This window comes from Poecilia mexicana, unplaced genomic scaffold (assembly GCF_051168715.1).
Source record: "Poecilia mexicana isolate PSO_F unplaced genomic scaffold, ASM5116871v1 scaffold_2, whole genome shotgun sequence".
Classification (NCBI taxonomy): domain Eukaryota; kingdom Metazoa; phylum Chordata; class Actinopteri; order Cyprinodontiformes; family Poeciliidae; genus Poecilia; species Poecilia mexicana.
In genome coordinates, this window is record NW_028263371.1 from 19,580,845 (window position 1) to 19,723,140 (window position 142,296).

At 41.8% G+C, this 142,296-nt stretch overlaps 6 protein-coding genes and 2 long non-coding RNA genes across 10 annotated transcripts; 5 read left to right on the forward strand and 3 right to left on the reverse strand.

Moving 5' to 3' along the window:
* Positions 1-31,998: 31,998 nt before the first annotated feature.
* rrp1 (ribosomal RNA processing 1) lies at positions 31,999-42,112 on the forward strand. 2 transcript variants are annotated; one of them, XM_014976171.2, is made up of 16 exons: positions 32,000-32,213; positions 32,719-32,801; positions 33,327-33,384; positions 33,467-33,552; positions 34,790-34,851; positions 34,926-35,055; positions 35,505-35,569; positions 35,665-35,837; positions 35,955-36,055; positions 36,360-36,457; positions 36,588-36,607; positions 36,684-36,836; positions 38,410-39,326; positions 40,167-40,325; positions 41,310-41,376; positions 41,733-42,112. In XM_014976171.2, the coding sequence occupies exons 1-16, from the start codon at positions 32,087-32,089 to the stop codon at positions 41,960-41,962; spliced, it is 2,529 nt and encodes an 842-aa protein (XP_014831657.2). In that variant the 5' UTR covers positions 32,000-32,086; the 3' UTR covers positions 41,963-42,112. The 2 variants fall into 2 exon arrangements, with proteins under 2 accessions (XP_014831658.2, XP_014831657.2); XM_014976172.2 differs by lacking the exon at positions 40,167-40,325 and having other exon boundaries at positions 31,999-32,213.
* A 4,513-nt stretch (positions 42,113-46,625) lies between these two features.
* On the reverse strand, positions 46,626-49,950 carry LOC106909734 (ADP-ribosylation factor-like protein 4C). The gene has a single exon (XM_014976174.2). The coding sequence runs from the start codon at positions 49,417-49,419 to the stop codon at positions 48,835-48,837; it is 585 nt and encodes a 194-aa protein (XP_014831660.1). The 5' UTR covers positions 49,420-49,950; the 3' UTR covers positions 46,626-48,834.
* A 5,741-nt stretch (positions 49,951-55,691) lies between these two features.
* LOC148160552 (NACHT, LRR and PYD domains-containing protein 3-like) lies at positions 55,692-70,472 on the forward strand. 2 transcript variants are annotated; one of them, XM_088012574.1, is made up of 11 exons: positions 55,692-55,808; positions 60,536-60,641; positions 60,718-60,792; positions 61,022-61,132; positions 61,938-62,001; positions 62,107-62,329; positions 63,465-65,304; positions 67,081-67,260; positions 68,221-68,394; positions 68,918-69,070; positions 69,588-70,472. In XM_088012574.1, the coding sequence occupies exons 2-11, from the start codon at positions 60,610-60,612 to the stop codon at positions 69,610-69,612; spliced, it is 2,877 nt and encodes a 958-aa protein (XP_087868700.1). In that variant the 5' UTR covers positions 55,692-55,808; positions 60,536-60,609; the 3' UTR covers positions 69,613-70,472. The 2 variants fall into 2 exon arrangements, with proteins under 2 accessions (XP_087868700.1, XP_087868705.1); XM_088012579.1 differs by lacking the exon at positions 55,692-55,808 and adding an exon at positions 60,000-60,070.
* A 3,952-nt stretch (positions 70,473-74,424) lies between these two features.
* On the reverse strand, positions 74,425-77,868 carry LOC148160553 (SH3 domain-binding protein 4-like). Its single transcript, XM_088012674.1, has 2 exons — positions 77,241-77,868; positions 74,425-76,306 (listed from the first exon to the last, which is right to left on the reverse strand). The coding sequence occupies exons 1-2, from the start codon at positions 77,415-77,417 to the stop codon at positions 76,082-76,084; spliced, it is 402 nt and encodes a 133-aa protein (XP_087868800.1). The 5' UTR covers positions 77,418-77,868; the 3' UTR covers positions 74,425-76,081.
* LOC148160554 (uncharacterized) lies at positions 77,859-80,522 on the forward strand. Its single transcript, XR_015765321.1, has 2 exons — positions 77,859-78,133; positions 78,436-80,522. It is a non-coding gene; the product is annotated as an uncharacterized LOC148160554 (long non-coding RNA).
* A 787-nt stretch (positions 80,523-81,309) lies between these two features.
* Positions 81,310-121,551, forward strand: LOC106913219 (NACHT, LRR and PYD domains-containing protein 3-like). The gene is made up of 13 exons (XM_088012553.1): positions 81,310-81,441; positions 84,400-84,595; positions 85,120-85,467; positions 101,316-101,642; positions 101,719-101,823; positions 109,519-109,833; positions 110,688-112,425; positions 114,202-114,357; positions 115,318-115,491; positions 117,311-117,484; positions 119,300-119,473; positions 119,991-120,143; positions 120,661-121,551. The coding sequence occupies exons 2-13, from the start codon at positions 84,562-84,564 to the stop codon at positions 120,674-120,676; spliced, it is 3,714 nt and encodes a 1,237-aa protein (XP_087868679.1). The 5' UTR covers positions 81,310-81,441; positions 84,400-84,561; the 3' UTR covers positions 120,677-121,551.
* Positions 121,552-126,173: 4,622 nt separating this feature from the next.
* On the reverse strand, positions 126,174-141,670 carry LOC106904188 (SH3 domain-binding protein 4). Its single transcript, XM_088012571.1, has 4 exons — positions 141,427-141,670; positions 138,529-140,882; positions 129,050-129,238; positions 126,174-128,112 (listed from the first exon to the last, which is right to left on the reverse strand). Exons 1-4 carry the CDS (start codon positions 141,545-141,547, stop codon positions 127,888-127,890), a joined length of 2,889 nt encoding a protein of 962 aa, XP_087868697.1. The 5' UTR covers positions 141,548-141,670; the 3' UTR covers positions 126,174-127,887.
* On the forward strand, positions 129,290-130,791 carry LOC106912949 (uncharacterized). The gene is made up of 2 exons (XR_001417068.2): positions 129,290-129,942; positions 130,245-130,791. It is a non-coding gene; the product is annotated as an uncharacterized LOC106912949 (long non-coding RNA).
* Positions 141,671-142,296: the final 626 nt, after the last annotated feature.

Here is a 142,296-nt window from a genome sequence, read left to right on the forward strand (position 1 = left end):
AAAAAAAAAAAAAATCGCTATTTTTTTTGTTTTGTTTACAGAAACAGCATATATTTATAAAAAAAGAAGAAAAAGACAAAATGATACAAAACTAAAAGTAACATTTGGCTACAATGAGGAGCTGGCGGTCATAAATTTGAGCATGGGAAGCGCCAAGCGTCTAATGCCCACTGGATAGAGGCACCAACCTCCTCTGATACTGGAAGGATAAGAGGGACAAGACACATAATAGATGGATGGAAAACATATTTCTTTGACTCGGCTGCACAAATTACATTTCTGCCTTACAATGGAAGCATGTATTCTGTTGTTTTATCTGTGCTCGGTACAGTTTCTAACAAAAGTTCGCACTAACGGAGCACTACAGTGCAACATGGCACAATTACACACAGTAAACTCGACTTAAATTTTCAGATATAAACACAATCAAATTGTAAACAGAAGCTACTGATTGTAGAAACAGCATTTAGACAGAGAAGACATATTAATTAGCAACTCATGTGAACAAAAATATTAAAAATATAATGTTTCACAGAATTCTTCCACTAATCACTTTCATTGTGCTGCTGCTTTGTTCGGCCTCTACTTATGGTCAGACATGATTGTTGCCATTCATCATTTTCCACCTGCCTGAGTCTCCACCACATTCATCACTTCCCACCTGCCTCTGCAAAGCTGGGCAGCAGAATTACAAAACCTGAGTGGGAAACAGAAAATCACAGTGATTGAGCATCAGGGGAAGCACATGTCAGACCCGTATGGGCCTGAAATGACACAAGCCCCTTGCTTTGTCCTGTCACGTTAAAGTGGTAAGTGACCTTCAGAATGGAAACACTACAACATTACTGCTGTGATTTGACAGTCTGATGGTGAATACTGACAGATGAGCACTGAGGCCCTGAGGCCTTCACAAGCACTCAGATCATTAAGGTGTGACCACCAACAGCATTTTGGTTGCCATAAAAGCTTTGATGAATTTGTTACACTGTGACATGTAGAGACTAGAGGCCGGTCCTCTAACGGTTGGTCAGGTTTGGTAGTGGGTTCTCAGGGTCACAATAATGGATTGTTTCGCAACACATCCATCAATATTGGTAACATGAACACTTTATAGAGCAAATTAAAATTAACTTCAGTTTCCAGCTGGTCACCTTCAGCTGCGGACAGTCGAAATGCAGAGACGACTCGTCAGACAGGGCACAGCACAACCCACCGGCAGTGTAGCGATTTGGGTTTTTCTGTGTCTTTTGAGTCTCCCGTGTTGATTGTTCCCAGGTGTGTCTCGTTCCCTGATTACCCTCTGTGTATTTAATGTCACCTGTGTTTCTGTGTCTTTGTCGGGTTCTTGTCTACCGTCTTGTCAGTCATCTAGTCTCGTCTAGCATTGTCCTTTGTCCATCAGTTGTGAGAGAGTGCCAAAGTGGCTGGTGGAGAAAATACCAGCCCACTAAAACTTTTCACAAGTTGTAGTTTTTCTTTTTTTGCATGTAGCACGTCCCTTGATAATCAATATAAAGCATATGATTTGTTCAAGTGGATGTCAAAGAAACTGCTAGAAATGTATGTTCACTGTTTTATGGAATAGACTGTCTATGCAAGAATATAATTATGCCCATGGGGAGACCACATATCCCTGTAAAAAATAAATAAATAAAAAAAGCTCAAAGTAACAGCTTAAAATAAGTCTTGTAGTAATGTTGAGCATTTCCACCTTGTGGCTAAGATTCACAAATGCAAAAAATTAATAAATGCACAGGACGAGATCCACATATCTTGATTTACAAGCTGCTTTTGGCTTCTTCACTGCATTTATTTGTGAATTTTGAGACTCCCCTGATGTCTCAAAATTCAGTCTTTTTTTAATAAATGGTCTATCTGATTGGATGATCAGCAACCAATCAGATAGCTTCCTTGTTTCAGCCAATCATATGAACGGACCTCCACATTGGGGTAACCTATTTTTCAGCCTTAATTGTGCAGCTATCATCACAGGCTAGCCATCTTCACAACACCTAACTCCTATATCAGCAGAGCTCTAGTGAGTAAGTTATGCTACCGAGCTATGCTAGCACTTCTACATGCTAATAGCATCAGGCTAGTGCCTTTCTACATAGTTGAATTTATTCCAGATAATAATAGGCTTTGTATATTATGAATTATTATAAAGGCCTGGTCCTTAAATGATAAATTATCAAAGCAGTGTAATATTTCACTTAAGTCAAGCTTTTCAGAAACACAAAGTGCTGTTTTTATTTTACTTATCCTACAAGCCTGAAGATGCTATCTGCTAATATATGCTACACCCTGCACTCTCTCTGTCCTTCTCCTCCCCGGCAAACATAATATAAAAAGTTCTGATAAACACAGGTAGTTCAGGGGTGTGTACAACGCGCAGAGGCGCCAGCGGCTTACTGGAAATGGGCAGTGTGGAGAATTATCCGTTCTCGACGCTGAGTTTTTGATGTCTGTGCACTCTTTTGTTTTCTTCTCACTCTTGTGCAGTGCAAAGATTTATGTACATAGACTGGCGCAGCGACTGTTACAAAACCAGAAAAGTTCTGGTGCGCACCAAACGCTGGTGAAAATCCTGGCAGCTGTGGCGGAGTAAAAAGTAGAAGTTGTGGTACTACGTATCGTCTGGGAGTTTCGCTTTGATTAATCCTTGTTCCACAAAAAGGTGACTGGTTTCCTTCAGGAACACTGTGTGCAACCACTTTATGTTGTGCAATCTAATAACTGTACTTTACGTTAGAAGGACACAAGATCAGAGCTAAGAAGCTCCTAGAGGACGTAGTTTTCTTGTTGCATTTTAGATCAGCCAAGCATGTGTCCTTTGCTGAATACACAGAAGTTGCATCAGTCTTCCTGATATTTTAACAGCTTCTGCCCGGTGCTTGCAATGGACAGAGAGGAAGCTATTTTTAATGCGTCTCATCCTAAAAGGTCACTAAGACCTTAAAAGGCACAAGTGAAACCTTGTTATATGAGAGGGGTTTTTTTCCCCACATTATCTTTAGGAATTATGAACACTTCTCCACAGAGAAGGGCACTCTGTAGATTTTCTCCAAGACGTGGGATATCAGGCATGAAATAGAGCTGCTGTTCCTGGATGTGGCTCTAATGTTTTATTATTGTCAACCACAGAGGACTTCCACATGGCCTGATTAGGGTTACCATGTCACAGATGACATCGAAAAGAAGATTGTACTATTTCTGTACTGCTTGTCCTGGGAGTTGTGCTGTGTAATACAGAAAAAAGTCAAACAACTTTCTCCCTTGGGATTGAGTGAAATCAAATCTAAATGTAAGATCTGGGATTTCTTACACTCCTTCAGAACCATCCAGAATGTCATTCCCTCCAAGACCTTTTATCCCACAATATAAGCAAACAGAAGACTTTAAATTTCAATTGGTGTTGAAATAGACAAGAAATTTTAAACCCCTTCCTACCTGGATTTAAGCATAATTATAAAAAATGCTTTGGCCCTTAAAAAATGAAAAATAAGTTGATGTTGTTCATTTCAAACAGCACATCCAAGAAATAGAATAGCATAACTCGCCTACTAATAAAATATTAGGCTAATCAAGTTTGAGTCTCAGGATGTGCATGTAATCCGTGCCGCGGTAAACTTCAGAGATCAACCTGCGACAGCCAAAGCACCGAGACGCCGCCGATGTTGTGATTGGTGCGCGCTCCCGGCTTTGTTCCAGTTTAATACATCAACCATAAACCCATCTGTTAGGAACGACTCTGCTCTTCCAGTGAAATGCTCAGCGTGGGTCAACAATAAAAAATTAAGAACTTTTTAATTTTTTTTTAATGAAAATAAAAACAAGGAAGACGTAACTTTGCAGGGGGGCAAATAAAGTCTGGTGGGCTGCCAGACTTAATCCACCTGCAGTGGTGGATTAAATCAGTGAACCCCCACTTATTACTTATAGTCCTCATACTTATTAATACATGCCGGAACTGAACATTTTGACTCATTTACTTGTACCTTTGCCATAACTGAACTTGGACTATAAAATCACTGTGAGAGAAAAATATGGCGGATTCACAAAACTGAGTAGTCAGAAGTTCATGACCTTGTTTAGCAGTTCCACAGCAGTGATGTCACAGTCAAGAAAAACGTTATATCAAATAGAGAAAAATGAACAAACTGAAAAAATATAACCCAAAAAGAATATAAAGATATCTATGCAGCACTGAGAGAGAATACATTTAAGCATTTTGCACTCTTAGACATTTATATGCAAACATTTATTCAAGCTACAAAGTGAATTTTGCATGACATGTCCAATTCAAGCTCAAGTCAACTTTGGCCTTTTCACACTGAGGTTAGGTTTTGCTAAGACGCATAGCAAAACCTAACTTGGATGGTGATTTGAACTAAAACCAAAGCATGGAACAAGACAGGAACCAAGCAATAACGAAACAGAGATGAGACATTAGAAAATTTGAGACAAAAGACGGAGTCGAACAGAAACTGAACATGACCGGAAGAGAACTTCATAAATTCAGAGCACAATAACCAGGATGAGAAATTAAACTATGAAATAATGCTGGATGAAAATCAGAGACACAAGACAGGACAGGACAAGGAAAGCAGAACAAGCAGGCAACTGAAACAAGAACTCTAAAGTAAATTAAACATGAACAAAATTTGCAGATGTGCAGAAAATTACTTGAAGATAAAGTAAATGGAGGACAACAGGAGAACAGACGAGATTAATACAGCAGACTATGAACACAAGACACTACAAGACTGAATAATGGTACACAAAACACCCAGACAGCGTGACAATATTCAGGAAAGTAAACTATGCAAACTAAAAAAAGAAAAAACAATTATTTCTACTTACAGTTAGACAGGTGCTGCTTTTAGTTCTCCAGTTACTGTTCTTGTTTTAGTGTTTCTTTTTGGTTTGTTTGCCATGTACGATGGTGCTCAGTGAAGCACGTGGCCTGTTTTATAACAGAAACCCACTTATTTTATTTTCAGAATGAAGTTGCTTGTCTTGAACTTCTTCAAAAGATCTTCTTGCTTGATGCTGTCCCAGAATACGGCACAGTACCGACGTGTGAGACGGTGAATAATTCAAAGGTCATTTGCAGTGAATAATTCTCAGTTTTGTGCTTTGTATGAAAACATTGCTGTTGCTGCTTCTGGTCCCAGTCTCTGTGCATGATGTCAAACTAATTTACATGCTGCATTTTAAAAATGCGTGACTCTGGTGTTGATTGTGCAGGAGAACTGATGGTTGGTGTGAGAGTGGTTTGATGATTTTTAACACTGTTTTTAGTTCAACATGCACACTCAGCCAAAATCCAAAATCACTGAAAGGCAACACCCATGTCACATTTGCAAAACCTACTCAAGTCATTTCTTCTTGATGCTAAATTAGGTGGGTAACATTGGAAACAAAATGTTGTCAAGAAATTAGGAGAAAAAAAGAAGATAAGACAGAATCTTGGAAGAATCTATACAGCATGTAACAACTGAAATAAAAATGGCGGAAAAGTCCCGCTAGGCTGATGGTTACAGTGATCCACTACAGTTTATTTTACTGCATTATTAATTCACAACAATAAGTGTGGACAGCCTGAAAGGTTCCAGCTTTCAGTTGCAGTTTCTCTCATGTATTCATGCATTATTTGTGAATTTTAAAAGCAATGCATTTATTCAGCTGCCATAAACCTATTGTGTGGTTCTTAGTGTCCCTTTTTTAATGTGATGAGTTATCCAGGTGTTGTATTTTATGCTCGGTAGACCCAGAACTGCTGCCTGATGCAGTCAAAGGCAAAGAACAGTGAGCGTTTTATGGCTCTATACTTTTTAGAGCTGAACATCACTGAGGACGTTGCCTCACCGTAGTTTATAACAACAATTTAGATTGTTCATATCCGACCCAGAAATGTTCACAGGTGTTTTTTTTTCCAAGTCAGATCTGACAAGAGACTTGTCTTTGCGGTGAAAGACAAGTCTCTTGTGTATCACGGAAATCCAGAATAAAGGCTGTAATGACTGAAATAAAAACGTCCGTATTAAATCCATGACATCTAGGCACCTTAGCACTAATTTATTAAATAAACACATAATAATGACCTTTCATTCTTTACACCCACCCACAGACATGAACTTAACTCTGCCATGAACCGTTTCTGTGGGTGCACACTTATAGAGTGGAGAAAACCCAGCGGAGGCTGAACTTCCTGTGACAACTTAAGAAGAACTAAGAAGGATAACCTGCCGCAGGAGCTGCTGGTCATCTTGCAGCCTGTGAGTCATTGCAGTCACAGTAAGGGCTCGGTAGATGGTACAAAACTACAAATCACTAAAACAAGTGTTTTAGTGCTTCACAACTTATTTTAAGCAGTCCTTTTGGCACCAGTGACCTGTTTTTCATAACAATCTAATGGGAAGTGGGCAGAGAGAAGGGGGTGACGACATGCAGCAAAGGAACCAAGGAGTAGATCTCGGGATGGCCGCGTTGAGCTCTGCAGCCTCTGGGTGCAGGGCGCCCACTCTAACCACATGACGCCCCAAGTGCCTCTCAATTTTGATGGGAAAGTTACAATTCTCTTGAATTGTAACTTTTTACTTCTACAGCCTCAGATTAGTCGATAATCTGACTGAAAGATAATTGATACTCATCATCTTCATCCAGAATTTCAGGAAATGTAGAAATTGAATTACTTAGAAATATCTTATTTACACTAACTTAATCCTATTGCTGCAGCAAGGTCTCTGTGAAATAAACTAATCAATCTGACAACCACAAAACAAGTTATTAACAGAGAGAGTATCTACAGAGAGAGACCATCTGTTTCTGCAACATGTGCTCATAGAGTCTCATAATGTAAATGTCTTTGGTGTCAGAATTTGCAGAAATTTTGAGCCATTAGATTTCCAAACCAAACTGAAGTCTAAAGCTGCTCTTTTCTCTCATGGTCAATCCTGTCGATTGTCTTGATGTCGATCACATCTTTCTTTTTATTTTATTACTGGTAAATCTACCATCTGACAGAAGGAGGACATATGTGGCAATATGCTATCCTACAGCTACGGCATAGATATTACAGTGAATAAACAAATGTTCAGTTAGAAACATTTCAACATTAACAGTACGAGACATTAGGAGCAGATTTACAGGGAGGGAGAATGTAGAACAATCAGATGATTTCAAGGACGGCTCCAGTTTTTAGTAAGGTCATGACTGTGGTGTACTAATGCTTCCCTCAGCATATGGGACACCTTCACAGTTTATAGGAGAAGCCCTGAGGGAGAAAGCCAGCTTGAGTCGACCACTCTGCGGGCTTCAGGGAGGCCTGCGCCCTTCATTTCTAGACAGCCTGCCCTTTTTAAAATACAATTACAGAGTGTGAGTGGCAGCCTCACCATGTCTGTCCCATCACCACTTGCACATTCGCAAACCCATTGGGTTTGTCTATGGCAATGACCTCAAAGTCAATTCATGAACTTTATTCATTCGTTAGAAATTTTTGGGGCATCATTTTTTGAAGCAATGAAAACTAAGATATAAATGGAGGTTAGTTTTTTTTAGGTTACATGGGCAGATCAGAAAAAGGTTAAACTATTTGACCACAATGACAAGAAGTATGTAAGGCGCCAAAGGGTTTTGTTCCAAATGTGGTAGAATCATGGTGTGGGGCTGTTTCAGTAGTGTTCTCATGAGATGTTTGTTGTATGCATGGACCATATTGGTAGTTCTTTTATGGAAAAAACACAAACTTACAAAGATCACAGGGGATGCAGGGAGCCAGAGCAGAACAAAAACAGGAACCAAGAACAAAAAGCAAGTTGAAAATCAAATGGCAAGTAACCAAGATGAGATTTAACAGAATGAACCAGCAAGGAGTGTGAGCAGTGAGGGTGAACGCTGGGAAAAAAGACCTGGGCTGATGAGCTAACGGGTTGCAGGCTGAGGACAGAGACAGAACGGCACAGCAGGTGACGGAGAGTCCACAAGAGACAGGAGAATTAATCTAACACTAAAGAGTAACTAGAGCTAAGAAACATAATTAAACTAGAGTCACAGGGAATAACAAGAAACAAACATAACTAGAAACACTAAGAAGGACTGAACTAAAGAAAAGCAGAAACAAGACTGGTTTAACCAAAGAGACTAACGAACCAAATAATCAAACTAGAATGAAATAATCAAAACTCCAAATCAACCCAAGATCCTAACAGTTGTAGTATTTACTGCCTTGAACAAAATGGGTGGCATAAAGAATCGGTTGCCTCCTTTTCCTCTGTTCAACAGCCAGTTAAAACTTTAGACACAGCTGTGTGTCCTACCTGACAGGACACCCAGCTGACACAGGCGGTAGAAAACTGGACCCGTGAGCGGAGGATTCCCTTTCTCAAAAACTACTTCCCTGTCATTTCACTTTCAAATACAGGCCAGGAGAGCCAAAACATTGTTAAATAAATAAATTAAGCGGCGGCCGTAGGTGGCCTCCTGAGTACTATGCTATCTCATACTTAGTGCATTTTTCCATTTGGAGAACAGCTGCAAAGTACACAACAGTTACTATACAGGCGAGCAACTCCTGAGCATCAGTCAGTTCTCCCTGAGCATCTCTGATTGTCACCTATTCAGATAGTTTTACCTGGTCAGACACATGGTGGCTCTGTGGCATATGTGTCAAACTTAAATCTGGCCTGGCGTAGATTTCCATGTGGCCCCGCTAGACTCCAGAGGGATGCATAAATACAGCTTTCAAGATGACAGCTGTGTGCCCAAGTATTATTTTATCAAATCAAAGCTGTTTTGTATCTGTATACTGTCAAACTACATCGATCAGTTCCTACAGTTTTTTTCTGGAAATTCACTCAAAATTGACAGATCCTCTGGTTTTCTTGTGAGTTTATTGCATCATCCCTAACAATATGTCTCACTTCTACAACACTGCTGCCTTAGCCTTACTTGATGTCAAGTTGTTGTGCGAGATCGATGTGGCCCAAGATGAGTTTGACAGCCCCTCACTAAAGATTCAGATATATTCATTGGGCTACGCCACCGAGGACTGTCTACTCCATTCTCACCTGGCAAAGGTGAAGCATTAACTCCTTTCGAAAAGCCTTTTTCCTTTTGAAAATGTATTAGTTCCTTTTGAAGCATTAGCATAAAAGCCTGTTGTGTGCCTTGAAACTATTCCGATTCTGCGAACATACGTGGTCAAATCTTTATCAATTAATTTAATATTGAGCCATCTGCTCATTATGATATCTTTTAGATGTTGATTTAAAATGTTTTACCACTTTGAAATGTCTGAGTCTGCTGTTTAAAGCATGGAGTGATGACTTCATGACTTCAGCTGGTATATTTTGCAAAAAAATAAGAAAAAAAAAATCCAAAACATTCTCAAAAATTATTTTTCTTCTTTTTTCTGTGCTCAAGTGACTTATTCATACTTTCCACGTGACATGTCACGAATTTACCTGGAAAATACAGTTCAAAGAGACTGATGTGTTTTTGGAAAAAGCTGTGAGATTAAAGTTGAAGGTTATAACTTTGATCTGGAAAATGTTCATTTTTTAAAGAATGATGAGAATATTTTAAGTGAAAAATGCTTAGCTTTTTCCTCCTTTTTTTACATGCATCATTTCTGTCCACGTTTAACAAAGGTGTCAATTTTGAAACATACAAATGAAGTGCAGAAACAGTTGACCCTAAGAAAATCTGATAAGTGCTGTTTTCTTCTTATTTGGCTGCGTGTAAAAAAAAATCTTTTGAAAACATAGTGGCAGAACTCTGCTGGTCACTGCTGGACCTTCCACATTTATCTTCAGGCCTACTTGAAAACCACTTTCATCCTTTAAGTCTGATAACAGACAGTCTAGTAAAAGGATGGGACAATTTGTGCTCCTGCTGTTCTTCCAGCTCTTCGGGAGCTCTGCTCTACACAGGCTGGCCTTAAGAACTGGGCCCAGCATGGTCTGAACGTGGACTGGGCCATCAGTATCATTATGTAACAAACCCCACAGACAATGCCTGAAAAGAGACAGCAGGTGTAAGGCCCTCTGCTGCATACCTGGAACACACAATGTGTGACGCAGTAAGAGGAGGGTGGATGAATAGAAGAATGACACAAAACTCTGAACTAAAAGGCAAAAGGCTGTTGGAGCCATGTTAGAGCCTGGAAGATGATGTGGAGAACACGTCGCTGTATGACGACACCTGCTGAATATTGACATCAAAGTAAGTACCTTTGTACCAGTTGTGCAGTGAAGAACATTTTAAGTCGCACAGTGTTACATTGTAGAGAAAGGTGTTATTTTTGGATTTACAGTCACATACTTAGATATTAAAAAAACATACACAGAAATACAGTCTACATCCAAACTGGCCCTCAAAAACAGCAGATCTAATCCGTTTTTTTTTCTTTTCTTTCTTTTTACAAATTATACTAAATAATAAAGACAGAAAAGTAAAGCCTACCAGTGTGATCCATGGAAGGAGGAGGATGGAGAGGTTCAGGTGTTGGGTCTGAAACTTCCAGAGGAGGAGGAGGTGAAGTGATGTTTGTTTAATTTCTACTCTTTTTGGCAAAGTTTCTACTAGATTTAACTGTTTAATCCTCCAGCAGTCTTAGCGCAACACTCTGGAAAAGTGCAGCAGATGTCAAGGTCGGCCAACAGAGTGACCAGTTAGCTCTTCAGTTTGGAAACCACAAAAAAACAACACATTTTCACTCCCTACTCATCATATATGGACGCTTGGTTTGGTTCCCTCTGATTAGAAGGGATCAGAAAATGTCACAGAACAAAATCCACTCTGATTGGCTGCTGTTAGGCTCACTGACTTTAAGTTGAATGTCCATTCATGGCATTTTTCATAGACATCTGCAAAAACAATTTATTTTCATATGGCTTTTTTGTTCTCTGGGAAATTATTTTTGATGATAAATACAGGAACAACCATAAAAATCAAAACATCAACAATAGTGATAGCAATATTAATAGTAAAATAATATTCAGTGCAAAGTAGCCTACAAATTCTATGATGGGGGTCGGGGAGGCACCTGGCTAATGGGCAGGGAGGGGCGCTGGTCCGAAAAAGATTGAGAAACACTGTTCTAATCAGTATGTTGTTCTGTCTCCTAAAGCCACAACTGTGTACAGTAAAGAGCTTCTGTCTTTCCTCAACTCATGGTTTTAGAGGTTTTAGAGCACGACGATCAGCTGTGTCCTGCAGAAGAGCAGACAATAAGCAAACCTCATCAGTTTCCTCCTGAGGCTAAACAACACAGCAGCTCCGTGCACCGCTGCTCATAACAGTCTGGTCATGTAGCAACAACAGAAATTTGTTCACAGCAGCTGATGGGGCTCTCTACATCCTGGATGTAAGGAAATGTCCTTTCTGTACACTTGGATGGTGTGATGACAAAAAGAAATCATCTCCATAGACAGTATGAGGCTGATATTTCACTATTCATTCAGTCAAGCTCTGGCTGAATGAACAGTTTGTACAGGTTACAAAGGCAGGGCTGTTTGTGTGCTTGAGTGTGACCGGAGCTAAGCTTTCATTATAAGAGAAAAATAAACGTAGCCCTGAAAAATATATTTTACAGAATTTCACTATGATAACTTATACAGTATTGATATATTGAAAGGGCACAAGGCTTATTTTAAATATAAGAAGCTCTAATAAATATAATAAACAAATAAATACTTATTTATAAAATTCAGGAAGATGCAACCCTTTTTTAACTGCTTGTCTTAAAGAAGCTTGACTTCTATAGCATCAGATATTTGCTATGGAAGCCTGAAAATAACATGTACAATGTAAACTTTCGATATTAGACCAGTGCACTGATGTGTCAAAGGACAATTTAATGGACAGATGAAGTGAAAGCAACATGTTCTGTTGCAGAATGATGGACTCCTGCTGGATCACTAATGGACACAGGAATCACTAGCAGTCAGTCCTCAGCAGGGTGTAAGTGGGGTGCTGTCAAGTCAGAATAAAAGGGTTTTATGTAGGAATATGAAGTGAAAACCAACTTCAAACTAGCTGAAACTTCCTTGAAGATATTTTTTTCCCCTCAGGAAAACATATGCAGAGGTCATAAGACAGCAACCACATGCCTCCAGAAAAGAAAAACAGATTTGTTCTCTACCTTATTTCAGTCCCTTTGAGGACTTGTGGTTCTGTCTCATTATTATTGAATAGCTGATCAAACAAATTGAATGATCAGCTTGTTTTAGAGAAAGCTGATCTCAAAACAGAAATCCACAGAATAGATAAACAAGAACCATAGCTGTTATTTCTGTTAAATTAAAAGTTAGTGTAGGAGGTGGAGACCAGACCCTGGGGTCACAACCATTTATGAGCTCATTCATAAATGCTAGCACACAGGTTACATTTTTAAAATTAAATATCTATAGCACACGCATTAGCTAGGGCAGGATCAGGCTGACTCAGACCTACAGCAGAGAGAAAGATCCAAATGAGAACTGCAACGATGTGCCTGAAAAGGCCCAGCAGAATTAGAGAAACGGTAAACAACCAGAAACTTGAGTCTGGACATCACTGACCACTGATCTTTGGTTGGATCATATATGGCATCCTCTGAACGACATAAAAACAGTCTATCAGTACACAGCTTCTGCTATCACTTGTGAAAAATAAACATACTAAGTGTTAGCGTTTTTGAGCATACTTGAAGCCATCAGTGTATTTAAAGTTGGTTGAGAAGAATGAGCCTCAACCAAGCTCTGCTGTTACGCGGAAGAGGGGCTCCTCATGCTGTTTTGTTTTTAGCGTTTTTTTGTTAATGTGTTTTTCTAAATTTTTTAATATGGACTAATGGAGCAGTATATTCTCCAAACATGGGATGTGTATGGGATTGTATGCCATCCATGTGTGAAATGAACATGAGAAAAACTGTGCCGCTAGCATTGCTGTGGGAGTCTAGCGCTTGCTCCAGCTGTAGAGAAGAGCACCGGAAGTTCCTCCTTAGATAATCGGTGGAGCAGAAGCGCCGTGTCCGGCTCTTTTATTAAAATATTCCCCTTCTTCGGGGCCTTTACACCGGGAGCTGTTGGAATTACTAGCTTAATTATGCTAGCTTAATGTTAGCTTTAACTTTAAATCACATGTTTAAATTTTATACAAAATTAACATTGTTTTAAATAGGCCCCAATTTAGATTAAAATTACATTCATGATTTAATCAATATAATCTCATCACTAGAATATTTTTCTTTAAACAAGACCACCATGCTTCGATTAAAATAGTTTAAATTGTAGTTTTCTATATTAAATTACAGCCCTACTCAGTGTTTCAGCCTCCCTCTATGCACAGAGGACTGTAAAATTGGCTCTCTGACACCAGAGTTTCTTTCCTGTGTTTAGATTAGCTTTTCGGGAAGGGCCATAAAACTCTCTTCACTCAAAAGGAAACCAACCCTTCTTTGATTTAAAACAGGCTTTTACGGGGTTGTAAATTATTAGGGGAAACATGATCAGCTAGAAACTCTTCACTCTCCCTCTAGTTAGGCAAAAGACATTCCCCCTCATTTACATACATTAGAAAGGTAAACACGCCTTCTTATAAAGCTGCTTGAGGTCTCCCTCATGCGTCCCAGTAAATTTGTCGTCATGTTCTTTCTGTCTTTGTCTTTGCACATTAGGACGTTGTGTGACAGACTTTATTAAATGCAGCGCAGCCACAATGTGTCCACTGAGCTGCGCAGGTCACTGTGAACCTGAAATGATAGGATATGATTCATGTACACTAATATTATTCCGCTATTACACAGCTTCAATCTCACATAGTATCGCTACCAACATCTATTTAGCAAGGTTTAGTAATAAAGAGTGTTATTAAACTAGAATATTTTAAAGTAAAGGGACAAAAAAGCCTAAAAAACAACGTATTTTGTCCTAATTGACCGCCCTTTTATTCTTGCGGTTCTGTTTCCCTCACAACCCAAGTTTTGCAAGCTCTGCAGACTTTCCCCAACTATTGCAAAGTGGTGCAGACTGGATCCCAGTGGGAGTCCAATTCTGGATAAAGTCTGGCAAAATATGCAGTTATGTCTTCTGCTGAGGAATGAATTAAAGAAAGGTGCTGCCGGTACCAAATACGTTTCTGCAAAGAGGTAAACCATAAGACATTTATCTCAGTACAAACTAAAGAAAAAGGAGACACACTAATTTTTTTCAATCAAAGCTTAAAAATGTGAAAAATGGTACATTAGCTGGTTTAAAAAGACAAATAACTATTTCTCACAATTTGTAAACAAACCAAGAAATATGTCAGTGTTTACTGAAGTTGTGGAAATGATGTCATTGCTGTTAACTACAGATATCGACAGTCTATAAATTAATTGCATCCGTGTTGCCAACTTTAATGAAGTGAGTTGCTTTCTCGCCCACAAGCTAAACAAACACTATTGAGTTCTGCTTACAGTGTCAGAAGCCATTAATTTACTGCCAGTTTTGTATTGAATGTGTTATCAGACACCTGGCAAGTGAAGGAGGGAAGATGAAATAAGCCCCGTTAATAGTGTTTCATAAAAGAAGTCACACTGCAGTCCTGTTTGTTGTTGTTGTCAGACCAGAAATCTTAGAAATGAATGTGTTCTTCCGCATTCTGTGGGGGCGTTTGCACCTGTGCCCGAGTTTGATCTACAGAGCCTCTATTAGTGCACCGTGATGCAGAACTGCTTTGACTATTGGATAATTTTCTGTTTTCTGACAAGGAAGCTCATTGTCTGGCAACATTTGGCTGCTATAAACAACAAGCGTGGTATCAGCTTTCACAGCCACATGCACTCTTTTCATTCATTATGAGTAGAAGCAAAGGGGAGATAGTTATTCACATGAGTGATCTGCAATAATCTACATGCTGCATTTTGATACTGTTCCTTGTTTATTTATGCAAAGCATTTATGTTTTGTTTTAACTCAGCAGGCTTCACAGATTAGGCTCCAATCAGAGAAGGTGGTTAATTAACAGCCTTTTCATGGATGAACAACCTTTTTCTCCCGGATTTTTTTTTTTCTGGCACTTCAAAGGATTTTCAACTCAGGAGACTGGATTTCTACCAGCCAACTATTCAATTAGTTTGAAAAGCTGAGAAACAAAAATCTACAGTATAAAACCATTTTGTTCTATAACATTAGGAACATGCAATATTCTCTGGTGAGTATTCGTTTTGCCATGTTCGTTCGTGAGGTTCAGAGGAGAATTCGTTTTGCAGCAGCCCAATGTTTAGTTGTGTTTATTTATATTGTTTGATGCCAGTCAATGTACAGGATGAATTATATCCTCTGAGAAATTAGAGTTATACAAATGAGCAGGATCTTTTGAACAGTTTCAGATACTGGTTCACACAGGAACACATAGGGCACAACATTTCCTATGTGCAAACACTTATCAGTTTCAAACATTTTTCAGTTTTTTGTCATGTTTGTGTGATGATTTTTCTGTTTTTTGTTGTTAGTTGGATTCATCAGGCCAACAAGCATCTTGCAATGCAGTTGACATCTTTGCTATCAGCTATGTCAAGTGATTAATTTACACACATTGGCAGAGTTGGTAGCAAGAAAGTCCTGGGAATTGACCTCTGGGCGTCTTTCTGTGTAGAGTTTGCATGTTCTCTCCAGGTTTTACAGCTACCTCCCACAATCCTAAAACATGACTGATCTCTATAAATTCTCCTAAGGTCTAAATGAGTGTGATTGTTTGCCTGGTCTGTCTCTGTGTTACCCTGCAATGGACTGGTGACCTGTCCAGGTTGGACCCTGCTTCTCGGTCGTTGACACCTCGCAGCCCCACGACGGATAAGCGTGTTGGATAATGAAAGGAATGGTTTGCATTGCCAGTCAGGAGCTCAGTGTATTTGCCACTTGCATAAGTTGAGTTTTGAAATTTCATTAATGAAATGTGTGTCTGCCGGCAGTCGTACATAAACAGACTGAAACTGATTAGACAAGCCGTGGAGGGTACAGATTGCAGGAAAGAATAAAAAGCTAAACTTGTGCTACAATCTTTGCCTCACTTGGTTTCATCCATAAGGTTAGCTGGTAATTTTGGATATTTCAGGTTTGTTTTTTTATTTGGAACAACTGAAAAGCTTGAAGAGATTTGAATTATTTATTAGACAAAAATAAATGATTTGAGTAAGAGTGACTTAAATTTTTGTCACGTTGAACACACTTAATGAATTAAGTGATAAAAACTTAGTAAATTGAGTTGGACAAACTTAATGAAGTGATTTGGATGAGCATAATAAACTGAGTTGGTCTGACATTGGACACAGGAGCCGTTGAAATGAGATTTCAAAGTGATCTTTGGGTCCATTTTTAGACCAAGACTTGTGACTGCTGATGAAAGAAGAGGACTGGCACCAGAAAAGGATTTGCTGCTTATAGACGATGATTGGGTCCGATGAGAAGTATCCACTAGAATGACTTCAGTTTTGGAGCTGCCGAGTTGGAGGAAGTTGTGATCCGTCGTAACGTTTTCTCCTCCAGACAAGTGGCGAGTTTTGATGAGGCTGCTGGTGGTGAAGAAGGCAGGATTGCAGCTGTGGCATTTACATAAAGCTGTGTCTCATCGCCACGGCAGTAAAAGGAGACATTTGAGCAAGGGGAAGGAGGCAATCCATGCTGCTTTGCTGTTTGCGTGATTTGTTTTAAGAAATGCACTTACTGTTTTGCAGTTGTCAAAACTGATTTGAGAAATACACCTAAAGCCACTGCTGTAGGTATAAACCATATTAAGGCCTTTTTATCAAGAGCAAAATATCCTTAAACTTGATGTGTGTGAAGGCGACTGACCCAATACTTTTGGGAATGTAATGCATCTTACTTGGATGTCAAAACTTAAAGGCCAACTTAAGGGCAGAATTTAAATTGCCCTGGAAGGTTTAGCTGATGAGACAAAGTGGATTATTTTGGTGAAGACCTATGTCTAAACCACTTCACAAATGTCAGGGGCAGGAAAGCATGGTGCCAGGAGAAGAGCACATACTTCTAAGCCCGTTTGGTGCATCAGCTGCGTTATATCGGCTTAAAAAGATGTCCTTGTTAAGCTGCGGCTGTTCCACTTTGATAATTTGTTTAAACCAGAGGCTGTTCAGCACCATTATCAGTGGGTGCTTACAAGCCAGCAAGACAGCATCACAGATGCTGAGTGACAGCAGTAAAATTGCTCCGTCGCACTTTACACAAGCACATCAGATTGGCTCTGTTGCTGGCAAAGAGACCCTTCAACAGTGACCCATCCTCCCATCTCTGCACCTTACAAACAGGATAGCGTACAAACTGCCTGGGCTGAGTTGTGTCAAACTGACTTAAAGCTTTTTCCTAGCTTTATTTTTTTTTTTTTAAACTTTCCATTAAATCTTGATTTTAAAAGCACTTTCCCTTGTTTAGCAGCTCAGCCAAAAATTTTGCACATTGCTACAAATCTTTCACTGCTTAACATTAGGCAGTAAACACAAACACATTAGTTTCCTAATCAAATCCTCGTTGTGAAGAGGACTCTTCCTGTGTGAGGCCAAGCAGCAGCTTTGTCACCTGCACCCATACAGAAAAACAAAGGTGACAAAAGAAACAACAAGCAAAACCAGCAAGACAATAAGTGAGAACAAAAGAGTCAGAAACTCAGCCTTCAGTCCCTGATATCACCACTGTGAGAAAACAGGGAATGTAAGCTAGATGGGTGGACTGATAGTGTACAATCACTACCAGTCCACAGCTAACTCACACATTGTGAACAGTGATTGTTGTTGCTACCTGGCCCCCTGGCTGTGCTATCAGTTTTGGCAGGTCTGAATCGCTGCAAAAAAAAAAAAAAAAAAAGAAAGTTGGGTTCGTCTCCAGGATGACGAACAAAATATGTGTCCAGTTTTTGTAACTTGGCTTTTCCTTGTTCTCTCTTTGTTTCTTTTCGTTTTGCTTTGATTATGCAACTATAAAGAGCCATGTTAAAAAATGCTCCACCTAGTTTGCAATCTGATGCCAAGTGACTGACGGTTGATGATGTTGGTGCACAGCTGGTGACGAGCTTTACCCACAATACACTTGGAGACAGTGAACCACATGGAAACGTCAGTGTCATAAAGTCAAATGTAAGCGTGAAAATAAAGCCGGTCATGTAGCATAACATTTTATTCAATATTCTAGAAAACTAAAATCAGTCTGTCTTGTAAAGATTTTATCCACCATGATTCCATCTTGACTAAGGCAGCCGATACGGCCCTCATCTGTAGTCGTCCAGATGTATTCAGGACAGGCCCCCCTTCTACAGCTCTCCTCAGACGTGACAGAGACTTGGACCCCTTAAGTCCCATCCTGCCTCCCCTCCCGGCCCCCTCCAGGCCCAGGCCGGACCATGCCGCCCCCCCAGAACCCCCCAAAGCCCTGCTCCTGTATTAAGAAAATTGTGGACAAACAGTTAAAATTATTTTGTGTTACAACATTCTGCACATAGTCCACATCTGAGACCCCTAGACATCCGTGTGCCACTCCCATAGACACGCTGCATCTCTGGTTTTGCTTTGTTTTTACGTTCCTTTATAAAGTCACTACATAAAAAATATTCATATATGAAAATATACAGAATCACACAATATGTTTAACCAGTCAAAGAAAGTAGAAAATAGATACAGTGTAAACTAACTTGGCTCACAAAATCAGTATGAAATCAGCTAAAAAAAATAGCTGAAATAAAAATACTTAAATACACAAATTAAACTGCTGTGGTTTAACAGAATATTAGTTTTATAAATGTTAAAAAAAAAGTGTTTCTCCCTCATATTTTCTTAAAACGCAAACATTATGTGCAACAGTAAGAATGTTTTTTTTAATATCTTTAAAAGGAAATCTTCCTCTTAAAAATGCTCAACACTAAAAAAAAAAACCTTCCAAATAGTAAAAGCCTGGGCACACTTAAGCTCCTAAGGATCTGGAACTTTGTTCATTTTTATTTCTTCCATCTGTCACAGACTTTTTAAATGAAGTAATGACTGTCAGTGCTTTGATTTTTAGCTCTCGTGTCCCTCCTGTCACTCCCCCTCTCTGAAGCGCCGTTTTCATTGCTTTATCAACAATGAACAAAGTTTGTTTCGTATTTTTCCTAAAGGAATTTCTCATTCGGGATGTGAAGTAATAAGCATCTTTATCTCTCACTTCCACTGATTTATTTAAATGTTTATGAGTTAGCAGACGTGATTAGCTGCACCCAGCTAACTTCTTCTATTGGCGCTTTTCCCCTTGGCAATTCGCGCACTACCTGGTTAATGTGCTGTTCAGCTCTGCCTCAGTTAGTGAGCTTTTCCATTATATGCACCGGTCCTCTCTATCCTCTGTATCCTTGCACCTACGGTCAACTGGGTGGTGACAAAACAGTCAGGAAATATCTTTCAACAACACCTGGCCCTGAGCACTGTGTTAAACTTCAAGTTATTTATTTATTTTCTGGGAAGACGTTGGAGTTTCAGAAAGGTTTTTGTTTTTTGCCGTGACTGATTCTTTCCATTTGGAAAGAATGAATCATAGGTGTTGCTGCAAATGTACGTAACATTTGGCCTTTTCCCACCGGGTCCAGTGGACCCAGCTCCTCTCTACTTGGCCTGACCCTACTGTTTTATTATCCCCATGGTGAGATAATGAAACATATTTCTAATACATGATAGTCTATTCTTCTAAAATGGCTCAATATCAAGTCCTACGATGTGATGTAAACATACTGCTGTTCACTGATTGGCTGTGGTCACACATGGGAGCAAACAGAAGAAAATCAAACAGCGCCATATTTCAAACACATTTCAAATGCATTTAGGAAATATTTATTGGCCAGACAATTTCTTTAATTTTGGGTGATCAGTGATCAAATCCCAGCCCGGGGTCTTTCTGGAGTTCTCTCTGGACACTCCGGCTTCCTCCCACAGTTCAAATATTAAATGGTCTCTCTAAATTTTCCTTAGGTACGTGCGTGTGTGCGTGATTGTTTACTGTTGACCCATCCAGGGTGACCCCACCTCTCACCTGTTGAACCCTGGACAAAGACACCAGCACCCCTCATGACCCCACTAGTGTATGATAATGGATGGATGGATGTGATTGTATTGAAATTATAACTTATTTCTTTGTAAAGTGCCTCAAGAGGAAATCGGTTGTGAATTGAGACTATGTAAATAAATTGTATTGAACTGAAGTAAATAAATTAGTACTAATGAAAGAAAAAGATAAATTAGAGAAACAAAAACAAGCTTTATTAGTTTCCTTTATTATGCTGCAGGTTTGACATCATGCACACCAAGGTTTAATGTTTTACCACCAATAACCATTGCTGTCTCAGGTCACAGTGAGAAACAGAAGGACCCAGCAACGAGAAAAAATGTTTGTGACATGGTGACAATAATAGATAAAAAAGCAAGGCAGATGCAGAAGAGAAAAGAAACATTGGATGTGAGACAATATTTTCCTTCTTTCTTTCTTAGTTTTTTTTCCCCTTCTTTTGATTTTTCTTTTTTTTCTCCATGCGTTGAATTCGGTGGAAAAAATGTGTGGCTTCTGAAGCAATGACATGCATTGAGGGAAATTTTGAGCGTGTGTTTCTCACAAAAGGAAGGATGGGGGGCCCGGATGAGATCCTCTCTCTAACCACCACTTACTGGGTCAGTGAGCAGGGTACGTCTTTCAGCTGCTCAGCTGTTGGAACGAGAGCGCCTCCCAGTGGACAGGTTTGTGTACTGCAGTTCCTAAAGACATGGAGCAACTCAGAAGACAAGGAGCTGCTTGAAAGATACATTTAGCACAGAATATGCCTGTATTGGTGTGTAAAACTGTTACTTTTTAAGGAACATGCGGCTCAGAGTACAATCCTGTTGTATTCAAGACAAATCCCAGTGTGTTGACCCAATAAGGATTTTTCTCAGACTCAGTGGGGTCTGGAGTCACAATGGCATCCACTTAGAGCTTTATGAAAGATTTCCAAAAATTACCCACTGTAAGCTCATCAGTTTTGTTTTATTTGAGACTAAATCTTTTTGAACCATCTGTATATATAATTGTAAAAGATTCCTAATTCTGTCATTTACAAAATTAACCCAATTATTATCTTTATTAACCTGTATTTCTTTATAAACTTCTAAGTCAACGTTCGCATATGGAAACAACCAAAGCTGTGTAATCGGATAAGACACGGCAGCAAAGACTCTCTTTCCCTGTTAACCCATTTCCCAGGCAGATTTGTCTGCTGCACATGAAAAACAGTCTATTTTAGCTTTTCCACTCTCCCAGCAAAGTCTCCATATTCTTACTGCTGGATTGTTCCCCTGCAAACTCGCCCAATAATCCAGCATAATTTGTCTTAAATATAAAGGAATCTCCTTCATTTCCACCTGGAGATGACTTTGGCAGAATCTCAAAGCTTGATTCTGAATTACTTCTAATTTACTAATCACTGTTTTCACAGCCTGCCTATAATCCCAACACTGATCTGATCAAGGCAACATAAATTTTTTTTAAATTAATTTTATTTGCTCCCCAATCTATTCCTGTTAAACACCTTGTTATATTTATATCTTTTTTACATTTCCCTTCAATATACTTTATATGATCGCCCCATAAAAGCTTGGAATCGAATATGATTCCTAAAAAAAACGAAATTTACTTACTTTTTCTATTTTTTTCCCCACACATTTTTAAATCAATTTCCTCAATTTTCTTCCTAATGAATACAACAGTCTTTGTTTTACCTTCTAAGAATTTAACTTTTGAAAAAAATATTGCTACCACTACTTCCCTATTAATTTGGAATTGCAGACTTCTGCCCAGATCCTTCCTGAAAATTAGATGTAGATATCAACTAGATTTACCTGGTTAAATAAAGGAAATAAAAATAATAATAAAATAAAAAAAAAATGATTTTCTAATATCTGATTCCAAACACACAACTGGATCCATTTTACTCCTTCCTTTTCTGAATCCACTTTGACATTTAGACAGAAAGTCTTTCTACATAACATGTAATCCTTTCAGTGATCATTCTTTCCATAATCTTTCCTCAACATGAAGTAAGTCTAGTTGGTCTATAACTTGAAGGGTTTGTTGGATCCTTTCCAGGTTTAATAATTGCTTCCTTCCAATTAGAAGGTAATCTTCCTTCTTCCCAGATCTTGTTATATGAACCTAAAAGTTTTTCTTCAGCTTTATTCCCTAAGTGTTTTACTATAATACATAATACATCTGATTTTTCCCTGGTGCTGTTAATTTTGATCTAAATATTGCTCTCTTCATCTCTTGCATAGAAAAAGAAACATCCATGACATTACCTGAAGTTGTTTCACCTTCTAAAATAAAATCGTATGCCCTTCTTGTCTGTTCCCTCCTAAATTTCCCCTGTTCTGATAAATTATCTGAACTTTGGATCTTTGCAAATGTTCTTGCCATAACTTCTACTTTCTCTTAATTTGTTACTGCTGTTCCTTTTTCACGTTTTAGAATCAGGTTTGTTCTCATGGCTATTTCCCCTCATTTTCTTAATCATCCCCCATACATTAGCAATAGGAGTTGTTCTGTATGCACATCTATTCTTGTTCCCCTCCCATCACTCATTCACACTAATTGATCATCTTCCAATAATTGTTCTATTACATCTCCATTTGCATCAGTTCCCTCTCCTCCCCATAAACTGCTATGGGCATTAAAATCTGCACACCAAATGACTTTATTTCTATTTTGTCCCTGAATTTCTTTTAATTTATCCAGCTCTAATCTTTCACACGGTTTGTAATAATTTATTATAATAAATGAATTTGCATTAATCCAAATCTCCACAATTAAAAACTCATTGTCTTTTCCTCTCTTAGCTGCTCTAAATGACAAATGTAAAAGGCTCATTCACCACCATCACCTTCAATCTGAACAAATCTAATAGCAGAATAATTTAATATTCTTGTATACAAATAACTTCTGGAGATTCTTCTAATGTATCAATAAACTGCTTTAAGTCCTGTTCATTTGATGTTAAACTTCTTGCATTCCATTGAAGAATCAAGACCACAGTGTAACTGTATACTTATATATAACATATATCCTATATATCAGTGGTCCCCAACCCCCGGGCCGTGGACCGGTACCGGTCCGTGGACCAATTGGAACCGGGCCGCGCAAGAAATAATTAAATATTTCCGTTTTATGTATTATTTGAGTCTGGAGGATCTTTTATTTTGAAAATCCTTTAACCGGATTCTCTCGGTTACTTGCGCGCCAACACTGAGCCTCAAGCAGCAAAATTTATAAAATACTCTGAAAGAAACTGGAAACTATTTTTTTTGGGATTTTGTGTCATTGTGTGTTAATTGTGTAACATTGTTGTTATTTATTCTTTTATTGTTCTTTAAACAAATAATAAGCCGGCTGATGGTCATTAATTCAAACTACACTTCTCACTACTCCAGTAGCCAAACCTAGCTCTGGTCTTATTACAAATTTATTAACTGTAAACGCATAGCGAGTGTTACACACAGCTTCACAAATTCCTCCTGGTTCGCATCTGCAGAGAAATCTGCGCTGGTTCATCGGGCAGTTGGATCTGTCTGAACCAAACCGATCCATTGAACTTTTTTTTTTTTTTTTTTTTTTTTTTTTTTTTTTGCATGGTTTCACTTCTCCGAGACAGATGTTATGTCTGCCGCGCTTCTGAGCGCCGCTCTCCTTATGGGTGCGGGATGGACGTCACGTCTTCAGCTCCATTAGTTAAAGTCTCAGGGTGAGTTAAGTTTAATTCTTTGCAGCGGCAGAGCCGCGTCCGCGTTGGTTGTGCAGCCGCAGCGAACTGCGCACGTTACGATCTAATTAACTTGTTCACCTTTATTTATTTCCTCAAGATAAACTGCCGGCTTCTCTGTTTAGACTATAAATGGATTCAGCATTACATTCTCTTTAGTTTTCTCTGCTCTGTATGTAATGGAGACTGAAATTAAACGCGCCATTTCTACCAAAGTTTTTGAATGGGCTTCCTAACCAGACGCTCCAAAGAGTCCGGTCCATAACTCTTCAACACGCCGCCAGCTTCCGGTCAGAAAGACGCATTTAGTCAGGAAGTCAGAAAGGATTCTTTTATTGATTGATTTTAGTTGCCTCTGCGATGAACTCTTTCCGTAAAGTCTATCATGTCCTCGCATGAGGGTGTTAATTATAACCTGTCAAATGACCGACAGGTTTTAAATTTTCCTGTCATTTAAAAAAATAACCAGCAGAGGGCGATGTTGTCACATAGAACAGAATGGAATGGGTCAAACACGTCACAGTGTCCGAGCTGCGTCATGTGTTCCCTCATGACGTAATTATTATAAGAGATAAAAGTATTTGTAGGCCTTTATAACGTGCTGCACAGTTGGCGCAGCTGGTAGAGCTGTTGCCTTGCAGCAAGAAGGTTGTGGGTTCGATTCCCGGCCCGGACGCTTCTGCATGGAGTTGGCATGTTCTCCCTGTGCATGCGTGGGTTTCCACCCACAGTCCAAAAACATGACTGTCAGGTTAATTGGGGTCCCTCTAAATTGTCAGGTGTGAATGCGTGTGAATGGTTGTTTGTCCTGTCCATCTACAGTTCCCCCTGTGACAGATGTGGCGAACTGTCCAGGGTGTAAAATCCCGCTCGCCCCCGAGATTCAACCTGGCGAACGATTCGGAGTAACGTTTCGTCCGAAACGTTACCCCCTGTGGGGGCACCCCACGGGGGGACAGGGTGAAACTGAACTTGATGGATGAATGAATGTGGATGAATGTTTTACCTCGCATTCAAAAAATAACATTTTTCAAATAAAAATAATTACATTGTTTGTTTTTCATACAGTAAACTCCATTTCTGAAACATGAGTCCTGACACTAAGAAAAAACAAAATATGACTGTGGAATCAAAAATAAAATAATATGAATTGGGATTGGGATTATTGAAGCCATTCAACTCTGTATTTCTTTTATATTGATGTGCTGCAGCAATCTGATTGGTCTGCAGTTACATGCTCCACAGACCAACCAATGAGATGCTGGGATCACAGCGCCACACACCATAAACATAGCAGCAAGGTGTTATTTTTATTTATTTGTTTATTTTTTACACAGGTTCTCATGGGGATGACATTTAGGAGCAGCTAAATTACATCCCGAAAGCTCAAGTAATCTTTGAACTCTGACCCCAAACTCCTAGAGGAGCTGAAGCAGACTGACTGGATGCAGAGAAAGGAGAGAAAGTTCAAACCATTTTTTTCATGGATCATAACGGGCAAGGATCATCTCCCCAACTCCAACATCTCTCTGCTCATCTTTCTAAACATAACACACAGTTTAAAGAGGAACAGCAAAATCAAAGTAGGTGGATTAGCAAAGCTGCTAACGTCTGACTGGGTCATCCAGGAGAATTGTAGAATATCGGCTCTACTGCCTGGATATTGGGCTGGTAGCATGAGACGACAGTTATGAGACGGACAGAGAAACAGTCTTCAGTCAGAGGCTTCTTCAGTTCGCTGGTATACTGACCACTACTGGAGATCTTTCCTGCCCACAGCATCACCATCCACAGCTACTCTTTGGAGAAGCTGTGGATGGTGAGTCTTAAGCTTGTGAGTCTTAAGTCTGGTTTAGACGGCAAGATTTAAAAATTGTTGGCCGATTCTCCAAACCTCTGTGACCACAGAGCTGATAAAAGTACAACAGGTTCTATCGGTTCGTGTTCAGCCACAAGGCAGGAGCAACTCGAACCGATTCCAGAGGATAATCCAGTAAAACCCCCAACATAGCATACAGGAATTTAGAATAACCAAACACGGATGACGACGTAGGAACAATAGTGACAGTTTGTGGACTCATTTTAAGAGATAAAAGACGTAACAAAAAGAAAAGACGGTGGATAAAAGACGACAGGATCAGCAGCTCTATTTGCTGCACTATGATTTGGAGGTGACTGAACATTTTTAACTGAACAAACATAATAATAACCTTTAGATTTAATAATAAACATTTCCACATATCGCCGATATCCACCGGACTCTCAGTTGCGCGATATGTCAGCTGTTTGGGATTCCCCTCTGTTCTTAAGTCACCGCGCTTTCTGATTGGCTACCTGTCAATCAGGTTGTATTCTCGTTCCCAGCCAGGGAAAACTCCACAGACTGCGATAAAAGGGCCAAGACAATCCGAATCGGGCATATTCAGGCTTTAGTGGGAACACCAACATGCAGAAGCCTTATCTGACGGGGCAACCCCCCAGTGGAGACCACTGCCATAGAGGAATTAAATATAATCATAACTCATATTATCCAAGGTTCTCCAAAGAGTAGCTGTGGATGGTGATGCTGTGGGCAGGAAAGATCTCCAGTAGTGGTCAGTATACCAGCGAACTGAAGAAGCCTCTGACTGAAGACTGTTTCTCTGTCCGTCTCATAACTGTCGTCTCATGCTACCAGCCCAATATCCAGGCAGTAGAGCCGATATTCTACAATTCTCCTGGATGACCCAGTCAGACGTTAGCAGCTTTGCTAATCCACCTACTTTGATTTTGCTGTTCCTCTTTAAACTGTGTGTTATGTTTAGAAAGATGAGCAGAGAGATGTTGGAGTTGGGGAGATGATCCTTGCCCGTTATGATCCATGAAAAAAATGGTTTGAACTTTCTCTCCTTTCTCTGCATCCAGTCAGTCTGCTTCAGCTCCTCTAGGAGTTTGGGGTCAGAGTTCAAAGATTACTTGAGCTTTCGGGATGTAATTTAGCTGCTCCTAAATGTCATCCCCATGAGAACCTGTGTAAAAAATAAACAAATAAATAAAAATAACACCTTGCTGCTATGTTTATGGTGTGTGGCGCTGTGATCCCAGCATCTCATTGGTTGGTCTGTGGAGCATGTAACTGCAGACCAATCAGATTGCTGCAGCACATCAATATAAAAGAAATACAGAGTTGAATGGCTTCAACAATCCCAATTCATATTATTTTATTTTTGATTCCACAGTCATATTTTGTTTTTTCTTAGTGTCAGGACTCATGTTTCAGAAATGGAGTTTACTGTATGAAAAACAAACAATGTAATTATTTTTATTTGAAAAATGTTATTTTTTGAATGCGAGGTAAAACATTCATCCACATTCATTCATCCATCAAGTTCAGTTTCACCCTGTCCCCCCGTGGGGTGCCCCCACAGGGGGTAACGTTTCGGACGAAACGTTACTCCGAATCGTTCGCCAGGTTGAATCTCGGGGGCGAGCGGGATTTTACACCCTGGACAGTTCGCCACATCTGTCACAGGGGGAACTGTAGATGGACAGGACAAACAACCATTCACACGCATTCACACCTGACAATTTAGAGGGACCCCAATTAACCTGACAGTCATGTTTTTGGACTGTGGGTGGAAACCCACGCATGCACAGGGAGAACATGCCAACTCCATGCAGAAGCGTCCGGGCCGGGAATCGAACCCACAACCTTCTTGCTGCAAGGCAACAGCTCTACCAGCTGCGCCAACTGTGCAGCACGTTATAAAGGCCTACAAATACTTTTATCTCTTATAATAATTACGTCATGAGGGAACACATGACGCAGCTCGGACACTGTGACGTGTTTGACCCATTCCATTCTGTTCTATGTGACAACATCGCCCTCTGCTGGTTATTTTTTTAAATGACAGGAAAATTTAAAACCTGTCGGTCATTTGACAGGTTATAATTAACACCCTCATGCGAGGACATGATAGACTTTACGGAAAGAGTTCATCGCAGAGGCAACTAAAATCAATCAATAAAAGAATCCTTTCTGACTTCCTGACTAAATGCGTCTTTCTGACCGGAAGCTGGCGGCGTGTTGAAGAGTTATGGACCGGACTCTTTGGAGCGTCTGGTTAGGAAGCCCATTCAAAAACTTTGGTAGAAATGGCGCGTTTAATTTCAGTCTCCATTACATACAGAGCAGAGAAAACTAAAGAGAATGTAATGCTGAATCCATTTATAGTCTAAACAGAGAAGCCGGCAGTTTATCTTGAGGAAATAAATAAAGGTGAACAAGTTAATTAGATCGTAACGTGCGCAGTTCGCTGCGGCTGCACAACCAACGCGGACGCGGCTCTGCCGCTGCAAAGAATTAAACTTAACTCACCCTGAGACTTTAACTAATGGAGCTGAAGACGTGACGTCCATCCCGCACCCATAAGGAGAGCGGCGCTCAGAAGCGCGGCAGACATAACATCTGTCTCGGAGAAGTGAAACCATGCAAAAAAAAAAAAAAAAAAAAAAAAAAAAAAAAAGTTCAATGGATCGGTTTGGTTCAGACAGATCCAACTGCCCGATGAACCAGCGCAGATTTCTCTGCAGATGCGAACCAGGAGGAATTTGTGAAGCTGTGTGTAACACTCGCTATGCGTTTACAGTTAATAAATTTGTAATAAGACCAGAGCTAGGTTTGGCTACTGGAGTAGTGAGAAGTGTAGTTTGAATTAATGACCATCAGCCGGCTTATTATTTGTTTAAAGAACAATAAAAGAATAAATAACAACAATGTTACACAATTAACACACAATGACACAAAATCCCAAAAAAAATAGTTTCCAGTTTCTTTCAGAGTATTTTATAAATCTAAATTAAGGATACTATTTATTTTACCTAGGTTATAGTTCTATTTAAGTTCTAGTTAATACTATTTAGTTCTACTTAAGTTCTAGTTAATACTATTTATCTATTTTGATTTACAGTTTGTTTTAATCTGTTTAATCTATTTTTAGTTATTTGGTGTTTCCCTTAAGGAATTAAAAGAAAAAAAAACAATAACAGCAAAACAACAACACAGCAGAACAATTCAGCAAGGACAGATCAAACTGTGCTTCAGATTGATGTCTTGTTTCTTCCGATGATCCAACAGTTAATTCTGTTTCAGTGACCCACTGCTAATACGCACGACAACATAGGCAGGTCATACCAAGTTGCGAGGTTGGCAATGTCCAGCAGGAGGCGTAGCTCCTACTTGATGGTCTTTAAGCTCCGGGGTTGGCTCGCCATCTCGTTCTCCTTAGGAAGATCCAATTCAGTGACGATCCAAGACTCTTTAGGAAGATTCAGTTCAGTGACGATCCGAGACTCCTTAGTCCAGATCCCAGCCGAACGAAAACAACAAACAAAACAAAACAAAACAAAAAAAAAAAAAAAGCCTGTTGCCAACGAAGAGCGACAGTTAGCAACAGTTAGCTCCTCTGCTGATAAGCCGTTGAATTTCTGTTGACAAGAGCAGCTGTTAGCTTCAGCGGATCAGCTGTAGCTTTGGAGTTGACGTCACAGGATATGACGTTTTCGTCGCTCGGCGCCATGTCTGGGGTCGACAGACCGAAACAAACTATTCAGAACACCGGTGTTTTCATTGTGTTACCAACCGCAGTAAAGTTGTTTTCAAGTTGGATACTGGATAAACCGAGCTCCACGGAGTAAGGGACGTTCAGCTCAAGGTTGATCCGATTTATGAACGCTAATTTCGGCCAGCTGTTCTTAAGTCTCTCCACAAGCGCTCGGAGTTTCACATTGCTGCTGTCAATTTCCGAACACTACTGTGCATAAATGCTTTGTCTTGTGACCAACTGATACAAAAAAGTGGACATTTTTGCTATTACACGAGGCACACTATCCTCTATTAAAATTTTAAGTCATATTCAATAAATTTAATATTAAATGATTTCTTCAGTAGCTTCCAAATTGTGTCCCATTAACTCAATCTGCTTGAAATTGTTCTACTAGATTGTATAGATGAGGCACACTCACCTTTATTACATTTGAACACCTTTTATATATTTTTTAGCTATTTCTGCAGTCAAAATTTTTTATTTTTCTTAGCTTGTAGGTCATGTAACCTATTAACTCAAAATCTGTGTACAATTATTCTATTAAACTATATAGATTAGGCATATTTTTATTCCGTTTTGACCCCTTTTTTATTTTTTAACCAGAATTATATTTTAAAAAAAAGAAAATTCATAAAATGTATTACCTCAGATGATCATCACTTGTTACCCGTAATGTTCAATTGCATAAAATTCTAGGCCAGGATCTATTTCATTACATGTTCACTTACCTGAAATATGTTAAATACAACAAATATTTATTAAAGTGTGATCTATTTCATAAAATTTGTCACCTTTATTGTTTAATTACACATTAAATGTTTAAAGATGGGCTCTTTCATCTGGTTTGTGTCATGATGTGGCGGTGGACACAAATGCAGCAGGCAGTGGACTTACTTTATGTGGATGTAGAAACGAGGCTGATCTAACAATAAGAACTAAGGAACACAGAGCAAGAGAAACTAGAAGATCTAAACAAAGAAATAACCCAACTAGAATGACTAAAGAAAGATACAGACTCAGACATGGAACAATAACTGAACCTATGGTGATCAAATTAAGAAATAAACATTACTAGAAACCCTGCAGGGAGGCTGAAATAAGAAATAACTAGAAGGATAAAATAGAATAGTCATTAAAGAAGGCTTGACATGGACTCAGACAAACAAGGAAAAGCAATAATATTATTCTAACTACACTAAATACCATGAACCACTAAAGTGAATTGAAACACAAAGTTAATAAAATGAAAAGCAAAACAAACCCAAAAACCCAGTGTCTTGACAGATGTCTGATTATATAATTGTTTACTTTAATCACATAAAATATTTAAAAATATAATCTCATTACATGTATGTTTATTACCTGAATATTTAAATATCAAATTGTTACTTAAAATGTGATTCATTTCTTCACGTTTACATGCAACTTGAAGTGCTTGAATCAAAAGATTCATGGATGTTTAATACATTAAATTATTAAATGAGAGAACAGCCACTTCCAACTGTATTTCAACACAAATGGTTCCTGTTCCTCTTCAGAGTCTGCAGCCTTGCTGAGCTCCTCTCCTGGGGTTCCTTCCTCCTCAGCCTCTCCTACTTGCTCCTCTTCTGTTGCCTCCGCTACTGTGTTTTCATTATTTACCTCTTCTGGGGTAAATAATGAAATCAGTCTCAGTAACCTGTTGATGGTTTTGCTGTATCGCCTCTTTAATTGACGCCCATGTCGGTCCGATGTTGTGGCGTTTACCTCGCAGTGACCCACATTCAGCGCTGGACCCCAGTCAGGATGGAGCTCATCCATTTCATACGTCGGTTTGCCTTTAAGAGGACATATCAGAACACACATCAGTATTAAAGCTGTAGATTTAGTATGATTACTGTAAATTTCCAATATTTCCAAGTCGTGACCGGTCCGCGGTAATAAAAAGGTTGGGGACCACTGCTATATATGTTATATATCCTTTCTGCTTTTGACTTAATTTCCATTGTTGCTTTTATAACCCCTGGTATGAATATTACTAGCTTTTTTAAATCCACATACATTTATTTCCTTTTGTTTGGTTTAACCCTGCACTCATTCTGTTTTCCACCCCAACATCTGTTTGCTTCTGCAGAGGATAATCTGAATGGAGGGGAGCTTTTTCGACACAGAATTGTTGCACCGTCAGTCCCATAATGTTTCACTTCTGCCATCTAGCGGCACATTTGTGCTACTGCATGGCATTGCTCCAAAAAATTCAAAACAAAAATATCCTAAACTAAAATCACAATTAAACCAAACAAATGCTCACTCAGAAAGAGAAAAATGATCAGAGGTGAGGTAGCTGTTATTTAAAAAAAAAACAGTCCATGGTTAAATGACCATGCTCATTTTACATGTTATAAAATATCTGCATCCTTCTCTAAAAAAAAGGATATTTCTCTTAGTTTTGGTGAGATAAAGTAAAATAACACTGTCAATTTCATAATTTCATGCTATATTCCTATTTCTGCACAATCTCATCTCACAGGAGCTTTGAGGAGGGTTGCTACGAGTCATGGCAGGCAGAAATGGCTGATTAAGTGGTGTTGCTCACACCCATGTACAGTAGGTGGCGGTATACACCTCAAAGTTGCTTGCGAGCCGCCGTAATAGAAAAGAAGAAGAACCAGAAGAAGAACGTCATCGTCTCGCGCCGCAAGAAAACGTGTGAAGAGAGAGAATAATCCACGTGAGAGCATGGCAACGGTTCAGGATCCGGAGATCCAACTGGCCCAGAGGTTAGCCTCCAACGAGAGGACCGTCCGGACCAAGGCGATGAAGAAACTACGGAAATACATCAGCGCCCGCTCACTGAGAGCCGCAGGTAGGCTAACTGAACTGGACGTCCCCAGCCCCGGGTCCCGTTCTCCGTGTGGACGGGCCCCGCGGGCTCTGATACGGAGGGAGCCAAAGACAGACAGGGGCCCCGCAGTCCCCACAGGGTAACGATCAGATTTTAGAAACAATGACCATGAGCTCGGGCTCTTCCTGGTGATAAAACAAGTCTTAGCCTAGCTAATGTGTCTTTACCCTGGTCCAGTCCACCAGAGCTGCTATCCTGAAACTCTTAGCTGCTTCTCCTCTCCAGCCTACAGAACCAAAAATGAATGGTTCTGAAGAACTGAACTATAAAGGAATTCGACAATTTATTCAGGCGTGTTGGAACAGGGATGCATCTAAAAGTTGGGGGACAGAGTTGGGCACCTTGGTCTACACTTGATAGGATTATCTTGAGTCACGGATTTCGAAGAGCATCAGTTAATGTCACAATTCACACTGAGCTGTTGCTTCTGATCTCTGGGTTAAGTGATGCTGTGTCTGCTTTCCAGGCGGATTCACGGGAGATGAACTCCTCAAGTTGTGGAAGGGCCTCTTCTACTGCCTGTGGATGCAGGACAAGCCTCTGCTACAGGTGTGTGTGTGTGTGTCAGGTTAATTTCCTAGTGACGTCCCTTCAGGTTTCATCTTAAAGCTTATTGAGATATGATTCTGATTTATTTCTCAATATGCTGGAGAGTGTTTTCTTCAGTGTTTATTCTGGGGTTGATCCACATAACTCTGCGACACGGCTTCATTCTCCCTCATAAACGGTACAAGGACCGGACATCCGTACAGTGCTGTACCGTAAATGCATGCATAAACAGATGACGGTGTCTGCCTCAGGCCTCTGGAAGTTGTACCCGTGGATGAAGCACGGCCTGTCGTGATGTCACACGAGGCAGCGGTGTGTTTGAGGTGTTGCCTTAAAATGCATCTAGAGTTTTCCCCCATTTAACTCAAATGTTAATTAGGACACCAGAAGCTTACAAAACCCAATGGATTCGAACCACTGTGTCAGAGTCTAGTTAATACTATCATTGTAGTGGTTTTAGTTCATTAGCTCATGGTTCTACTTGCTCCAGTCATATTTAGCTCATCTTCACTGTTGCTTCCTAAGGAGGAGCTGTCCAACCAGATCTCCACCCTCATCCACAGCTTCCAGGATCTGGATAAACGTGAGTTTCTGCTGCAGCATTTCACAGTGACGACAGCTGAACCGTAGACCTGCTGTCTGGCTAACGGGTGATTTCCCTGCAGAGCTCATGTACCTGGAGAGCTTCTTCCAGACCCTGAAGCGAGAGTGGACTGGGATCGACCGGCTGCGGATGGACAAGTTCTACCAGGTTTGTTCTCTTTGCAGTAGAACCGAGATCACTTACTGACCACTCACCCAGAACCCACGTGGGGGATTCACTGTTTCTATATGAAAATAATTTCTGTTGATTAATGAAGAAAACTGTTGTATTAGACATCTTTCAGTCTGATTTTTGTGGAGTACATTCACAAAAACGTATTTGTTTTGCTTTTCAGTTGAGAAGCAGTTTTAAGTTTACACTTTAAGTCACAAGTGACGTTTTCATGGCAGCTGATTGAGGAGATTACGTACTCTTAGTCTTGCTTTACCTCTGCTTTTGACACAGTTGATCATGTCATCGGGTGGTTTCCCGTTGGCAGACACCAGCAGATGTCAAAAAAAAAAAAATAAACAAAGGTCTGACAGATCGGGGGAGTAGCACAAAATTATCGCTGCACCTGAAGCGTGGATCCAAATACAGCTTGGATGTGATGCAAACTGCATAGACTTTTAACAGGGACACACAGGGAAGCTCACATATCTTCACTGTTTCTTGGTTACGTGCTTAAACCTCAGCCGAACACTGAGGTTTGATGATCAGTGTCTTTGTTAGTCCCACATAAAAAGTACTTGTTGTAATCGGCCGCTTCAGGCTGCTGCTCCCCGATTGCGGCGCGCTCTCATCGTTTTTAAGTTGTCGATTCCAAGGATTGTTTTAAAACGCATCTAGAAACCCATTTGCAGCTGCGTTTGTACAGACAGGCTTTTGATTTAATTTGATGTTTTTTGTGCGTTACTTGTATGTTTTAAAAGCACTTAGTAAATTTTTTAAATTAATTTTTTTCTGTGGAAAAAATCCTAGCAAATAATATTTTACTTCCTTTAGTGTGACATAATAATCCCAGCTGTGCAGCCTTAGGGTTGGGGATGGGTCATGAAGATCAGAACTGATCGATGTTTGGATCAGATTCCTTCATCACATCTAACTTCAGTAAACTCATCTGCAGTTCATCCTTTTCTTTTTTGTAATGAAAAAGGACCTTGATTTTTTTTTTTTGCCATTAGTTTGAACAATAAACTGACAAACTCACAGATGTTTGTAACACTCAAGTCTTTCTGTTAAAATATGGCCATAATCAGGATTCGTCAATGGTGAGAGAATGATTTGAAATTGAGGACATGTAAAACTTAGCTGGATCTTTTGCATCTTAAGTTGTTTTATCAGTGCAGCAGAGATAGACAACATTGTAAACGGAGGCGTTAAATGTTTAACGTTCCCTCTCCAGCTGGTTCGTTTTATGTTCCGACAATCGTTTGACGTCCTGAGGAGGAGAAACTGGGAAAGCAGGTAAAGGATCTGGGGGAAAAAACTTCCATTTACAAACTCTGACAGCGTGTAAAATAAATAACTGCTTTCCTCAGTGCGGTCGGGAAGTTTTTGGAGCTGCTGAAGTGTCATCTCCTGCAAAATGACGGTGAGACGCCATCGGGATTGCTGCTGCACATCTTGGACCTTTACATGACGGAACTGGCAGCTGTTGGTGCTGAAGAGGTACAGAACCACCACTGGTAACCATGGCGACTAAGGGATTTGTGACCTAAAGCCAGAGGAACTTCAGATCCTCTGGTGGAGACATGTAGCTGCTGTTTGCATGAACAGCATGTAGGTAATAGGAAATGCTTTCATATGGCAGTTTCCCCCAGAAAACTGCCATATGTTACGCTAAAATGCTATTTATGCCCACAACTGTAGAGTCTTATAAACAACAAATAAAAAAAATACAATATGAATTTTTACACTTCTGTTTAATCCAAGTAAATTCTGTTGGTCCGCCAGGTTTGTAGCACAATGGGGGGAAACCCTGGACATTCGGTACCACTTTTAAAATTAGATGATAATCTGGAATGTAATAAAGATTTAGATTTGGATCGTGAGAAATGATATTGGTGCTGGACTCTTGTGGATGTGGCTTGCTAATCAGACTCTGCTTTTTTCTGCAGCTCACTGCTGATCAGAACCTGATTTTCATAGAGCCGTTCTGCAGGAAAGCAGCCAAAACCAAGAAGTAAGTTTTCCTCCATGTGCTCAGGATGAAGAACTCATTTAGAGTTGCTCGGCTCCGTCCTCCTTCCCTGACAGCTTTCCTGTTTGTTTCTCCAGCCATGCACTTTTCAGCGCTATTTGCAAAAGCCTTTTCAGCACCATCATTGAACAGGCTCCTTTTGCTGTGGGGGACCTTATGAAGGAGGTGAAAATGGCGCAGGAGTCTGATTCAGGGCAGGAATCTGAGGAAGATGACGAACAGGAGGAAGATGAGAGGAGAAGCGCAGTCGGTAAGAGCAGAGAGGGGAGGCTGATGAACGGTGCATCCTGACTCAGCAGCTCCCACCTCTAACCTGGACTGGTGTTTTACTAAAGTTCACTGTGGCACCTGGACTCTTTGCTCGCAGGGAGTCGTTTGAAAGCAGGAGAAGAAAGTGATGAGGAGCTGCTTCACTTGGAGGACGCCGACTCTGAGCTGTCAGATGCAGACTTTGGACCGGTTCTGCAGGTAAGCACGTCTGTCTGTTTAGAGATCACTCCTTTTATTCTTTGAATGTGTGCATAGAAAGGCTGTTGAAGCAGTTAGAGAGCCCTCTTGTCCTCTCTGGCCGATACAGAGAGCGAGAAAAATGTGGTTTTGAGATGTACCATACTTCAACGGGTTTTCCCTTTGCTGTGCAGCACAGCACTAAAATAACTTATACATTTAGCCCATACATAGCCCCCAGTGATGTGAACAAACGCCGTCTCTTATTGTTAATCTCGGTTTCTTAGTGGTTGCTGTGATGCATGGTCTGCAATGTGTGTTTCAGTTCGACTATGCTGCTCTGGCAGACAAGTTGTTTGAGCTGGCGAGTCGCAGCAACACACCCGGACATAACCGACACAAACTCTACAGAGTCATCAAAGTGTGAGTAGAAGCGCAGAACGCAACCAGAGCAGGCAGTGATCAGGTTTTGTCAGCTTGTTGAAAGGTATTTGTTCAAATAGCGCTAATGTCTGCTGATTCAAATTTGTTGTGTTTTCTTTTTTCCGTTCAGGCTGCGTGATCTCAGTGAAGGTACGAGTCAGAGCATTGTTTGACGCGAACATCCTGCTTGCGTCAAACACCGTCTGACTCTTCGCTTCCCTCTCAGGCATATTCCCACAGGATGAATATCCAGAGGAGGTTTCCACAGACGAGGACGACGACATGTTTGGGAGCAGGAAGAGGACGAAGCGACCGGCTCGCAATGAGGATGACGAGGAGAAAGGGAAACCAGCAGGGAAGAAGAGCAAAGCTGACGCAGGTTAATTTCTCTGTCTAAAGTCTCACATGATGCTGTCTTGGTGTTTTGGTTCCTGGTGTAAATCCAAATCATTGGAGGTATTCACAAAATTACTTTAAATGTCATGAAATGTAGCTAAAACAAACCAATCTACACAACATGTTGCAGTGTAGTGTTGACGCTTTCTCTTTAAGCTCACCTATTTCAGAGATTCCTGACTGCTGGGGCCGCCAGACGTTTCTATGGTAACCCATTGTAACTGTGTACGAGTGGTACTGAAGTGATTTGATTGACAGCTGACCGCATTCGCTGATTGGCTCGTGATTTACATCAATGAAAACCTGAAACATTAAAGGTCAGCTGTGGACCGCAGAGCTGCTGTCTGCTATCAGAGGAGCAATGATGAGTTGAATCAGGAACACTTTAAGTTTTGGAGGAGGATGACTGTGATTTAGCGGCGCTGCTAGCGGCTCGTCTCTCTGAAGAACACAGAGCTAGAAACAGAGAAACGGTTCAGCTGTGGTCGGCTTTCTGTCCGAGCTGCAGTCCAGCCAACAGTGTAAAACCCCAGAACTACATAATATTATGTTACGACCTGGATCGCTGAGCCTCAACAAAAACCAAGGAGACACAGGTTTCAACAATCAATAAGCTCTTTATTGAGCATCAAACCTAAAATAAAGCAGGAAACACTGCAGCTGGTGCTGTGAGCAGGGGAGTCCTGCAAAAGCAAAGTAAAACCAAAGTCTGGGTGAGGAAACAAGACAGACAAGAGCCAGTCTGAAAAGTAGAGCCAGTCTGAAAAGTGGAGCCAGGTGGAGAAGTCAGCTCACCGCTCCTCCAGTCCCTTCTCTCTCCTTCCCCTTGGCACCATGGAGCAGGCTGCTTATACAGCCAAGAGACGCCGGGCCGTCACTGATCCTGGTGCCGCCCCTCCCGGTGCGCCTCGGGACAAAGAGCAATTAGTAAAATGACGGATCCGTCCATGTAAAGTGGAGGGAAACGTCACAATTAACTTGTGATGTGAATTCTAGTTTTCCATTGTTTTTTTAAAATAAAGTTCAGGTGTGGATATTGGTTTGACTGCACCTAAATCCAAAGGGTTGCATATTTAAAACACAGTGCCAGAAAGTAGTTATATTTATATATGTATAGTGAAATAATCAGCTGATTTGAGTCTTTATAATTATGTTTGAACCAGCAATGAATTTCTATAAGACAAAATGAAATATCTGGGTTTATTTGAGTCCATCAGAACCAGAACCTGGAGGTTCTCCATTGGTGAGTGTTGCTGCAAACATCAGCAGAGAGTTGATCACACACACACACTCTTCTACCTGGGTTAGAGTCAAACTGCATGTTAACTGGTTAGAGAGCAATTTACCAGTGGAAAAGCGCCTCTAGCCTGCAGCTTTTCATGACGGCACAGATAAGGGCAGATTGAAGCATGCTGGTACCATCAGGTCAAGGAATCTTGAGTTGGTAAATGAAAAAGACAAGTAGCCCCAGTTTTAATTGCGATGTTCTTTAGATTGCAGTGTTCTTCGCTGCAGGACTTCCAGGCCATAAAGCCATTCTGTTTCTGCTTCTGCAGGGAAAACACAGGAAACACTCGACAGGCAGAGTAACAACATAGAAGCTGCAGATGCGCCTGTTAATAACAAAAAGAAGAAGAAGAAAAAGAAGAAAACACAGAATCACAATGCCGACTCAAAACCTGCAGGATGTTCAGAAGATTCAGTAGAACAAAGTCCATGTTCCACTTCAGAGGCTCCATTAGAAACTCAGCTGCAGCCACTTCCCCCCACCAATGACTCTGATCCCACGGTGACGGACAGAAAGCAGCAGCTGACCTCTGCTACATCAGACACGCCCTCTGAAGCACCAGCTGTGCTCTCTGGGAACAAGAAGAAGAAGAAGAAAAGGAAGATCCTGAAAACTGAGGCTGAAACAAAGAGGTCCACTTCAGCAGGGGAAGGTCAGGAAGCCTCGGCCAAGGTTACTGCTGCAGCTCCTGGCAGGAGCAACAAGCAGCCTGCATGGGACCTGCAGAGGAATGACGTTACCACAGCAACGGAGGCTAAACAAACCGGCTGTGATGAAGCATCAGGAGACGATCTAACGCCTAAACTCAAGACGACAGACGCTGCCGCATCAGCCAAGAAGAAGAGTCAGAAGATGAAAAAGACTGTCACTGGAGAGTCACCACCAGCAGCAAACGGGAAGAACCGGCACAAAGGAGGGGAGGGGGCTGGCAGCCCTCAGATCACAGCTGGAAGCCTGCAACGCATGCAGAAACGCAAGAAGTGTGTGAAGCTGTCAGCTGACGACGGCGGTGCAGAGCCAGAGCAGTCGGCAGGGGAAGCTGAGCTGATCAGCACTGCAGCCAACACCAAGAAGAGGAAGATCACTGTGGAGTTTGAGTTTGAGGCAGATGAGCTGGAAGGAGCTGCAGCAGTCGACAGCATATCGGCAACAAAGAAGAAGACCAAGAAAAGCAAAGTGAACAATGTGAGTATGTGAGATCAGAAACTTGGTAAGATCAGGTTGTTTTTAGGAAAATGTTAAATAAAAAAATCGCTTTAACTCTAACAGAGCCTCTGTTAGCTGTTGCTCCTCCTACACTATGGACTGAACCATTGTTCTAACAATGGTGGGGGGGGACCTAAAAATCAATTCTTATTTTGTTCTTAGATGAATGGCAGATTTACTTTGTTCTTTGTTTCTATTGCCTTTTTTATATTGATATTGTTTAAATACGAGGGTTTCTTTCATGATTTCTTTGGAGAGACAATTCTAGACTTTTCCAAGATTGGGGGGGTCCGGACCCCCCCTGGATTTACGCCTATGCCTCAGGTCAGCACAGCTAACAGGTGTTGAGCCAATTGGTTTACTGTAGTCAGGTATGTGTTGTATTGTGGGATCCGGTAGAGGAAACTAAGGAAAAAAGCTTGTAGCGTCATGCAGTACTTCAGATGATTTTACATGTAGCACTACAGAGAAACAGTCATATGATTACAGCCTGAGTGTCACCTACTACCTGTGTTTCTATTCGATTGAGTTTTTTTTCCCCTTTGCTTGCGATAACAAGTTATTAATCTCATATCTCATAAACACGTGACCAGACTGGTTTGTACTGACAGATTTTGGTTTCCTTGGACTTTTCACTCTGAGAAGAAACAGAATCAACAGAAACCACGAGAGGTTAGAGCAAACCAGACCAGAGTAAATCTGCTGGAGCGGAAACGTTCTGAGAAGGTTCTGCTGGCGGGAAGAACTCCATGTTTTACAGGAGATTCGTCAAAGTCAGTGTCGTAAAAACAAAACGAGACATTTTCTTTTCTTTTCCAGGTAGCCAAACAGCCATCGACTCCCCAGAGCCTCAAAAAGACAAACAAGAAGAATATTTCAGGGTCTGATTTTATCAGCTTTCAGAGAAAAGTTGCAGTTCCACCAGCGCTGTACTGTAAGACTAACGGCAGCCCGGGTACACCTGCTGCCAGGAAGAAGGTGAAGACAAATGAGACTGCATCACTTTTTACAGTGGAGGGTTTTTTTAATCTGTTTATCTACTTAGTGGAGTGTCTTGGGTACAGGGGCGCCGCCAGGAATCTTGGGCCCCATGACAAAAACTTCGATTGGGCCCCCCGCTGTTACAGTTTCTTGAGTCTCTTTAACCCATAAAGGGCGTCACAATTTGAATTCCTTGCTTTCTGTGGTTCAACACAATATTTACTGCTCATACATTTTACATGCACACAGTGTGCAAGTAGGTTGCTTGTGATAAAAACCGTTTATCACAGGTACATTCTTTTTTTAGTTTTGGGAGCATGTTCAAAACACGCCTGTTGCAATCACGAATTAAACTTGGTCTTATTAGCACAGCCACAAACAGCACAACACGTAGCAGAGCTCTGTAAAGACATCTTATTGAACACTGTTTTGAATAATATTTTACAATAACAGAAAAGAGAAATATAGCATCTGCGATTAGCAAAAATCTATCGATTACACAGTGAAATACTACTTCTGGTGGTAAGACCCGTGATCGTTTCCCCAGTCAGCCTCCCAGGAACAAGGCGGACACGGCGCCCCCTGCTTAGGGATGTGCTATTATCATAGTTTGCTTTTACAGAAACATTTTTCCCCTCATGAGTTTGGTTTATTTATGATAAACATAAAATAAACAAGAAGATGTTAGCTGAAACTCAGAGTTGGAATTGTTTTGCTATTTTTTTCCACCATTGACTCATCGAGAGCAGCAACATATGAACATCAAAGCTCCACACAATAGAAATTAGTTTCCAGAGCAGTTTGTGATGCTTTGATTGTTGGGATAAAATATGATCATAAACATTGTTTTGTTCATATCCCTGAAGTGAGAGAGAAGTGATTTGAAGCTTTAAACGATGAACCACATTCCTGCTGCTGTGTAGTTTCTAAGAACATGTGGAAACACTGAGCACAGACACTGACTGTGCTTTGATTCCACAGAGGCAGCTGACCCCCATGTCGGAGTCAAAGAAAGTCACGTTTGGGCTGAAGAACAACAAAACTGCTGGTAAGAAGCTGCGTAACAACCGGTGACAGTGAGTTACTGTTTGCAGGTCAGCATTTTGTTCTCAGTTTTATTTTTTGAAGCATAAAAAAGAGAAAAGGTAAGCGTTGGACTAGGCCAAGTATTGATGCCATGATGACAGGTCAGGACATCTATTGCAGATGTTGTGAAGGTGTTACTTGGTTGCAAGGGTCATTATCTAAATATTACTTGGTGGGCCAAGTAAGCATTTATAGAGTTTGTTTCTTCAATGTACAGATTAATTTTGCTGGGAAGTGGAAATCTTGTTTTCCAAGTTGAAATTGAGCTGAAATGTGAAAGTCTTTACTGCTAGTTTTTTTGTTTGTTTTGTCTTTTAGAGTTCAAGAAGACTGATCGCAGCTTGCTCCTCAGTCCAGAAGGTTTGTCTCGGGTGCCCTTTGACCCACAGCAAAAACCAAAGTTTGGGGTCCTAAAGTCTCCGCCCACCACAGCGTCCACTGGCTCCAGGAAGACGTCAAAGAAAACCCCTAACTTCTCCAAGAAGACCGGTTCCAAATCTCTGCCAAACACACCTAAAAGACGACCTTCAGCAGCAGACTTTTTTTAACTTCCTGTAGAACTGTAGACACACGTGATCTCTGTGAACCCTTTGATACAATCTGTTTTGAATTTTGGGCTCTGCTTTTTGTTTATTCTATCAAATTGTTGCATTTGACCTGGTTTGAGTGACTGTTTAAATAAAGTTATTCATTCCTTCTTTTACTAGTTTTAGTAGTTTGTAATCAATATGTTTAAACATACAAATGAATCTCCTGGAACATCGGAATAAGAATTACACAGTTCATCTTTGTTTGGTATTTATTCACTTAAGGAACCCCATTAATCTCTAAAACAGTAGAAACTAATGTTCTTTGGATCCATACCACAAACTCTACAATCAAATCAAGTTTTATTTGTGTAGCACATTTCAGCAGCAGGGCATTTCAAAGTGCTTTACATCATAACAAACACAAAGTCATGCAATGTAGAATCAACAATCAAAACATCACATTAAGTCAAGTGCCGTCATTAAATTGATTACGTTTCAAATACGACTAACCAGGAGGGTTTTTAGTTGAGATTTAAAGGAAGTCAGTGTTTCAGCAGTTTTACCGTTTTCTGGAAGTTTGTTCCAGATTTGTGGTGCATAGAAGCTGAATGGAGCTTCTCCTCGTTTGGTTCTGGTTCTGGGGATGCAGAGCAGAACCTGAGGGGTCTGGAAGGCTGGTACAACATCAGCAGATCTTTATTGCTAAGCCGTTCAGTGATTTATAAACTAACAATATTTTAAAGTCTGTCCTCTGAGCTACAGGGAGCCAGTGAAGGATTTTAAAACTGGTGTTATGTTCTCTATTTTCCTGGTTTTAGTCAGAACTCCAGCAGCAGCATCTGAATCAGCTGCAGCTGATTGATTTGTTAGTCAGACCTGTGAAGACGCTGTTGCAGTAATCAATGCTACTAAAGATAAATGCATGGATGAGTTTCTCTAGAGCTCAGACAGATCTGAGACATCAGTCCTCTAATCCCGGAGATGTTCTTCAGGTGATAGAAGGCCGACTTTGTGACTGTCTTTATGTGGCTCTGAAGGTTCAGGGCAGAGTCCATCACTACTCCCAGATTTTGGGCTGATTGCTGGTTTTAGTTGTAATAACTGAAGCTGCAGCACTTTGAATTGCCTTGTTGCTGAAAATGTGCTATATAAATAAAATCGCCTTACCTTACCTGTGCATTGACTCTAGATCTATAACTCTAGATCTATAACTCTAGATCGTTCCTCTTTAGGCCCAAAGATAATTTCAGTTTTGTTTCTGTTCAGCTGGAGAAGGTTTTGGCACATCCACCCATCTATCTATTCTAAGCATCTGTTCAGTGATTGGATGGGGTCAAAGGTCACCTGGTGACATCGTAATGAGGAGCTGTGTATCATCCGCATAGTTATGGTAGCTGATCTTATTTCCTGTTATAACCTGAGCTAATGGGAGCAGTCATACTTGTACAAAGCTTAAACAGTCAGATCTGCTGCTTCTCAGCATTTCTAAGCTGTCCAACATCTAATACGGCTGAAAATTTGATGTAGAGCTGCGAATTTTCACAGATTGTCCATTTTTCACTTCTTTCTCTGAGATTAAGCTTTTTTGGCCTCTTGGCTTCTGCTCTCATGAAACATAAGATTTAGACCTGGGTTAAAACAGACAGATCTGTTTTAAACTGGACCTTACACTCTTATCCAGTCGGGGTCTGCAGGGTGTCCATCTCCAGCAGCAGGTGATAGGCGGGTCTCTCTGGACAGGCCGCCAGTCCATCACAGGGCAATCTGAGGATTTATATTAAACTAAGTTTATTTTTCTTTGATTGACCTTAGATTAGTTTAGTTCTAATGATTTGCCTGCATATGAATATTTATTGGTACCATTTATTGTTTTGTGTGTTACGTTTGTGTAAATAATGCTTTTTTCCTTCTTTTGTTTTGATTACTTGGTATGAGTTGTGAAACTGCTCCAGGTAGCAAAGCCTGTCTCGCTGTGAAAATGGGTGTCGGAGCAGAATTACCTTGCAGTTCTGAATAAATCCACTTCAACACATTTTATGTTGAAGCCAGCCTCCGCCTCTTGGTGGGTCCAGCCTGCGCCAATAGCCAGCCCTACCCTGATGGGTCCACCTCCTGCCCGCCAGTCGGATCTCTTCCGAGGGATCCGCCTCCTTCGTCTGACTTTTTGCGGCAGGCCCCGCCCACCCTGACCATTTTGTTTATTTTGGGACTGAGTTTGTTTTCCCTGTTTTCCACCTTTGTTTTTTTTTTTTGTGAACTAAGTTTGTTTCTTTGGACTCTGCCTCTCCGTCCAGCACCCCTCTGCCCACCCTGGTTGGGTTGTTTTGGTTTTGGACTTTTTTGGGCGTCTTGTAGCCTCCCAGAAAAGGCGGCTACAAGACGTCCAGCTGTGTTCCCTGATTACCTTCCCTGTGTATTTAGTCCCACATGTGTCTCTTGTTCTCTGTCAGATCCCCGTCGTGTCTCCACAGTCCCTCACCACCTCTAACCGCAACTCATGACAGTTTATCTCATTTGGCTCATGTTTCCGATCTAACCGACGGGCAATTCTCACATTTTCAGGATTAACCAAATACAACACACAGAAACTGATAGGATGGTTTGGCATTTTACATTGGCATGTAACAGAGAATTAAAACTATTACTCACCACATTCACTGCAGTGTTGGAAATGCTCAACTTAGCATCGTGTTTTTTCCCACGGTTTGAGATGCTAGAAGCCTGTATTGGGTGATGAGCTTCAGTCTCGGCTTGAGGCGATCTCGTAGTGCTGTTGTGCATTGTTTGGACAACAGTGACACATACCCACACACGCAGTCCGTACACAGTGAGGGGGAGGCAGAACAATAAGAGCATGACCTATATATGACAGAGACACATGAACAAAGAGCAGCTTATCATCCCTCTGATTCACTGTAACAGCTGAAACGGCAACAGAGAGCCGATCTACCAGGGCCAGAAGCTTTGAGATTAGTCCCATGCACATACCAGCGTTGGTAAACTAACGTTGAATTCTGGTCCAAAAGGTTGATTTTTGGTTGAGGTCGACAATTAACGATGGATCAATCATCCAGTTGTAGCTAAGAGATGTCATTGAATCAATGTTGTTTTGTGGTTGAATTCTAATGATTGAAATGCCAACGGCTGATCAACGACTGATCGATGCTGAATCAATGTATGCTGTTTGTCAGACCCCTTGATTCCTTTCTGTGCATTTTCCTAATTATCCATGAAAATGATTACAGATTGTGCATAATGTGTTGACACAAAAACACATATAAGTCACTACAAGGAGTGGAGCGGTCCAGCAACCCCATTCACAGGAGTGTCCCAACCACACAAGCCCCTTCGCTGTTGGCTTGTTTGCAGGTTGCAGAAGATGTTAATTTAATGTTGAATTATGATCAAAAAGGTTGAAATTATGATCAAAGTTTACAATTGACGGTGGATCAAACTCGTGTTCTTCAATTCACATGATTTCAATTGATGGCTGATAACAGAGTTTTGCTGAATGGGGTGTGTTGAAGCAGAGGAACATCTAAAACACGCAGGGCAGAGTACCTTGAGGACCAGGGGTGGAAAAAACTGGTAATCAATTTTGAATCAATGTATGTGCTGCATTCCTCTGCCATTGCACCGCCAGCCTGAACCGTCGACACAAGGCAGGATGGATCCCTGCTTCCATGTTGTTGACGCCAAATCCTGACCCGACCATCCGAATGTCGCAGCAGAAATCGAGGCTCATCAAACCAGGCAACGTTTTTTCGATCTTCTGTGAGCCTGTGTGAACTGTAGCCTCAGTTTCCTGTTCTTAGCTGACAGGAGTGGCGCCTGGTGTGGCCTTCTGCTGCTGTAGCCCATCCACCTCAAGGTTCGATGTGCATTCAGAGATGCTCTTCTGCATACCTCGGTTGGTTATTTGAGTCAGTGTTCCCGTTCTATCAGCTCCAACCAGTCTGGCCAGCCTCCTCTGATCTCTGGCATCAACAAGGCATTTTCTCTTTTTCGCACCATTCTCTGTAAACCCTAGAGATGGTTGTGCGTGAAAATCCCAGTAGATCGGCAGTTTCTGAAATACTCAGACCCGCCCGGCTGACACCAACAACCATCCCACGTTCAACGTCTCTCAAATAACCTCTCTTCCTCGCTCTGATGCTCGGTTTGCGCTGCAGCAGATCGTCTTGTCCGTGTCTGCATGCCGAAATGCATTGAGTTGCTGCCACGTGATTGATTCAACATTTGCGTTCATGAGCAGCCGGACAGGTGTACCTAATAAAGTGGCCGGTGAGTGTATATGTGAAACCTTATTCACATTAAATGCTGACCATCAAATGAGAATAAAAAGCCATTTAGACAGAAAACCGTATCATCCAGATGGGTGCTGGCAGTCTGAGCCCAGGCTGCCGCAATGCAGATCCATAAATTTAACCAACAGCCTCCAGTTTGCTCTGAAGCTCCTTTTGCATGCTCTGATTTCAAAGCTGGCTCTGTTTTTTTGTTGTTTTTTTTTCCTCCCACATACCAATTTATACTTAACTTTGAAGAGTGTAACCTTTGACTCCCACCTGGGAGAATCTGATTTATTATTTACATAAATCAGAGAATTCACTAACATGACCTCTTTGTCACCAATCACAGCCTGCCACATCACAACACATAAAGACAAACCGAAATATCCAAATTACGGGCTTACAATTGTTTATTATTAAAAAAATACTTCAATTTTGGCTTCTTGGTACATAAACAACCTTGACCTGCTGCTATATTCACACAGTGTAGTTTCCTACTGGTTTGTTAGTAACTGAAAAGTGCAAAGCAGTAGACGATGTTCCTCAGTCCACCAATAAGAGGAAAGGCGTTGAAGGGTCAGTCCAGATATTTCATGTGGGACGCAGAAGTCATGTCTGCGTTCCAGACGCTGATAAAAATTGCCCTATAAGAAATTTGTCCACGTCAAATTACAGTGAGCTTAAAGAAAAGTGATGAAATCCTCAAAGAGGGGGAAGTCTGACTACTGAACTGCTGAAATGTTCCTGTTATATTTTAAAGATCTTGTTTTCACAGCTTTTCGTAAAAATGAACTGAAACTGTTCCTGCGCTCCTCATTGGCAGAAATGAGCTGTCTCGTACTTTAAAGCTGCAGTATATAACCTTTATAAGTTATAACTTATAAAAGTTTATAACTTTTATAAGTTATAGACTGTGACAGTTTGGTACGATACAGATGAAATGTCACCATAACAAATTTAGCCTTGTCTCAAAAAGTACTGCGATAAACAACAATATTCTTTGAAGACAATTTTAAATTGATGTAACGGTAATGACAGAACAATGAATTCACATCCTGCCAAAAATAAATACACTTCATTTTCAAAAGAACACTAAACACTGGAACTGGTAAACGAAATAAACAAAACAACCGTAAACAAAAATAAAATGGACTCTCAGACTCCGTTAACACAAAATGCACTTGAATAAAAACTAAACGCAACATAAAATAAAAACTATGTTGAACCAAAAGAGTACAGATCATGAAGTCTGTATGCTATATTGCCCTTCAATAATCATTAGATTTAGATAAAGATGGGCGTATCCGACCACCTGATGCAATAGTTCAGTAGAGGTCAGAGGACAGCACAGTTTATTCTCAAATCATCTGTGTCATAACATGCAGTTATGACATGGTGACAGTTTCAATAAATATGTAAAAAGTATATTTTTCATAAATGTTATGTAACTCCACCTTTAAGAAACTTCCTAGCTTCTCTCCAAACGTTGCTCACATTATAGGCTAAAGTTTGATTGAGGCTGTCTGTTCTATGAATCTGCACAGTTAGCTGGAAATTGCAAAAAAAAAACAAAAACAAAAAAACATAGTTGATGCTGATAGGCAGCCTTTTGCAAACCCCAAAGAATTACTTTAACCATGTTAGGCTTTGATTTGGAAGAGGTAACCCAGAATATTTAAAAAGAATGTTAGGTTTATGACATCTTTGTTTTCCAATTTTTTGTTGGTTTTATCTACACCACAAAAAAAATCTTATAACTACAGATGAAAACATTCTTATCATCTACTCTTTTTTTATTATTTATTTGTTGTTTTGTGAGGGGTGGAACCTATAAAATGCTGTGTATGCATAATATCCGTTAATCACAAAAACAGTTGAGTGTAATATTGTGTAAAACTAACAGTTTTATGATACAAGCTACTAACAAACAGATTTAGGACAAAAGGTGGAAAAATTGATGCCAGGTGTATTTTTTGGTTATCAATCTATGACTGACCAGCTTGTGCCTAGACAACAGCCTCAACCCACAACTTTAGCTAAAAAAAAAAAAAGTAACTTTCTTTGAATGTTAAGGAGCAAACTTAATGTGCCTCTCGTGGGAAGATGTAGTTGTTCAACCCAACAAATGTAAACATTTCCAGTTTCAGTTGCTCTAAATCGTTACGGATCTGTCTGACTAGTGTTAGCCTTCCATCACTCTTACAATTTCCTCACGTTTAACCAACTCTTTGCAATAAGACATCTGTCTACTGGAGGTGAGATGACTTAACAGAATCTAAATCCAAAGCAGCCAAACTGTTCCTGTAAAGTTGTAGACAAAGCAGCAGATAAAACAGGCCAGCCCGTTTCTCTCACAAAGTATCTGGATCACAGGTCTCTGTTTTTGTTTTTGTTGTTTGTTTGTTTTTTGGTTTAATGTTCCATTGACAACTCTGCAACCGTCTGGGTGCAAAAGCATCACTCTGAAGATCTTGACAGGTTTAACTCCTAACACAGGATGGATGCAAACCGGAAATCAACCCGAACCGGGCGCCGCAAATGGCAGCACCCAGGATTCCTCACAGCAGGTCGGGCAGAGACGGAGTCCAGCTCCAGCCACCGTTACCGCTGCTGCTTCTTCTTCTGCTTCAGAGACTTCCTCCTCTTCACGATCATCTCGTACAGCTTGTCCATGCCCTCGTGAAGCCCCTCTCCGATGATGGCGCACGCGGGTTGAACGTGGTACGTGGTGGACGGCGCGAGCTCGTGCAGGGCCAGCTGCTTCTCGATGTCGGCCACCGGCAGGGACCTGGGCAGGTCCTGCTTGTTGGCGATGACCAGCAGCGGCGTGCCCTGGTTCTCCGCGAACTTGGTGACCTTATGCAGCTCGGTCTTGGCCTCCTCCAGCCGGTCCACGTCCACCGAGTCCACCACGTAGATGATGCCGTCCGTGCAGCGGCTGTAGGACTTCCACAGGGGCCGCAGCTTCTCCTGTCCACCCACGTCCCAAAAGTGACAGCTGATGCCCTTCGCCGTGCCGTTACTCAGCCTGATCTTCTCCGTGTTGAAGCCGATCGTGGGGACGGTGTTGACGAATTCGTTGAATTTCAGCCTGTAGAGAACGGTGGTCTTACCGGCAGAGTCCAAGCCCAGCATGACGATGTGAAGTGACTGGAAGGCAGAGATGTTGGAGAAGCTGTTCCCCATTTTGATGCGCCCTCCACCCCCTCCCACGCAGGAGGATTGGATCCACCCTCCCCCCAAAAAACTGGAAACGAAGGTTCCACAGCTCAGTTAATTCCTGGGTTGAGGCAGTAAAATCCCGCAGGTCGGCAAACAGTGTCGATGGGCTCTGCTTGGCCCTTTGGAGCGGCGATGGAAAAGGGAAGCGGCGTTCCTCCGCAGGACGCAGCGCGCCGTTTATCAGTATTCCCCTCACGCACTTGCATCCATTTGATGACGAGGGAAAACTCCACAGTTCAAACACTCCTTAAAAAATAAAAATCTCACAGCTTTTGAAAGACACGCACAAAACATATCTGTGTACATCCCCAGAAGTCAAATAATATTTCCCAGAAGTGGGCGTTTATTAAGCACGGGGAAAGCACACAGATCCAGCAGTCCGACAACAACAACAAAAAAATCCCCAGCTGCCTCGTCCTTCGTCCGCTCCGTGTCAGACAAACCCCCCTCCTCCTCTCCCGTCGCTCGATGCAGCCGTTCTGGTTGTGAGGCTGACGGAGCATCAGAGGCAGCCGTCGATACGCTCCACCCCTGCAGGACGGGACATGTGCCAGTGAGGCGGCATGAGAGCCGCTGCGGCGATCCGTCTAACCAACCGTGTCTGTGCGTTCAGCACACAGGACTCCCCCCCCCCCCCCCCTCTCCCCAAAAAACGTCTCACGTCTTAGTGGTTGCTAGAGCCCCGACTGCAGAAGTTGCAATTCTCCAAACAGCTTTAATTTTTATAGGATTGTGTGATTTAAAAAAAAAAGCAAACTTAGCGGAAACATTGTTTTTTTTTTTAATGGTTAAAATAATGCTACTAAGAAGAACTAAAATGCTACTTAAGTAGCATTTTTAGTAAGCAGCATTTAAGTAATTAAGTAGCATTTTAGGAAGAAAAAAAACATTTTTACTTCTAACTGAGCCATTCTGTCCACCATAAATGTTTACAACAAAATTCTCAAACGCAGATATTTTTATTTACCTTATGCCAGTTTGGTCAATCTCTATAAAAATACCAATGTTTGTTTGTTGATAAGTTCTGAATTATTTTAAATGTAAAATACTTGTGAGTTACACGTCTTCTTTGAGTCATCTGGTTCGTCTGTGTCAATGAGCTCCTTATGCAGCTACTATCAAACATGCAAAGCATTCAAGGACTGGGGCATTGCATCAGCTATGCAGGAGAAAACTGTAGGATAATGAAGTCATATTTTTACCTAGAAGGTGTCGCCAGGGTGGAGTTCCATCAAGTCCACCAGGACGTTAGCAGAAGCTCTTTGAGCATCTAAAGCAAAGGGTTTAATTCTATGCTATTCTATGTTTTTTGCAGAGGCAAAATGTGCTTATGAGAACCTGGAAGGTTTGACTTGGTTAGTTAAGTCAGAAACTGCAGCAAGTTTCCTCTTTGAATCTTACTTTCCAACAAATGCAGCTTGTGTGTGTAACCTCGGTAATTTTGATCGATCAGCATAAATCAGTTCTGCGTTGTGTGAATAAGGGCCAGGAGACAGGATGAGATGAAACGTCGTTTATCTGTGCGAAACAGAATATGGACTGATCAGGAATCAGGTTCATCACAGCGGGTTCAGCACCTTACGAGGGACAGCATTTCATGTTAGCAACAAGCTAACAGCATTTTACTGGAGCGTTAAACTCAGTGAACCTACCATCTCTCATGAACTGGAAACGAGATGTCTGTGTTCACTATATTTAACCCTGCCAACCACCAGGAGGGGGTGCTGTTTCACCCTTTACACATGAACCCAAACTGGAAAGTAATGACAAGTGGAATTCTATACAATATTAACTATGTTATATGTGCACCGATGCCTTGAGCAGCAAGGAGCTGTTGTGGTCCACTGTGAGATTTGTAGCATGACTGTGAGCACGATGGTGCACTAGTTTAACTCTAGAGAAAGTTGTATAATGAGGAAACTTTTTATATCTAAGAAAATGTTACATCAAATATCATATTATTTATCATATGTATCATTAATTGGTCCTGTTGGGTTCATCAGGTCCTGATCTAGAGCTGGAGCAGTTCGCAGCAGAGCGTGACGCAGGATCAGTGCCTCCAAATCCGAGGCCATGGTGTTGAGCCTAAAAAGCGTAGAGTGCCCTCTCCGGGTCAGAGGGGTCGTCCTGCCCCAAGCGGAGGAGCTTAAGTATCTCGAGATCTTGTTCATGAAAAAGAGGGAAAAATGGAGCGGGAGATCGACAGGCAGACTGGTGCAGAATCTGCAGTGAAGCGGGCGCTGAACCGGTCTGTCCTAGTGAAAAGAGAGCTGAGTAAAAAACTGAAGCTCTCAATTTACCAGATGATCTACGTTCCTACCCTCACCTATGGTGATGAGCTTTGGGTCAAGACCGAAAGAACGAGGTCATGGATAGAAATGACCTAAATGGGTTTTCTCCACAGGGTGTCTGGGCGTACAGATAGGGTGAGAAGCCCTCAGAGTAGAGCAGCCGCTGCTCCTCCACGTCGAGAGGAGCCAGTTGAGGTGGCTCTGGCATTTAGTAGTATACTCATAGTCCCACCAGGACACACTGGTGGGACTATGTTTCTCAGCTGACTCCTGGAGGAGCTGGCTTAAGTGGCTGGGGAGAGGGAAGTCTAGGCCTCTTTACTCAGGCTGCTGCCCTCATGACCCGCCTCCAGATAAGCAGAAGAAGATGGATGGATAGATATATTATATATATCAAATAAAAGCAAAATCTAGCAAGGACTGGCTCCGAATTACAGGTTAAGTTTCTCCAGGACCTTCATGATGTGGGTTGTCAGGGCAACAGGTTTATAGCCATTGATGACTGATGGCTGAGTTTTCTTATGTACTGGAACCAGGCAGGATGTCTTCCACAACAACGAAACGTTTTCTTAGTGGAAAGGGTCTTGCAGATTTCCACAGAGCTGCTTTGCAGTTTCAGGCCCTCAAAATTTTAGGGCTGACACCATCTGGACCTGCAGCCGTGTTCCGGTTCAGTCTCTCCAGCTGCCTCTTCACCTGACGTCTAGGTACAGAAAAGTGGGAGGGGGAGACAAAGAAAGCAGCAGCATCTCCTGATTTGGTTGAAGACAAACCTGTGGAAGCAGAAGAATCCATGACTGAGGTGGAAGATGGGACATTTGAGGTTAGACAGGAAATTTGTGAGTCAGTTGGGTTTGGGATGTCTGTATGGCTGGGGACAGAAGAGGATGATGAGCTTGTTCCTGAACTAAACCTGTCGAAGAATGGGTTCAGCTCATTTGACCTGTCCAGACGTCCATCTATCTGATCCTGATTTCTGAGATCTTCTTCATCCCTGACCACACATCTCTGATATTGTTCCTCTGCAGTTTATTCTCCAGCTTCTTCCTGTACTCCTCCTTGCTGTCTCCAATCTTGACTTTGAGCTGCTTCTGCATACTCCTCAATAACTCCCTGTCTTGTTCCCTGAAGGCTCTTTTTTCTTGTGTAAAAGTTCCTATAGTTCACTGGTGATCCAGGTTTGGTTATTAGGGAAGCATCTGACTGTTCTGGATGCTGCTGTTGACACACGAGTCTATGCAGTCAGTCATACACTCAGTCCTGGTGTGACTGAGTGTGGCTGGCAAAGTTCAGTCAGTTACTTCAAAACCAACCCTGAAGGGCTTCTTCTGCTTCTCGTGACCACTTTCCAAGAGGTTCATATTCATCCAAGAGAAAAACAAGACTGTGATCTGATTTCTGTTGAGGATACAGGGCTGATGAATACAATCTACCAAACATTTATTATAGTGAAATAAAGATATCTTTGGAGGTCAACACTTACAGCAACACACCATGTAGTGCAGCACAGTGGGCTGTTATGGCCCAACTCAGAAGTCTGCAACAACAACATGGGGGGACACGATACCAGAAATCACTTTAAGTCCTTTAAAGGCATTTATTGTTAAAATGAAGTTTAGGGGTACTGGCATACTGCCCTGGACCGGCCTGTGCACCCATGGGTCTGGTCATCGTCAGGTCCAGGTCTTGTTCAGACATGTAATGACGATGTCATGACAGTCTAATTCACAACCCGTCAAGTAAAGTGTTTATCTTCAGACCATCATCCCAGTCCACACCAGAGAGAAGAATCAGAACCAAACCCAGGAAGACAAAGCAGCGGTTCTGGTGAATCAGGTCCATATTGTACTGGATCCAACATGGAGACCAGCTTCACTCTTTCTGGGAGAAAATATGAACAAAACCATCAGGAGGAAAATGCAAAGCTTCATCGCCAGTTACCAGAACCGGTAGCTGCTGCTGGTTCTGGAGGATGAACCAGTTAGGTCCAGTCATGAAGACGAGGATCAGAGGAAAACAAATTCTGTCTCAGGTTCTGTTTGACATGAAATCAGTTTGCTGAACATTTGAATGTTTTTCTGCTCGGTTTGAGGAGCAGAGAGTCGGGCTGGGAGACGAGACGAAGATCCAGGAATTCAGCCAGAAGATGGAAGATCAGGATCTGAAGGAGGACAGAGCAGAACCTGCTGGACCCATTAGTCCGTCTGTGAGGAGAGACCGGTCCAGACCAGAACCTCCAGACTTCAGTACTGAACCTGTACCCTCAGACTGAAAGTCAGAAACCAGTTTCTATCTGATTCATGTGGATCTATAGAGATAAAATATAGATGATATTAACTGGTTGATCTTCAGTGTTTGATCAAAAGTAACTTAATTTTCTTCCATATTAATTTAAAGTTAAACATGAAGGATGTTGGTCAGTAAACCAGTTTGAATGAAAAATGATGAAAATGTTGCATGAAAAAAACCACCAACAATGTGAGGAGCAACGACTCAGATTGTCTCTGAACTGGATGTTGCAGCAACTAGTTGACTCTTTACTCTGTAGTAACTTTTCCATCACTAGTCTCTCGTCTCAATCATGTCACTAAACTGATTTTTACAAGAAGATCTGCTCTGATTTTGGACCGGGACCAACTGGCGGGTTACTGCCACCAACTGGAGGTTCAGCACAGACCCATCTCCATCTGGATCATTAAAAAAGATTTAGTTCATTGACATCATGGCTCAAATAATTTAGCTTTTCTAAAAAAATAAAAATAATAAAACTTTTGACTTGAATGTTTAGTGGAAGGAAAAACTGAATAAGCAAAAAGAACTTAAGTACTGCACATTCTTTTTTCTCTCTTTATTTTGGTTTAGGGTTTCACAAGCAGTTGGCCATAATTATTAGGACTAAGGCTTTTAAAATATGAGTGTGTGATGAATTTCTGAGTTTCTTTCTGAATTGAAATAGTGAAATAAAATTGAAATAATTTTCTATTTTGTTGAAACCCAGCTGAGTATTCAGTCACAGAGAAACTGAATACTCAGTCACAGAGCGACTGTTAGACTGCAAGATGAAACCTTTCCTATTATCATGAAGTTTGTTTTCTGGAGGCTGCAGAGCCGACAGGCTGGAAAACCATCAGCTGTCAGGTTCAACCTGAACAATCTGTCCTGATCTGAACCAGAACCAGAACCAATAGAGAGCAAGTCATTCTCTAAAATGTCACATTTTAAGATTTATCAGAAGCAGTTTGTTAGAAAATGCAGCAAAGACATTTCTACATTTAATTAAAATATTGTAGAGTTCAATGTGAGGCCGTCTGTGTGACATCAGAACCTCGACCCAAACTGAAGAACAAGGAAACATTCCTGCACAGCAGAGACAGAAACTCAAACATCTCACAGTAAACGGCAAGTTAAAACCTGTTTGTAACTCAGCAGGTTTTAAACTTTTTCATTGAAACGTTTGAGACAAACCAGTTAAACAACTTAAAGCCTCCAGGCTAAAAGAGGCCGAAGCTTAAAGAACATTTTGTTCAGAATGAAAGAGGTTCAGGTGAGAATCAAAGTTTCCTTCACATCAACATTAAACAAGATTAAATAAATTAATAAAATCTGTATTTGATAATATTAACATATCAGATGGTCGTGTCAACATGTGGAGAAACTTCAACATTTCAAGGTTCTTGGTTCTTTGGCTCAGATTAGAACAAGCAGAAACTATTATTAGCTTTATTGCTCTTGTGTTTATGTGCAGAAAGTTGTTGATAAAGTTCTTTATAGATAAAACTGAAAATCTTCATTAAATAAATAAAATATTGATTAAAATACTATATATATTTTAAACATAAAGAACCCTTTAAACTGAAATGTGAATTTGTTGTTCAACATCTATTTCCTGGTATCAATGATCAGACAGGATTCCTGTCATTTCAACAGGTGAACACACCTCTCCTGTCAGAGGGGGAGGAGCGTCAGGTGGGTCTGGTTCAGGTTCTGGAGAATCAGGTCCAGTTCTCCCGTTGGCTCTGACTTGGTTTGAGTGAACAGAAGGAGAAGCAAAGATCTGACGAGGTGAGTTTTAACTCCACTTTCTATTGGTTTCCAGTCCTGACTGGGTTTTCTCTCTTTTTGAGCTGCTGGTGCAGCACCTGATTTCAGTCAGAAACTCTGATTTTCTCTGAGTTTTCATCTGTAACCCAGACAACCAGCTGAGTTTGCTTCCAGTTTCATAGTGGATTCAAAGTGGTACCAGTAGGTTCTGAGTGTTTGTGGCCCAGCTGAGATATCTGGGTTCTGGTTGGTGGATGGAAAATATTTTAATATGAAGTCAATAATTTATTGATCAGAGAGGATTTCTCTGGGCTTTTATCGGTAGAAAATCCAGATGGAATCAGTCTGTGGTGACAGAGGACAGCTGATCACATATTAATCAATTATTGATCAATATTAATCAGGTAAATATGTTTCATTAAGTATTTAACAAACAAATGACTTCTAATGCGATAATTATGTGAAATTAAATGAATTGTCTAATTTAAAAAAATAGTCTGGTGCTGTTTGGCATCTTGCTTTGAGCTCAGAGTCTGAGAGGCTTTTCCTCTATCAAACTATTTTTCTGCCTCTTATTTAGTGGAAACATTGATGTTGATGAGACTTAAATAATAACCTTTTTCAACCTTTAGCTCCACTGTTGAAAATGAGGAGCTAACATTCACAAATGACATTGAAATAAATTCCAGTCCAACATCTGGTTTGAGGTGATTCCTCTAGAACAGGGGTGTCAAACTCAATTTCACCGAGGGCCACTTCAGCATATTGGCCCCCCTCAACGGGCCACATTGACGGTACAAATCAGGAGTGCATCCCTGCTAAAACACCCCAGACAAAAGGTTGACTTCCCTCATTCAGTTCTGCAGAGGCTTATAATGAGTCAATGGTCCAGGTGTGTTAGAGAAGGAACGCATCTAAAGTTGCAGATGGTAGCTCTGGAAAACTAGACTTGGGCACCTCTAGCATAAATGTATGAAAATACAATGTTAAAAATAAATTAAACACCTCATATTGTTAAATAACTGATTTTATGTATTGAAGTTTTAAATATTACATTTGAGTTTCCATGGATGTAAAATTACTGCTCAGTTTAAAAATTGCAATATTTAAATCAGTGTTTAAAGGTACGCAAACAAATAATAAAAACAAGTCACATGGGCAGACATGATAGACTTTACGCAAAGATTTAGTCTCAGAGGCAACTGAAATCCTCATGGTCTCTGAACTAAATGTGTCTTTCTGACCGGGAGCTGACAGCGTGTTGAAGAGTTATGGACCGGACGCTTTGGAGCGTCTGGTTAGGAAGCGCATTACAAACCTTTGGTTGAAATGTAGTTTGTAGTCAATTCATGCTCAAAACCTATTTCAATCATCGGCCTATAAAATGCTGGGGGGCCACATGTGGCCGGCGGGCCTTGAGTTTGACACATGTGCATTACGCCATAGAACTGCCAATTGGTAATTGAAGTAAAGTAGCTTCGATTTCAAAGAAGCCGACATTGAAGTCGATTGGCAAGTGAACCATCACAAAAGAGGAAGGCTCCTGTTGTCTCACTGCACCCCAAGAGATGCATAACCTACAAAAAATGTTTCTGTCCAGAGACCTTTTGCATGTAAAGCAAATGTGATAACCACTACAGTAACTGAACTTATCTGCTTTGTTTCAGTTTGAGGTTCCAAAGTTGATGATGTGAGATGCAACACGAAAATTTCAACTGAGGTTTACACTCAGATGCCTGGATTCAGAGTACAGACCATGACACCACAGAACCCTTGCTGACCTTTAGTAAACACCTGTGATGAATAGAAAATACTAAATCTCTGTCTGTCTGGTTTCGAACCAGAGACCTTTCGCATGTAAAGCAAACATGATATCCACAACACTGCAGAAACACATGCTGTTTCCACTGGACCTGGTAGATGATCCACATTTTGTTAGAGACTAATGTCAACAACGGGCATGGAACAATGTCAAATACTTATACCACAGATCCTCTAAGAGAGCACAGTAACTTGGTGAACAAACTGCCAGACTTATACTTGTGTCCAATTTCACATTACAGTCCATAAACTAAGCCTGGGATCAAAAAATTGTATTGAAGATGTCATTAGCAGAGACAAATGGTTCTACAGAGACTTGCCTAAATGGCTAAAAAATAAAATCAATACTTACAAATAAAAGATGGTTCAAAAATAAAATTAACACATTAAAATAAAATAAAAAATATCTGAAATACAATCACTTGAAAATTAAAAATGGTTAAAAAAATAATATCAACACTTCAAAATAAATAATGGTTCAAAAATACAATCAACACTTCAAAATACAAAATCTCTGGAAAATAAAATATTATGTATGTTATTTTGAAAAACATTGGAATATAAGCACTTTTATCAAATCTTCATTGTGGTAAGATCATGTAAGTTCTTCTTGAATCCATGGAAACTCATCAGTTTGTAAGGTAGGATAGCTCAGCAGGTTAGAGCAAAGTGCTGATAATGCTGAGGTCATCAGTTCAAACCAGGTATGGGGCAATTCATGTGTAAGGTCTTTCAGACAATCAACACTTCAAAATAAATAAGGGCTCAAAAATAAAATTAACACTTTACAATAAATAAGGGTTCAAAAATAAAATCAACAGCTCAATATTAAAAATGGTTCAAAAATAAAATCAACACTTTACAATAAAAAATGGTTCTAAAATAAAATTTTACTGTTTCTGTCTGTTCAGTCCATAAACTAAGCCTGGGATCAAAATGAAGAAGCCTGGGATGTATTGAAGATGTCATTAACAGAGACAAATGGTTCTATAGAGACTTGGCTAAATGGCTAAAAAATAAAATCAATACTTACAAATAAAAAATGGTTAGGAAGCGCATTACAAACCTTTGGTTGAAACGGCGCGTTAAATTCAAGTCTCCATTACAGACCAGAGAAAACTAAAGAGAATGCAATGTTGTGTTAATCCATTTGAGGAGACGGTAGTTTATCTGGAGGAAAGAAATGACGATGCAAAAGTTAATTAGACTGTAACATGCACAGTCCGCAGCTCAACCACTGTGGACGCTGCAAAGACTTAGAAACCGCTGGGAGAAACTCATCCAGCGGATTTAACAAATGGAGCCTTCTTGGTGCACGTTACCCAGGAGAGCGGCGCTCTGGAGGAGCTGCAGACGTAACATCTGTCCGTTTCGGAGAAGCGAAACCACGCTAAATAAATAAATAAATAAATAAATAAATAAATAAATAAATAAATAAATAAATAAATAAATAATCCTGGTAAAAGCGCACACCGGACCGCGCAGGGTAAAACACACAGAGTTCAGTTGATTTGTTTGGATCAGACAGATCCAACTAACTGATGAATTAGCGCAGATTTTTCTGCAGATGGGAACCAGGAGGAAGTGCGTTCAAACCCCAGGGGGTGAAGTGATGCTAATTTAAGTAAATTTGCTTAATTCAATTTATTAAAAGTTATTGGAGCCTCAGTCAGTGGTTTTTGTCACTACGGAGAAAAATATAGATACATTTATCTGCTTAATTTGTGATGGGATCTGGATTCACGGTGAATATTAACTAAACCGCATAAAATGCGACTAAATAGCCGATGTTAATATGATTGTAATTTCTCAGATAAAAATAGTACATTACCAACTTTTTTTATGTTATCGGTCAAGATAACGGATAACAAAAAAAAGTCTTGCGCCACCTGCCGCCCTGACACCAACTCACACATCTTCATTCACAGTCTTACTTGTAAATCGATTTTTCTTTTCTTGGACGTTTTGATGTTAGCTTGTCGTTGTCAGTTTTATTCGCTGGAAAAATCAATAAGCAGCTTGAGGTGACTCTGCTGTTCTCTAGTGGCGAGAAGCCGTAATGTTGGCTAGTAACAATCGGAATGCATTATGGGAGATGTAGTTTGTAGTCAATTCGTGCTCAAAACCTATTTTAAGTCAATCATCGGCCTATAAAATGCTGGGGGGGGGCACATAAAATGGCATGGGGGGCCACATGTGGCCCGCGGGCCTTGAGTTTGACACATGTGGTTTGGATCGTTTTAAGGGTCGTTGCGTTCAGAATCAGCAGAAACGTCCGCTCCATAGCTCCCAGTAACAAACTCCCAGCCGAAACTGGAAGGGACCGATGAAAATCTGCCCACAGAAGAAAACACGCGGCCTGGAGCTGGAAGATGAAAATATCTATGAAAATATCTATTTCATAGATATTTATATGAAATACTAAATAATGTTGAGGTGAAACAATGAGACATTAATCAATGGTGAGAATTTTAATATTTCATAGAGAAATGTCACTTATTCAAAACTCCACTTCAGTCAGAGTTAGTTTACTTCCGCTTCAGTAACTTCTTTGAAACATGTATTTTCAGAAATACTTTTCTATACTTTGGTTTTACTTGAGTAATTTTACTATGACGTATTTCTACTCTTACTTGATTTTATTTGAGTTCTGACTCAATAAGCTTCATGTTTTTATTCTCCAGCTGTTTTACTAACAGGTTATGTGGACGAGTGTCTCCTGAGATTTTTCTCTCAAAGTCTCAGATTCATCAAGTTTCCTCAAAACATAAAATGATCAATTATTTTCCACTCTAGTCATTGATTCAGCAAATCATTAATCATTTCAACATTTGACTCTAACTTGATTTAGAAAATAAATATAAATTCAATAAATCATGAATATAAAATAATTAAAGTCAACATTTCAAACCTGTTTGTGTTTTTAGGTGAGTGGAGGAGCGCCACCTAGTGGCAGCAGGATCAGTGTGAGGACAGAGAGGACACAGTCCTTCCCTCTAAAATGTCTCTTAGTGGGGAACACCAGGACCACAGGTGAGGTCATGACCTTTACCTGTGCAGGAAAGGTCAAAGTTCAGCAGTGGAATCACCAAACCGTCTCCGTTCACAGGAAGCTATCAGAACCAGAACCAGAACCTGGACCTGGACCCAGCCGTGTTTCCTTCAGCAGTAACAACTCAAAGAGGTGAGCTGGATCTAAGTGTTTTATTTTTTAAATGTTCATGTGAGCCCAACAAATATTACCTTTACAAAGTCGCCTTTTATCACCTGAAGAAATATTTTCCTCTAAATTTGACGATTTTATACAAATATATTAATGTGATTATTGGAAAACAATCCAGTCCTGCTGCCAACAACCAGGAGGCTTTTTATCACCAATCCATTTCTAACATGACCTTTTTATTAATTTACAGGAGTCGTGCAGCTGAGCCCAGCTGTGTGTCATGGAAGAGCAACAGATCAAAGGACTTTATTATTAAGTTTAAATCAGACCAGCCTCCAGCAGCAGAGAGTCGGGTCCAAAGGTTCTGTTCAATGTTCTACTGACATTATCTTAAAATATACCAGTTCTGGTCACATTTGATTTTCTGTTTGTATTTTAAAAGTCATCATGATTGAATGTTTTTAGGGACTTTCTGGGTCTTTAGCAACGTTTGGGAGACATGAGGAACCTAGAAAACTCTGCAGCTGCAGAACAAGATGTGAAAGTTTATTAATAGGGAGAAAACATGTAATGATCTAAGAGCTGCATCAGCTGCTGCCATCTTAGATTTCAGCTCTGTGGAAACCACCTGTTGGAGCATTTTATGAATTTATCTAAAGAAATGCCGATACAATGTTGAGAATCTGTGGATAAACATTAGTGGAGCTCCAAGATTAAAACAGTTGATTCCTGTAATTCACTGATTATAGAGAAAAATATGAATTACATAATTGTTTCCTTTTAAATTGACTGATTTTATTAAAAATTAAATCTGCCAGGGTATGAATACTTTTGGGCTGAATTCTAAAATCAGAGCTAATTGAATTGTTTCTGCATAAAGAAGGTGGATGTTTTATTATGTTCTGGATATTTAAACCTGAACCAAACAGACTTTTGCTGCTGTCTTTCTCTCAGCGTTTCAGTCCCAATCATCAGAAAACAGATCCTAAAATATCTCAGTGTTCCTAGTTAAACACCGATGGAACCTGTGCTGCCGGTTTTAAGGTTTAGGAAACTAAAGAACTATGCAAAGCTGATTCAGCCTCCAATCTGCAGAGAAGCTTCATCTCAGTTTGTCTCTGTGTGGACAGACAGATTCTGGTTCATTTGTCCTGGTTCCTCCACAGAGTGGACCTGCAGAGCTCAGAGGTTCCCACTGATCCGTCTGTCCAGCTGGACTCCATATTTATGGTCTGTACATCGGTTCTGTTCAGTCTGTAGACCAGAGGACTGTCAGTCTGTCCAACATGGACCTGATGTTCAGATCTAGTCTGATATCTTCTCATTCTGTTCCAGCTGCTGGAGGAAAACATTGTCACATTCGTGAAGAATGAGCTGAAGAAGATCCAAAAGGTTCTGAGTCCAGATGACCCAGAAAGCTCAGAGGGTCAGAGTGAGGATGAGGAGGTGATGAGGGGTGAGGATGAAGAGCAGAGGAGCAGCAGAGAGGCGGTGATGAAGATCACCCTGAACTTCCTGAGGAAGATGAAGCAGGAGGAGCTGGCTGACCGTCTGCAGGGTAAGAGGATTTCTACAACAATTCTGCTGTTATGTTGAATAATTAAAACATGATTACATGAGAAAATGAATTCAACTGAAATCAAACTAGAGAAACGAACAAATACAGAAAATCTTCATCAAACAGTCACATGATCTCAATGACGTTCTGGATTCAGCAGCTTTTTTATTTAAACATCACCTGTGGTGACTGGTTGCTGCTCATGAAATATAAACTTTGGGAACTTTATATTTACCGTAAAATACTGTAAAAAACCAACATGGCAGCAATGCACAAGATAAAAACCCATTTTAGTTTTAATTCCTGCACCCAGTACATAAAAATGTTCCATTCAGCTGCAGATGAAGAACCTTCAGAAACACACAGACACCAAATTCACCCTGTGATGCAGCAGCGCCAACATTGAGGGCCAGTAAATGATAAACTGCTGCTGATCTGCATGACATGAACTCTCCGACTGTCTACCGTCCATCTAGAGCTGAACACATGGACCGACCCATCGGTGCTGCTGGACCATCACTGCTTTGTCAGTTTAATAGTTTTAAACTGACAAAGTGATTGACTGGGTGGAAGTGAACTCATCCAATAGTGATTAACTTTAATTAGAAAAACAAAAATGAAAAGATCACCACAGTCTGACACACAGGGAAAACCTGCAGCTGGACCAAAACTCACTGTGTTGAGATGTTTCTCAGAGTAAAAACAAATATCTAGTTATCTGCGGTTTCTGTCCAGGCGCATCTCATTCATGTGGCCCATCAGTCTGGGTTAGATTGGTGCTGTGTTTTGTGGATCAGGTGCAGTGAAAGTCTTGTGCGTATCCTCTGATAATATCCTGCTGAGCTGCAGGTCAAAAACTATGGAAAGGTTTTCCTGCAGATTGATATGAGGGGCGGGAGGCTCCTACTGTAGAAACCCTTTGAATGTTCAGCAGGATCAACCAGCTGTACAGTACAGCTCTATGAATTATTTTCTCATGTTTTACATGTTTCTGGTTTCTTCTGAATGAAATCCTCCTCATGGTTTGTAGTTGGAATGAACTCCTTTCTAGACATCTTGATGTATAAATAATAGATGTATTGTGAATATTAATTTGCTGAAGTGTTTCCTCCTATGTCTTTGTCTCTGTGTTCAGAGTTTGATGATCGATGTCAACGTGACCTTAAAGAGTCTCTAAAGAAAACGTTCCAAACTGTTCATGAAGGCATTGCGATACGCGGACAGAAAACGTTTCTGAACCAGATCTACACAGAGCTCTACATCTTGGAGGGAGGAAGTGGAGAGGTCAACCAGGAACATGAGGTCAGACAGATTGAAGCAGCATCCAGGAAACAAGGAACAACAATAAAACTAGAAGAAATCTTTAGACCTGGAAGAGATCAACCAATCAGAACAGTGATGACCATGGGAGTGGCTGGCATTGGGAAAACACTGTTAACACAGAAGTTCACTCTGGACTGGGCTGAAGGCAGAACCAACCAGAACATCCAGTTCATATTTCCATTCACCTTCAGAGAGCTGAATATGTTGAAAGAAGAAACCAGCTTGGTGGGACTGATTCATAAATTATTTACTGAAACCAAAGGAATCAGCAGCTTTGAACAGTTCCAGGTTCTGTTCATCTTTGATGGTCTGGATGAGAGTCGACTTCCTCTGGACTTCAAGAAGAATCCAGTCCTGACTGACCCTTCAGAGTCCATCTCACTGGATGCTCTGCTGACAAACCTCATCAGGGGGAAACTGCTTCCCTCTGCTCTCCTCTGGATAACCACACGACCTGCAGCAGCCAATCAGATCCCTGCTGAGTGCGTTAGCATGGTAACAGAGGTCAGAGGGTTCACTGACCTCCAGAAGGAGGAGTACTTCAGGAAGAGATTCAGAGATGATGAGGAGAAGGCCAGCAGGATCATCTCCCACATCAGGAAATCAAAAAGTCTCCACATCATGTGTCACATCCCAGTTTTCTGCTGGATCACTGCTAAAGTTCTGGAGGAAATGATGGAGACCAGAGAGGAAGAAGAGCTGCCCAAGACCCTGACTGAGATGTACATAGAGTTCCTGCTGGTTCAGCTCAAAATCAAGGAGGAAAAGTACAGAGGAAAACCTGAAGAAGATCCAGAGAACAGGAAGCTGATTGAGTCTCTAGGAAAACTAGCTCTAGATCAGCTGCTGGAGGGAAACCTGATCTTCTATGATGAAGATCTTGATAAATGCGGCATCAACATCAAAGATGCTGCGTTGTTCTCAGGAGTTTTCACTCAGATGTTTAAAGAGGAGACTGGGCTGGGCAACATCTCCGTCTACTCCTTTGTCCATCTGAGCATCCAGGAGTTTCTGGCTGCCGTCTACATGCTCCACTGCTTCACCAGCAGGAGGTCAGAGGTCATCAAGACGTTCCTGGGAAAAGAAGAGGAAGATGAGGACAGTGAGGAAGATGAGGACAGTGAGGAAGATGAGGACAGTGAGGAAGATGAGGACAGTGAGGTGACCAAGACGTTCCTGGGAGAAGAATACAATGAAACATCTCTAGATGAGTTCATGAAGAAAGTCATGAAGAAATCCCTCAGCAGTAAAAAAGGCCACCTGGACCTGTTTGTCCGCTTCCTTCATGGTCTCACTGTGGAGTCCAACCAGAGACTCTTAGAGGATCTGCTGGGTCAGACAGAGAACCGTCCAGAAACCATCCAGAGAATCATCACCAACCTGAAGGAGATGAACACTTATAGAATCTCTGCTGACAGAAGCATCAACATCTTCTACTGTCTGGTGGAGATGAACGACGTCTCATTTTATCAGGAGATCCAACGGCTGCTGGATACAGGGAAGGAGCTCTCAGTGACTGACTGTTCAGCTCTGGCCTTCATGCTGCAGATGTCAGAGGAGGTTCTGGATGAGTTGGACCTGGAGAAGTACAACACATCAGATGATGGACGACAGAGACTGGTTCCAGCTGTGAGGAACTGCAGAAAGGCTCGGTGAGTCCAGATGTTTTCATTGTGTGAATGCTGATTCAGCACTATTGTCCTCCTGTTTCTTCTTCTTTCTTCAAGTTGATTCTGGATGTTTTTGGCCTTTAACTACTTCCTTCATCCTCTGGATGGTTTCAGCCATTCAAACATCTAAACATTCAGTTCATCCAGGACAGCTGCAGCTTCTGGTTTTTACACATTTTGATCTTTTGAAAATATTTAACTTTTTATCAGTTTTTAGGTTGAAATGATTAGAAAACCCTGAACTCTAGAAAATGTCTATTTCCTCTCAGATCCAATCAGCCAGAGAGACTTTTTAAACTTTAAACTCTCTTCACTCGTTGAGCTGCTGCTCCATAATTCACCTTTTAGGATCTTTGACTGTTTTTTAAAATAATTGTTTTGGTTTGATGGAAAGTTGAACCATTAAAATAAACCGTTGCATTAATGATAAACTTTGTGAACAGTGTTGATCTTCTTCATCCCGTCATCATCCTCTCCTCTTCCTCCTCCACTAGTTTCCTCTGAGTTTGTAACTGAGACCAAAATGTGGTGATTGTTGTCTGGTTCCAGAAAAAGTCCTAGTTTCTGTCAGATCCTCCCAAAGCTCTGAGAACTCTGCTTCCAGAGCTGGAACCATTTTCCTCATCAACTCTTCATCTGCAGCCTTTGTTGAAGCTGTTAGCTGTCCTCCATGAAGACCTGCAGAGACATGAGCTTCAGCTCTTTAGACATCCCAGCCTCTTTAGTTCTGGAGAACTTTCACTGCTTCACCATGAAGATGCTGCTGGACCCAAACGCTCCGTCTCCTCCAGGGGTTTTGCTCTTCAGCTCTTTAGGAGTTTAGCAACAATTTCTTCTGACATCCAAACCTTTGTTCCTCTGAGACGATGGACAGACCACTGCAGAGACACGTGTCCCTCTTCCAACCAGTTTGTCCCAGTTCCTGTCAGACCAACAGAGGACGGTCCAGACCTGAAGGAGCAGCAGGACCGGTTCTGCTGCTGCTCTGCAGGACGACCAGAACAATCTGCAGCTTTTAGCTGAATCAGGTTGACGACTGTCCACTTTCTACTTTGTTACAGCATCAAATCCAGCAGTTGAACGGAGACACAACTGGGAGCATCATGTGTCTGGTCTGCTCCCAGTTTCCTCTGTGGCAGCATTTAATAATCTGCTGCTGGGAGCCATGTTTCTATAGAATATACTACTATTATTAATGATGATGAGGATTCTAGATGCTACAGCAGCAGATATGGGCTAAACAAACCCAGAGATGCCAGAGGTCCACAGCAGGCTGGACTTCCTGCTCTGCTCACTTCATTTATAACTCACTTCCTGCTTGGTGGAAGATCTCAAGGAGCCAAACGGTCTAGTCCAAGTCAGTGTGACTTGTCAGAGCTGTGAGCAGTTCCTCCTCCTCTCCATCATCTCCAGTAGTTTCCTTCATTCAGCTCAGTCAGCCTTTTCATCAGCTGCTGCAGCTCCTTTGAGGCTCTGATGCTGCAGAGAAACTGAACTTTCCTTCACAGATGATAGAAGATCTTCAACATCTGACTGAGCTGAAGGTCTGAGGACATGAAGCCTGGACCAGAACCAGAACCAGAACCTGGACTTTAGTCAGGAACTGCACAGACTCTCTGTCGGGTCAAACTCAGTAAACTGAAGATCAGATGTTGATCAGATGATGACATCATGATGACATCACTGTTATCATATTTTATCTGTTTATGATCCAGATTGATTTCATTAGAACTGAATTTATTTTTTCTCTCATCACAGACTTGGTGGCTGTGAACTAGAAAAGGCTGAATGTGAAGTTTTGGCTTCAGCTCTGAAGTCCAACCCAGATCTGACTGAACTGGAAATAAATCAGATCAACATAAATAAAGCTGGAGACTCTGATATGAAGAATCTGTCTGAGATCCTGGAGAGTTCAGTCAGTAAAGTGGAGATTCTGAGGTTTGTTTTCTCTATTTATACAATAAAATCATTAATTGATACTTTAATTCTTAGTTTAATTAATAATTTTATTGTAATATTTTAAAACAACCTGTTTAAATGTCAGAATAAAATGTCTAACACATTTTACCTTATAAATTATTTTCTTATTTCAGACTTTGAGATCATTGACCTTTGTTTTTCAGTTTTTAAAATGTTTCTGACTGATGAACAAAATGAGTAAAATAATTCAGATGAAGTTAATTAACGATGGAGATGTTTCAGTTTGGTTGGTAAAGATTCAGATTGTTTTATTTCTGATTCTCATCTTTACATCCAGAATGAAATGTTTTCCTCCAGTCGAGCCACAAACACTGACCAGTTCAAATCATCATTAATGAAACATCTAAGAAGTGACTGATTGTAGAAAAGCAAATCTAGATGAACTGAATGACAGTGAGGTTTGCAGCAGCAGCAGGTTCCTCACTTTGTCCTGAAGCTGTGGTTCTGTTGGGCCGGGTCAGAGAGGAACCGTCCTCTTCAGTCTGACAGCTGTCAGTCGGTTGGAGCCTCGTCTTTGTGATGAAGCTTCATCAGGTCACGTCTCCTTAGGAAATAATGGCCTCCATTGGCTTTCAGCAGCTTTAAGAAGAACCCAAGGCCATTCATGAATAAACTGAGTGGTTCTGATCCGGTTACCAAGTCGGGTCTCCAGCTGATGATCAGGAACCAGCAGAAATAGCTCACCTCATCCAGGCTGCTGCTCATAGAAAACTTTGAGTTTCTTTGTTGATCAAATGTTCTGGTTCTGCTGGTTTGGACTCTTTAAACCAGTTTGACTGGATCAGATGTTAGAATCAGTTCATCATGTTTCTTTTACATTCAGGGAAATTAATTTTCTACATTTTATTATTTATTTGTTCATATTTCAGTTTTAACTGCATCCTGTTGGCTTCAGCTCATCTTTTATTCTTTATTCAGATTGAGGGACTGCAGTTTGTCAGAGACCAGCTGGACGTCTCTGTTCTCAGCTCTGAAGTCCAACCCGACCCATCTGACAGAACTGGACCTGTATGACAACAACCTGGATGATTCTGGACTGAAGGAGCTCTGTGGTTTTCTACAGACTGAAGGCTGCAGACTGGAAACATTGTGGTTTGTAATTATATAATTATCAATATTTCAGTGAATAATTATCTATAATTGATCATTAATAAAAGTTCATATCTTCTGTTCTAATAAATATTTTCTGAGTTTGTTCCTGGATCCAGAGTTTAATTTAGTCCCTCTGTGTAACTGAGTTGGACCTGCTGACCTGAGGTCAGAACAGGACAGCATTCGGACCCCCAGTGTGTAGAAATCCCCCTCAGGTCAAGCAGGTCAAAGGTCATTCAACCCAGTCTAGAAAAGTGAATTCCTGGAATCTGACAGGAACAAATCAATAATCAATGATTGATGCTTCACCACTTTGATCAGAACCTGGAATGATTTTACTGACTAAAATCCTCCAACACAACATGACCCAGTACCAGGTTCTGGTTCTGGTTCTGAAGTCAGCAGGTCTTTATTGAAGCAGCAGCTTGTTGGCTTTAATATTCATGAGAATCTTTAACTGGTTCTGTTGGACTGGTTCACCTGTATCCTGTTGGCTTCAGCTCATCTTTTATTCTTTATTCAGGTTGCAGAGATGCAATTTGTCAAAGATCAGCTGTGATTTTCTGGCCTCAGCTCTGAAGTCCAACAGCCTCCATCTGACAGAACTGAACCTGGGATGGAACGACCTGGAGGATTCAGATGTTCAGCAGCTGAAGGATCTTGTAGATGATCTAAAGTAAGTAAATGTTTGTAGTGAGTCCAGCTGCTGTCAGCATATTGAACTAAACCCAGTTAGCATCAAAGCAAAGCTCCAGTGTTCCCAGTAAAGCTGCAGCTTCTCAGTGGGAGGAGAATGGTTCAGGCTTCCTGATTGGACACAGAGACAGCAATCAGCCAATCAGAGGAGCAGCAGCTTGCTGTGTTCCTGTGTTTGTGTTGGTGTGAAGATGAGTGTTGTTGCTGTGTCCATGTCTCCAGGACGTCCAGCTGGACTCCAGCGTCCAGCCGTCCAACATGTCTAGAGACAGTGGTCCTCATTCATCAAACTGTGGCAGCAGCAGATCTGATCTCAGATCTGCTTGTTCTCTCAGTTCAACAGGAAACAAGTGATCAGGTTCATCTTGGTCACAGCTCTGAGATCAGTCTGACTGCAGCCTGGAAACCATCTACTGGATGTGCTGCGTCACTGACTGCTGCTGGAGAGGCTGGAAACACTCACTGATCTGATCTCTCCTTCCTTCTTCTCTCTGCAGGTTCTGTTACTATGTGTTCAAGTAGAGAACGGTCTCTGTGTCCTGCTGATCCTCAGAGGTTGAAGCTGCAGCAGTTTGAGTCTAAACAGACTGACTGGATCATGATGATGACCTCTGACCTCCAAGGTTTTCCTCCTGTTTATTTTCTCATGTCTGTCATTTAGTGTCTGATGTTGTTTGTCTCTGTGGATCAATAAAGATCCGATTCAAACTGGGCTCCATTTAGAGGCTTCATGGAGTTTTGATCTGAACTGGATTCAACTGGAAAGTTGATCTTTTTTCTCTCTGATTCATTTTCATCCTGGAACCAGAAATGGTCTGAGATGGAAACATGGGAATCATTTCAGTTCAGCTTTGAATCATAAAGACACTTCAAACCTCTTTTCTCTGCTGCTTCATCTTCTGTTGACTGGAAAATGTTCCTCAAAGCTCCACAGATAAAAAGATGCTTTACTGGAAACTGCAGAGAAACTTCAGCTTCCATCACAGAAACCAGTTGAACCAGTTTAGAACTGGATGTCCCACAGAAACACTTAGAGCAGTTTTCAGGAACATCCAGCATTTATCTGATTAAAAAAAGGTTTTGTATATTTTAATGTTTTTATATTCATTATAAAATGTAAATAAAGAAGTTTTGCATCATCATTGATTCTCAGTCTGTTTTTTGTTTTTCCATTTTTACCTCCATGTTTCATGTTTTCAGTTTTCTAAAGAACTTTAGGACTCGATGTGTCACATCAGGCTCTTTACTGAGATTCACTGATTTATTCAGACCTCAGAGAATCACTGGGATAATGTGCTGATTGGTTCATGTTTGATTTTATATTTATTCTTATGTAATGTGGGTTCCTGAGTGTTTCATCACCAAATAAAGTTTTTAATAAATCTTTGTTTTTTCCATGCAGCTGACTCTGTACACATATAATAACTGAACCTTCATTTTAATGCTCCAGGCCATTTTGCTTCTTTTTAAGTTTTCACATTTAGTTTCAAAGCTTAAATTAGTAAAAGCAGAAACATCTCAAGTTGATTTCAGCTTTAAGCTGCTAATTAAGCCAGCAGTTTATTTTTACATTATTGAGACTGAAGGTGTTTTTAAAAAAAAACAGATGAGAAACATTTTGTTTCGATCAAAACTCGATTAATTAAATCAGCTATAGAATTAGAATAATAACTTGTATAAAACTGTCCTTTCTGTCTGGCTAATGGTGCAGCAGATCCTGCAGGGGGCGCTATGGGGCCTCAGTGTTCAGCTCGGTTCCGGTCACAGCTCCCAGATTCCTGAATCTTCTGGTTCCTTCCTGAAACGATTTCCTGCAATAAAATGTTGGCTGGAAATGAGCTGAAAACTGAGAAAAGACCTGAAAAATTCAAATCTGACCTCAGAGTTTCACAGCTTAGATCACCATGGAGACCAAGAGAGGAAAACATGGAAGTAGAGGTGTTTAATGTCACCTGGAAGGGGGCGGAGCCTCAGGAGAGTCAGGGTGCGGAGCCTCAGGAGAGTCAGGGGGCGGAGCCTCAGGAGAGTCAGGGGGCGGAGCTTCAGGAGAGTCAGCTCAAGTCAGGTTTGGATCAGAACCGGTTCAGACTCCATGCAGAGCAGAGTCTGGATCAGGTGAGTTTTCACTTCTTCTTGTTTTTCTCTCTGTGGAGGAACCAGACCTCGGCCCGGTTCTCCTTCAGAACCAAGCTGCTGGCTTCACGGAGCTGTGGTTCTGGTCGGGTTCTGGTTTCCTGTTGATCAGAACCAACTAACTCTGACAGCAGATTTCTAAAATCTCTCTTAAAGCTGCAGTTTCCAGTTGCTGAGCTGAACTGGTTCCAGTATCTTTACTGGTTCTGCTGCTCTTCCTCCTGACGTCAGAAAACGCTGAACTCACATCTGGTTTTAGAGGAAGAGCTGATGTGAACCATTAAAACTGGTTTCCAGGATGAAACTGCAGATTCTGGTTCAGCTGCTTAATAAAAACTGAAAATCCTACTTTATTCCCAGTTGATCCGATTCTTTCCATCAGCAGCCGGATCTTTCTGGAGAATCTCTAGACATTTTTGGGATTCCAGGGTTTTGGTCTCTGTGGGGTTTGTTTGCACTTTCTTCAGTTATCCACCAGAGGGAGCCAGGAGACCGTTTCCAGTTGGAGGGCGTTGTCCCAGGTACTGATCACTGCAGAGGGGGGTAGAAGGGGGCTTGAGCCCCTAGTGCCCTTTCTGAGTTTTTGGGGTTTTTTTTATTTATTTTTTATTTTTATCTGTGTGTCAGGAGGCCTGCTTGTGTCCCTCAGCAATAATATGTAGCTAAATATAATAATTTAGCAAATATAAACTAGTCTGGCTGCCCTCAGTCTAATAGTGACTCTCAGAGCCTCCATGTTGTTCAGACATGTTGTTTCCCCCTGAAACCCTTCCTACTAAGAACCTCAGCATCACTAACATTTTTAAATGTAGATCAGGTGAAGTCTGTGAGAGGTCTGTTTACAGATCTATGCCTGTTTTCCTAAATAAAATGTAATACTAACGTCATGTTCTCATTAAGTTTGTGTTCACACATTTTTGGAAATAAGGTAACGCGAATAATTCTGAACAACATTGTAACCAGGCGGCCTTTTGCAGCTGGATTTACAGTGGAGACGAAGGTCGAGGCAGAGTAAGGTGGAAACAGCAAAGGTTTATTCTTCACACACAGCATCAAGAACAAAAAAAAAAAAAAAACAGGTGAAACTGTAGCTTTAAATAGTCCCAGCAGTGAAGGACCAAACCACCTTTAAGCCTTTTAAATCACAGGGGATCTCAATTTACCAATTTCCACCTATATAAATAAATAAAATTAATTTTTACCAAATACAAACACGTTTCTATTTACTTTTTATAAATATTTAATGTTTTATCCTTACAGTATAAGTACCATTATGAAACACAACAAAACCCACAAACAGCCCCCCCCCCCCCTTTTCCATGGCCTCTCCTGGAACCTATAAATGGTGTCTGGACCCCCAGGGAAGCTTTTGTCCAAACCCCCTGCAGAGGACACAGAAAAGACAGGTGAGCCACTCCATCGCAGCACCTGCACACTTAACATATTATGCACAAACATTTTCTCAAGTTTTACCCACCAGTAGCTCCTTGCTCTGAGTAACAATGATCCTCCCTTCACAGGCAAAGACCTCACTTCTCAATGAGGAGCAGCTGTGCAGAGCCCAGAGCAAAAGGCTACATGCTAATCACTGAAAATACTCAATAAATACAGTGTTGTGTGTGTGTGTGTGTGTGTGTGTGTGTGTGTGTGTGTGTGTGTGTGTGTGTGTGTGTGTGTGTGTGTGTGTGTATGTGTGTGTGTGTGTGCAAATTGTTATTGATGTGCAGATATACTGAAAGAGTGGTGCTAAATAAAGTGCTTGTTAATAAAGTGCTATACAGTGACTTGAGTAAAAGTAGTTCCAGTAATGTTCGTTACAAACACATCGTCTGCCAGCAAAATTTAGTTCAACACCAGAGCAGAAACTTTTAATGCTGTTATGGTGTAGAGCTATCAGACCAAAAATTATTGATTTATTAACTTTGATTCATTATAAAATCAACACAAATGTGCATGTAGATCTAAATGTAGATGATGGTTGAACCAACGTCGATATAACATCTGGTTGAAACCCAAACGCTGATTCAACCACTTTCAGCATCATTTCAGTCTTCAACGTGGATTCAGTGTTTCTAACTACATCTCAACGTTGATTCACTCATATTTTGCTATTTGGGGAACTACTCCAACATGCCACCCTGAGCAGCGCAATATGTAATGTATACATACTTGGATATGTATATTAAAAGTGAGGGATTTAACTGAGATAGATCACTGCTTTCTACCAAAAATCTTCAAAGCAGCTGATGATCAAGCCTGAAACCCTCTGAGAAGTGTTAACATACTTTGTCCAAAGCTTGTGACTCGTCTGTCTGAGAAGCTCGGACTCAATGGTGGCTTTGATCCAAAATGGCCGACTCCCTGTTGTCTTTGGACCGTCGCTCCAAGAGACTTTATTGTAGGTCCTGTCAAGATACATACATGTACCAAATTTCATGAATGTGAGTCAAAGCATGGCTGGGGGCTGATTTCCAGGGGGCGCTGTGGATGTGGAGCATCTTAGCCATGTTCACTTGCATTAAGTCATTAATTACATGCTGGGGACAATTTTAGGCAAAGTTTGGTGAGTTTTTGAATATGTTTCTGCCTCTCAATTTACAATTTTGGTTAAAAAAATATTAAGACGAAGAAGAAGTTATTTGCTGCTTTGGCCTAAAAACATGTCAGGCCTTCAGGACTCTGACACCATCTGGACCTGCAGCCGTGTTCTGGTTCCGTCTCTCTTCACTTCTAGGTACAGAAAAGTGGGAGGGGGAGACAAAGGGAGCAGCAGCATCTCCTGATTTGGTTGAAGACAAACTTGTGGAAGCAGAAGAAACCATGACTGAGGTGGAAGATGGGACATCTGTAGTTAGACAGGAAATGTGTGGATGGCAGAAAGGTGGGGTGTCTGTATGGGCAGGAGCAGGAGAGGATGATGAGGATGAGGATGATGAGTTTGTTCCTGAACTGAACCTGTTGAAGAATGTGTTCAGCTGCTTTGCTCTGTTCAGAGCTCCATCTATCTGGTCCTCGTTTTGCCGTCATCTTCTTCATCCCTGACCGCACATTTCTGATATTGTTCCTCTCCAACTTTGTTTGTTTGTTAGCTAAATAAGTTACATCATGTATTTTGCAGCAGCGAGTGTTAATGACAGACGGACCGATCCAAATATGCGTAAAGTAGAATTCATTTTCCCTTTAGTGTGCTTCTGAAAAATGTTACATTTTTGAAATCTTTATTTTATTACATTTGTTATTGAAACAAAAAACACACTTTAACAACAAAATATAAAAAATAAAGGGCCAGCAGTTGGTAACAAAGGCAACATTACCCAGAAGGTAAAACACACATGAAAGCATTCTGATCATGGCTACATTACGTAACATTAATCTGTTTTAACTTCCCAACACATGGCAACATTTTCTGGCGAGCAGGTTTTTATATCACCCTCCATGTTTTTGAAAGTCTTAATTTTCACCAAAAACAACGTCTGCTCGTAAATGCAAACAGCCAGTTTACTAAATAACTGTCAGAGTGGACAGCAGGCTGTAGCGCTGAATGTTTGCACCTATTGGTCAGGGGAGCCGACGCCAAGACTCAGAGAAAGTAAATCAACTGATGAAGAACGTTGTCCAGTAATGATGGACGATACTAAACACAGTGTGCAGAACAGAGACTAATCTTTGGATAAACTCTGCTGTAGTAGCTGAGATGTGGCATGTTCTTGTTCTGATACTTTTAACACAGTGAAATTTGGTTTTACTCGCATCAAAGTCTCATTAAAGCTACAAATTAATTTGACCCGTTTTTTTTAATTATAAATTATTTTTGATGAAGGTCACTGACATAGTCACTCTGCAAACTGCACTACACCAAAGTGAGAGCCGAGGCCATCAAGGTTACAAAAGAACTAAATCTAAAGCGCTGCAGGCCTTGCTGGCCTCAGAGTTCCTGTGAGCTTCAAGGTTTCTAAACAAAGATGCCACAAACCTGGGCCATGCATTTGCTAAAAAATAATCATCCTGATGGTCCCAAAGTCTGCTGGAGCCCAGCCAGTAAACACTAAAACCAGGCCAAACCTTTGGGAAGTTGTACATCCTGTATCATCTGGTCAAAGTCTGACAAAGAACTGCAGAAAGATAAACGTCATATTCTGGTCAAACTCTGGACTGAAATCTGATTGACCCATAAAATAGTTAGTTCATGCTCACAAAACATCCCATAAAACTGTTGAATTAAATTCAACAAAAAAGGGACATTTTTAAAGCGAGTATCTGAATTCTCAACATAGAGGAGCTTCCTCAGCCACCACACCGACTCCTTCAAACAGAAAGAAGTCATTAACTTACAAACACAGTTCAAAAATAATCATTTCTGCGCTCACAGTCACAAAAGCAAACCACCTGAAAAACCTTGAGCAAAGTCCTTAAACCGGGTCAAACCTTGTTGCAAACGATGACTGAACAAATCATTTGTTAACCTTCCCGTCTTCAATCCCAACAAGACAGAGTGGTGCTGAATATCTGGATGTCTGACGTAAGAAGGACCACGGCAGGAAAAGATCATTATGGTTTCACGTACATATAAAACACAGAGCGAGACTGCAACACGGATCTAAAAAAGTCTTTTAGTTTGAAAAAGTGATTCTTCAGTTTGATACACAGTTCTTAAGCACAGCTTTTAAAGTGTTGCTCTACAAAAAGGCTTGTGCTACAACTAGAGTAGAAAAATACTTCCATGTGCAACATGTTATTCTCTGCAGTTCAAGTGAGCTCCATGTGTGTCCTGGGGAGACCTCAGTCCGTCTGGATCCCACCAGGCAATGGACAGAAAACACAGGCGTTCAGGAACGGTCAGCTGACGTGCAGCTCAAACTCAGAAGGCGTCGTCATCCTGAGAAGTGGGGCTGAAGGCGGAGCTCCGCAGGACGTCCAGGCAGTTGACCAGGACTAGCGTGCCGGTCAGGTGCTTCCAGCGCTTGGTGATGGGGCTCTTCATCTTGTCCAGGCCCATGTGGAGCTCCTGGATCACGTCCCGGTAGCTGTCGCCGATCTGAGCAGCCCATGTGACCAGGAAGTCATACGCCGGCTTCCACATGGCCTGTGGACACCAAATGCAAATGTTGCATCATCTGTTAACCGTGACTCCCTGCTGGCAGAGTTTTCATACCCACTGAACGTTTCCACATTTTGTTCCCATCAAATCAAGGAAAATCAATCAAGTTTGCAGAAGCACCACTGGAATTGCAGCTTCAAGTCTTTTGGGTTTTGTCTCCCAAATTCTTGCACATTTTTTTGGATGGAGAATATTTGGGAACTTAATTACAAAGTTTTGAAGATAATCTTTAGTATCGACCTGTATATAACTTCATCCGTCTTTTAACTGACCTGCTTTCTTGTTCATGCCGCATCATAATGCTGCCATGACCATGTTTCACTATGAGCACGAGGAAAAAACATTAAATTTTGGTCATATCTGACCTTTTTCCACAGGTTTGCTCTGTTCACTAAGTGGCTGGAGGAAAACTGAACAACGGACTCCTTTGTGTTTTTACTTTAACTAGACCTGCATAACATTCAGAACACATGAAATCTGTGATATCATTGTAGAATTATGCAACGTTAATATTAATTGCAATTATGCTACATTATGTTCTCTCTTCCTGTCTTTCTACGTCATCAGAACAGATTCCTTTTTTTTTTACATATTATATACTCTTCCTTTTAACTTTTACTGGACATTAAGCACAAGTGCTCGGCTTAAATAAACTATTATGGACAAAATCTTGGGGAATAAATCTGACTTTAACTCACTGAAACGCTAATGTCCTTTAATTGGCCAAACATTTAGTAGCCAGTAGAGTTTAAATAGACGACACTTCAAATATTATGTCTCATCAACTACCCACATCAAGTGTCTTTTTCTAAACTCTGTTACAAACCTTCAACAGAAAACATCAAACTTTGTGTCTGAACTGAATGTGGAAACATTGAGTGGATGCTTTAGCTACGACAACAGGCTCCAACAGGCCTACTTCGCTGTCCACTACGCCATGCTTGTCGCGGTGCGGCGCCTCAAAGGCGTCCATCTGCTGGCGGGAAACCTTGGCCAGCTTCTCGGCGAGGTCTCTCCATCGTCCGGCCACCTCCACGGCGGTGGTCAGGAGGACAAAGTCCATGACAAGTCTGGCCACGAGACCCTGGCAGTCCATCTTCAGCAAAGCCTGCAGAGAAAACAAACAGCTTCAGACTAAAAAGAAAACATCTGAATAAAGTAGGTTTAATGGAGGTAAATTCAGTCATTTCTCTTTGCTCGTAAAGATATTCTTGAAAGGAATAACATTTCATCTTTATCACAATATAAAAACTCCAAGTATTTCCTTCAAATAACAGTCAAAAATGCCCCTCTTTCCTAAAAATACTTCCTCTGACCTCCACACAGACGGGTCTCAGTGACAGAGATGCAGTCACACAGTCATTATGCTTCAACTCAGCAGAGCAAAGGTGACTTTAATGTTCTAATTTGGGCCGTGACTGAATGTGTAGGAATGTGTGGAATGACAGGATATGAAGAGAGAGGATGAGGGAGGTGGGGAGGAAGGGGGCGGTGAGTGAGGAATGTAAACTCCACGCTCCAAAAGTCTCACTGGTTCTTGAGATGAGACCAGACCAGAGAATGGGATGGTGTCAGCTGTGAGGCCAATTGGGCAATAATTTCTGCCCCGCAGGAATGCCGAGTCAAGAGAAACCAAAATGAAGGGCAGTTCAGACACGAGTCTATCAGCTTCACTGGTGGAGTCCAAGATTGTTTGTTTGCCTCTGGATCCATGAACATCGAGGGGGGAGAAGAACTTTGCTTCCTTACTGGATCACTGAACAGGAAAGTTCTGCCAAAAGTCAAGTGAACACTTCCAGCTCCTACGTTCAGGTTTGTTGTTGAAAACTAGAGCTACTTGAGTAGTGCTGGTAAAATGTGTCTGCCAGGCACAGACAGTCTGACCAGTTCAAACAAATAATAGCTTTGCAAATCTGGAGACTGAGACGGTGCTGATTCCTGTTTGCAAAGCAGCTCAAGCTCAGTCAGAATGCATGAAGCGTGTGTGAACAGACATTTTCAATGTCTGCAGGTTTCCCTCCAGGATTTGCCTTTATTTTTAGCTAAATTCCCAACAACTATGACCGTCTTCACTGTCCTTTTACATGTTGATTTCCTTTCATTTCACTCAACAGAGTTTACGGAGCTGGACCTCCAATATTCAACACAGCTGACTCCAAACAACTAACAGGTGTTTTTTTCTTCTTCTTCTCTGAAATAAATGGTGAACACAAAAATCCTCCGGGAAAGGAAAGCTCTAATTTACTGGCTGATACTTGAACCCCTTCTGCTGTAAACAGGGGCGTCGTGGCCGTCATCTTAAAAGGATCATAAATCACCACCAAGTGTGCACACAGTCAACGCAGATAATTGCTGCATAAGTCAGTTTTGTGTCCCTGATGTGAGTTCTGCATTTTATTGAATCCAGCAGTAAAGCCAACAGATTAAAGTCGCTGCGACAGACTGGCCACCTGTCCAGGGCGAACCCCGCCTCTCGCCCCAAACGTCTCGTTGGAGAGGCACCAGCACCCCATCAAGGGACGGATGGACGGATGGACAGATGGATTAAAGTCAGTGGGCACTAGAGAAGAACGTCCCGACCGGTTTTCTGCATTTTAAAACATTTAGTGCATTTAGCTTCCCCCTATATTAACTTTTCAGAATGAATTCAAAAGCACAAATTTACTCGGCTGTTTTGTGACCTTTGGTTGTTGACTGTGAAGAACTCTTCCAGTAACTAATCATTTATATTATTATTATTTTGAACCGAGTGCTGCTCTAACTATGCAATCAATATAAACTCTGTGTTAACACTGGTTGTATCTGCAGGAAGAGGAGTTTAAGGAAGTTGGTGTTTTGTATCGTCGGCTAGTTTTTTCAACAGAGCTGCAGATTTCACCACAGAAATATTCTGAGCCAGTTGGCCTGACGCTTAAGGCTGCGTGTTACCATGACACCACCTGCCGGAGGAAACAAGGGTTTGGGTCACTGCAGGCATCACTGGCTTCTAGTTCCCAGCATTATAAAAACTAGACCTGAGGAAATCCAGTAGAAAATGTGCAACGCCTGCAATCCAGCAATGAATTTCAGGGTCCGAGCTGCACACTGCTGTTCCCTCCTGTTCGCAGTGAGACGGTGACTTTAACAGCTAAGTTAGGCAGTTAAAGATACGTGGAAAGTTGAAAACACACTCTTGCTGTTGTTGGCACTGAGTCTTACAACATTAACAGCCCAATGTGTCCATGTGCTCTCACGGCATGGCTGCTTAATGTGATAATAGATCTGCAAATTAATTAATGCACACACCGGCCAAGGCAGATACAAGAAAAAAAACACAAGTATAGGCCCAAAATATCGGCCGGCTGATGTATCGGTGGACCTCTGATAATGGCTGTGATGTAATACCTGCACCGTAGGTGTTAGAACAGTTCTGTGAATAATCAGGCTTTGTCTCATGTGTGTATCACAATCGGCCTGGAGGGCCGTGACGATGCAAACGTGTGTGTGACTTTGGAAATGTTGACTTTCAGCAGTTTTAGTGAAAAGCTTATTTGGTGCTGGAAGAGACTAATTTCATGGAAAAACTGCAGCAAGTATCAAAGTAATGACTGTATGATGAAGGAAGGTCTGAGGGGAAACTCACACAAAGCTCATGTCTACAATGCATCATTTAGGACATAAGACATTACGGAAACATGTCAGAACACAGCTGAAGCCGTAAGTCCAGCATTGATGAGTGTTGCATTAAGTCCATGCTGAATCCAGACATAGATTCCTACGTTCTGATGTATAATAATGTATAATATGTTTAGAAAACCTGAACACTGAGTGCATGAAGCTCAGCTGGTTGGGAAGTAGCAGAGTTTTGTTTCTTGATATAAAACCATTAAAAACAATAATATGTTCAGATTCAAGCTCTGCATTATTAAGTTTAAAAAATAATCAAACAGATAGTAGGATGGACATTTTATTAGTAATATTTCATACATTATTTAGAATACAAAACATGGGTTTGATAGTTATATTTGTGTGGGTTCCAGCATATATTGGGGTAGAAGGAAACGAGAGGGCAGATAAAATGGCAAGAGGGCAATTAAAAATCCTATTAGTTTTACAGTTAAAATAAGTAAAGCTGAAGGAAAGAGTATTGTTAAAGAGAAACTGATGAAAGTTTGGCAAAAAAGGTGGGATGAAGATAAAACAGGAAGATGGTTTTATAAAATTCAGGAGAATGTAGGAGAAAGAAGAAATGGAAGAAGAAATAGAAAGGAGGAAAGAGTGATAAGATTAAGATTTGGGCATTCAGGACTTAATTATACACTTTTTAAAATTCATAAAACTGGCAAATGTGATTATTGTGATAAATATGAAACCATAGAACATGTTATATTAGAATGCCATAAATATGAAATAGAGAGCAGATATATGAAGAGAGAGTTTGAAAGTATTAAGGAGAAGGTTAATTTATTAGATATATTGAGGAAGAATTTAGGGAGTAAACATGCAAAGAAAACTAAATTATTTCATAGAATTTAATTATAGTAAGTGTGTTTGTGAATGAAGGCATGATACACAAAGTTGTGCATAAGTATGTATGTTTTATGTTTGAATGTGTGTTAGAATTGTGGTAGAATATGTATGTATAGATGAGGATAAATATTTAAACCATCACAAACCACACTCCATACCAGTAAGTGGCGGTAATGCTACTAAAAGTTTCTTGCCAACCGCCATAAAACCGACAAGAAGAAGAAGAATGTATTTTCTTTTGTACTTTGACTGGACCAGTGTTTCTCAACCCTGGTCCTCACCGCCCCCCTGTCCTGCATGTTTTAGGTGTTTCCCTTCTGCCACACACCTGAATTGTATCTCTGGGTGATTAACAGGCTTCTGCAGTACTTGATCGTCATGCAGTAATTTGCATCAGCTGTTCTGGAACAGAGGCACATCTAAAACATGCAGAGCAGGGGGGCGGTGAGGACTAGGGTTGAGAAACACTGGACTAGACCAAACACGTTCAGGTATTTGGAGGCGGAGCTAAACGATCCTCACCTCAGCTGGAGTTTCCTGATTCTGTTCAACTTTCGTCTCCCTCTGGTTGTAACGCAGGCAAGTTTTTACTAAGGGAGCTTCATTTGAAGGTAAAATATTTAGTTTTTATTCATTTTTTAATGAAATCAATGTTTGGTAGCCTATTTTCAGTAGATGTATTTTAACCAAGCTTCAATTTGATCGAACACAAACGGTACCAGTTCGGGTCGGGACAAAGAAATGGACCTGAAATGCAGAGCGAAACAAAACCCCAGAAGAAAAACAGGAGCAGATATTGATTTACTGGCTCTTATTTAAAAGAAAACAACCTGTCGATCATCAAATCAGTGAGAAAAACTTGAGTGAATATTTATGATGTCGCTTGTTCTGGTATAGAAAAAGAGGGAGATGCATGGAGTTCATCTATTGAGCACATTTTTAGTTTTGAGCTCTTTAGTTCTCGGCAAAAGATGTTATTGAGGTTAAATCAAAACTCATGAAATGTTTTACGGTGTATTAGCGCCATTAAACATGAGCTAACTATTTGAATAAACTGGAGGATCAATTGGCGAATCTGTGCACAGAGAAATGAATTCAAATGGGAAGGAATGACTTATCTTTATTTTAAAATATATTAAGGAGCTCCAGACAGGGCGACATATGACTGACAGACTTTGTTCCACTACTCTTGACCTGCGGACGGCCCAAACCAACAACAAGGAAACCAGGACCTGGTTCTGCTGAGGACCTTCATAGTTTTATTACTAATATAATTCCTCATTAAACTTCATCTAAGTACAGATTGTGACGACAGGGTTGGTAGAGAGATATTATGTAAAAAAAAATCATAATTATAAAATGTTCATCACAGTTGTCTAATTTTAATTAATAAAATTAAAAAGTTTAATTACTTTTTTATTTGTATTTGTTTTTATTTTTATACTTTAATCCAACTTGATGTTCTGGTTTTAGATGGTTAAAGTTTATTACTAATAAATATGTTTATTAATGTTTATATTTTTCATGGTTTTGATTCTAAAATCAGCCGCCATTAATATCAAGAATCATATATTCATATTCCTTCTTGTGTCGGGACAACTCTGTTATTTCACAGATTTTATTGTAAATAATAATATTACATTATATATAATATATTGTAATAAATTTTATTGCTCAAAGTGACATGATGCACATTTTGTAACTTTTCTAATTAACCAACTTAGTTCCACATTCAGGACCAGAGGACAATATTTGTCCAACTGGATTCAGCTGAAAAGAAGAAGAGTTATACTCAGGTAGATTCTCAGGTAGATTTCTCTTAGGATTGAATCGATTAATTCATTTCGGTTCACTGGCAGCTTGTTAGTCTGGGAGGAAAAGCTGAGTTCAGAGTTTGGAGGGATTAGATTATAAGGATTGATAGTCTGGGTGACACAGAGTAATCTCTGGAGAGCAGGAAGGGAGGAAATGCTGGAGTCGGACCTGCAGGGAGCAAACGAGGAGGGAAACTGAGCTGCTGGGTCTTCAGTCAGAAACCTGAAGACTTGGACAGAAACAGGTGAGAAACCAGGATTCACATGAGAAACCAGGATTCACCTGAAAAACCAGGATTCACCTGAAAAACCAGGATTCACCTGAAAAACCAGGATTCACATGAGAAACCAGGATTCACATGAGAAACCAGGATTCACATGAGAAACCAGGATTCACCTGAGAAACCAGGATTCACATGCGAAACCAGGATTCTGGTCCACCATCCGGCGCCTCAGGAGGGAGAAGCAGCACCAACACTGTTTACAGGGGATGATGAGCTGCTATCGAGCTGCTGACCTCGAGTCAGGATGTTGTGGGTCGGTGGGCAGGAGACTTTGAACACCTCCTCAATCCCACCAACAACCTGAGCCTGGGGACTCTGGGTCGGGCTCTCCAATCTCTGGGGATCGCATCTCTGCTTTTTGTGAATGATGTGGTTCTATTGGCTTCATCAGCAGGACCACTCTGGCTTTCACTGCGGTGGTTTGCAGCCAAGTGTGAAGCGTCCTGGTGAGGTGTTCATGTCCCATCAGGAGGAGGACCAGGGGAAGACCCAGGAATTACAGGAGACACTGGAGACACGGCGTTTCCCTGCTGGGCTGGGAACGCCTTGGGATTCAGCAGGAGGAGCTGGACCAGGAGGCTGGGAGAGGGAAGTCTGGTCCTCCTGACTGAGGCTGCTGACCTTATTTACAGCTGCATGACACTGTGCTGACCTTCATCTCCTCTATAGAGCCAATTATTCTCCTCTATAGAGTTAAATGTGAGGCCGGCTGTGTGACGGCTGAACCTCGACCCAAACTGAGGCAACGAGGAAACATTCCTGCACAGCAGAGACACAAACTGATGAACATCTTCCAGTAAACGCTTTGCGGTCAGACGTTTGGAAACAAACCGCCAGCAGAAAAATGTTCTGCCTGCCTTTTTAATTGTACAAACACTGAAAAGCTCCATGTTTGGTCACCATGATCTGGGATCTTCCTTGAGGAGGGGTCCTGGTCTCACTAACCCAAAAACCAGTTTGGACGAGCCCCCATTTGTTGGAGTTCATTTATTTTTGTCTCAGTGCCCCACCCAGTTTCAGAACCCGATCAGAACCCCTCAGTGTAAATTACCTTGAGAATCAATGAGATTTGGTTATATAAAAACAGGCTTTAATGCTGAAAATGATCAAGTGTTACAAGCCATACATGTCATCCAAATGGATCAGAACCAGAGTTACATTCACCGTCCAGCCTGGGAAACACTGAGCTCCTGGTGGAACCAGGTGAGACAAAGATTGTAGAGTTTAGCTTTTATTCTCCTCAGTCTGGTCCCTAAAGGTAGTTAATCAGTTTCAGTTTGTTTATGTGTGAATGTCGCCAGTCTATGTGATTATGGTTATGTAAGCAGCAGCAGTGACTGTAAGCAGATAAAAGAGGAAACAGAATCCATGACTCTACTATTGGTTCATCAGGGAACTGAAGCTCCTGACCTTTGACCTACTCATAGCTTCATTGCTGAATGAGGAAACTGAAGCTCCCCCCCTTTCCTAGGAACTGATCTGGATCAGAACCGCTTCAGCAGCATCTGAATCAGCCAATCAGCAGTGGAGTTTCCTCCCTCTGTGTCTCTGCTGGTTCCAGTAGAAACACTGATCTGCTTTCAGAGACGATCAACTGCTGGGATCTGATGGAAGCCTCTGTGTTTGATCTGAGATGATGATGATGATGGTATTGATCCTCCTGCTCGGTAAGGTCACCTTCCTCTCTCTGCTCCTCTTCCTCTCTCTGCTCGTCTTCCTCCTAATAATTCGAGATGTCTTCAATAACATTTTGACAGTCAAATATCTGAAATGACGTCACAGAATCTGTCATTTGACGGGATACACATCTGTAAAATCGTGGATTTAAAGGGATCCATGATTGATTGTAACAATAGACTTTGAGAAATATTTATTTTAGATATAAAAGCAATACAGTAATAATACTGTAGCTTTAGTTTTTATACATTTTGTTAGAATATCGCCATGTTCATGCTTTTTTAGAGTTTCAACTTTGTCAATCCTTCAGCTTTTAAATTTCTAACTTATTTTAATGCACTTTTATCAGTTTTTATGACATATTGCTTAATGTGAGTTACATGTTACATGAACAGAGATCATTGCTGCCCAATAAGAGTTCAGCATCACTGTTTAGCAGACAGACTGAAATCTTTGAACAATAGTGAATAACTGGTCATTATTTCTACACTAAACTCTCATCTTGTGTCCTCAGTTTCCCAGCATGCACTGGGTGGAGTGGTGGAGGTTAATGAGGGGGCGGAGTCTGTGCTGCTGCCCTGCATTTACTCTGGTCGTCCACCTGAAGACCCGTTCCTCATCTGGACTCGCAGTGATCTCAGTCCTAACTCCGTCCACCTACGGAGAGAAAACGGTGACGATCTTAAAATCCAGAACCAGCGTTTCAGAAACCGGACCTCCATGAATCCTGACGCTCTGGATACTGGAAACTTCAGCCTGACTCTGAGGAAACCTGAGCAGGATGATGGAGGAAACTACAGCTGCAGCATCTCTGGTGGAATAGAAGAACTGAACCTGAAACAGATTCATCTGAAGGTCAAAGGTCAGATAATCAAGCAGTTCATATTTTAAAGTTCTGTGCTATGAATGAATTTATTGAAATGAGAAAATGAATAATTGTTCATAGTTTCTGTAACCATGGAGACAAGGCCCAGAATAAATAACCAAAGAATGGATGAATGGATTATTTCTATGATGAAATTATTAGTGTGAATGCTGAGGAATGCTGAGATCCTGATTCTCTTTATTCTTTATTAGTGTGAATGCTGCAGGATTCACACTGTTGACTTCCACTTTTCTGGTTGCTCCTTAAATTTTGCCGCGCTTTTTCTCCTGCATACTTTGTGTTATTTTCACCACTTTCATACTTTTCAGCTCTCCTAATGCCGGATATATCTCTTGGTGTTGTTAAGGAAGAATATCTAAATTGGAAAAAGTCTGGCTCTCTCTTCCTCTTAGATCCCAGGTCCTCTCGGCGGGCCATGTGTGGCCACAAGGAAAACAACAACAATGCATGTTGACGTCACAGAATTACAGAGTTTAATCCAATAGGAAACAAGTATGAATTAACAACAAAACTGCAGAACAACAGAGACATACATTCATTACCTGAGACAAAAAAGATAGAAAAAGAAAGGTAAAGACGCGTCTTTGGAGAGAGCTGGTGCAAAAAGCGGCAGCTATCTGAATTATTACTCCTGGGCAGGAACTTTTATAATGTAGGCGTGTTTTTCCTCTTTAATATATTCAAATAAGGCGTACCTCTGCTTGACCAACTGGAAGCTATCTTGGACACTCAGAAAAACTTAGAACTCCCCCTAATTTACGGCAAAGATCAAAGGCCATTTGCTCTTTTAACAAAAAGAGCGGAGAGCTTGTCCTGGCCTCTTGCGGTTCTAAGGCCATCTGGGCAAAGAAAAACATAAGAAAAGTATTTCACAGATAGCTGTGAAATCTGAAGTCTCTCCTGCTATCTCTCCTTACATAGATTCTCAGGAACAAACTTAAATTCAGTAATTTGGTTCAGGGAAAGGTTATCTTCACAAACCCAGTTTTGCTCTTCTGCACTCAGCACCCCAAAAGATTGAGTCCTGCCTTAAACCAAAAATAACACATAAAATTAACAGAACAGAATGAGGTAAAATTCCTTTTTCTAACCTATGAAACATAATATTCAATCCTCAGTATACAAGTTAACACAATCGTTTTCCAAAACCCCATGTAGCATAAATCCTGAGCAATTTTCTAAAACTAAACAAAAACATTTTCATTCAAACAATTTCCGTTTGATTCTGATATTGTCACAGATAATACAATTTTCAAATACATTCATCATTTACTAGATTAGTAATTCTACAATTAGATAATACAATTTTCATTAAAAAACATGCTATTAGTACTTAGAAAAATGTCTTAGAAATTAAATGTTAGTGGTTTTAACATTCTGTGTTGTATTCAGTTTTACACCGTCCCAGATGTTAGTTCTGGAAGATGTTTGATCTTCAGTGAACCGAGCAAACTTCTCTCTCCCAGGCTCAAGTGATGCTGCCCTCCTGGAGATGCTAATTTTATGGCCTCCTGTCCTCTCTGATAACACAACAGGAGCCTCAGTGAGAGTTCCCTTTTGATCTGTATTTTCCTTCTTGTACTTTGAATATTCACCCATCAATAGCTCAATCTGCACTAGCCTTTCTTGCTTGACTCTGCTTCTATCTTCCCACTGCTCCCTCTAGTGGTCTGGAGGGTATTCTAACTAAACCTAAATGTGAACTAACTCAGTATACTACATCCCTCCCCCTTTCAGAGTCAACTAGGTTAGTAAAACTCTACAAGAACTAACAATCCAATGGTCCTGACGTCTGTGCTATCAGAACTCTGTCCATGTATTTATTTATTTAAAACACTGAATAAAACATATTAAACATGGAAGGTGAACAAACTAGCTAGTCCAGAAAACACTCTTACTTAAGGTACTCACTACTTGCACAAAAAGTCACTCAGATAAGGAGCAGTCTTTGTTTGGCGTTCTGAGCAGCATAGTACTGGTGGTGGATCTGTTCTCTGTCCGATGTCCACATCTGGCACATCCACCGCAGGAAAACGAACCTGAGCTGTTTCAGCAGGCTCCACCAACGCCCATCCTCCTGAAGATGGAGCCACAGAGTCCATCGGCCCGAGCGCCACTACTTCATCTGGTACCTGAAGAGCACACTGTGCTCCAGCCCCATCCATCCCCCTCTGCATCACATGTTATTTCTTGATTTGATCAACATGACGCTGCATGACACGTCCATCTCTCATCTGCACAGTATAAGATACTGGACCTGTGCTCCCTACAATGATGGCAGGCACCCACTTCGGTCCATGACTGTAGTTACGGATGTACACATCATTGCTGGGAGAAAAGCTTCTCCACTTGCTGTGGGTGTCATGATATTCCCTCTGTTTTGCTTGCTTCTTACGTACCTTCGCCTTGATGTCCGGCAGCAGGAGATCCAGCGTAGAACGTAATCTCTGTGACATCAGCAGTTCAGCAGGTGACAAGCCTGTGGTATTTTGTGGTGTGATTCTGTAGTTAAATAGGAATCTTGCCAACCTCGTTTCCAAAGTGTCCCCTTTAGTTTTCTTCAGGCCTTGTTTGAATGTCTGTACAGCCCTTTCAGCCAGGCCATTTGATGCTGGGTGGAAAGGTGCAGATGTAACATGCTGTATTCCATTCTGTTTCAAGAACATGTCAAACTCTTGACTTGTGAAGCATGTGCTGTTGGCTGAAACTATCATCTGGGGTAGGCCATATGTGCTGAAGCACTGTCTGAGTTTCTCTATGGTAACTTGTTGCACTGTCTGTGGGATACACATCAATCCATTTCGAATGTGCATCTACCACGACAAGAAACGTCTTGCCTGAGAGAGGGCCGGCATAATCCACATGTAGTCTACTCCAGGGTGTCTCTGGCCACTCCCAAGAGTGCAGGGGTGCAGCAGCTGGAGCCTTCCTATTTTCCTGACATGTGCGGCAGGATTGTACTTCCTTCTCTATTTCTGCATCCATCCCTGGCCACCACATGTAGGAACGTGCCAAACCCTTCATTCTCGAGATGCCAGGATGTATACAATGTAGCTGTTTTAAAAGGGTAGACCTTCCCTTCTGTGGAACAACCACTCTGGCACCCCACAGTACACAACCATCTTTCACACTCAACTCTAACCTTCTCTGACTGTAGGCCTTGAACTGAGTGTCCACTTTGTCGGGCCAACCTTTTAAACACCATGTGACAGAATTAGGTCTTTAGCTGTCCATTGTTTTACTTGGGATGTGGTGATGGGTGGATTTTCCATCACATCCAGCATGAAGACTTGTCCTGAGTCTTCCTCCTCATCAGTCTGTGGTAGTGGCAGATGACTCGATGCATCAGCGTTGGCATGAACTTTACCTGGTTTGTATACAATGTTGTACTCATATGCTCTCAACAGGGTAGACCACCTTTGCACTCTCGGTGATCCCATTTGTGGCACTGGTTTTGTTTCATTAAAAAGGGAGATCAGAGGCTTGTGGTCAGTGCTGATTGTGAATTTCCGACCATAGATGTACTTGTGAAATCGCTTGATCCCGAATATGATGGCTAACCCCTCCTTGTCGAGCTGTGAGTAACGCTTTTCCGCTGGTGTTAATGTCCTTGACATGAACCCTAAAGGTCGCTCACTCCCATCTTCCATCACATGTGACAGCACGGCTCCCACTCCGTATGGTGAGGCGTCACATGCCAGCACCAGGTCTCTGTCTGCTGAGTAATGACACTGTAAAAGACTGCGTGTTAGCTTGCGCTAATTCCGGATGTCTCGTCAATTGAATCTTCCTCAGTCAGAAGGAATAGGCATGCAGCTCAGAATTTTTCTATTGATGGATTTTAATGCCACCGAACCACAGAAGCACAGGAAAGAAGCGATGATTTTTGGTATAGATGAAAGTCGAACTACAAGAAAAAAACGAACAGATGCACCATGGGTAACGAACAGATGCACTATGGGTATTGTAGTGCTAAAACCAACAGGTGGACTTTTAACAGCCGCCCCTGTATTTGCAAACAAATACACTCATACAAAGTCCACTAGGTAGAAGAAGGGTCCAAATCTTCAGGCACTTCCGGAAGCTCCACCAGTTTGGTTACCGGGCGAATGTAGATGCTGTCCTTGACCTTCACCTCAGCAGCTAGAACAATGCCATCCGTCCCAGAGAAAACCTTGGTGATGGTCCCGACGGGCCACAGTCCTCGGGGAAGGTTGGAATCAACAATCATCACAATTTGTCCCACAGAAGTATTATCAGTAGATTTCCTCCATTTCTGTCGTAACTGAAGTCCTGGAAGGTAGTCCTGGATGAAGCGTTTCCAAAAATGGTCACTGACGACCTGACTGTGTTGCCATCTCCTCTTGGACAGGGCATCATGAGGACCATACAATGCTTGTGGTAGTCCTGCATCCCGCCGCCCCATTAACAGAAGGTTTGGTGTAATGGGGTCCAGGTCAGCCACGTCAGAGGAGGCATAACCGAGAGGTTTAGAGTTAAGGATGCCTTCAACCTCTATGAGAGCTGTTAGAAGTACTTCCTCTGCCACAACTTGGTCTTTCAGGACAACTTGTAAAGCTGATTTGACTGACCTGATTTCCCTCTCCCAGGCTCCCCCAAAGTGAGGAGCATGCGGCGGGTTGAAGTTAAAATTGATGGTCTGTTTGGCCAACTGTTGCTGCAACACTGGGGCCATGTTTTCAAAGGCACTCTGCAGTTCTTTATGGCCTCCCCTGAAATTGGTGCCTCTGTCAGACCACAACTCGTATGGCTTTCCCCGGCGAGCAATAAACCTGCGTAATGACATCAGGAAAGAGTCAGTGTCGAGGCTAGGGAGGAGATCCAAGTGAACACATCGAGTGGTCAGACATTTGTAGATGATCCCCCAACGTTTCTCTCTTCGACGTCCAATCTTAACTAGGTACGGTCCAAAACAGTCTACGCCTGTAGACCAGAATGGAGGTTTGTAGAGTCTCAAACGAGCTGAGGGAAGGTCAGCCATCTTTGGTGTGGAAGGTGAGGCGCGCCATCTCCTACAGTCTACGCACTGGTACTGGTGTTTCTTAATGGCCTGTCGACCTCTGAGGATCCAATAGGTGCGTTGTATCTCTGCATAGAGTCTCTCTGCACCTGGGTGAAGCAGTTGAGCGTCGTAGTGCTTTATGATGAGACGAGTCAGAGGATGATCAGGAGCTAACACAACTGGATGGATGCTGTCAGGGTATACATCTATAGCTTGGCGCAGGCGGCCTCCAACTCTGATCAGTCCACTGAGGCTGTCATACTCAGGGGAAAGAGCATTAAGGCGACTGCTGGGGCGCACAGTGTCACCTGCTTGGAGGGCTTGGACCTCCCTCTTCTGGGAAGCTGTCCTTCTGTGCAGAGCGAAGCAACTGAGTCTCTGCTTCTTGACGCTCGGCAGCAGTGAATGAGGTGGCAGCCGCCCCATGCAGGGATTGGTGAGTGGCCAGAACCAGGTCCTCTTACGATGTGCTCTGTGTAGGATCTGGCAGACTTTGAGATATAGATGTGAAGCTACAGAAAGCGGTCTTTCTGAGTTCTTCATTACCACAATCTGGGAACTCTGTCGGGGGTTTCGGCCAGGTGTCAGGAGCCTGTGTGAAGAAGTGGGGGCCCTGTGACCAACGGCTGGAGATGGTGAACTCTAACAGCGATTTCCCTCTTGTGATGTCATCAGCTGGATTTTCATCAGAGTTCACATACCCCCACTGCTCTGAGGAGGTCAACTCCTGTATTTCACAAATCCGAGTCCCAACAAAAACTTTGTACCTGCAGGAACTGGACTGGATCCACTGCAGCACTGTAGTAGAATCCGTCCAAAGAAAGACAGAGTGCAGGGGTAATGAGAGTTCAGTTTGGAGCACTTTGGCTAGTTGGGCTCCTGTCAACGCAGCACACAGCTCCAGTCGGGGAATCGACACCTGTTTGCGGGGTGCAACTCTTGAGCGTGCCATGATGAAAGAAGTGGAGATGTGTGTCTGTTGCTCTGTGACTCTCAGATAGGCAACAGCTCCATAGGATTTCTCAGAGGCGTCACAGAAGATGTGAACCTCGTTTGAGGTACCACTGATGCTGTGAGGACTGTAGCAGCGAGGGATGATGATGTGTTGGAGATTAGATAGGTCTTCTTCCCATTCGAGCCAACACTGAAGCAGACTTCCTTCTATGGGCTCGTCCCATCCTCTCTCTTTATTCCACAGGGCCTGCACAATGAGCTTTGCTCTTGTGGTGTAAGGGCAGATATAACCCAGTGGGTCATACTGACTGGCTAGCACCTTATAAATATTGCGCAACGTGACAGTCGTGTAAGACACTGGGCGATGCTTGTATCCCAGGACATCAGTTGGGCAGTGCCAGCTGAGACCCAATGTTGACTCCTGTCAACATTGGGTCAAGGCTTTTGAAGTTCAACCACAGTTCACAGCTTTCTGACCTGGCTATGCTGGGCAGATGGGCAACCACCTCAGGTAGGTTGCTGGCCCACTGTCTTATCTCAAATCCACCTTGGAAGAGTAACTCCCTCATCCTGTCAATGAGCAACTTGGCCTCCTGTGGGTCAGAAAGGGACTGCAGGCAGTTGTCCACATAAAAGGCTGTATGGACAGATTTATAGATGTCCTCATGAGTGTCTTGGTGCTCCTTCACATGTCTCTGAAGGGCAAATGTAGCACAACAAGGGCTACACGTTGTTCCAAAAGGTAAGACTCTCCACTCATATACATCTGGGAGCCTCTCTGTTTCACCATCTCTCCACAGGAACCGTAGCAGAGGACAGTCTTCAGGGAGCAGGCGGATCTGGTGAAACATGGCCTTTAAGTCTCCGCTCACTGCCACAGGATACTGACGGAAGCGGAGGAGTACACCCAGTAGTGTAGGCCCCAGTGGAGGGCCTGGCAGGAGGTAGTTATTGAGGACGGTGCCCTGGAACTCAAATGAGCAATTGAAGACCACCCGAGCCTTGTTGTTATGATGTACCATATGGTGTGGCACATACCAAGATTCAGTAGAACTGTGAATCTCTTCTGGAGTAAGCTTCACCACGTAACCAGAATCAACCAACTTCTTAATCTCCTGGTTGTATGTGAGTGCCAGGTCCGGATGTTTCATCAGCTTCCGCTCTGTGGACCTCAGCAGGCCTTTAACGACTTCTGGAGGGATGTGCATCTGAGGGAAGTCCTTCTTCCTCAGCAGGGGGTGGCATATCTCTCCACACCATCCACTGGAATCCTGATGGTCTTAGCCTCTAACATGGCTATGGCTTCTCTTTCCTCCTTCGAGCATGTGACCTCCTTCTCAGGTCTATGTATGGGAGCGTCCAGTTGCCACAGACGTTGAACATCCTGATGCAAAGCCTCAGCAGGAGAAAGGCATGATATATTCAGGCAGTGCATCTCTCCCTGCTGTGTAGGCATACTACTGCTTGGACCTTGGATGGCCCACCCCAGCTTAGTGCAAACGGCGACAGGTCCACGGGCTGGGCCACGCCTGACTGGACGGACGGGAGTTATGAGGTGAGCATTGTCTGAACCGATTAATACTAGAGGCTGTATATGGTTGAATCCCTCTAGCTGCACTTGCTGTAAGTGGTGATACTTCTCCTTTAAGAGCTCCACTGGACACGACTGTTCAGCTAGGCTGAGCTGTTGAGCAGTAAAGGCATGTGTTATTTTATAACGCAGTTTTGGTTGAGCCTTCGGGGATACTTGGAATGAGACGTAGCCTCCCTTTATCTGGATCGCATCTTGACGGATGGTGCGCAGAGATAGTTTCCTCCTCTGGTGATAAGCCTAATAACTTAACAGCAGCTGGGAGTATGATGGTTTTCTCTGAGCCATCATCGAGGAGAGCATATGTGTCTAGAGATTTCCTCTGATGATGTAACTGGATGGGCACAACCTTGAGCATTACACGGCCAGAGTGACTGACAGGATCCAGAAATACTCTGCTGGTACTCACTGTTAGGATGTTAGGGTCCCGCCTTCTAGCCTCAGCCAGGTCATGAAGCACTAATAAGTGCTGTTCTCCACAGGTGGTGCACAGCTTCTTCAGAGTGCACTGTTCTGGAGTGCGTTTGCGGCCGCACCGCCAGCATTTTGATTTATCCTTTAGCCAAGTGGCGACAGCTGTGAGGTCTAGCTGCTTAAAGTTTACACAGCCACTGAGGTAGTGTTCTGTTCCTTCACAGTATGGGCAATATGGCTTAAACTTCTGTTTCTTCTTGGAAGGGGAAGAAGGACTAACAGCTTGAGCCTTGGTGTCTGTCTTTGGCTGTATTTGAGCAGGATCGGAGCCATAATATATGGATGCGGACTTACTCTGTGCTTTAGACCCTGCAAGCGCTCTGAAGTTACTTCTCTCTGATCGTAGTCTGTCTGATGACTGTGACTGAGTGGCTTGCCTGGATAGCTGAAGAACTTGGGACTTGCGCTCGAGCCATTCAGAGAGGTCATACATGTTGTATGTGCGACTGCTGCCAGTGCGTATAATGCCACGTGTGATGCAGTACTCCATGAAACTGTCTCTGTAACTTGGAGGAAGTTTGATTAGTAACCTGTCTACATGTGAACCACACTGGAGCTCACTGGCTGCTACATCATCCATAGTACTGAGGAGACCTACAAGGCTAGACACTGCCAAGGAGAAATCTTCAAAGGCTTGAGGATCACCGGCCTTAATAGGAGAGCAGTTGAGGATAGTACTGAGTTCGCTCTGGATTAACTGTCGAGGCTGTCCATATCTCAGCTCCAATGCTCGAATTGCACTAGTGTAGGGAGTGCGGTCATGAATAAAGCGCCTGGCGACTTGTAGAGCACATGGATGCTCTAAATGATCCAGCAGAATGTGATATTTATATTCCTCTGTGAGGTGTGCATGAGGCCCTAGTAGGCTGTCCAATCCTTTCTTCAACAGTGCAAATTCACTCTCTCGGCCAGATTTGAATGTTACCAGTCTAGGCTTTGGGATGCCATATGATGAGGCCACAATCATCTCCATCAGATTTGGCTGGCTGACTTCCGCTGTCGAAGTTAGGGGGGCTGATGCCTGGTATGCAACTGAAGGTGATGGGTAGGTAGGAGAGTAATGGCTAGGAAAATCAGCAGGTGGAGCTGCATAATGCTGGTTGTAGTTCTGCTGTGCTGCTGCTCCCTGTGGTGGCTGATACAGAGTTGTAGCGGAGACTCCAGAGAGGTTATATGATGGTGCAGAGTGTACGTGGTTGGCGCTGCTTGGTAACTGCAGATGTTGGTATCTCTGACTGTTTAGAGACTCAGCCTGATACGGTTCGAGCTTCCCAAGCTGCATGGATTGTGATACTTGAATGTCAGGTTGTAGAGCAGGCTGTATCACATGTCTCACTCTAGGACGTGGAGCTGGTAATGATGCTGGCTGGATTCCTGGATAAACCAGAGGACCTCTCGGCTGTGGAACAGGTGAAGGTACAGACTGACCTACTGGCTGGAAGGCCGTGTTCATCCAAGGCTGGGATGCAGGTGGTAGATAGAACATAGTCTGAGGTGCTGCAAGTACATCTGGTTGTGGAACTGGCTGATTACTGGAGTCTGAAGACAGTGGAGCTGGCCATAGTGCTGTCTGTAACGTGGGGCTTGCCTTTAGAGATGATAAGGATGCAGCAGGTTCTACTGGTCTTAGTAGGTTCACAGGTGTTCTGTTATCCTGCCTTGTTGGTGCCATGGTGTTCGACTGATCCCTGGTGTGACTGATGTGTATACCCACACTTCGAGGCTGTGGTAGGAAAGCAGGAAGGGATTCTGTTCTATCACGTTGCTGAGTGTGACCATGTGGCAGGAGAGGGCTGCATGACTTACATGTTCGCTCCAGTTGCTCCACGCGCTTGGTTAATGCACCACTGGTCTCCTTCATGGTGACTTGCATCTCATTCATTGTTTCTAAAACTCTGCCCCATACTGCCTCCATCTTGTCCCATCTTTGTTTCTTATCCTTATCAGGTTCATCTGAGCCGCTGCTTGTTGACGACTCTGACTCCTCTGGATCAGGTAGGTCATGCTCATATTCCGCCAGATGTCCCGGAAGCTTCCTGCTCCTGCGTGGACGGGGACTATGCTTGTGACTTTCCTCTTGAGAAGTGTTGTCTTGTAAAGTCGCCATGTTGTTGATTCAACCAACGAGATCCGGGTCGAAGGACCACTTGTAAAAGACTGCGTGTTAGCTTGCGCTAATTCCGGATGTCTCGTCAATTGAATCTTCCTCTGTCAGAAGGAATAGGCATGCAGCTCAGAATTTTTCTATTGATGGATTTTAATGCCACCGAACCACAGAAGCACAGGAAAGAAGCGATGATTTTTGGTATAGATGAAAGTCGAACTACAAGAAAAAAACGAACAGATGCACCATGGGTAACGAACAGATGCACTATGGGTATTGTAGTGCTAAAACGAACAGGTGGACTTTTAACAGACACAGTACTTTGGCTGATTTCAGCAGCTGTTTAGCTAAACTGAATGCTTCCTGCTGTTCTTTATTCCAACACCATGGAACTCCTTTCCTCAGCAGATGATGTAATGGTGCTATGTACTTGTGAAATCACTTGATCCCGAATATTGTTGTAGTAGTTTAGGAGGCCCAAAAAAGCTTCAGTCACTGTGGTGGGAGGTGGAGCTTCCTCAATGGCTCTCACTTTGCTTTGGACTGGGTGCAAACCTTCCGCATCGATTCTGTGACCCAGGTATTCCACCTGATCCTGTAAGAATGCACATTTACTTCTGTGAAGTCGCAGTCCGGCTTCCTTTAGTCGTTTGAGAACTTCATCCAACGTTTTCAGGTGTCCTCTGGTGTCACTTCCAGCTAGCAATATGTCATCCAAGTAGACTACTACAACCCCTGGCAAAAAGTATGGAATCACCAGTGTTGGATGAGCAGTCATTCAGACATTTCATGCTGTAAAACAAACTCGGATCAAAAACATGACACAATATTAAGGTCATTCCAAAGTGCAACTTGTTGGCTTTCAGGAACACTCAAAGAAATGAAGAGAAAACATTGTGGAAGTCAGTGAATGATACTTTTATTGACCAAACACAGGGAAATAAATATGGAATCACTCAATTCTGAAGAAAAAAGTATGGAATCATGAAAAACACATAAACAAAAGACCATTCAAAATACATCACTAGTATTTAGTTGCACCATCTTTGGCTTTTATAACAGCTTTTAGTCTCTGAGGCATGGACTTGATGAGGGACAAACAGTATTTGGTGCCTACTCTCTTTGATAGCAGTTGCCAGATCAGCTTTGCAGGTTGGAGCCTTCTTGTGGAACATTTTTTTCAATCTCCACCACAGGTTTTCTATTGGGTTGAGATCTGGACTATTTGCAGGCCATGACATCGACTGAATGTGTCTTTCTTCAAGGAATGCCTTCACTGTTTTTGCCCTATGGCACGATGCATTGTCATCTTGGAAAATCATTTCATCATCTCCAAACATCTGTTCAATTGAAGGGATGAGAAAACTGTCCAAAATGTCAATGTAAACTTGTGCATTGATAGAAGAATTAACCACAGTCATCTCCCCAGTGCCTTTGCCTGACATGCAGCCCCATATCATCAAGGACTGTGGAAATTTGGTTGTTTTCTTCAGGCAGGCCTCTTCATAAATCTCACTGGAACGGCACCAAACAAAAGTTCCAGCATCATCACCTTGTCCAATGCAGATTCTTGACTCATCACTGAAGACAACTTTCATCCAGTCATCCACAGTCCATGATTGCCTCTCCTTAGCCCATCGGAATCTTGTTCTTTTATGGTTAGGTGTCAATGCTGGTTTTCATTTAGCTTTCCTGTATTGAAATCCCATCTCCTTTAGGCGATTTCTTACGGTTCGGTCACATACATTGACTCCAGCTTCCTCCCATTTATGCTTCATCTGTTTAGTTGTACTTTTTTGGTTTTCAAGACAAATGACCTTTAGTTGTTTGTCTTGACGCTTTAATGTCTTTCTTGGTCTACCAGTACGCTTGGCTTTAACAACCATTCCATGCTGTTTGTGTTTGGACCATATCTTGGATACAGCTGACTGTGAACAGCCCACATCTTTAGCAACCATGCGTGAAGGGTTACCTTCTTCAAGAAGTTTCACAATCCTCTCTTTTGTTTCAAGGGACATTTCTCTTGTTGGAGTCATGGTTCTCGCCACTCCACTTCGTCCAGCAGCCCTCCAAGGTGTCATGACTGCAGGTGTTTTGAACTGCACACTAACGGGCACATCTAATCTGGGGCAGGTGTCCATTTAGGGAAAGGAAATAGACTGGGTGTGTCCTTTTTTCTACCTCCAATTTGAGTGATTCCATACTTTTTTCCTCAGAATTGAGTGATTCCATATTTATTTCCCTGTGTTTGGTCAATAAAAGTATCATTCACTGACTTCCACAATGTTTTCTCTTCATTTCTTTGAGTGTTCCTGAAAGCCAACAAGTTGCACTTTGGAATGACCTTAATATTGTATCATGTTTTTGATCCGAGTTTGTTTTACAGCATGAAATGTCTGAATGACTGCTCATCCAAGACTGGTGATTCCATACTTTTTGCCAGGGGTTGTACATTTGGGAGACCTTGCAACAAGCTTTCCATTGTTCTTTGGAAAATAGCTGGAGCTGATGACACTCCAAATGGTAGTCTGTTATAAGTGAAAAGGCCACGGTGTGTGTTTATCGTCAGGTATTTCTTGGAGTCCTCATCCATAACTATCTGCTGATATGCATGACTTAGGTAGAGCTTGGTAAACTGTTTGCCTTCTGTTAGTGCACTGAAAGGTCTTTGACGCGGGGAATTGGGTATCGTTCCAGTGATGAAGCATTGTTTACTGTTTATTTATAAACACCACAAATTCTGACAGAGCCATCCGGCTTCAGAACTGGCACAATGGGCGCTGCCCAATCTGCATACTTTACTGGGGTTATGATATCCTCCTTTAAAAGTCATTCTAACTCCTCTTCCACCTTAGACCTCATGGCATATGGGACTGAACGGGGTTTGTAAAATTTAGGATGGGCGTCTGCAGATACACGGATGGTTGCCTGCACACCTCTTAACGTTCCCAACTCTTCTTTAAAAACCTCTTCATGTCTCAAGAGAACGTCCTGTAATTCTTGTGCCTCTGTTTTCACGTGTTTAATCTCATCCCACTTGAGTTTCAATTCTTTCAGCCATCCTCTGCCTAGCAGATTTGATCCAGTTCCCTTCACTACCACTAGGGGCAGCGTTTTCTTCTGGTTTGCATAGTTCACTTCAACCTGAGCTACACCAACCACTGTAATTTTCTCTCCACTGTATGATTTAAGAGAGCGTTTACTTTCTTTCATCTGTGGTCGACCGTCTTTATGCCACAACTCCAAAAAGTGGTTTTCATTCATAAGACTGACACTACATCCTGTGTCAATTTCAAACTTCACTTCTTTTCTGTTAACTTCCACTTTTACTTCTAAGGGCTCAACTTTCTGGATAGACGTTTCCGTTGACCAACATGCTAGAGTGAATGCTTCTTCATCTTGATCTGAACTATTGTCTTCATCTCGTTTTTCACATACCTTGTGTGATCTGTGTGACCGTCCTTGGTGCCCGCCTTGACGTGCTCCTTTTTCCTTAATCCTGGTCTTATCTTTCTTTTTATTTCTGGACCTGCATGCCCTGGCAATATGTCCTATTTACCCACAAATGTGACATTTGGCGTCTTTAAACCTACATTCGGCAGCACTGTGGTGTTTTCCATGACATCGGTAACTCTCTCTCTCTTTTTTCCAATCTGCTCTTTTCTTTTCCCTCCGCCTCCATGCTGTGACATGCCGCTGACTGTTGCAGGTCTGAAACGTTCCTGTTTGCAGCTTCCTCGGCGACAGCTATCTGAAATGCTTTTCCCAATGTCAGGTCACTCTCCGACAGCAGACGTCTTTGAATCCTATCGTTATCAATCCCGCACACTAGACGATCTCTCAGCCTCCGTTCCAGCACCAAAGTTACAATCTTGAGCCAGGCGTCTGAGCTCTGCTACATACGCACTGACGGACTCAGCAGGTCGACGGGAACGAGAGTCAAACTTGTATCTTTGCACAATCTCACTTGGTTTTGGATTAAAGTGCTCTTTCAGCCTTGTAACCAACTGACTGTAGGTTTTAGAGCTGGGCTTGTCCGGGCTCAGAGGTTTCTCATTAGCTTATACGTGGCCGGTCCCACCACACTAATAAGGATAGCCCTCTGCTTATCACTATCATCAATATCATTTGCTTCAAAAACTGATCAAGAATCTCACAGTATTCTTCCCAGGTTTGCTGTTTAGCATCAAATGCTGACAGAGTGCCGAACGTCACGCTCATTGCGGCCTTGCTAATCACCTCCGTTGGTAATCTCTCCGCCTCCTGTTTTTCCGCCCGACAACGACGAAGCTGAAGTTGGTTTCCATCTCTAGCTTCCAATAGCTAAAGGGTGATTCCACTTAATTTTTCACTACCTTCCGCATCTTTAATCAACTCTAGTTTAAAAACTACAACACCTAGACACTTGAAACCTGGAATAGATTATTCTCCTCTTCAAGCTGGATATTTAAAACCATGTTTGGTATTTGTGAAAACTCAATAAAGTTAGATTTTCACAATTTTTTTGGAACTCTTTCATACTAGAACTTCTCTGCTTAAAAAACTACAACATCTAGACACTTCAAACCTGGACTAGATTATTCTGTTCTAACAGTAGAATATTTAGAACCATGTTTGGTATTTGTGAAACTTCACTTCACTTAACAGACCCCTGCAAACGTTCTTTCCTTCCAACAGCCATCACCATCTACAATAACTCTTTGAAGAATTAATGAGTTACACTAACATTTAATTTCCTATTGGGATTAACAAAGTGGTTTTGAATTAGAATTCAATTTGAAAAGAACAACAAGTGTGAATAGTAATCTGACCTTTAGTGAAGTTTCACAAATCAGAAAAAGGTTTCAAAAATCACAATCATGGTTGTAAATATTCTGCTATTAGAGCAGAATAATCCAGTCCAGGTTTGAAGAGTCTAGGTGTTGTAGTTTTTAAACTAGAGTTGATTAAAGATGCAGAAAGTAGTGAAAAATTAAGTGGAATCGCCCTTTAGCTGTTGGAAGCTATAATTGGAAACCAACTTCAGCTTCGTACTTTAGACACAGTTGTTGTTTTTTTTTCGTGCTGCATGTTTTTTGTAGTCACTGCGCTAAACGATGCCTCCAAACAGATTTCTACCTCAGGAACCATAAAAGGTTTGGATTTCATTCACCCACCGTTTCTATCAGAAGGAAAGGGGAACGTTTCTGTCCTTTTCACATTTTAGGGTTTTTTTTTTACATTGCATGGAATATATTACTGTAACCAGCATGCTAATGGTAGCCTAGATGCTATCATTAGTATTTTAGCTAGTTTTAGCTAATTTTAACTTTTACCTGGGTTTTTCACACTGCATTTCTTACCTTTCCGCAAGTCTTCAGCAGGCGGCTTCAAATGCTTTTGCCATTTTCACCAAAAGCTTTCAGCATTTACACTTTCATAGGAAATGCACACTTTCTAGTTTGTTTGTGTTTCTCATCTCCAGCCTCCACAGAACCAAAAGGTTTTGTAGATCTGCTACGTATAGATCAAACCCTCTGATGCATCAATAACTGTCACATGAACCACTGATGGATCAAAGTTTATGATGTTGATTATTAAATAAATGATTTTTATCCTGCAGACAGAAACTGAATGACATCAATCCAGAATAATGATCCAAACTGTTTCTGCTCATTTTGTTCTTTATTTCCTCTCAGTTGGTCAGCAGGAGGTCGAGGTCACTGAAGGGTCAGATTCTGTCCTCCTGCCCTGCAGAATATCAGCCGACCTTCCTGAGGGGACGTCAGTGGAGTGGACCCGGTCAGAACCAGAATTCATGATGGTTCACTCAAGCAGCAACCAAAGAAACCAGGACGGTTTTTATCGCGACCGAACAGAAATGAACAAAGACTTCCTGAGGACCGGAGACGTCAGCCTGACCCTGAGGAACCCCAGAGACGGAGACGGTGGATGCTACGTCTGCACCGTCTACAGAGACCAGGACGTCCTGAGAGACACTGTGGTTCTGAAATATGTACAGAAAGGTCAGAGCATCAGGTCAGAGCTGCTGATAAAGGTCAAAGGTCAGAGTGAGGTCAATGTTTCTCTGTTTTTCCACAGAACCGTTTCCATCCTGGGCCTCAGCTCTGCTGGTTCTGCTGGTTCTGCTGGTTCTCATCGTCTGTGCGGGTCTTTTATATAATTTTGAAGGTTATTTCCTGCCAGGTGAGTCTATGAATGTTCCTGACCCAGAATGCTGTTAGAGATCATGTGACCTGTCCTGGGGGTCAGAGGTCAACGGTTCCTCTTGTCATCAGTTCAGATCAAATGCAGCGAAGGTAGAAAGCAGAACCAGCAGCGTCTCTCTACTCTCTGGACCTTTTCATCGATCAGCTAGCCAATAGGAGCCAGCGTCGATCAGGTAGCCAATCAGAGGTAGACTTAATCAGCTAGCCAATCAGAAAAAAGAATGAATCACTTAGCCATTCAGAGGGAGCATTAATCAGCTAGCTCATCAGAAAAATCATTAATCAGTTAGCCAATCAGTGCCAGCAATAAGCTAGCCAATGAGAGCCAGGATGAATCAGCTAGCCAATGAGAGCCAGCGTTTATCAGCTAGCCAATCTGAGCCAGCAATAAACTAGCCAAACAGAACCAGCATTAATCAGCTAGCCAATCTGAGGTAGAATTAATCAGCTAGCCAATCAGAGCGAACATTAATCAGCTAGCTCATCAGAAAAAGCATTAATCAGCTAGCCAATCAGTGCCAGCAATAAGCCAACCAAACAGAACCAGCATTAATGAGCTAGCAAATCAGAGCCAGCGTTAATCAGACAGCTGATCAGAAAAAGCATTAATCAGTGAACCAATCAGAGCCAGCATTAATCAGACAGCCAATCAGAGCTAGAATTAATCAGCTAACAAATCAGAGCTAGATTTAATCAGCTAGCCAATCAGAGCTAGATTTAATCAGCTAGCCAATCAGAGCTAGATTTAATCAGCTAGCCAATCAGAGCTAAATTTAATCAGCTAGCCAATCAGAGCTAGATTTAATCAGCTAGCCAATCAGAGCTAGATTTTATCAGCTAGCCAATCAGAGCTAGATTTTATCAGCTAGCCAATCAGAGCTAGATTTTATCAGCTAGCCAATCAGAGCTAGATTTTATCAGCTAGCCAATCAGAGCTAGATTTTATCAGCTAGCCAATCAGAGCTAGATTTTATCAGCTAGCCAATCAGAGCTAGATTTTATCAGCTAGCCAATCAGAGCGAGCATGAATCAGCTAGCCAATCAGAGCGAGCATGAATCAGCTAGCCAATCAGAGCCAGCATGAATCAGCTAGCTAATCAGAGCCAGCATGAATCCACTAGCTAATCAGAGCTAGACTTAATTAGCTAGCCAATCAGAGGGAGCGCTAATCAGCTAGCCAGTCAGAAAAAAGAATCGGTTAGCCAATCAGAGCGAGTATTAATCAGCTAGCCAATCAGAGCAAACATTAATCAGCTAGCTCATCAGAACCAGCATTAATCAGCTAGCCAATCAGAGGCAGAATTAATCAGCTAGCCAATCAGAGCCATCATTAATCAGATAGCTAATCAGAAAAAGCATTAATCAGTGAGCCAATCAGAGCTAGCATTAATCAGCTAGCATTCATAAAAAGCATTAATCCATTAGCCAATCAGAGCGAGCATTAATCAGCTAGCCAGTCAGAGCGAGCATTAATCAGCAAGGTAAACAGAGCGATGATTAATCAGCTAGCCAATCAGTGCCGGCAATATGCTAGCCAATCAGAACCAGGATTCATCAGCTACCCAATCGGAACCAGCGTTACTCAGCTAGCTAATCAGAAAAAGATTTAATCAGTTACCCAATCAGAGCTAGCATTAATCAACTAGCCAATCAGAAAACAAGCATTTATCATAGCCAGCATTAAAAAGCTAGCCAATCAAAGCCAGCAATAAGCTAAACAAACAGAACCAGCATTAATCAGCTAGCGTTCATAAAAAGCATTAATTAGCTAGCCAGTCAGAGCGAGCACTAATCAGCTAGCTAATCAGAACGAGCATTAATCATCTAGCCAATCAGTGCCAGCAATACGTTAGCCAAGCAAAACCAGCATTAATCAGACAGCCAATCAGAGCTAGAATTAATCAACTAGCTAATCAGAAAAAACATTAATTAGTTAGCCAATTAGAGCTAGCATTAATCAGCTAGCATTCCTAAAATGCATTATCAGCTAGCCAGTCACAGTGAGCATTAATCAGCTAGCTAATCAGAGAGAGCATTAATCAGCTAGCCATTCAGTGCCAGCAATAAGCTAGCCAATCAGAACCAGCATTAATCAGCTAGCCAATCAGAAAAAAGCATTTATCATAGCAAGCATTAAAAAGCTAGCCAAACAGAACCAGCATTCATCAGCCAGCCAAACAGAGGTAGAATTAATCATCTAGCCAATCAGAGTTAGCATTAATCAACTAGCCAATCAGTGCAAGCAATAAGCTAGCAAAAAGAGAGCCAGTATTAATAAGCTAGCCAATTGGAGCTAGAATTAATCAGCTAGCCAATCTGAGCCAGCAATAAACTAGCCAAACAGAACCAGCATTAATCAGCTAGCCCATCAGAACCATCGTTAATCAGCTAGCTAATCAGAAAAAGCATTAATCAGTGAGCCAATAAGAGGTAGCATTAATCAGCTAGCCAATCAGAAAAAAAGCATTTACCATTGCCAGCATTATGAAGCTAACCAATCAGTGCCAGCAATAAGCTAGCCAAACAGAAGCAGCATTAATTAGCTACCCAATCAGAAAAAAAAAATAATCAGTTAGCCAATCAGAGCTAGCATTAATCAGCTAGGTCATCAGAAAAAGCATTAATCAGCTAGCCAATCAGAGCCATCATTAATCACCTAGCTAATCAGTGCCAGCATTAATCTAGCCAATCAGAACCAGCATTAATTAGCTAGCTAATTAGAGCGAGCATTTATCAGCTAGCTATTCACAGCCAACATTAATCAGATACCGAATCACAGCCATCGTTAATCAGCTAGCTAATCAGAAAAAGCATTAATCAGTGAGTCAATCAGAGCTAGCATTACTCAGCTAGCCAATCAGAAAAAAGCATTTATCATAGCCAGCATTAAAAAGCTAGCCAAACAGAACCAGCATTTATCAGCCAGCCAATCAGAGGTAGAATTAATCATCTAGCCAATCAGAGCTAGCATTAATCAACTAGCCAATCACTACAAGCAATAAGCTAGCAAAAAAGAGTGCCAGTATTAATCAGCTAGCCAATCAGAGGTAGAATTAATCAACTGGCCAATCAGAGCTAGCATTAATCAACTAGCCAATCAGTGCAAGCAATAATCTAGCAAAATAGAGTGCCAGTATTAATCAGCTAGCCAATCAGATGTAGAATTAATCAACTGGCCAATCAGAGCTGGCATTAATCTGCTAGACAATCAGAGGTAGACTTAATCAACTAGCCAATCAGAGACAGCAATAAGCTAGCAAAAGAGAACCAGTATTAAACAGCAAGCCAATCAGAGTTAGAATTAATCAGTGAGCCAAACAGAGCGAGCATGAATCAACTAGCCAATCAGAGCGAGCATGAAACAGCTAGCTAATCAGAACCAGCATGAATCAGCTAGCTAATCAGAGCAAGCATGAATCAGATAGCTAATCAGAGCCAGCATGAATTCGCTAGCCAATCTGAGCCAGCAATAAGCTAGCCAAACAGAACCAAAATTAAACAGCTAGCCAATCTGAGGGAGAATTAATCAGCTAGCTAATCACAGCTAGATTTAATCAGCTAGCCAATCATAGCGAACATTAATCAGGTAGCTCAACATTAATCAGCTAGCCAATCAGGAAAAAAAGCATTTATCATAACCAGCATTAAGTAGCTAGCCAAACAGAACCAGCATTTATCAGCCAGCCACTCAAAGGTAGAATTAATCATCTAGTCCATCAGAGCTAGCATTAATCAACTAGCCAATCAATGCAAGCAATAAGCTGGCAAAAAAGAGTGCCAGTATTAATCAGCTAGCCAATCAGAGGTAGAATTAATCAACTGGCCAATCAGAGCTAGCATTAATCAACTAGCCAATCAGTGCAAGCAATAACCTAGCAAAATAGAGTGCCAGTATTAATCAGCTAGCCAATCAGAGCGAACATTAATCAGCTAGCTCATCAGAAAAAGCATTAATCAGGTAGCCAATCAGTGCCAGCAATAAGCTAGCCAAACAGAACTAGCATTAATTAGCTAGCCAATGAGAAAAAAAACAATCATTTAGCCAATCAGAGCGAGCATTAATCAGCTAGCTCATCAGAAAAAGCATTAATTAGCTAGCCAATCAGTGCCAGCAATGAGCTAGCCAAACAGAACCAGCATTAATCAGCTAGCCAATCAGAAAAAAGAATTAATCAGCTAGCCAATCATAGCGAACATTAATCAGCTAGCTCATCAGAAAAATCATTCATCAGCTAGCCAATCTGAGCCTGCAATAAGCTAGCCAAACAGAACCAGCATTATTCACCTAGCCAATCTGAGGTAGAATTAATCAGCTAGCCAATCAGACCTAGATATAATCAGCTAGCCAATCAGAACCAGCATTAATCAGCTAGCCAATCAGAAAAAAAGAATTAATCAGCTAGCCAATCAGAGCGAACATTAATCAGCTAGCTCATCAGAAAAAGCATTAATTATCTTGCCAATCAGTATCAGCAATAAGCTAGCCAATCAGAATCAACAATAATCAGCTAGCCAATCAGAGGTAGAATTAATCAGTTAGCCAATCAGAACCATCGTTAATCAGCTAGCTAATCAGTGCCAGCAATAAGCTAGCCAATCAGAACCAGCATTAATCAGCTAGCCAATTAGAGCGAGCATTTATCAGGTAGCTTATCAGAGCCAACATTAATCAGATGGCAAATCAGAAAAAGCATTAATCAGTGAGTCAATCAGAGCTAGCATTAATCAGCTAGCCAATCAGAAAAAAAGCATATATCATAGCCAGCATTAATCAGCTAGCCAAACAGAACCAGCAACTAGCCAATCACTACAAGCAATAAGCTAGCAAAAAAGAGTGCCAGTATTAATCAGCTAGTCAATCAGAGGTAGAATGAATCAACTGGCCAATCAGAGTTAGCATTAATCAACTAGCCAATCAGAGCGAGCATGAATCAGATAGCTAATCAGAGCCAGCATGAATCCGCTAGCCAATCTGAGCCAGCAATAAGCTAGCCAAACAGAACCAGCATTAAACAGCTAGTCAATCTGAGGGAGAATTAATCAGCTAGCTAATCACAGCTAGATTTAATCAGCTAGCCAATCAGAGCGAACATCAATCAGGTAGCTCATCAGAAAAAGCATTAATCAGCTAGCCAATGAGTGCCAGCAATAAGCTAGCCAAACAGAACCAGCATTAATTAGCTAGCCAATCAGAAAAAAACATTAATCAGTTAGCCAATCAGAGCGAGCATTAATCAGCTAGCTCATCAGAAAAAGCATTAATCAGGTAGCCAATTATAGCGAGCATTAATCAGCTAGCTAATCAGAGGTAGAATTAATCAACTGGCCAGTCAGAGCCAGCATTAATCAACTAGCCAATCAGAGCGAACATTAATCAGCTAGCTCATCAGAAAAAGCATTAATCAAGTAGCCAATCAGTGCCAGCAATAAACTAGCCAAACAGAATTAGCATTAATTAGCTAGCCAATCAGAAAAAAACATTAATCAGTTAGCCAATCAGAGCGAGCCTTAATCAGCTAGCTCATCAGAAAAACCATTAATCAGCTAGCCAATCAGTGCCAGCAATAAGCTAGCCAAACAGAACCAGCATTAATTAGCTGGCCAATCAGAAAAAAAACATTAATCAGCTAGCCAATCAGAGTGAGCATGAATCAGCTAGCTAATCAGTGCCAGCATGAATCAGCTAATTAATAAGAGCCAGCATGAATCAGCTAGTTAATCACAGCGAACATTAATCAGCTCGCTCATCAGAAAAAGCATTAATCAACTACCAATCAGTGCCAGCAATAAGCTTACCAAACAGAACCAGCATGAATCAGCTATCCAATCAGAGCCATTTATTTAACAATTTATATTTTTTCTATTTATTCATATAATTTATTGTCAGTTCATTTTTTAATTTGGCCAGATCACATAGTAGCATTTTTATCTAAATCTAAATATTAACAGTCAATCCAGGTGATCAGCAGAGAACAGTGATTAGCCTCATGGTGATCGGTATCAGAATCGGCAGCAGAAAACCTGATCTGTATCCCTATTAACGTGTTAATTAGTCGTTTCTGAAACAAGGGATCAGATCAGAGTCGTGCACTTTGACCCCAGTGTTTGATATTTCTGCTCCAGATGTTTAGGGGTCAGTCAGGTTTCCAGTATGTCTCCCCATAATGATAAACTCGCTGCTACATAGTTAGTATCAGTGGAGGATTGTAGAACTAGGAGGTGTAGAACTGTAGAACTAGGAGGTGTAGAACTGTAGAACTAGGAGGTGTAGAACTAGGAGGTGTAGAACTGTAGAACTAGGTGTAGAACTAGGAGGTGTAGAACTATAGAACTAGGAGGTGTAGGACTGGGAGTTGTAGAACTGTAGAACTAGGAGTTGTAGAACTGTAGAACTAGTAGGTGTGGAACTAGGAGGTGTAGAACTGTAGAACTAGTAGGTGTGGAACTAGGAGGTGTAGAACTGTAGAACTAGGAGTTGTAGAACTAGGAGGTGTAGAACTGTAGAACTGGGATGTGTAGAACTAGGAGGTGTAGAACTATAGAACTAGTAGGTGTAGAACTGTAGAACTAGGAGGTGTGGAACTAGGAGGTGTAGAACTGTAGAACTAGGAGGTGTAGAACTAGGAAGTGTAGAACTGGGATGTGTAGAATTGTAGAACTAGTAGGTGTAGAACTAGGAGGTGTAGAACTAGGTGTAGAACTGTAGAACCTGCTCACTGAGGGTCATCATCCATATTCACTCTAATCTCTTGGATCCGGATCGAAGGACCGATTTGTTACGATTCAGATTGTAAGAATTGGGTTTGGATCACAAGGTGGTGATCGCAGAATGTTCATCGATTAAAAGCCTCATTGATCCTCAATCAAATGATGAGGTGATGATTTCCTGGTTCTTTAATCGGCAGATTCAGGGTTTAGGTGGATGGATGTGGATCTACAAAGGATCAGATCAATAAAACTTACAATCCACCATGATCACCAATAATCATTTTCTAAGCTACAAACATGATAATCACATTACTTGTCTTAATATAAGCCCTTATAGCTTCGCTATATTTGGAAAATAAATAAAAAACCTTCTAATTTCTCCAGCCTTATATTTCAGTTACTAATAAAGTTACAGTAAAAGAAACTAAACATAATATAATTCACCATTTTATAGTAAAACTCAGCTTCTTCTGGGCAAAATGAGCAAACAGAAAATGTCTAAAGTAACAAAATATACATATTAATCTTATTAAACACAAATAGACTGTATCTTACTCTGATGGACATAAATACACATAAACTACCTACAAACAACTTCTGCTGATCTGATTCCTGAACATTATTTCACAGCTGAACTTTACTCACTACATGGCTGCGCCCCCTAGTGGTGAAGCTAGAAACTACAGTTCCGTCCTGCATTCAGAGCCGTTGCCTTGGTGATGAAACTCTGCTGGAGGATTTTTCTCTCTGACTTGAACGTCTCAGTTACAAGGAAACATTTAAACCAGAAAAACCTTCATGGTCTCTGAGCTGATGAAGGTTTTTATCGTTTTTATCCATCGTTCATCCAGGTCCAGGAGGAGCGATAGAGACGATATCAGCTCATCTTCTGCTCCACTTCTCTCTCATCAGAGATGCTGTCCATCTGTCTGTCCAGCTCATCTTGTCCTCTGTTGTCTCTCAGCTCCACAGGTGAAGGTGGATTCAGGGGTGAAGTCTGTCCTGCTGCCCTGCAGAACCAGAGTCTGCCTGCCTGGAGGCGCTAGAGTGGAGTGGAGGGACGGAGACAACAGGACGGTCCATGTGTATCAGAAAGGTTCTGATGATCCTGAAGAACAGAACCTGACCAGCAGAACCAGGATGAATGACGACCCACTGCAGACTGGAGACCTCAGTCTGACTCTGGAACGTCCCTCAGCTGCAGACAGCGGGATCTACAGCTGCAGAGTCAGGAAACGAGTCGTCCTGGTGATGAAACGGGTTCATCTCCAGGTCAAAGGTCAGTGGTTAAATGTTGCATTCTTCCAATCAGGTGATTGGTGGTGATCAATAGTGATGATTGACTGATCAGAAGGTCAAAGGTCAATGTGATGTAATGAGTGAAGATGAGGAAGCGGTTCAGGACAGACAGAGACCTGAAGAAGTAGCTGGAGGCTTTGACTAGGACAGTGCCCCCTGCTGGAGATACCAGTTAGTGTTCAGAACCACCAGACGGGTCAGAACCATCAGAACTGAAGTTCCTGCAGCTGGAAGCAGCAAACATGTTGTGAATGAGGATGCAGGTGGACATGGATTTTATTTTTATTTAAAATAAGTTTTTCCAACGTTTTGACATTGAGTCTGTTACGTTTTTGATCAAATTCTCCAGCAGCAGAAAACAGCTGCTCACTCGGCCCAGATGAGGCTGGAGAGCAAAGAGACTGTAAAGAAAACAGGCAGAGGTTCTTCACCTGACTGGACCAGCATGAAACCATGAATCTCTGCTTTGGACCTTCATCCATATGACCTGCTAATACTGCAGATACTTTACAGTTTCAGTTCATTCAGTGGGGCTGCAGGCTGAATGTGTTGGTGGTTTACAAAAGAAGACTACAGTCTAGACTACAGACTACAGTCTAGACTACTGACTACAGACTAGACTACAGTCTACAGTCTAGACTTCAGATTACAATCTAGACTACAGACTACAGTCTTTGTAGACTGACGCTGGAATGACTTTCATTAGTTTTCTCTAATTATTGAATTATATTAGAAGTTTATGAAGAAGAACCAAACTGGCCACTTTATTAGTCCAGTTACTTGTTAGAATATTGCAAAATGTTTTTATTTGTTTGTTTCTCTTTCTTTCTTCAGATATTGCTGGTCTGTATCAGCCTGACCTTAAAGCGTCTCTGAAGATGAAGTTCCAGAGTCTCTCTGAAGGCGTCGCTGAACCTGGAAATCAAACGGTTCTGAACCAGATCTACCCAGAGCTCCACATCACAGAGGGGTTAACTAAAGAGGTCAACCAGGAACATGAGGTCAGACGGATTGAAACAGCATCCAGGATACAAGGAACAACAGTAAAACTAGAAGAAATCTTTAAACCTGGAAGAGATCAACCAATCAGAACAGTGATGACCATGGGAGTGGCTGGCATTGGGAAAACACTGTTAACACAGAAGTTCACTCTGGACTGGGCTGAAGGCAGAACCAACCAGAACATCCAGTTCATATTTCCATTCACTTTCAGAGAGCTGAATATGCTGAAAGAAGAAAAGTTCAGCTTGGTGGAACTGATTCATAGATTCTTTACTGAAACCACAGGAATCAGCAGCTTTGAAATGTTTCAGGTTCTGTTCATCTTTGATGGTCTGGATGAGAGTCGACTTCCTCTGGACTTCAAGAAGAATCCAGTCCTGACTGACCCTTCAGAGTCCAGCTCAGTGGATGTTCTGCTGACAAACCTCATCAGGGGGAAACTGCTTCCCTCTGCTCTCCTCTGGATAACCACACGACCTGCAGCAGCCAATCAGATCCCTGCTGAGTGTGTTGGCATGGTAACAGAGGTCAGAGGGTTCACTGACCCCCAGAAGGAAGAGTACTACAGGAAGAGATTCAGAGATGATGGAGAGAAGGCCAGCAGGATCATCTCCCACATCAGGAAATCAAAAAGTCTCCACATCATGTGTCGCATCCCAGTTTTCTGCTGGATCACTGCTAAAGTTCTGGAAGAAATGATGAAGACCAGAGAGGAAGGAGAGCTGCCCAAGACCCTGACTGAGATGTACATCAAGTTCTTGTTGCTTCAGAACAAAATCAAGGAGGAAAAGTACAGAGGAAAACCTGAAGAAGATCCAGAGAACAAGAAGCTGATTGAGTCTCTAGGAAGACTAGCTCTAGATCAGCTGCTGGAGGGAAACCTGATCTTCTATGATGAAGATCTTGATAAATGCGGCATCAACATCAAAGATGCTGCGTTGTTCTCAGGAGTTTTCACTCAGATGTTTAAAGAGGAGACTGGGCTGGGCAACATCTCCGTCTACTCCTTTGTCCATCTGAGCATCCAGGAGTTTCTGGCTGCCGTCTACATGCTCCACTGCTTCACCAGCAGGAGGTCAGAGGTCATCAAGACGTTCCTGGGAGAAGAATACAATGAAGCATCTCTAGATGACTTCATGAAGAAAGTCATGGAGAAATGTCTCAGCAGTAAAAATGGCCACCTGGACCTGTTTGTCCGCTTCCTTCATGGTCTCACTGTGGAGTCCAACCAGAGACTCTTAGAGGATCTGCTGGGTCAGACAGAGAACCGTCCAGAAACCATCCAGAGAATCATCACCAACCTGAAGGAGATGAACACTGATTATATATCTGCTGACAGAAGCATCAACATCTTCTACTGTCTGGTGGAGATGAACGACGTCTCATTTTATCAGGAGATCCAACGGCTGCTGGATTCAGGGAAGCAGCTCTCAGAGACTGACTGTTCAGCTCTGGCCTTCATGCTGCAGATGTCAGAGGTTCTGGATGAGTTGGACCTGGAGAAGTACAACACATCAGAATCAGGACGACGGAGACTGGTTCCAGCTGTGAGGAACTGCAGAAAGGCTCGGTGAGTCCTGATGTTTTCATTGTGTGAATGCTGATTCAGCACTATTGTCCTCCAGTTTCTTCTTCTTTCTTCAAGTTGATTCTGGATGTTTTTGGCCTTTAACTACTTCCTTCATCCTCTGGATGATTTCAGCCATTCAAACATCTAAACATTCAGTTCATCCAGGACAGCTGCAGCTTCTGATTTTTACCATTTTGATCCTTTAAAAATATTTAACTTTTTATCAGTTTTCAGGTTGAAATGAATAGAAAACCCTGAACTCTAGAAAATGTCTATTTCCTCTCAGATCCAATCAGCCAGAGAGACTTTTTAAACTTTAAACTCTCTTCACTCATTGAGCTGCTGCTCCATAATTCACCTTTTAGGATCTTTGACTGTTTTTATAAAATAATTGTTTAGGTTTGATGGAAAGTTGAACCATTAAAATAAACCGTTGCATTAATTATAAACTTTGTGAACAGTGTTGATCTTCTTCATCCCGTCATCATCCTCTCCTCTTCCTCCTCCACTAGTTTCCTCTGAGTTTGTAACTGAGACCAAGATGTGGTGATTGTTGTCTGGTTCCAGAAAAAGTCCTAGTTTCTGTCAGATCCTCCCAAAGCTCTGAGAACTCTGCTTCCAGAGCTGGAACCATTTTCCTCATCAACTCTTCATCTGCAGCCTTTGTTGAAGCTGTTAGCTGTCCTCCATGAAGACCTGCAGAGACATGAGCTTCAGCTCTTTAGACATCCCAGCCTCTTTAGTTCTGGAGAACTTTCACTGCTTCACCATGAAGATGCTGCTGGACCCAAACGCTCCGTCTCCTCCAGGGGTTTTGCTCTTCAGCTCTTTAGGAGTTTAGCAACAATTTCTTCTGACATCCAAACCTTTGTTCCTCTGAGACGATGGACAGACCACTGCAGAGACACGTGTCCCTCTTCCAACCAGTTTGTCCCAGTTCCTCTCAGACCAACAGAGGACGGTCCAGACCTGAAGGAGCAGCAGGACCGGTTCTGCTGCTGCTCTGCAGGACGACCAGAACAATCTGCAGCTTTTAGCTGAAGCAGGTTGACGACTGTCCACTTTCTACTTTGTTACAGCATCAAATCCAGCAGATGAACGGAGACACAACTGGGAGCATCATGTGTCTGGTCTGCTCCCAGTTTCCTCTGTGGCAGCATTTAGTAATCTGCTGCTGGGAGCCATGTTTCTATAGAATATACTACTATTATTAATGATGAGGAGGATTCTAGATGCTGCAGCAGCAGATATGGGCTAAACAAACCCAGAGATGCCAGAGGTCCACAGCAGGCTGGACTTCCTGCTCTGCTCACTTCATTTATAACTCACTTCCTGCTTGGTGGAAGATCTCAAGGAGCCAAACGGTCTAGTCCAAGTCAGTGTGACTTGTCAGAGCTGTGAGCAGTTCCTCCTCCTCTCCATCATCTCCAGTAGTTTCCTTCATTCAGCTCAGTCAGCCTCTTCATCAGCTGCTGCAGCTCCTTTGAGGCTCTGATGCTGCAGAGAAACTGAACTTTCCTTCACAGATGATAGAAGATCTTCAACATCTGACTGAGCTGAAGGTCTGAGGACATGAAGCCTGGACCAGAACCAGAACCAGAACCTGGACTTTAGTCAGGAGCTGCACAGACTCTCTGTCGGGTCAAACTCAGTAAACTGAAGATCAGATGTTGATCAGATGATGACATCATGATGACATCACTGTTATCATATTTTATCTGTTTATGATCCAGATTGATTTCATTAGAACTGAATTTATTTCTTCTCTCATCACAGACTTGGTGGCTGTTGGATCCAAGAGGCTGAATGTGAAGTTTTGGCTTCAGCTCTGAAGTCCAACCCAGATCTGACTGAACTGGAAATAAGTGAGATCTCTGTTGATCTCACATTTGAGATCCTGGAGAGTTCAGTGAGAAAAGTGGAGAAACTGGGGTTTGTTTTCTCTATTTATACAATAAAATCATTCATTGATACTTTAGTCCTTAGTTTGATTAATAATTTTATTGTAATATTTTAAAACAACCTGTTTAAATGTCAGAATAAAATCTCTAAAACATTTTACCTTATAAATTATTTTCTTATTTCAGACTTTGAGATCATTGAACTTTGTTTTTCAGTTTTTAAAATGTTTCTGACTGATGAACAAAATGAGTAAAATAATTCAAATGAAGTTAATTAACGATGGAGATGTTTCAGTTTGGTTGGTAAAGATTCAGATTGTTTTATTTCTGATTCTCATCTTTACATCCAGAATGAAATGTTTTCCTCCAGTCGAGCCACAAACACTGACCAGTTCAAATCATCATTAATGAAACATCTAAGAAGTGACTGATTGTAGAAAAGCAAATCTAGATGAACTGAATGACAGTGAGGTTTGCAGCAGCAACAGGTTCCTCACTTTGTCCTGAAGCTGTGGTTCTGTTGGGCCGGGTCAGAGAGGAACCGTCCTCTTCAGTCTGACAGCTGTCAGTCGGTTGGAGCCTCGTCTCTGTGATGAAGCTTCATCAGGTCACGTCTCCTTAGGAAATAATGGCCTCCATTGGCTTTCAGCAGCTTTAAGAAGAACCCAAGGCCATTCATGAATAAACTGAGTGGTTCTGATCCGGTTACCAAGTCGGGTCTCCGGCTGATGATCAGGAACCAGCAGAAATAGCTCACCTCATCCAGGCTGCTGCTCATAGAAAACTTTGAGTTTCTTTGTTGATCAAATGTTCTGGTTCTGCTGGTTTGGACTCTTTAAACCAGTTTGACTGGATCAGATGTTAGAATCAGTTCATCATGTTTCTTTTACATTCAGGGAAATTAATTTTCTACATTTTATTATTTATTTGTTCATATTTCAGTTTTAACTGCATCCTGTTGGCTTCAGCTCATCTTTTACTCTTTACTCAGATTGGAGAGATGCAGTTTGTCAGAGACCAGCTGGACGTCTCTGTTCTCAGCTCTGAAGTCCAAACCGACCCATCTGACAAAACTGAACCTGAGCTACACCAACCTGGAAGGTTCTGGACTGAAGGAGCTCTGTGGTTTTCTACAGACCGAAGGCTGCAGACTGGATTATTTGGGGTTTGTAATTATATAATTATTGATATTTCAGTGAATAATTATCTATAATTGATCATAAATCAAAGTTAATATCTTCTGTTCTAATAAATATTTTCTGAGTTTGTTCCTGGATCCAGAGTTTAATTTAGTCCCTCTGTGTAACTGAGTTGGACCTGCTGACCTGAGGTCAGAACAGGACAGCATTCGGACCCCCAGTTTGTAGAAATCCCTCTCATGTCAAGCAGGTCAAAGGTCAGATCAAAAACAGAGAGAATGAAAATCTCCCTTTATTGAAGTTCCTCAAATCTCACACTTAGTTTTAAATATTCTGCTATTAGTTGATAATCATCCAGTCCAGGTCTTTTAATGTTTAACTAGAGCAGATTAAAGATGCTGGTTGTAGTGAATAATTAGGTGGAATCGCCCTTTATCCATTTCCTGAATCTGAAGCTTCAATCACAAACCAACTTCAGCTTCGTTTTTAAAAATCCAGACCACTGAGTTTTTCTCTGAGCTCAACAGGCTGCAGGTTCTTCTGGACATCAGTTTTCTGGTCCAGACATCAGAACCAGCAGAGACTGCAGCACATGAATCTGGACCAGGTGTGTTAGGAGAGGTTCTGCACATGCTCAGACTGAAGGTTCACCGTCTGACAGAGAAAGTCGACCAGCTCTGGATGAAATGGTTCCTAGAAACAGGGAAGCTTTCTGGGGACTCGACTGCCTGCTCATATGGAGCTGCAGCTCATGCAGGAGTTTTATGTTGGCAGGAAGCAAAACAACATGGAAGCAGGTGATGAGTTTCCATTTTAGTGTCAATTCCACTGATGGAGCAAATTACAAGTCAGTCGTCCTCCAAACCACTGAGAGCAGCTTCCAGAGGAATTCTGAGTTTGTTCTGACAGTCAGACTCTGTCAGGATGACCACAGTCTTCTGGCTGAGTTCCTGACATGAAGGAGACAGAAATAATATAAAGATCATTAATTAACAGTCCTGCAGTAAATACTGACTTTGTGAAGGTTATGGTGTTAAAGTCATTTAGCTCAAACATCTTGATTCACAGCTCTTATTTTGTAGGACAGGAAGTGAGATCTTACCTTTGTAAAGCTTTGTGTGTAACAAGCTTCATCAGTGACTGAAATCATCCTCATGTGGTTCACCTGGAAAATAGATTTAAAAATGACTCATCTTCACAATCAGGTTGTTCTTTATGATAATGTTCCCATTTCTGCAGCGTCTCTGATGGAGGATTCAGAACTTGAACTAAATGACCCAAATCAATCTGACAGAGAAAAGACTCAATATTTTCTAGTTGATGGTTCAGGAACTGAATCACCACAAAATGAGAAAATGATCAACTTTCAGAATCTGAGCTGTAATGGATGTTGTAAAACTCTGAATTAGACGGATTGAAGTAAAACGTTTCCATCTGTGATACTTAGCAATGAGCTGCAGTTAAAATACAACCAGCAAGAAAAACATCATTAATAGATTAATGACCAAAAACTGGAGACATAAAATATCTGATGATAAATGAAGGTACAGAGCAGTCAGCTGATACAGAGCCTGGAAGGAAACATGGAGAGAAAAAACATCCGACTGAGTTTAAGATCCTGAGAAACTTTTAGAAAAACTTTGAGTTTCTTTGTTGATCAAATGTTCTGGTTCTGCTGGTTTCGACTCTTTAAACCAGTTTGACTGGATCAGATGTTAGAATCAGTTCATCATGTTTCTTTTACATTCAGGGAAATTAATTTTCTACATTTTATTATTTATTTGTTCATATTTCAGTTTTAACTGCATCCTGTTGGCTTCAGCTCATCTTTTATTCTTTATTCAGATTGATGAGCTGCAGTTTGTCAGAGACCAGCTGGACGTCTCTGTTCTCAGCTCTGAAGTCCAACCCGACCCATCTGACAGGACTGAACCTGTTCAGCACCAACCTGGGAGATTCTGGACTGAAGGAGCTCTGTAGTTTTCTACAGGCTGAAGGCTGCAGAATGAAAACATTGGGGTTTGTATTTATATAATTATTGATATTTCTGTGATTTATTATCTATAATTGATCATAAATCAAAGTTCATTTCTTCTGATCTAATAAATATTTTCTGAGTTTGTTCCTGGATCCAGAGTTTAATTTAGTCCCTCTGTGTAACTGAGTTGGACCTGCTGACCTGAGGTCAGAACAGGACAGCATTCGGACCCCCAGTGTGTAGAAATCCCCCTCATGTCAAGCAGGTCAAAGGTCAGATCAAAAACAGAGAGAATGAAAATCTCCCTTTATTGAAGTTCCTCAAATCTCACACTTAGTTTTAAATATTCTGCTATTAGTTGATAATCATCCAGTCCAGGTCTTTTAATGTTTAACTAGAGCAGATTAAAGATGCTGGTTGTAGTGAATAATTAGGTGGAATCGCCCTTTATCCATTTCCTGAATCTGAAGCTTCAATCACAAACCAACTTCAGCTTCGTTTTTAAAAATCCAGACCACTGAGTTTTTCTCTGAGCTCAACAGACTGCAGGTTCTTCTGGACATCAGTTTTCTGGTCCAGACATCAGAACCAGCAGAGACTGCAGCACATGAATCTGGACCAGGTGTGTTAGGAGAGGTTCTGCACATGCTCAGACTGAAGGTTCAGCGTCTGACAGAGAAAGTCGACCAACTCTGGATGAAATGGTTCCTAGAAACAGGGAAGCTTTCTGGGGACTCGACTGCCTGCTCATATGGAGCTGCAGCTCATGCAGGAGTTTTATGTTGGCAGGAAGCAAAACAACATGGAAGCAGGTGATGATTTTCCATTTTAGTGTCAATTCCACTGATGGAGCAAATTACAAGTCAGTCGTCCTCCAAACCACTGAGAGCAGCTTCAAGAGGAAATCTGAGTTTGTTCTGACAGTCAGACTCTGTCAGGATGACCACAGTCTTCTGGCTGAGTTCCTGACATGAAGGAGACAGAAATAATATAAAGATCATTAATTAACAGTCCTGCAGTAAATACTGACTTTGTGAAGGTTATGGTGTTAGTCATTTAGTTCAAACATCTTGATTCAGCTCTTATTTTGTAGGACAGGAAGTGAGATCTTACCTGTGTAAAGCTTTGTGTGCAACAAGCTTCATCAGTTACTGAAATCATCCTCATGTGGTTCACCTGGAAAATAGATTTAAAAATGACTCGTCTTCACAATCAGGTTGTTCTTTATGATAATGTTCCCATTTCTGCAGCGTCTCTGATGGAGGATTCAGAACTTGAACTAAATGACCCAAATCAATCTGACAGAGAAAAGACTCAATATTTTCTAGTTGATGGTTCAGGAACTGAATCACCACAAAATGAGAAAATGATCAACTTTCAGAATCTGAGCTGTAATGGATGTTGTAAAACTCTGAATTAGACGGATTGAAATAAAACGTTTACATCTGTCATACTTAGCAATGAGCTGCAGTTAAAATACAACCAGCAAGAAAAACATCATTAATAGATTAATGACCAAAAACTGGAGACATAAAATATCTGATGATGAATGAAGGTACAGAGCAGTCAGCTGATACAGAGCCTGGAAGGAAACATGGAGAGAAAAAACATCCGACTGAGTTTAAGATCCTGAGAAACTTTTAGAAAAACTTTGAGTTTCTTTGTTGATCAAATGTTCTGGTTCTGCTGGTTTGGACTCGGTAAACCAGTTTGACTGGATCAGATGTTAGAATCAGTTCATCATGTTTCTTTTACATTCAGGGAAATTTATTTTCTACATTTTATTATTTATTTGTTCATATTTCAGTTTTAACTGCATCCTGTTGGCTTCAGCTCATCTTTTATTCTTTATTCAGATTGGGGGGCTGCAGTTTGTCAGAGACCAGCTGGACGTCTCTGTTCTCAGCTCTGAAGTCCAACCCGACCCATCTGACAGAACTGAACCTGTTCAACACCAACCTGGAACGTTCTGGACTGAAGGAGCTCTGTGGTTTTCTACAGACTGAAGGCTGCAGACTGAAAACATTGAGGTTTATAATTATATAATTATTGATATTTCTGTGAATAATTATCTATAATTTATCATACATCAAAGTTCATATCTTCTGTTCTAATAAATATTTTCTGAGTTTGTTCCTGGATCCAGAGTTTAATTTAGTCCCTCTGTGTAACTGAGTTGGACCTGCTGACCTGAGGTCAGAACAGGACAGCATTCAGACCCCCAGTGTGTAGAAATCCCCCTCAGGTCAAGCAGGTCAAAGGTCATTCAACCCAGTCTAGAAAAGTGAATTCCTGGAATCTGACATGAACAAATCAATAATCAATGATTGGTGCTTCAACACTTTGATCAGAACCTGGAATGATTTTACTGACTAAAATCCTCCAACACAACATGACCCAGTACCTGGTTCTGGTTCTGAAGTCAGCAGGTCTTTATTGAAGCAGCAGCTTGTTGGCTTTAATATTCATGAGAATCTTTAACTGGTTCTGTTGGACTGGTTCACCTGCATCCTGTTGGCTTCAGCTCATCTTTTATTCTTTATTCAGGTTGATCAGCTGCAGTTTGTCAAAGATCAGCTGTGATTTTCTGGCCTCAGCTCTGAAGTCCAACAGCCTCCATCTGACAGAACTGAACCTGATGATGAACGGCCTGAAGGATTCAGATGTTCAGCAGCTGAAGGATCTTGTAAAGAATCTAAAGTAAGTAAATGTTTGTAGTGAGTCCAGCTGTTGTCAGCATATTGAACTAAACCCAGTTAGCATCAAAGCAAAGCTCCAGTGTTCCCAGTAAAGCTGCAGCTTCTCAGTGGGAGGAGAATGGTCCAGGGTTCCTGATTGGACACAGAGACAGCAATCAGCCAATCAGAGGAGCAGCAGCTTGCTGTGTTCCTGTGTTTGTGTTGGTGTGAAGATGAGTGTTGTTGCTGTGTCCATGTCTCCAGGACGTCCAGCTGGACTCCAGCGTCCAGCCGTCCAACATGTCTAGAGACAGTGGTCCTCATTCATCAAACTGTGGCAGCAGCAGATCTGATCTCAGATCTGCTTGTTCTCTCAGTTCAACAGGAAACAACTGATCAGGTTCATCTTGGTCACAGCTCTTAGATCAGTCTGACTGCAGGCTGGAAACCATCTACTGGATGTGCTGCGTCACTGACTGCTGCTGGAGAGGCTGGAAACACTCACTGATCTGATCTCTCCTTCCTTCTTCTCTCTGCAGGTGGAAGTTGTTCTGATCTCTGTAAAGTAGAGAACGGTCTCTGTGTCCTGCTGATCCTCAGGGGTTGAAGCTGCAGCATTTTGAGTCTAAAGAGACTCTGACTGGATCATGATGATGACCTCTGACCTCCAAGATTTTCCTCCTGTTTATTTTCTCATGCCTGTCATTTAGTGTCTGATATTGTTTGTCTCTTTGGATCAACAAAGATCCGATTCAAACTGGGCTCCATTTAGAGGCTTCATGGAGTTTTGATCTGAACTGGATTCAACTGGAAAGTTGATCTTTTTTCTCTCTGATTCATTTTCATCCTGGAACCAGAAATGGTCTGAGATGGAAACATGGGAATCATTTCAGTTCAGCTTTGAATCATAAAGACACTTCAAACCTCTTTTCTCTGCTGCTTCTTCTTCTGCTGACAGGAAAATGTTCCTCAAAGCTCCACAGATAAAAAGATGCTTTACTGGAAACTGCAGAGAAACTTCAGCTTCCATCACAGAAACCAGTTGAACCAGTTTAGAACTGGATGTCCCACAGAAACACTTAGAGCAGTTTTCAGGAACATCCAGCATTTATCTGATTAAAAAAAGGTTTTGTATATTTTAATGTTTTTATATTTATTATAAAATGTAAATAATGAAGTTTTGCATCATCATTGATTCTCAGTCCGTTTTGGTTTTTCCATTTTTACCTCCATGTTTCATGTTTTCAGTTTTCTAGAGAACTTTAGGACTCGATGTGTCACATCAGGCTCTTTACTGAGATTCACTGATTTATTCAGACCTCAGAGAATCACTGGGATAATGTGCTGATTGGTTCATGTTTGATTTTATATTTATTCTTATGTAATGTGGGTTCCTGAGTGTTTCATCACCAAATAAAGTTTTTAATAAATCTTTGTTTTTTCCATGCAGCTGACTCTGTACACATATAATAACTGAACCTTCATTTTAATGCTCCAGGCCATTTTGCTTCTTTTTAAGTTTTCACATTTAGTTTCAAAGCTTAAATTAGTAAAAGCAGAAACATCTCAAGTTGATTTCAGCTTTAAGCTACTAATTAAGCCAGCAGTTTATTTTTACATTATTGAGACTGAAGGTGTTTAAAAAAAAACAGATGAGAAACATTTTGTTTCAATCAAAACTCGATTAATTAAATCAGCTATAGAATTAGAATAATAACTTGTATAAAACTGTCCTTTCTGTCTGGCTAATGGTGCAGCAGATCCTGCAGGGGGCGCTCTGGGCCCTCAGTGTTCAGCTCGGTTCCGGTCACAGCTCCCAGATTCCTGAATCTTCTGGTTCCTTCCTGAAACGATTTCCTGCAATAAAATGTTGGCTGGAAATGAGCTGAAAACTGAGAAAAGACCTGAAAAATTCAAATCTGACCTCAGAGTTTCACAGCTCAGATCACCATGGAGACCAAGAGAGGAAAACATGGAAGTAGAGGTGTTTAATGTCACCTGGAAGGGGGCGGAGCCTCAGGAGAGTCAGGGGGCGGAGTCTCAGGAGAGTCAGGGGGCGGAGCCTCAGGAGAGTCAGCTCAAGTCAGGTTTGGATCAGAACCGGTTCAGACTCCATGCAGAGCAGAGTCTGGATCAGGTGAGTTTTCACTGCTTCTTGTTTTTCTCTCTGTGGAGGAACCAGAACTCGGCCCGGTTCTCCTTCAGAACCAAGCTGCTGGCTTCATGGAGCTGTGGTTCTGGTCGGGTTCTGGTTTCCTGTTGATCAGAACCAACTAACTCTGACAGCAGATTTCTAAAATCTCTCTTAAAGCTGCAGTTTCCAATTGCTGAGCTGAACTGGTTCCAGTATCTTTACTGGTTCTGCTGCTCTTCCTCCTGACGTCAGAAAACGCTGAACTCACATCTGGTTTTAGAGGAAGAGCTGATGTGAACCATTAAAACTGGTTTCCAGGATGAAACTGCAGATTCTGGTTCAGCTGCTGGATAAAAGCTGAAAATCCAACTTTATTCCCAGTTGATCCGATTCTGTCCATCAGCAGCCGGATCTTTCTGGAGAATCTCTTTAGACACTGTTGGGATTCCAGGGTTTTGGTCTCTGTGGGGTTTGTTTGCACTTTCTTCAGTTATCCACCAGAGGGAGCCAGGAGACCGTCTCCAGTTGGAGGGCGTTGTCCCAGGTGCTGATCACTGTAGAGGGGGGTAGAAGGGGGCTTGAGCCCCTAGTGCCCTTTCTGAGTTTTTGGGTTTTTTATTTATTTTTATTTTTTTTATCTGTGTGTCAGGAGGCCTGCTTGTGTCCCTCAGCAATAATATGTAGCTAAATATAATAATTTAGCAAATATAAACTAGTCTGGCTGCCCTCAGTCTAATAATGACTCTCAGAGCCTCCATGATGTTCAGACATGTTGTTTCCCCCTGAAACCCTTCCTACTAAGAACCTCAGCATCACTAACATTTTTAAATGTAGATAAGGTGAAGTCTGTGAGAGGTCTGTTTACAGATCTATGCCTGTTTTCCTAAATAAAATGTAATACTAACGTCATGTTCTCATTAAGTTTGTGTTCACACATTTTTGGAAAAAGGTAACGCGAGTAATTCTGAACAACATTGTAACCAGGCGGCCTTTTGCAGCTGGATTTACAGTGGAGACGAAGGTCGAGGCAGAGTAAGGTGGAAACAGCAAAGGTTTATTCTTCACACACAGCATCAAGAACAAAAAAATAAAAAAATTAGGTGAAACTGCAGCTTTAAATAGTCCCAGCAGTGAAGGACCAAACCACCTTTTAGCCTTTTAAATCACAGGGGATCTCAATTTACCAATTTCCACCTATATAAATAAATAAAATAAATTCTTACCAAATACAAACACGTTTCTATTTACTTTTAGAAATATTTAACGTTTTATCCTTACAGTATAAGCACCATTATGAAACACAACAAAAACCCACAAACAGCCCCCCCCCCCCCTTTTCCATGGCCTCTCCTGGAACCTATAAATGGTGTCTGGACCCCCAGGGAAGCTTTTGTCCAAACCCCCTGCAGAGGACACAGAAAAGACAGGTGAGCCACTCCATGGCAGCACCTGCACACTTAACATATTATGCACAAACATTTTCTCAAGTTTTACCCACCAGTAGCTCCTTGTTCTGAGTAACAATGATCCTCCCTTCACAGGCAAAGACCTCACTTCTCAATGAGGAGCAGCTGTGCAGAGCCCAGAGCAAAAGGCTACATGCTAATCACTGAAAATACTCAATAAATACAGTATTGTGTGTGTGTGTGTGTGTGTGTGTGTGTGTGTGTGCGTGTGTGTGTGTGTGTGTGTGGGTGTGTGTGTGTGTGTGTGTGTGTGTACAAATTGTTATTGATGTGCAAATATACTGAAAGAGTAGTGCTAAATAAAGTGCTTGTTAATAAAGTGCTATACAGTGACTTGAGTAAAAGTAGTTCCAGTAATGTTCGTTACAAACACATCGTCTGCCAGCAATATTTAGTTCAACACCAGAGCAGAAACTTTTAATGCTGTTATGGTGTAGAGCTATCAGACCAAAAATTATTGATTTATTAACTTTGATTCCTTATAAAATCAACACAAATGTGCATGTAGATCTAAAAGTAGATGATGGTTGAACCAACGTCGATATAACATCTGGTTGAAACCCAAACGCTGATTCAACCACTTTCAGCATCATTTCAGTCTTCAACGTGGATTCAGTGTTTCTAACTACATCTCATCGTTGATTCACTCATATTTTGCTATTTGGGGAACTACTCCAACATGCCACCCTGAGCAGCGCAATATGTAATGTATACATACTTGGATATGTATATTAAAAGTGAGGGATTTAACTGAGATAGATCACTGCTTTCTACCAAAAATCTTAAAAGCAGCTGATGATCAAGCCTGAAACCCTCTGAGAAGTGTTAACATACTTTGTCCAAAGCTTGTGACTCGTCTGTCTGAGAAGCTCGGACTAGAAAATGAACTCGGTCTCAATTTATTCCCACACCTTGTGTTTGATAACCTGGTACCAGAGCAGCAGTGAATGCTCCTCTGTTAGGAAGGTGTGAGATGTTTCAGGATAAAACTGTTTGTTCCTTTTGTTGCCCTCCAGCTCCAACATTGTTCATCAGCTGGACGTCCCAGCTAAGGTGTGAAAACACATTACAGTTATTGTCATGTATTGTATGAATCTTGATCATTTTCTCCCTTTGCATGGGAGCAAAAGGAAGGAGGACATTTGCATGCCTGGCTCAGGAGGTTGCCATGGTGTCAGTATTTACAAGAGGAATGCCTTTTTTCCTCTAGTGGTTGTTTTGCCTCCTCCAGCAGCTCGACTGAATTGCAAAGTTTTACTTGTAGGTGTTGAACAAACCCTGAATATCATGACAGAAACATATTAGATGACGATGATGTGGGCAACTAATGCTAGAAAGGAAGATGTTTCTGATCTGCTACTGATAAAAAAACAACTGAAGGGCAGCAGAGGAAGATCTGTAATGTGCAGAAACAGTGGAGAGGCAATAATGACAAAGTTTCAGACAGCTGGTTTATTGCAAATGCTCAGGTTTTGAGGATTGGCCACGCCCACATGCTCTCATCTACATGAGGAAAACACAAAACTATTGACCTGAAATGCCTCAAGACGTTGAAGGCATTCGATGATTAGTGAGTCTGAAGTCGATATGTCAAAAGCTGCAGGAGTTCACTCAAATACAATGTATAAAAAAGACTAAATGGAGGCTTTGATCCAAAATGGCCGACTTCCTGTTGTCTTTGGACCGTCGCTCCAAGAGACTTTATTGTAGGTCCTGTCAAGATACATACATGTACCAAACTTCATGAATGTCAGTCAAAGCATGGCTGGGGGCTGATTTCCAGGGGGCGCTGTGGATGTAGAGCATCTTAGCCATGTTCACTTGCATTAAGTCATTAATTACATGCTGGGGACAATTTTAGGCAAAGTTTGGTGAGTTTTTGAATATGTTTCTGCCTCTCAATTTACAACTTTGGTGAAAAAAATATTAAGACGAAGAAGAAGTTATTTGCTGCTTTGGCCTAAAACATGTCAGGCCTTCAGGACTCTGACACCATCTGGACCTGCAGCCGTGTTCTGGTTCCGTCTCTCTTCACTTCTAGGTACAGAAAAGTGGGAGGGGGAGACAAAGGGAGCAGCAGCATCTCCTGATTTGGTTGAAGACAAACTTGTGGAAGCAGAAGAAACCATGACTGAGGTGGAAGATGGGACATCTGTAGTTAGACAGGAAACCTGTGGATGGCAGAAAGGTGGGGTGTCTGTATGGGCAGGAGCAGGAGAGGATGATGAGGATGATGATGAGTTTGTTCCTGAACTGAACCTGTTGAAGAATGTGTTCAGCTGCTTTGCTCTGTTCAGAGCTCCATCTATCTGGTCCTCGTTTTGCCGTCATCTTCTTCATCCCTGACCGCACATTTCTGATATTGTTCCTCTCCAACTTTGTTTGTTAGCTAAATAAGTTACATCAAGTATTTTGCAGCAGCGAGTGTTAATGACAGACGGACCGATCCAAATATGCGTAAAGTAGAATTAATTTTCCCTTTAATGTGCTTCTGAAAAATGTTACATTTTTGAAATCTTTATTTTATTACATTTGTTATTGAAACAAAAAACACACTTTAACAACAAAATATAAAAAATAAAGGGCCAGCAGTTGGTAACAAAGGCAACATTACCCAGAAGGTAAAACACACATGAAAGCATTCTGATCATGGCTACATTACGTAACATTAATCTGTTTTAACTTCCCAACACATGGCAACGTTTTCTGGCGAGCAGGTTTTTATATCACCCTCCATGTTTTTGAAAGTCTTAATTTTCACCAAAAACAACGTCTGCTCGTAAATGCAAACAGCCAGTTTACTAAATAACTGTTAGAGTGGACAGCAGGCTGTAGCGCTGAATGTTTGCACCTATTGGTCAGGGGAGCCGACGCCAAGACTCAGAGAAAGTAAATCAGCTGATAAAGAACGTTGTCCAGTAATGATGGACGATACTAAACACAGTGTGCAGAACAGAGACTAATCTTTGGATAAACTCTGCTGTAGTAGCTGAGATGTGGCATGTTCTTGTTCTGATGCTTTTAACACAGTGAAATTTGGTTTTACTCACATCAAAGTCTCATTAAAGCTACAAATTAATTTGACCCGTTTTATTTAAATTATAAATTAATTGTGATGAAGGTCACTGACATAGTCACTCTGCAAACTGCACTACACCAAAGTGAGAGCCGAGGCCATCAAGGTTACAAAAGAACTAAATCTAAAGCGCTGCAGGCCTTGCTGGCCTCAGAGTTCCTGTGAGCTTCAAGGTTTCTAAACAAAGATGCCACAAACCTGGGCCATGCATTTGCTAAAAAAAATCATCCTGATGGTCCCAAAGTCTGCTGGAGCCCAGCCAGTAAACACTAAAACCAGGCCAAACCTTTGGGAAGTTGTACATCCTGGATCATCTGGTCAAAGTCTGACAAAGAACTGCAGAAAGATAAATGTCATGTTCTGGTCAAACCCTGGACTGAAATCTGATTGACCCATAAAATAGTTAGTTCATGCTCACAAAACATCCCATAAAACTGTTGAATTAAATTCAACAAAAAAGGGACATTTTTAAAGCGAGTATCTGAATTCTCAACATAGAGGAGCTTCCTCAGCCGCCACACCGACTCCTTCAAACAGAAAGAAGTCATTAACTTACAAACACAGAAATTGTTCAAAAATAACCATTTCTGCGCGCTCACAGTCACAAAAGCAAACCACCTGAAAAACCTTGAGCAAAGTCTTTAAACCGGGTCAAACCTTGTTGCAAACGATGACTGAACAAATCATTTGTTAACCTTCCCGTCTTCAATCCCAACAAGACAGAGTGGTGCTGAATATCTGGATGTCTGACGTAAGAAGGACCACGGCAGGAAAAGATCATTATGGTTTCACGTACATATAAAACACAGAGCGAGACTGCAACACGGATCTAAAAAAGTCTTTTAGTTTGAAAAAGTGATTCTTCAGTTTGATACACAGTTCTTAAGCACAGCTTTTAAAGTGTTGCTCTGCAAAAAGGCTTGTGCTACAACTAGAGTAGAAAAATACTTCCATGTGCAACATGTTATTCTCTGCAGTTCAAGTGAGCTCCATGTGTGTCCTGGGGAGACCTCAGTCCGTCTGGATCCCACCAGGCAATGGACAGAAAACACAGGCGTTCAGGAACGGTCAGCTGACGTGCAGCTCAAACTCAGAAGGCGTCGTCATCCTGAGAAGTGGGGCTGAAGGCGGAGCTCCGCAGGACGTCCAGGCAGTTGACCAGGACTAGCGTGCCGGTCAGGTGCTTCCAGCGCTTGGTGATGGGGCTCTTCATCTTGTCCAGGCCCATGTGGAGCTCCTGGATCACGTCCCGGTAGCTGTCGCCGATCTGAGCAGCCCATGTGACCAGGAAGTCATACGCCGGCTTCCACATGGCCTGTGGACACCAAATGCAAATGTTGCATCATCTGTTAACCGTGACTCCCTGCTGGCAGAGTTTTCATACCCACTGAACGTTTCCACATTTTGTTCCCATCAAATCAAGGAAAATCAATCAAGTTTGCAGAAGCACCACTGGAATTGCAGCTTCAAGTCTTTTGGGTTTTGTCTCCCAAATTCTTGCACATTTTTTTGGATGGAGAATATTTGGGAACTTAATTACAAAGTTTTGAAGATAATCTTTAGTATCGACCTGTATATAACTTCATCCGTCTTTTAACTGACCTGCTTTCTTGTTCATGCCGCATCATAATGCTGCCATGACCATGTTTCACTATGAGCACGAGGAAAAAACATTAAATTTTGGTCATATCTGACCTTTTTCCACAGGTTTGCTCTGTTCACTAAGTGGCTGGAGGAAAACTGAACAACGGACTCCTTTGTGTTTTTCCTTTAACTAGACCTGCATAACATTCAAAACACATGAAATCTGTGATATCATTGTAGAATTATGCAACGTTAATATTAATTGCAATTATGCTACATTATGTTCTCTCTTCCTGTCTTTCTACGTCATCAGAACAGATTCCTTTTTTTTTTTTTACATATTATATACTCTTCCTTTTAACTTTTACTGGACATTAAGCACAAGTGCTCGGCTTAAATAAACTATTATGGACAAAATCTTGGGGAATAAATCTGACTTTAACTCACTGAAACGCTGATGTCCTTTAATTGGCCAAACATTTAGTAGCCAGTAGAGTTTAAATAGACGACACTTAAACTATTATGTTTCATCAACTACCCACATCAAGTGTCTTTTTTTAAACTCTGTTACAAACCTTCAACAGAAAACATCAAACTTTGTGTCTGAACTGAATGTGGAAACATTGAATGGATGCTTTAGCAACGACAACAGGCTCCAACAGGCCTACTTCGCTGTCCACTACGCCATGCTTGTCGCGGTGCGGCGCCTCAAAGGCGTCCATCTGCTGGCGGGAAACCTTGGCCAGCTTCTCGGCGAGGTCTCTCCATCGTCCGGCCACCTCCACGGCGGTGGTCAGGAGGACAAAGTCCATGACAAGTCTGGCCACGAGACCCTGGCAGTCCATCTTCAGCAAAGCCTGCAGAGAAAACAAACAGCTTCAGACTAAAAAGAACAAATCTGAATAAAGTAGGTTTAATGGAGGTAAATTCAGTCATTTCTCTTTGCTCGTAAAGATATTCTTGAAAGGAATAACATTTCATCTTTATCACAATATAAAAACTCCAAGTATTTCCTTCAAATAACAGTCAAAAATGCCCCTCTTTCCTAAAAATACTTCCTCTGACCTCCACACAGACGGGTCTCAGTGACAGAGATGCAGTCACACAGTCATTATGCTTCAACTCAGCAGAGCAAAGGTGACTTTAATGTTCTAATTTGGGCCGTGACTGAATGTGTAGGAATGTGTGGAATGACAGGATATGAAGAGAGAGGATGAGGGAGGTGGGGAGGAAGGGGGAGGTGAGTGAGGAATGTAAACTCCACGCTCCAAAAGTCTCACTGGTTCTTGAGATGAGACAAGACCAGAGAATGGGATGGTGTCAGCTGTGAGGCCAATTGGGCAATAATTTCTGCCCCGCAGGAATGCCGAGTCAAGAGAAACTAAAATGAAGGGCAGTTCAGACACGAGTCTATCAGCTTCACTGGTGGAGTCCAAGATTGTTTGTTTGCCTCTGGATCCATGAACATCGAGGGGGGAGAAGAACTTTGCTTCCTTACTGGATCACTGAACAGGAAAGTTCTGCCAAAAGTCAAGTGAACACTTCCTGCTCCTACGTTCAGGTTTGTTGTTGAAAACTAGAGCTACTTGAGTAGTGCTGGTCAAATTTGTCTGCCAAGCACAGACAGTCTGACCAATTCAAACAAATAACAGCTTTGCAAATCTGGAGACTGAGACGGTGCTTATTCCTGTTTGCAAAGCAGCTCAAGCTCAGTCAGAATGCATGAAGCGTGTGTGAACAGACATTTTCAATGTCTGCAGGTTTCCCTCCAGGATTTGCCTTTATTTTTAGCTAAATTCCCAACAACTATGACCGTCTTCCCTGTCCTTTTACATGTTGATTTTCTTTCTTTTCACCCAACAGAGTTTACAGAGCTGGACCTCCAATATTCAACACAGCTGACTCCAAACAACTAACAGGTGTTTTTTTCTTCTTCTTCTTCTCTGAAATAAATGGTGAACACAAAAATCCTCCGGGAAAGGAAAGCTCTAATTTACTGGCTGATACTTGAACCCCTTCTGCTGTAAACAGGGGCGTCGTGGCCGTCATCTTAAAAGGATCATAAATCACCACCAAGTGTGCACACAGTCAACGCAGATAATTGCTGCATAAGTCAGTTTTGTGTCCCTGATGTGAGTTCTGCATTTTATTTAATCCAGCAGTAAAGCCAACAGATTAAAGTCGCTGCGACAGACTGGCCACCTGTCCAGGGCGAACCCCGCCTCTCGCCCCAAACGTCTCGATGGAGAGGCACCAGCACCCCATCAAGGGACGGATGGACGGATGGACAGATGGATTAAAGTCAGTGGGCACTAGAGAAGAACGTCCCGACCGGTTTCCTGCATTTTAAAACATTTAGTGCATTTAGCTTCCCCCTATATTAACTTTTCAGAATGAATTCAAAAGCACAAATTTACTCGGCTGTTTTGTGACCTTTGCTTGTTGACTGTGAAGAACTCTTCCAGTAACTCATCATTTATATTATTATTATTTTGAACCGAGTGCTGCACTAACTATGCAATCAATATAAACTCTGTGTTAACACTGGTTGTATCTGCAGGAAGAGGAGTTTAAGGAAGTTGGTGTTTTGTATCGTCGGCTAGTTTTTTCAACAGAGCTGCAGATTTCACCACAGAAATATTCTGAGCCAGTTGGCCTGACGCTTAAGGCTGCGTGTTACCATGACACCACCTGCCGGAGGAAACAAGGGTTTGGGTCACTGCAGGCATCACTGGCTTCTAGTTCCCAGCATTATAAAAACTAGACCTGAGGAAATCCAGTAGAAAATGTGCAACGCCTGCAATCCAGCAATGAATTTCAGGGTCCGAGCTGCACACTGCTGTTCCCTCCTGTTCGCAGTGAGACGGTGACTTTAACAGCTAAGTTAGGCAGTTAAAAATACGTGGAAAGTTGGAAACACACTCTTGCTGTTGTTGGCACTGAGTCTTACAACATTAACAGCCCAATGTGTCCATGTGCTCTCACGGCATGGCTGCTTAATGTGATAATAGATCTGCAAATTAATTAATGCACACACCGGCCAAGGCAGATACAAGAAAAAAAGCACAAGTATAGGCCCAAAATATCGGCCGGCTGACGTATCGGTGGACCTCTGATGATGGCTGTGATGTAATACCTGCACCGTAGGTGTTAGAACAGTTCTGTGAATAATCAGGCTTTGTCTCATGTGTGTATCACAATCGGCCTGGAGGGCCGTGACGATGCAAATGTGTGTGTGACTTTGGAAATGTTGACTTTCAGCAGTTTTAGTGCAAAGCTTATTTGGTGCTGGAAGAGACTAATTTCATGGAAAAACTGCAGCAAGTATCAAAGTAATGACTGTATGATGAAGGAAGGTCTGAGGGGAAACTCACACAAAGCTCATGTCTACAATGCATCGTTTAGGACATAAGACATTACGGAAACATGTCAGAACACAGCTGAAGCCGTAAGTCCAGCATTGATGAGTGTTGCATTGAGTCCATGCTGAATCCAGACATAGATTCCTACGTTCTGATGTATAATAATGTATAATATGTTTAGAAAACGTGAACACTGAGTGCATGAAGCTCAGCTGGTTGGGAAGTAGCAGAGTTTTCCCAAATTTAGAGTGGCTCACTTTGGCACTATAGCAGCTTTGGAATCCATCATAAAGATGAATTATGAGCAAAACGCCACAAAAAAGGTTGAAGAGGGATTATATGAAATCAGTAAAAATATATATATACATATAATGAAGTTGAGTCATACGGTAGTAGCCAAGGGAAACCACAACATTTTAAAACTTGAATGGTGTTTCTGGCTGAAAGCATCTGGAAGTAGTTCATTGTGAAAAGACCAGTTTTTGTAGATTTTTGGCCAAAATCCATTGATTTCAATGGAGCCAAAATATGTAATATAAGCTTAACATTTTATAAAGTGTTGAAGAAAACAATACCAACAATAATAATAGCTACCAAGAGCAGAAGTAGCAGACTATTGTACAAGTTCAATGGTAGAAATAGCAAAAATTGTAAAAACTAGTAGAAGACAGGAAAATGGGGGACAAATAATAATATCAATAATAATAATCCTAAAGAATTACAGTAGGGCTGTTGTAAACGAATATTTTAGTAATCGAGTAATCTATCGATTATTCTTACGATTAATCGAGTAATCGGATAAAAAAAAATTATAAAATGAAATATTGGTAAATCTGGCATAATACCGGTGTTACTATCAGATATCAATATCAGTCCAATTTTTCATATGTGAGCATCCCTAACAGTTGCTTTTTTGTAGTTTAGAAAACTAACCTGTAACAATAATAGCTCACTTTCTAAGTTAACCAGAAGAAAAGTTATAGAAAAATCTGAAATTATATTGAATTTAATAACAAAGAGGCAGGCTCACAAATATGCTTATAAAAATGTCTACAATCCAGCTTTTAGTTTATGTATTCATCTTCAGTGAGTTTAATAGATTAATTAAACTCACCTTGCCACCTAACCTGTCACGCTTTGGGTTTGAAAATACTGGAAATGCCGCCTGGAGTGGGAGGAGAGGGCGAATGAACGAACATGGGGTGGAGGGTAGGAAATAGACCAGCGGACTGACGAACCGTTAGACCGGGGGACGAACACGGGGGGAAGCAATACGGGATATTTACGACACCTTCACTGGTCACACTCAGAAACTCATCTACCAGCCATGTACGATGCGCTCCGTCACCCGTTTCTTCAGACCGGGATATGAAATGTATTGTGCGGTTCGTCGGTAAAGCTACATTTACACGGTAAGCATCAGCTACTCCCGCCCTGTTCAGTCTATCCGCTCACCTCAGCGCTCTTCCCGCCGTTCGCTTTCAACCAGCAGCCCCGGAGGAGAAATGCTGCCGTACTCCAGGCATTCCCCCAGTCATTTTAAGGATGCTTATTGGTTCCCCAAAAACGATAAAAAGTCGGGCATTATCATCAATCAATAAAATCCCCACGGGCCAATCTTGAAGATTGGACTTTATGCCGCTGAGACTTAGCTTTTGTCAACAACTCAGAGGCGGAAGTGAGAGCTCCGCGCAACGCAAATGAAGTCCCGGCCGGAACACGGTGCGCTAACTAATAAAACATAAATTAACGAAGCTTCGAGGCAGGTAAATTTTCCTCGAGGAATTTTAGTAATCGAGGTACTCGAATCATTCGAGGAATCGTTTCAGCCCTAAATTACAGCATTATTTTCTAATAAAGCTGCTAAGCTTCAGCTCACTGATAAACTGGTAGTAGTTCACCATCGTTGATGAAGCCACTAAAGCAGATTTGAGCTTTGCATCAATGCTGAGCAGAAGTTAAGCCTTAAGATGCAGCTGCTCCTCATTTGCATAATGAGGCAGAAATGCACAATGTAAACAAAGGCATAAGGACTTTATGCCTTTGTTTGATTAGTGCAACACTAGGGTCCGTCTTCAAGTTATAAAAAGATCTGGTGTCAACTTTAATGCTTTCTTGTAAAGTATTGAGCACAGAATCATTCTGAGCTGCAAACAGAAAGAAAGCAAACAACTCTAGAGACTCCAGACTTCACTGTTGTGGAGGAATTAAAACACTGAGCTGTATTTTTACAAACTGTCGACTGGGTTCAGTGTGACTAACAGAGGATGTGTGAAAGTGAAGTTAAATGCCACAGTTTGTTTTTTTTCCCACCAGCTCAGCATCAGTGCAGCTCCCAAACATTTAAATCATCACTTGGTGCAACGACTTGAGAAATCCTCCAGACATGAATTCAGGAATCATGCTAGAGAGGAAATGAACAAAGTGTTTCAATCATAGCTTGTCACACACACACACACACACACACCCACACACACACACACACACACACACACACACACACACACACACACACACACACACACACACACACACACACACAGTCATCCTGACCTGCAGAGCCTTTTTGATAAATAACTTATTTTGTCTGTCATCTGGCTTCCATTTTTCTCCTCTGCTACTAAACTGACTCTCAATCTTCTCTCTCCAAACTCTTTATTGTGTTTCCATTCCATCTTCATTTTCCACCTGACTTGTCCTCTTACCAATCCCTCCCATTTACAGCCTCCGTCTAAACCCCAATGTGGCTTTTGCAATTGTGTTCCTTCCCCACTTCTGCACTTAAACGTTTTCCTGATCTCTTTTGTTTTGTGAAAAGCAACCTTGGAACCAAAACCTTGAAAAAAGACTAAAGATCTGTGAAAACTCTTCTTGGGTTTTATAGAGCAGCCGTGGAAATCAGCCTGCATCTCCTGAGAGCTGCAGGCTTTCAGAATAATTTTGTAAATTGTCCTAAAAGCAGCAAATGCTCCCACCCAGCCTCAGAAGGAGGAGGTGCAGCAAGTGAAGCAGCCAAAGATCAGTTTATTTACTGCATGTTTATGTCTGTGTAAGTCTGAACGGCACTGGAAGCCATTCAGACGACCAACACAACAGAGACACAATCAAAACTGTCAGATGACTGATTACCCTTGATAATAACTCAGAAATAGTCCAAATAGTTTGGATGTATTTTTATTTCTTTCCTACTTATGGGAAATTTCTGTTTATATCATAGGTTTGTGGTGCCTTTCTATACTAAAGAAAAAGATATAAAACATCAGATATTTCACAGAGATATTAACATTCATGGAAAAACCTTACAAACCTCGTATTAAAGCAGAAAGTACGGCGGCCACCGTCAGAAAGGCTTACAGTATCAATTATGCCGCTTGAACTGATCAGTAGATTATTGCGAGGGAACGCAAAAGAAAAAAGATTCCCCATGTCCCCTGGAGGCTCCGTACGATACAGAACGAGCAAAACAAAGTGGCAGGTTGGTGGAAACAGGTATTTCATCCTAATTCTCAGTAACTACAGTAACTATATTCTTTGCAGTTCTGTGCTCCAAAGAACATCCACAAGCTGTGAGACTGTGAAATGTGGAGACAAGGCCTCCATTCAGTGGGACAGAGCTGATATTAAGGGGAGAAGCTGAAGGAGACAAATTTAAGGATCCAAATAACTGTAGTAAGTTCATGTTAGTCGTCCATTTTCAGACTGACCCTCTCACGTTTATGACGCTCGGAGTTGGAGGGTCTAAATGACCTCATCTCCTAAAACCATGGAGGGTTAAAATACATCGATCTTCATTTATCAGATTAATTACATGATGCAGCGTCAGCATAGCAGAGCGCTTTCAACACCGGCGTTCACAGAAGAGGCCCACGGAGATTTGACGACTATGTGAAGAACAAAATCACTCCTGTCTTCTCCTCCATGCAGAAGGAATCTGAAATTGTCATCACCGACAGAGACTTTAGTAAAAAGTACTAATATCAGTGAGCATGTTCAGTAGTTTCTCTTGTTATTTGACACTTAAACTAATTTCTGACCTTGTTTTGGTTTCTTTCTATGTGTGGATTAGTTGTGTTGTTACACAGATTTCATGTTAAAAGCAGCTTTAGAAATACGATGCAGTCTGTTCAATACTTATTTTACCTGCCGTAAACGTCATTTAAGTAAACTAGCATGTATAACTTTATCACATTTTACACACGTTTTGACTGGGCTGTTCATCTAAGTGGTCAAACGTTAAACTCTGTTTGCTCTGACGCTCCGTTTCTCCCGACAGACAAAGCGGTTCAGAACCTGCAACACAAAGGCGGCTCCTCAGCGCTGCTTCTGATCTGCTGCTCTTCTTTTCTACAAACGTAAAAATCAGTGCCAAAACTCTCACGGGCAAAATATGAGAGTCTTTTCTCACTGTTCCCAGTCATTTGAAGGGAGAAGATGAGTCCATGCAGCAGCATTTAAATTCATACTGCAGCCCGCACACTGAAGCTCACTTTAGTTTTCTCCTTATTTTATCTTTTCCAGAAAACAGAAAAGTTCTCGGAAGAAACAAAAAGATTTTGTGAGGTTTTTTTTAAATGGACGGATTGATGCATGTCAGAAAAAAGCCTTTCAGAGACGGCATATTTTTTTCAATTATCTTTTATTATGTTCTCTTCCATACCGCAGCTTCTCTGTCTATAAATGGGTCTAACTAGTGTTTACAACTTTGGGTAAATTACAGTGTTCCTGTTCTGTGTAACTTCAACTGTAGTACAAATCTGACCTCTGTCAGAGACTCTGGGGACGATTACACACCGTCTGTGAAACATTGAGACAAACGCCTCAAAGAAAAGGAAGAAAGTGAAACAAAATATTCTGTTGGTTTAAAAGACAAAAAGGAACAATGAGGAAGCTGCACCATGACAGGTGAAAACTAAGAGCATTACAGAAGCGAAGAAGAAGAGATTCAAACATGGAGCCGTCAGTAGAACAGATTCAAACATGGAGCCGTCAGTAGAACAGATTCAAACATGGAGCCGTCAGTAGAAGAACAGATTCAAACATGGAGCCGTCAGCAGAAGAACAGATTCAAACATGGAGCCGTCAGCAGAAGAACAGATTCAAACATGGAGCCGTCAGCAGAAGAACAGATTCAAACATGGAGCCGTCAGCAGAAGAACAGATTCAAACATGGAGCCGTCAAAGTGCTGATTTGCGGCTGCTTTGCTTGCCAGGACGTGAACCACTGGTCATTATTTGCAGCATGAATTTTGCCGTCTGCCATGATCAGGAAGGAGGTTCCAGAAGCACAAGGTCCAGCCCTGAATGGCTAAGAAGAAACCAAATGAACATTTTGGAATAGTCTAGTCAAAGTCCAAACTCAAATCTGACTGAGATTTGAGCTGCCTTGAAACAGGCAATTCATATTTGAAATCTTACTAATGTGGTTTGATTTAAACTATTCTGCAGAAAAGGACGGACCAAGATTTATCCACGATGAGGTCAAGAACTTCTCTGCACTGATCCCAGATGCTTGAAGTCAGTTGTTGCTGCTCAGCAGCTAACAGTGGCAAAAACTATGATTGGGTCTCGGGGTTTACTACTTCTCCACATCTTTTTAAAAATGTAATGAATAAACAGTCTCTAATTATTAAATTTAAATTTGTGTCTACTCAGGCTATCTTTGATGACCAAATTTGTTGGGTTTGACAAAAAAGCAAAACCAGGAGAAAACTGTAAGAATGCTTTTGCCCTCGTCTGCTTTGTCCAAAGGATCTCTAGGCTCTTGGCTGCTGAGAAACAGTTTCTTCCTGAAGGTGTGGACTAAGATGAAGTCTTAAATTTTACATCTGAGATGCATGTAGTGCACCAGAGCGACGTTATGAAAGCGCCGCGGACTGGAAGCGGTCTGCATCGTAAACAACTATCCTCCACTGCGAATAGAGAAGTGCAGAGCTGAACAAGGTGGCTGTTAATATTAGCTCTGTATTTGGAAGCGTCGCAAACAGAGACAGCTTTGTTCACTTCCTCCGCTACCATTGTTAAAACTCCAGATCTAAAACAGCGCCGAGAAGTGATGTCATCACTCACGATTTCTCCTCCTCCTGTTTGCTGATTGGTCTTGGTCAAAAGTCGATGGGAGACAATCTGAGTCGGGGGAGAGACTCAGATTGTCTCAGACTGTGTGGAGGAGAATCCCTCAGGCTGCACTGAAAAATCCACATTTCCATGTCAGCTCAGCACTTTCAAAGCATCAGAAAGACAAAAAGGACTGCCAACCGTATCAAAGCCTGCAGATACGATCTCTGTAATATTTAAAAGTATCAGGACATGAGGCTGTTTTTCTTTCAGCTGTTTTACTGGCTTGTTTATCCCCCAGGTTGATTTATATGTCTATATAAGATCAGCTGGATTCATCAGATCAGCAGGTTATATGCAAACTGCACACTGTGAAACTCCAGCAACAGACATGGGTAGGGGGAACAAAGCAGTCTGCTGTTTTCCATGGCTCCTCGGGCCCCTGCTACACCTTGGTGCCAACGCAGCAGCTATCAACTCCACTCCCGGCTGAATTAGTAGAACTGGATCACTGCCTGAAGCTTAAGGCCGTAAGCAGCTGCGGAGAGATTATAAACCTGAGGAAAGGATGTTGTTTGAGCGAAATCTCCCAAACATATGGCTGTTTAATTGGACCCACGGAGGAACAAAGGGGATCCAATTGAGACCCAGTGCTTAAAACAAGAGCAAGCAATTAGTGTTCTTTATTTTTATACTAAACAACAGAGGAACGTGCCAAAGCTGCAACTTACAGTCAGGAGCTCTTTCTGGAAGGACTTCCTCTCTTTGCTCTCTGCATTGTTGCAGTCTTCCTTTAGCCTCTCCAGGACCGACGCCACCCTCTCTGGCTCACTGTCCAGCTCTGTGCGGCAGAAATGCGTCAGGGGCAGGTTGACGTAGCCAAGAGCGTCCGCAAAAACGCGCCAGTTGCCGATGTTCTCCATCAGTATAGTTCTTACTGAGGCATAGATGTATGTGAGGAACTTGCAGGGCTTCAGTATTTGCTCCAGCAACAACCAGGTTGTAAGTTCAGGCCCGCTGATGTTAGTGGGCTTTGTCTTGCCAACTATCAGGACATTCTTAGCATGAACAAGCCCTATTTTGCCCTGATAATACCCAATGTACCACTCTTTAGTCCACAACTGGCCCTTCAGCTTGATCAGCTCCTCACTCAGAAGGGCTACAAAGTCTCCTTTTTTGTATTCAAGCAAGTACTGGTTTTTCATTTGCCTGATTACGGTTTTGATTAATTTCCCAAACTTTAGGTTGTTTATTTTTCTGTCCTGGAAAACGGGGTATTTGGTGGCAACAGCAAGAGGAGACAAAACTATCTTCCCCAGCTCCTTCTTCTTCAGGAATCGCCGCTGCACTGACGTCTTTGGGCCTGCTTTCGGTGGCGGTGTTGGTGTTTGGACACAAAACTGAGCAAGGATACAATCTTGGTCGTCTTTGACTTGGATTCTTAGAGTGAAATCCGAAACATCTTCAGCGTTGCGGGTGGAAATCATGTAGATCAGCCTGCTGACTTTGCCTAGTCGAACCTGGAAGCCCCGGACCGCTCTGGCCTGCTCGCTGGCTTTTACCTCATAGTTGGCCATGTTGGAGTAAACCTCAACATGGAGGTCTTGAGGTTTCGACAAGACAAACTGATGTTTACCCCAAAGCTGCAGGGCAACTGGTGGTGCAGACTGCGCCTGCTTACCCGCCTCGCTCACCAACAGGCTCTTTGGAGCACATTCATGGCCAAACATGGCCACCACAGTTTTGAAGGATGGGTGGATGTGTTTTGGACCGTAAACTCCTAAGGTAATCTTTTTAACAACGTGCTCCCAGACTGTGGTTTCAGGCCGTACAGACAGGGCCCGGGTAACCACACACACATACATGCATGGCTCCAGGTTATCCAGGCCCACCTGGACCGTGTCCCCATAGATGTAGGCCTGAGGAATGGGGGCATACGGCCCCTCTTTACAGTCACTCCTCACGCACAAGACTTCTGTCGTCTGTCTGTGGTCCATTTTCACAACAACGGACACTTTCATCTCCAGGGTGATGGTGGTTTTGGCCTCCATGTTGCTGAGTTTGATCTCCAACACGGGGCTGACAGTGGTGCAGCGATCGCTGTTCAGTTCAAGTGGTGAGTCGAGCAGAGCTTTGATTGAGATTTGTTGTGTGTCCCCTGCTGCCACGTGGCCCTCAGGCACCAGGACGCTAATGTTGGTGTCTGGAAGCTGCACGGCTCCTCCTGAGCTGTCCAGACGACAGACGATGTTGGTTTCTACTGGCTGCGTTTGACCCCAGCCCGGGTTCTGACCCAGCGAATCCAGGTCGTGGCAGGACCTGGCCAACTTGCGATGGGTGAGCCATGCCGTGCGGAAGTCCTCCCTGGACTGGAACTGCTCGGGCGAAGGCGCTTTGAGACCTCTGAAGAAACCGCTGGAGGCTTGGGGATCTTCTGTCTGAGCCTGAAGGATGGACAGTTCAGACAGGCTGTAGGAACGCTTGCTTCTAAAAAACGGGTTGTCTCTTTGAAACGTTTGCCCCACAGCCACAGTGGGACTAAGAGTGTTCAAGCTAAAGACGTGGCTGGAAAAACCATTGTCTCCGGTGTTTCTGGTAGAATTGGGGCCAGAAGAAGAGAGTGTGTCAAACAGAAGGAGGTCCACTGATTTCTCTTTTATCGTCTGATCACTCTGAGAACCCCTGTTTAGAAACGGATTTGTAGAGGTATGGGTTGTTGCAAAAGGATTTCCATTTTGAAAAGTGGTCGGTTTCAGAATTTCTCCTGTCCACTCGCCTAACAGGTCCATTTCTTTAGCTCCCTCCTCGTTACAGTCCGACACCGTGTCTATCACGCCGCTGTCGCTGAAGGATGAGTCTCTGTAGTTGATGGGCTCCACATAGGCGGCGGGGATGTAGCCCATCTCTGTGTTGTTGTGAGCGTACCACCACTCTCCCCCAGACGAGTCAAGAACGTAGAGGAGGTCGCCCTTGGAGAACTTGAGAGTGGTGAAGCTGGATGGGCAGTAGTCCTTTATGGCAACGACTTCCCTCGCAGCACCAAAGGAAGCGGTGGTGTCCAGTCGTAAGGCACTCGGAGAAGGCACTGAAAAAAGACACCAAAAGAAAAAGATTGGTTTTCTTTTCCCACGCTGCTGTGATGTATACAATCAGTGAATGAAACAATAAGTTGTTTCACGTACAAAGAATTAAAAAGTATTCATACCCCTTGAACTTTCAGATTTTATTCACATTGTAAAATATTTGCCAAATATTCACTCATTTGGGATTTGATGTCTGCAACACGTCCCAAAAAAGTTGCAACAGGAACAACTAAGTCATTTAAATACTAGCGTGGATGCTAACAGTTGTCATGTTGTAGATTTTTGAGCTGCCATTGGGTGATTAATGCCCCGTCTCTGGTCACTTAGCATAGATGCTAAACATAAAAATTAAAACTTTATCTGACGAGAACGGATCGTCTCGTCTGACAGGTTTTTAGGTGTCCCACACTTCACCAACCTGCAATTAGCATATTCAATGTTTTTAGCATCGTCATTTGTTCTAAAATATATAAATTGTTCCAATCTGCAGTTCAATTAGAAGAAGTCCAGCAATGAAAGCACAGTCTCATGATGTGTAATGCTGACCTTTGACATCTGTCAGACTGGCCTCTGACACTCCCTCGCTGAGATCGACCAGCGTTCCCTCCGATTTGCAGCGAGGAAGAGACGTGTTGTTGTTGTTGGCTCTGATCCGATGAGCGGCCATGATGAGGCCCTTCACCGAGCACAGTGCAGTGACTTCCACAACTCTGGGGCACTTTGTTTTTTATCTCCAGGTAATAATGGATGTCAGCAGCTGCCCAGGCTCTGAAAAACACAGAGCACCAAATGATTTACATTATCAGAGAGTGTTTAGTTTGAAAGTAAGTACTGATGTTATTTTGCAGAGCATTTCAACCCACTTTGAAAACTGTCAGCTCATTCTGTGCGTGTTCAGCAGGGAGCTTATTTGCTTACAGATGAATGTGCAGAACTGGGATATAAACAAGTAAACAGATTTAAAAATTTATGCCAGTTTTGAAAATATCAGGGATTTTAGATGTGTGCTGTTTTTGTCAAGAGTTGTTTATTTGCTCAGATAAATCTAACTTTTACTTGAGATGGTGTTAGTAAACATAACCATAATTCACACAAGGGCAATACATAGTATTTATTCTTCCATGATAATGACAGATATGATAAATCGCCCTTTCCTACCACAGTGTACCATCCTCTGATGCTACTTCCTGCCAAAAAGCTCAAACCTCATTACTGACAAGAAATTCAATGTATTTCAATGGCCTCCATAGATCCCAGATCTCAATTTAATAAAAAAAAAAAAAGATGCGTGATGGGAGGGAACAAGAAACAGCAACAGAGTGAAGTTTCAACATGGACCAAAGTCTTGTTGGAAAGGTCTCACACCCTGTTGTAGCTGTAGACAACATTAATGTGGCTTTTAGATGCTGCTATCCT

Excerpts from the sequence above, each read along its gene's own strand:
- LOC106904188 (XM_088012571.1), bottom strand. The coding sequence starts at position 141,547 with ATGGCCGCTCATCGGATCAGAGCCAACAACAACAACACGTCTCTTCCT. Across the intron at positions 140,883-141,426 it reads CAGTCTGACAGATGTCAAAG|TGCCTTCTCCGAGTGCCTTA; the intron begins GTCAGCATTACA and ends GTCTTTTTTCAG. Across the intron at positions 129,239-138,528 it reads TCCAGAAAGAGCTCCTGACT|GCTTTGCTGAAGATGGACTG; the intron begins GTAAGTTGCAGC and ends TTTTCTCTGCAG.
- LOC106913219 (XM_088012553.1), top strand. The coding sequence starts at position 84,562 with ATGATGATGATGATGGTATTGATCCTCCTGCTCG. Across the intron at positions 101,824-109,518 it reads TGAAGGTTATTTCCTGCCAG|CTCCACAGGTGAAGGTGGAT; the intron begins GTGAGTCTATGA and ends GTTGTCTCTCAG. Across the intron at positions 119,474-119,990 it reads TGCAGACTGAAAACATTGAG|GTTGATCAGCTGCAGTTTGT; the intron begins GTTTATAATTAT and ends TTCTTTATTCAG.
- rrp1 (XM_014976171.2), top strand. The coding sequence starts at position 32,087 with ATGGCAACGGTTCAGGATCCGGAGATCCAACTGGCCCAGAGGTTAGCC. Across the intron at positions 32,802-33,326 it reads AGGACAAGCCTCTGCTACAG|GAGGAGCTGTCCAACCAGAT; the intron begins GTGTGTGTGTGT and ends TTGCTTCCTAAG. Across the intron at positions 40,326-41,309 it reads CACCTGCTGCCAGGAAGAAG|AGGCAGCTGACCCCCATGTC; the intron begins GTGAAGACAAAT and ends TTGATTCCACAG.
- LOC148160553 (XM_088012674.1), bottom strand. The coding sequence starts at position 77,417 with ATGGACTGCCAGGGTCTCGTGGCCAGACTTGTCATGGACTTTGTCCTC. Across the intron at positions 76,307-77,240 it reads ATGGCGTAGTGGACAGCGAA|GCCATGTGGAAGCCGGCGTA; the intron begins GTAGGCCTGTTG and ends TGGTGTCCACAG.
- LOC106909734 (XM_014976174.2), bottom strand. The coding sequence starts at position 49,419 with ATGGGGAACAGCTTCTCCAACATCTCTGCCTTCCAGTCACTTCACATC.
- LOC148160552 (XM_088012574.1), top strand. The coding sequence starts at position 60,610 with ATGTCTCTTAGTGGGGAACACCAGGACCACAG. Across the intron at positions 60,793-61,021 it reads AGCAGTAACAACTCAAAGAG|GAGTCGTGCAGCTGAGCCCA; the intron begins GTGAGCTGGATC and ends ATTAATTTACAG. Across the intron at positions 69,071-69,587 it reads GATCTTGTAGATGATCTAAA|GTTCTGTTACTATGTGTTCA; the intron begins GTAAGTAAATGT and ends TTCTCTCTGCAG.